Source organism: Zingiber officinale, chromosome 2B (assembly GCF_018446385.1).
Source record: "Zingiber officinale cultivar Zhangliang chromosome 2B, Zo_v1.1, whole genome shotgun sequence".
Classification (NCBI taxonomy): domain Eukaryota; kingdom Viridiplantae; phylum Streptophyta; class Magnoliopsida; order Zingiberales; family Zingiberaceae; genus Zingiber; species Zingiber officinale.
Window position 1 is genome coordinate 21,072,673 of NC_055989.1, and position 144,179 is coordinate 21,216,851.

The window sequence follows — 144,179 nt, forward strand, 5'->3', positions numbered from 1 at the left end:
GATTTTTAGAAATTTTTAGAGTATTTTTATGTAATTTTTGGAGGTCGTTTGGTATTTTTACTAAATGAAGGAAGTTTCGACAAAAAAATGTCCAAGCCGAGAATTGAGCCCACGACCTTTGACTCGGTCAAACACAGTTGACCAGGTGTGCAAACGGATTTATCTGTTTAGAAAAGGTAGCGAATTTATTTAAGATAGTTAACAGAATATTGGATTATAAAAGTGATAAGTTGATGTTGGATAAATCTGTTTAGAAAAGTTAGAAAAATTTATTTAAGATAGTTAACAGAATTATTAAGTTATAAAAAGGGAGAACTTAGGGATTATTTTCCAAAAAAATCAAAACCTCTCCTCTCCTTTTCTCTCCCGACGGCACGACATCTCCTGTTTGGGCGAAGGAAAAAGAAGGGGGGGGGGGGGGTATCTAGAGTTCCTCTCCGACGGCCGGCCAAGGGAGATTTCCGGGAGATCTTCACATGGTTGTGATCCTCTCGTCAAGGGGAAACCGTGAGCACGAAGGAGGGGTTGAAGCTTGCAATTCCCGCAAACCCTAGAAGTTTTCTTTTCGGTTGTAAGCCCAAGAACGCAAAGGTAAGTGCTTCTCACCTACAGTAGGAGTAGTTTCGAACCTTTGTTCTTCTTGAATTCGAAGCATGAGAAGCGCTTATAGTGCAGATTTTTAATTAAGCCTATAGTGCAGATTTTTATGTAGACTTATAGTGCAGATTTTAATTAAGCTTATAATGCAGATTTTTTATGAAAGCTTATAGTGCAGATTTTAATTAAGCTTATAGTGCAGATTTTAATTAAGCTTATAGTGCAGATTTTAATTAAGCATATAGTGCAGATTTTAATTAAGCTTATAGTGCAAATTTTTAATTAAGCTTATAGTGCAGATTTTTATTTAAGCTTATAGTGCAGATTTTTGTTAAGCATTAGTGTGCAGAATTTTATTAAGCTTACAAGTGCAGATTTTATTAAGATTATAATGCATATTTTTAATAAGCTTGAATGCAGATTTTGATTAAGCTTATATGCAGATTTTTGTTTAAACATTTCAGTTTTTAAAGAAGCATTCTTTTATTAGAAGTATTAACAAGTATAAGAAAGATAAAGAAAATAAAGAAAAGACCAAGGCCTTAAGTAGATCCTAAAGTCAAGACTTTAGGGATTTTGGCACACAAGGTGCTAAAGAAAATGCCGAGACCTTATATATTAGAAGTATTAAAAGATAACAAGTATTTTACTTTTATCAATGGCACTGTATTGGACTCTCAGTTATCCTTGGGTTGGGCTCTCATAGTCGTCCCTAGGTTTAGATAACCTAGTACGTAGTAACGGCACGACCGACGGTCGACGGTCGACGGTCGACGGCCAAATGGGTCGGGTCGTTACAATAGTAAACCCTACTAGATTCGGGACCAGCTATCTCGGGTCTAGTTAGGGATGCGCACATAGCAAGTACAGTTGTCGGGCCCAAGAAGAAAGTTGATTATTATTTTGAAGTATTATATGTATAAGTTTTTGAACAAGTAAGTTTTACATCAGTATAAAAGTATTAAAGAAGAAGCTTTTAAACAAGTGAAATAAAAGAATAAGTTTAGAACAAATGAAATAAGTTTCATTTTGTTTTAAAAGTAGCAAGTTGAGTTTTCTTTTATGCTAGCATGTTATTTAGATTAGCTTATTGTTCTTTGTTATTAGAAGAGCATGAGTAGCTTTACATGTTTAGCATTTCAGTATGTTTGTTTCTTTTACTAGTAGATGAGCATGAGTAGTTTCCCTTTTGAGCATTCAGTTTTAGTTTTCAATATATGTACATGCATATCGAGATTTTGTGAGTTAGATAGCGCTTACTAAGCAATTTTGCTTATAGTTACATTTCCTCTTACTGCAGATAAAGGAAAGGAAAAGTTATAGCAAAGGAAGGCGACAAGGAGGTGCGGATGGATGTGTGATGCCTGGACTATAGAAGCCTTGGGATTTAGCATAAGAATTTATTAACAAAGAGTTTAGTAGAATGTATTATATGAGTCATTTAGTCTTCCGCTGCTAGTTAATTGTAAGTTTTGAGTTCTCCGAGAGTTTTAGGACTTACTATCAACATGTGAACAAGGATAGTTAAGTAAAGTTAGTAGTCCAGTAGCGCTCCGCCCTCACAGTCCAGCAGTGAGGAGGGTGGGGTGTTACACTGTCTATATATGTCTAGGAACATATGGCTTCGACCTGATGCATTTGGCTTAGTGGAACCAACTGAAGCTACCCCTTACCAATCCTAGCTGGTTAGGCTAAATTTTTTTTTATTAAGTTCAGTGGATAGGTCTATTTGGAAAACTTCAAAGGCGTGGTTATTCTAATGATGTACAGGTAACTCACCATAGCTTAGAAGTTTATCCAAAGAATGTCTATTTGTTGAACCCAAAGCTAAATTTGAATCTAACATAAGTTAAATCAAACCCTGAAATTCAACTTAACTCATCTCACAAAACCATAGGATCCCTTCGCTTGAAAATTTAGACTGGTGAGATGAATAAGGATAATTTAAAAGGAAACTAAATTAAATCTAAATAATTAAACTAAAATCAAATAATTAATTCATTAAAATTATTTGAAAATGAATTTAAAGATATTGCTTGTGTCTGAAAAATCTTAGATTAAGATAGAGAATATTTATTCAGATAATTTTTAAATTCTAGGAAAATTATTTATGTTTATTAAAAATTTCCTATTTCGTTAATGCTCCAAAATTTGTTTTGGCCTTAGCCTAGATCAAACCCCTAAAAAGTCTGATCCTATAAATCTAGAAATTGAGCATCTCACAAATACAATGGTTACCTTGATTGTGTATTTATAAACATAGAATGGTGTGAGATGCGTAGGCATTTTGCCTGGACTTCAGATGCTTATATCAGTGCATCAACATAAGTCTGAGCGAAAAATGTAGCAGTACATTGATCAAATCAATTAGTCTTTTTTCAACAAATATCTAATTAGACATAAATACTAGATTTCACTAACCAGGTAAGCACTGCTATCTTCTGATAGTTAGTTAATAACCAAGGATTAGACAGTTAAGGACCAATAATAGATGAGTATATTTAACTAAGTTTTTATTACCACTACTCTTCTTAAATTCTTAACTTAATTAGTTTCCAAACCTAAGTTAACTTAATCTTTGACTTAATCAATTAATAACTCAAATTAATTAATTAATGAAATTAACTCAAAATAACTTTTAAACATGAATTAATTAATCCTCAAGTTAATCAATTTAGTTAACCATTAATTAACTATTAATTCATACTTTTACTTAAATCAATCTTCAATTAACTTCTTAAGATAATCTTTAAAATTAATTCTAAACTAAGTTAATTAACTTAAGTTCACAACTTGAAATTAACTGTAGCTTACACTAATTTGTTCTTAAACAACTTATTAACTTAAATTAATTTCTCAATTTAATCAAATTTTTTAAACCCACTTAATTCTTAACTTAAATTAAAGAATTGACCTAACTTAATTATCTCTTAACTTATTTAACAAATCAATCTATTAAAACTATCAATTAAAATCCTTAACCTTAATTAAATTTTTAAAAATTAAATTAACCATTTAACTTAATCACTTTTTTTCCCAACTCGACCAAATACCTAACTTAATTAAACTATTTAACTTGAGTTAATTACTTAACTTAATCATTTCCTTTACTTAAATAAATTTTCTAATTTCACCTAATAAAATTAATTTAACAATTTAACTTGAATAAATATTTAACTTGAATCAATTTGGTAACTTAATCAAATTCTTAACTTAACCTTAAATTAATTTTTTTTAAATTAATAAATTCTTAATCAACTTAAAAAAAAATCGCACATGAGCCCAAAACCAGGGGCAGGTGCCCCTAGTATCAGGATCCGGGTGCGGCCGTCGCCGTCCCCCGGAATGCCTTATAACCATTAACGATGCCTCGGTAATTTTTTTTTCCAAAACTTTATTTTGCTTGTTTTAGTTGTTTTAAGATTTTATTAGGATGCTTTTGTTAATTAGGAAACGATTACATCCTGGTGCTAGTCCTTCGACTGCTAGTATAGACCTTAGGTTCCTTACTAATGAACTTAGGATTAGATTTACTTATACTATCTATATACCTGTATTGTCTAGATATCTAGATAGGCAGTTGTTCATGCGATCATGCATTCCATATGTAGAAGTTATTGATTATTGCAGTTTGCAACGCTTAGTTTATTGCACTAATTCAGTCAACATAGGTTTGTGTGTTGAACTGTATAACAACTTAGTTAGAGTTGATGATCTAACTTATACCACTAGAGTCGTCGGTACAGATATTACGCTATCCCCTACTATCATCCAATCCGTACCTTTTTTGGATTACGACCATCTACATGCCCCTTTCAGTGCTACCCTCCTCGGGATCTACCATTTGGTGATCACTACTCACATATTATGCTCGATATGATTTATTAGTATTTTTGGGGGGTTAGCATGCACCGACTGTGACCTTGTTTCGTTCAATCACCCTCAAGTCTGGGATAGGGTCTTAGTCACATGCACTTTGCCTTTCACCACTTGCGACGTAATGATGATGCATTCCTTTCATTCATTTCTCCTTTATACATTATGTCATAAGTTAGATATAGATATTAGTTTGCACATATTTTATATCATTCTCTATTCAACTGGTATTACCACCAGTCGGCGGGTCCACATGCCCTATTGTCACATTTTGACCACCTATATAGCCTCATTGGGCATTGATGTCACCATAGGTGATGTCAGAGCTCTAACTGAGTTTGACAGGGTCAGTACTAGGAACTTCTCCTTAGGTGGTGTCCAAGATGATAAGGGTGTTCTATCCTGGAGTGAGGACCAGCACTAGCCTGATCCAGCAATCGAGCCCTAGTTTGATCCCGCGGCTCAAGATCAGCCTGATCCAACTCCAGGAGAGGAGGTAGGGATGGAGGCATACATAGCTGATCTCTTTGGGCCACCTACGCCTCCAGTCCCTCATACACTAGACGATCGAGTTACCGGGCTTGAGGTGGTCGTGACGAGTCTTCAACAAGAGGTCTCTGATCTTCGACGGGACATGTCCAATTCTCAAGAGGAAAACCAGACTTACCATACTGAGTTGATGGACTTATTGCACTCCTGGGGTTCCGACCCATCTTCAGCGTCTCGCAGTAGTACAATCCTTGATTTCTATTTTGTTTTTACTTGCTTGTACATATTGACTTGATGCTACTTTAGTCTTAGTTCAGTTACTAGCATTCAGTTTACCTTTATCTATTTTCACTTTAATTACTTTACTTATTAATGCTTGATAGTCCTTATTATGTTATCTTTAGAAATTGTTTAGACAATTTAAAAATAATTTTTTCCCTTAAAAATTCTTGACAAGCTTACTTTTAAAACTTCATTCAAATGTTTTGAAAATCTCTTTGAAAAATATTTTTAGAATATTTTGAAAAGTTATTCTAAGTAAAAATTACTCTTAAAATGTTAGAAAAATTCATTTTAAGAATTTCTTTATTATCTTTTACCTTAAAAATCTTTATTAGAAAATTTTCTTTGCAATTACTTTGAAATTACTTTTAGAAAAGTTTTTTAAAATCACCTTGAAATTGTTACTTAGAAAATTTTGTTTAATATTGTTTTACCAAAGTTATTTTAAAATTTTTTCAAAGTTAAAGAAGTTTTTGCAAAGCTTTAATTCAAAAAATGCTCTTAAAAATAACTCCTTAGAAGTTTGCTTTAAACTTTCCTTAAAAATATTATTGAGAAATTTCTCTTTAAACTTTCTTTTGAAAATCATACTTAGAGAATTTTTTTCTTAAATTGTTTCTTAACTTTTTTGTCCAAGTTCTTTAAAAAGTCCTACTTAGACAAATTTAAATCTTTGAAAACTAATTTGAAAAAGAACTTTAAAATATTCTTGAAAAGTTATTACTTTTAAAAATTTACTTGTAATTCTTGAAAATATTTACTCCTCCCTTAAATAAATCTGGAACATTTACTTGCAATTTTTCTTAAGTAGTTGATTAAAACTTATTTAAACTTGCTTGAAGAGCTACGGTTGTTAGGTTATTTATGCCCTATACATTTATCCTGTTTGATGTATGCCAAAAGGAGAGGATAGTAGGTTAGGTTAGAAAAAATCAAATCAACCCATTTTTTCCATACGTTATTGTTTTATTATTTTTTTTCTAACTTTAACCCGGATTTTCATTATATCAAAAATGGGAAGATTGTTGGTGTAGGTTGCACTAATAATCTAATTTTGATGTATGACAAATAGGTTAAAGTTAGATGTGATGTTTGTCTAACTTTTTCTACCAAGTGTGCAGGAGTTGACTGTTCTGAGAGACCTGACACCAGGAAGAAATCCAGCTAGGTTTATGAGCATGACAACTGGTACGAAGTCCAGATAGGTCCGCGAGGCCCGATTTCTGGCGAGAAGTCTGATTGGGTCTGCGGGACTTGACAACTGGCCGAAGTTCAGTTGGTACTCGAACCTGACAACTAACGGTAAGACCTAATGGGTCAGACGCAAGTGATACAAGTGGTAAGTGAAGGTAAGCAACTAAAGGTGAGATCCAATGAGGATGAGTTCCCTATTGAGGGAAATGTAGGTGTCGATCCAACTTTAGTTCATTTGGAAAACCTAAGTTGAGATCTTGATTAGATTTTGGTCTCGTGAAAACAGGATCTAATTAATACTCACATTTTATCATGTTATGCTAACTTTATTTTGCAGGGTAAAATATATTTTTCGATTACCTGGACTAACCTTTTCTTGCAAGTGGAAGATGCAGAAGAAAAGGGTCTGGGCACCCGGAAGGAGTCTGACTCCGAGTGCCCAAAGTAGGCTCGCCCAACGGGTGTCGAGAGCACCCAGGAGATCCGAGTGGCCAAAATCGAAAAATCATCCATAAGATGATGTGGAGCGTGTTGATTGGCCGAGCCATGTGGTCCAGGTGCCAAGAGGGGTTCCAAGCGTCTAGAATGGACCTATTTAAAGGCTTTCGACCCAAAGCTTCAGAACAACAATTGCAACGTTCTTTCCTGCTTGGTGCTCCGAAAAACGTCCTGCAACACTGTGAAGCTCCTTCGACAATCGGCGACTCAAATTTTCATATTTTCCTTGTTGTCGGTAACCTTATTTTGTGTTCCTATACTTATCTTGTAACACATATTGAGAACTATTAGTGGATTTCCCAACGAAAATACTCAACGAGTGCAGACCTTGGAGTAAGAGTCGTCGAAGGCTCCAAGCCAAGTAAAATCAACTTATGTTAACGTTGTTTGTTTCTTCCGTTTTCCACAACGTAACTTTGTTTTAATTTAAATTTTTCGACGATCGCTATTCATCCCCCCCCCCTCTAGCCTTCTTTCCGATCCTACAATTCCAAGTGGTTACCTTCATTGTTCATCATGACAGGCAGCTCACGCCGAAAGTTGTCACCCACTTCTTGGTGCCAGTGTATCACCACCTACAATCCCACTTACACTCGGAGATGTGGCTGATGGTAAGGATTATGTTGACGCCTCAGATGTGGTATAAATTGTCTCACTTGCTGTCATATTGCTTCGCTCAGTCGAGGAGGAACAAGAGCTTGGACTAATTGAGACCTCTGGAATGGTGGACAACCCATCATTATCCAGTGCTTCATTTTGAGGTACTTGCTATGGGTGGACATCCGCCGCTCTCCTCATATCTCCAACATGACCCAGAAGTCTTTCTACTACAACCGAAATCGGATCATGCATAGCCACAATTTCCAAGTCGTTCAACACCTCCGGATCCGTACCATTCGGCCCTTGATGAGTTGGCCTCCTCCGATACCTTGATCTCCTTCGACCACAGACTGATTAGGACATTGGTCATTGATGATGGTTCACATTTGGACCCCTCGGTGCCTCTTGATCAGCTCGGTGTCCTTGGGATTCTGCCGGAGTTGTTCGCTTATGACAGTTCTCCTTGTTGTGTCCAATTCTTCGACAACCATCACAAAAATCAGGCACCATTTCATAGATTGGCAATTGAATCGGAACCTCATGAACCCGATCTCCAATAACCAAAACTTCTACCAAGAGTCTAGCATACTCCAACATCTCCCTTGTTTGTGTCAAGCTATCAGTGTACAACGGCATCCCAACCTCCAAGCCAATCACGCTTAAGACTTTTTGTGACTAACAATCTGGAGGCAATCCATGAATGTGAATCTACGCTGGAAGGATCCTCCCATCTTCATTGAACAAAAAATACCTCGACATGATCTTCAAGAACCTAGGTATTCCAAAAATAAAGTATGACCCTCCCTACAACATGCTATCCATATCCTCATGCATATCAAAACGGTAGACGATCCACCAACTCTTGTGAATAAAGAACATGTAAGGAAACCTCCATCTCTCAGCTATAGCCAAAACTCTATAGCCACAACTCCATTTCTACCTAGATGTCGTCCCAAAAACAATCAACTAGACAAAAATCCTAGGTGTCCTCCATGGTGTCAATATCATCGAAGTCAAAAGGATATCCTCTCACCCATAGCCTCGTATTGTATTGATTCAAATTCATAGTATTCTTTTTCTTCCTATTGTCCTTGAAAAGGCCAGCCGAAGTCTTTTTTGGTGTTTGAATGTTTCCGACTCTAGCAGCCATGTTCTCCGCCGCTGTTGCATCTCCACATCCGTCGGCTGTTGCATCTCTGACAGAGTATTTTTGGTGCATCCTCCACATCCATCGGCTGGGGTCTTTTTTGTTACATCCTCCACATCCGCCAGCTGTTGCATCTCCGACGGGGTCATTCCTCCCTCCAGTGGTGAAGCTGCCTTTTCACGCAGCTGAGCTTGCTGTGGAGGCGCATTGGCCTCATGCGGAAGAACACAAAGGCGCCTAGTACCTTGATGGTGCGAAGAGCGGAATGTCTTGATAATTCCAAAAACAGAGGCACCCAATGTAAAAAAATGAAGACACCCAGTACTTTGATGGTTCGGAAAACAAAGACACCAAGTGCAAAAAAAAACGGAGGCACCAATACTTTGATGATGCACGAAATAAGGACACCCAATGCAATACCCTGATGGTGCGTAGAGCAAACACCCAGTGCAAAAAAAATGGAGACGCCCAGTCTTTTAGTGGTGCACCTTTCCTTTTTTTCGCATTATGTATAAGTGCCACGTAATTGAATCAATGAGAAGAAGCCAGCCACACAATGTCACTCCCAATTTGAAAGAGGTCATCACCAATTCAAATTTGCCGGACAAGCCTTCCCAAAAATATGACACTCCAATTCAAACCAATATCTTTTTCAATTAATGACCTTTAATGCGGATTAATTCTTCAAGGAGTTTCCGTTCGTGCAATGTGTCAACTGATGATGCAGTTCGCCGAAAAAGCATCAATGACGTGTGTTGCAATGAGCGGTGACTGCCTTCGGGAGCCAGGAAAGAGGAGGAAAGGAAACCGAGGAAAACACGCAGAAACAGGGAAGAGGAGCAAGTTTACCAAAACGATGAGATGAAACTTGTACCCGGTAAAGGATTTGTCCCAAAGAATCTGATAACAGCTAATCATCCCCTTCAACTTCGGCCAAGGAGCTGCCTAAGGGAGGTCGTCCTTCAAAGAAGGACCTCCGCCACCAAGCGTAACTTCCACGTAGTTGAATAGATAAACAATATCACCGTGAGAAGACAACCCGCAAGTCCACCGAAGAGAAGTCTGGCGCCCCTACTAACTTCCGACCACCACATATATATAGTTGTTAGTTTCTAAGAATAATCCCTTGCTATTATATTAAAAATATCATGCATCTACCATTTGCGCTAGGCCTCGATGGTGCATAAACTTTGATCCAAAACAATTTTGCGCTAGGCCTCGATGGTGCATAAACTTTGATCCAAAACAATTTTTTAAGCCTCTATTCTCATTCATATTGGAAATAAACTTTTTTTATTTTCTCTTTAATCGTTGTCTCGAACTCTTAAATTTAGAGAACATGGCACATCAAACTATTCAAAACAAGGTCAGACAGGACACTTGCAACTGAAAGAGGAAAGAAAAAAACATGACTGGCATCTTGAAAGAGAATGATGTTGGGTCACAATCTGATATGCATTCTCATATTGACAAGTTTCATATACATCATAATCTGCACAGGTCATCCGAGTTGATATGTGATGGGATGCTTGCCACATGAAGTCACGGGGTCGAAACTCAGGGTAGTCGGAATGTAAATCTCCGGTCCCTGTGCAACTCACCCCACCTGCCACACGTTAACTCAGGATGCTGTGATTTACCTCCCTCGTAATGACCTTGGGTCGGGTGCGGCAGGGACACTGAGGGCGAGCAATTTCACCTTTTAAAAGGTGATAGACTTATTCTAATGGGATAAAGGATTAATTTCTGACGGACGTGTGTCTTCAGAGAATAAAAAAACTTAAGTGCCATTGTATCATCATTTTGTGCTAACCTTCTTAACCTGAGTATGCCTTTGACACATCTGCTAAAATGGCAATGTCTCGAGGCCAGAAAGAACACAATGACCGGCATCTTAAAGACTAATACAAGACGAGAAGACTTCCACCAGCAGCCATTATTACAGTCAAGCAGGTGTACACTATGTTAATGCTGTCAACAGAACAGAGCTGTCTTAATTTTTTTTTTAAAAAAAAAAAAAACCTTGAGTAATAACAATGGGCAACAGCAACTGAACCACAATGGGAACATACTACATGCATCTGGTACCGCAGGTAGTAGGGAAAATTGAGCGGAATACATTCAGTTGGTCAGGTCAGAAAGGTGAACAAACAACAGGGTGTCCTAAATACAAAATGGTTGTTTCAGCTAGCAGAGCACAGTTGTGCTGCAGGATGGGTCAAGCTGAATATGAAATTGTTTGCTTCCGACTCGATCATCACTGACAACAGCATCTGCTGACGCAGAGATCAAAGATGCAGATTGGATCTTTCCACCATGTTCCAACCGGGTTAGAATAACAGTGTTTTGATAACAAAAGCAAGAGCAAAGCCATATCAAGAAAATAAAAGAACACAGAAAATTTTGAGACCAAAGAAATACACACTAATTATGTCGAAAAGCACAGAAAAAGAAAACCAACATTACCCAAACAAGGTATTAACTATTTAGCACAGTAACTTTCTTGCACTAAGCTATTAAAGTTACACTTAACCACTTGATTAGCTAATTTCTTGCACCAGCAAAGCTATAAACTTGATTACCTACTTTCTTCCTTGGGTCGGGTGCGGCGGGGGCGCTAGGGGCGAGTGATTTCGCCTTTTGTCACTTGATTACCTACTTTCTTGCATCTCTTAGGAATATTATTTATTTCATCAAGTTGACTACTCCTTGAATCTTCAATCAATGAACGCCTTGGGCTTCCAAATTTATGCTTCAACTCAATTGCTTCTTTCTCTATAAGCTGCAATTTGAAAAATAATAATATGAACATTGGACAAATATACAAGGCATAACAAGCTAGACTGGGCTAAAGCTTGTTTTTAGAAAAATACAAGAACTTGGCCTAGCAATCTCTAAATATTTTATTCAAGCTTGTGTATTAAAAAGCTTGCTATGCTCAAGCTTTTACCAAAGCATTTGCATATTTGTTTATGCCACACTAGTTCAAGAATCAAAGCATAATAATGAAATCTGTCACAATTAGTATTGAGCTGAAATTTAGGGGACAGTCAAAAATCATCTAACATGTTTTTGAACATTTTCAATTTTTTTCACAAAGCTGCCGCAAACCCCAGAACAAAGTATCAAATTTTAAGATCTTAAATTGGCCTAACATCTTATATACTGAAGGTCAAACTAGATCAACTTGTATTAAATTCTCAACAGGTGGGTGATGCACACATAAATTAGAACCCCCTCTTCCTCACAAGAGTAAGGCACTCAAAGGATTAGGGTGGGCATCAAGGGTCATGAATCTAGAATTATTGGCACATACCTTCAAAACCCTTAACAGTTATGCTTGCACTGTCACAGGATCATTCAAAGAACTAGATGATAAATCTTATTAAACCAAACTAATATTTAGGGATTTCGAGGTCAAGTTGAAGTTGGTATAAGTTTGTGTAAAGATCATTGAGTAGTCACACTAATTACACAAAGTGGATTTAAATCGAGGTCAATTTGTACTCATTTTAGCTAATTTAGAGTTAAACTATCTTCACACGTGGGACAGTATTGTTTGGTTGTGTTTAGGTGAGTTAGTGGAGTTTTGAGAGGATAGAAGTATTTATACCCTCCTATTACCACAAATTCTCCTCTCCCCTCCCTCTTTCAATTCCCCTTCCTCCCCACGACACCACCACCCTCTTTGCCTTTGTATGCATGGCCCTACCTAAACATCGTTAGTGAGTTTCAAACATCCCCCCCTCTCCTCCAACAACATGCTCCCTTCTACCCTGTTCCTTCTCACTCCCTTTCCCACTTCTCTCTACCCCTCCCGCCTACTATCCATGTGTGGCAATGTCATTCAGGGCCAAGCCTAAACAATCATAGACGACACCCCTTAGCTTCCCCTCTCTCTCAACCTCTTCTGTCACTCTTGGTACCATCTATTTTTGACAGTGGTCTTTCCACATGGGCACCTTTGGTCTCCCTTCCTAATATCATCTCCAGATTTTGGTGACAATCTTTTGGCTTTCTTCAGATCGAAGAGCAACCCGTTATATTTATCTTTAAGATTCTCTTAATTTCCTTTATTTGTTTGTGTTGATAATGATTCCTATAAAGTTTAAACTATAGCTATTGGATATCCAGATTGGAGATCCAAGTTGATCCTCATAATCGTGCATCTTGTTATCACCTCCTTGGTTAGCGGATAAGAGTTTGATTTCATTATTTAGATTTTATTATGGCATTTTACAAAATCACACACCCAACTTTGTTACACAAACACACCATACTTTCATATATATATATATACCAATTCACACATCATGTTCCCATAATACCCCTGATGCATTCCACGCATAAAGCACGTGCTCGTCTAAACCACTATGAACATCCGAGCATTGAACTATCAACAAGGGAAAATTTACACATCTTAAAAAAATTCATTATTACTAATTTATCGCCCTAAATCCTATTTTGATAGCTAAAATATTCATCGAAGGAAATCTTCTATAGCTTCGGCGACATCTAAAATCTTATTCCCATAAACTTTCGGGTCTTAATAATCTTGAGTAGCCTAAGTACATCATACCCACGCTAAGATACCATCAAAGAATTCCTTAGAGCCTCTTGAGTTTCATGATTCTAAACACTATACGACCATCTGTGAATTTGGCCAAAACTTACTAATAACCCTAGCCACCTCAAAATCGACACAAATTATGACTAGTGCATACCTTGCAGCCTCCCTGAGTCTGACTATACCCTTGAACATAATTTCAAAGCCTGGATTTCATCTTGTGAGTTTTTGAAATATGCACAAACTTGAGAACTTTTCGCACAAGTCCAATGAGGGGTCTAGGCTCATCATACTCAGTCTAAGTCACCATTAATAGATTCCTTGGAGCATTCTAAGTCACCATTAATAGATTCCTTGGAGCATACCGAGTCTAATCATGTCCAACAATTCGATTTTGAACACTATACAATCATTATTAAATTTTCACCAGAACTAATTGATAGCCCTAGCCACCTCAAAATTGACTCAAACTAAAACCAATCCTGTCCTTGCATCCTATGAATTTCTGAAATCTACACAGCCTTAAGAACTTTTGATGCACTCTAAGGGGCCCAGACTATCATACTCACTCAAAGATGCCACCAATAGATTCCTCGGAGCCTCATGAGTCTCCCCATAACCAAAATTCCTGATTTTGGATATTATACGACCATCAGACTTTTAGCCGAAGCTACACCTCAAAACTGAGTCAAACTATGACCATTGCATTCCTTGCATCCTCCTGAGTCACACCATGCCCAACATTTTGTATTTTGGACACTCTACGACCATTAGTCAATTTTTGTTGAAACTTGCTAATGAGTATAGACGCCTCAGAACCGATACAAACCAAGACCATAAACCTTGTAGCCTCCTGTGTCTGACTAGCCCTTAAACCTAATTTCCAAAATTTGAATTGCATTTTGTAGGTTTCTAAAATCTACACAACCTTGAGAACTATTGGCAAGTCTCGGCTCATCATATCCACTCTAAGACACCACCTAACATTTCTGATTCTGGACAGTGTATGACCCATTAGTAAGTTTTCACCAAAACTAACTGATGGCCCTAGCCACCGCAGAACCGACTCAAATCAAAACTAATCCAATCCTTGCAGCCTCCTGAGTCCCCCCAAATCTAATTTTCAAAATCTGGATTACATCTTGTGAGTTTTTGAAATCTGCAATCTTGAAAACTTTTGGCACAAATTCACTAAGCGGCCTAGACACGTCATACCCACTCTAGGACACCAACAATGGATTTTTTGAAGCCTCCAGAGTCTATCTATGACCACTATGTTCCTTGCACCCTCCTGAATCTGACCATGATCTTAAACCTAATTTTCAAAGCATGGATTCCATCATGTGAATCTTTTAAATCTACACATCCTTATGAACTTTTGACACAAACTCACTAAGAGCCTAGGCACATTATACCCACTATGAGACACCACTAATGTATTCCTTGGAGCCTCCTAAGTCTCCCCATCGACAATATTACTAACTCGGGGCACTGTACGATTATTAGTGACTTATTGATCTAAACACGCTAATGGCTTAGACACCTCAAAACTGACTTAAACTATGATCACCATGTTCTTTGCAACCTCGTAAGTCTGATCGTGATCTCAAACGTAATTTTCAAAACCTGGATAGCATCCTATGAGTTTCTAAAATCTGCACAACCTTGAGAACTTTTTGCACAAACTCACCAATGGGCCTTGGCACATCATAATGGATTTTTTTAAAGCTTCCTGAGTCTCTCCATGCCTAAAATTCTTGATTCAGGACATTATACGACCATTAGTGACTTTTGATTGAAACTTGATGATGGCCCTAGACACTTCAGAAGCAACTCAAACTATGACCACTGTTATTTGTAGCCTCCTAAATCTGACCATGTCCTCTAACCTAATTTCCAAAGCATGGATTTCATCTTGTAAGCTTTTGAAATTCACATAGCCTTCAAAACTTTTGGCACATCATACCAACTCTAATACACCACCAATAGATTCCTTGGAGTTTCCCCATGCCCAATATTACTAATTCTGGACATTGTACGATCATCAATAACTTTTAGTCGAAACAAGCTATTAGCACTAGACACATTTCAACCGACTCAAACCATAACCACTACGTTCCTTGCACACTCCTTCTAAGTCTCACCATGCCCAACAAGTAGAGGAACGACTTGTCCGCTAATCTTATGTTAATATAAATATGGGTACTACTAATATGATATTTACATCTAGCTCTACTGATGTTCACAGCTCTACTATTGTTGTGAACAGAGAGACTAGTAATTATAGATTCGATTTGAATCAACAAACTCCGATTAGGATGATCTAGGCTATATTACTAAGGATACTTAAACTCAACAAAAAATTAATGAAAATAGATTTGAAGCAAAAATTGAAAAGAACGTTTCCGAGGAAAATTCTTAGCAAATGATATGCACTAATCATTGGACGAATGTATCAACAGAAACGAATACAACTACCTAGAAGAGTAGTTTCCTTTAACTCTAAACTTGTGCTAGTGCAAAGGCAATGAGTTTACTGAATTCTATGTTGGTCAAGTAATGTATTTTATATACTTTTTGTAAATAGGTTGTCAACATTACAAACATGAGTATATATTTATTATTGTTTTAGGTTTTTGTAATGCGAGAAGATTTTAAGGCTGGACTTGTTAAGTGGCCAATTTGAATACAAACCAAGGGACTTGGAAGATTAGACTTAAGGTAATTTAAGTATGAAAATTGTACATGGAGAATAATTACAAGGGGAGATATTGAGTTCACTGTTATAAAATATATAGAGGCTCACCAATGTGGCACTGCTCTAAACCCTAAAAATAATCGATCATGCTGCATGCACTTCTTCCTTTATAACTTTTCAAGTTGAAGGGCAGTTTGTGTTATCATATAATTATAGACAAGGATGATTCAAAGACAGATGCAATCACATTTTGCATTGTATATACCATACCGGAAGATATATAATGCATGTTAGAAAGCTATAAAAAGGTGGTTAGTGATTACGATAAATATTACTTTGACCTTCCTAGACTTTTATGTGAGTTAAGATATAGAGATCCAAATACATATGTTGCATTGAAAAGAAATGGTAATAATCAATTTCAACATTGTTTTTGGTGTTTTGGCACTTGTGGAAGAACTTTCTAGCATATCTTCATAAACTAATTGGAATTTATACAACTCACCTAAGTGACAAGTATCCCGATGTTCTACTAACAAATATCATGGAATAATATATACAATGAGTCAAGTTTACCCTACTGCTCATCAAGCTTTTTGTTGTTATCATTTGTCCTATAACATAGTTACAAATACTCGTGATAGCCTATATTAGAGTTGTTTTAGGCTACAGTACAACAAACACAGTTATAAAATATGATCGAGTTATGCCGACAATATTTGAGACACACGCAAATGCTCATAGATAGTTACAAAATACATATACTATGAAATCAACAAATGCACACTTCTATGATAGAAGGTATTATAAGCCCCCGAGGCAAGGTTGAGTTGCGTACTGCGGGCCAAAACTTGCTACAATGGACAGGGGTCAATTCTCGGCAAAGTCGGACGAACAACCTTCCCCCGCAGCTTCTCGATTTATCTCCTCATAGATAGTCGTGAGGCCGACCGTGTAGGCTTGGGTGGCGGATTCCACCTTTTCGCTACTATGATCGAAGGTATTAATGTTGAATAAGGATACTTAAGGACTCACAATTATATGACTAATACTTAACACTAGGAAGAAAGTTGCACAACGATTTTATTAACACCTTTTACCATGAAGAAGATTGAGATAAGGAAACAGGAAATTAAATTATATGCGATTTTTCATATAGCTTATCAGAAATAAAGGCACAAACTATAGCATCCTCCAAATTTTAGGATTTCCTTGGTCACATGTTATTACAATGTGTTTATTCAAAAACATGGACCCAAGTTATTTTTACTTCTACCTAGGGAAATACGGTCTATGTAATAGCCTTCCAAATTTCTAATAACAAATAATACTTATAATATTTATATGGGCTTGTTAGAATAAGTAAAAGGGTATTTGTGTCTTTTGGTGTATATCTTCTTTTCTATATAAAGGCCTAACTCCTGGGGTTCCAATAACAGGAGATTTTAGGTTTTGCTTTGAACATGGTATCAGAGCCAAAACCCTAATTTCTTTTTCTCTTCCCCACGCCGAATTCCTGTGCCCTAGTTTTCCTGTTTTCTCGTGCTTAGCCGGTACGGCCAATACCTCCCGACGCCTTCTTCTCGCGCCGACCACGCCTTCTTACCGCACGGAGTTCGCGCCGCACCCACCTCCAAGAGAATCTCTTCTTTGACGGAGCCGGTACGGCCTCACTCTCCCTCCGCCTCTGTTGCTGCCCTCGTCGGTGGAGTTAGCCGCGTTGAGGAGGACGAGGAGAACATCGACCCGGCCCTCGGGTGCACCTGCGCTGCTAACCACGCCCTCTTCTCAGGTACGGCTGTTCTGAATACCTCTGGTGGCCGAGTCGCTGAGGATCCCTTAGCCAGCGATGTGGTCTTCCTCCGCGTCACTGCCGCCGCCGCTGCGATCTCGATCTCTTCACCTCGAGTGCGCCATCTGTATCTCCTTCCGCTTCTTTGCGCTGTACCCAGTAACCAGAAGAAGCACCTCCTGCTTCCCAAGTGTCGGCACACCAGCTGCAATCCAACTCCAGCTGCCCTCTTCGCCGACGCCGCGCTGATTTCCTCTGCGTCACCAACAGCCCCTCTCTTCCAGCATAAGCAGGCTCACTTCGTATATTCCAACAGCCGGGTTCACAGTTCTATTCATGGCTACATCTGGTGTCCCAAAACCAGATACCTCAATCTTTACCAACCATATCACTACACCTCTCTCTTCCGAGCAGTTGGATGGTAAATATTATATCTCTTGGGCATCTCACATTAAGCTTTGGCTTGTTGGATAGGGTTATGAGACGCATCTCACTCAAACTGAAGAAGATGTTCAAGACATCGATCGTCCTCTGTGGAAAAAGGTCGACGCTCAGTTATGTTGTATTATCCGAGCCACCATCCATCCATCTCTTAGGAATGTCTTCCGTACTCACAAAACCTGCAAAGCTGTTTGGACACAAGCTCAACAACTCTTTACAAACACCTCTCGGCGACTCTATCAAGTTTGTGAAGATCTCATGATCATCCTCAGCGTCAATCAGATTAAGGATTCAATGTCAACTTATCTGGGTTCAGTTTCTAGCCTTCTTTGTGACTTCAATGAACTGCTCCCACCTACGGCCGATCCTATTGAAGAGCTTGAAAATCGAAAGAAATTTTTTTTGTCTTTGGCTTTATATGGTCTGCCCAGAGATTATTCTCATGTCCGTGACCAGATCCTGGGCAGCCCCACAAAAGCTACAATGGAAAATACCTGGACGACTCTTCTCCGTGTCCCGGCCAAAGTCTTGACGATGCCTTCTTCTGTTCCTGTCGACTCGTCAGCTTTAGTCTCTCGACACAAAGGACCTCCACCTCGCAAGGGTGTCAAAGGACGTCCTTGGTGTGATCATTGCCACCGACTGGGACACACGATTGATAAATGTTGGAGTCTACATGGTCGTCCTCCTCGTGCTGCTCAGATTGTTCAGAGTTCTGTTGCTCCTTCCACTTCACAGTTAACACCTGATTCGACTTCAACACCTTCTTATACTGACTTTCTGAAATGGTTTGAGGATCGACAAGCTTCGGGTTCCACTGCTACCATTGCAGACGCTGGTACTTCCTTTGCTGGCATATCTCGTTCTTCGGGTCCTTGGGTTCTTGATTCTGGGGCCACCAATCATATCACTGGTAATAAATCCCTTTTTTCCTCTCTCACTACTTCTGGTAATTTACCAATGGTCACCATGGCCAATGGTTCCCAAACTCAATCCTAGGGTATTGGTATTGTTCATCCTTCTTCATCTCTTTCAATTCATAATGTTCTTTATGTTCCCGGAGCTCCCTTTAATTTATTATCGATAAGTCAACTTACTTGATCTCTTGATTGTGTCATTTCTTTTACTAACACGTCTGTTTCCTTACAGGACCGGAGTATTTGACTGTCACTTCCTTATCTAAAGAGATTTGTTGGACTCTTTGGCTATAAATTTCTATTTGCTAGTTTATTTAATTTCTTATAAGGACATTAGTATGTAATACTTTATATATGAAACAACCATGGTTTTGAAGCATATTCCAATCGAGAGACCATATAATATTAAAGCACGTGAATAAATAAGTGGACTACTCTTTCACATATTAGTGAGGTGGGAGACTTGTTGGACCAAATATCACTAGAAGAGGTAAATATTAATGTTGTCAACTAACTTTCTGTCAATTTTAGTTTCTAAATAATTGTTCCTATTTTGATAAGTTAGTGTTTATCTAATCTCTTCCCCTGTTCAAATTGCATTGCTTGAGAACCTTCATAACCTCAATAATACTCTACATCCATTAAAGACATCATAATTACATGCTATAGAAGCAAGATACCTTAATAGCGAATATCACAACTACATTGTTCATTAGAACCAAATCAAGGAGCTAACAATAAATAACATACAACTAAATAAAAGGGTTAAAGAATTATTTAAAATTATAGAAACAAAAGGCATAATCAAGCGATCATGTAGTATATCCTCCTCATCTTGAACTCGTTGCTACTAGAAAGATGATTAAGAAAGGACATGATAGAAGGCACTAAAATACAAGGATACTCCTATTGATACTTTTGAAAAAGGGAGGGGAGCAACAGAGAAATCTGTGAGCCCAAAAGATTTTAAGATTATGAGAACATTACATGACAAAAAGAACAATTAGTTGAGGTATTAGAAAGGAAGCTTCAAAAAATATAAAAAAAGTAGAAGTTTTAGGGGCATGGGAAAAACACAAATTAATATGGATGAATTGCAAGAAGAGAGATATTATCTCAATTTCTTAAGGGAATTCTGAATAAGAGGCCAAGAAGAAGATAGCAAGGATTGTTGAACTTAACAAAATGAGATAGAAAACCATTACTATAGTCAGTATGTGCAGAAGAATTAGTTTTAGTAGAAAAAATAAGATAAAGATGTGGCTTAGGCTTACATTGAAAAAATTAAAGTATAGTAGTTACATCCCTGTTAAGAAGTTATTTGTATCACAAGTTTAATAATATAGGAATTACACAGATTTATTTACGTTATTGAAAATTAATATTTTTCCGTGCGGCCTATTACAAGTTTTATTTCAGAGGAAGAGTCTTTTTTTTTTTAACACTAACTCCCTTCTTCTCCGGTGTGTAATTGGCATTGTTTTTATGTTATTGAAAATTAATATTTTGTTTGCAGGCCTATTACAAGTTTTGTTTAGGAGGGTCTTTTTTTTTAACACAGGCTTCCTTCTTCTCCGGTTTGTAATTGCCATTGTCTTTTACAATTGAAGAGTTAATTAATATGTATTGTACGATTCTATTTAGAGAGAGACCTTCTTGTTGGGTAGACTATACTATAAGTCTGTATCTTGCTCATTCGGATTCCTTGTAAGGAATTAAAATTATATGGTAATATAATAATTGAATATTGTTAGAATATTGTAAACATAATAACTAGGGGTATTATTGTAATTATGTTGTATATCCTTCTCTATATAAGTCAATAACTTCGTGTTGTCTAATACACGGTTTTCTCTTAACATGTTATTTGAGTCGAACCTTAATTTTTCCGCCGCCGCCTCCAATTCCTACCACCATTAGTCACGCTTGACGGGAGAAAATCTCTCCTGATCCCTCTTCTCCCTCTCGTGTCGCCTGCTTTAGTTTCTCCGTGGTCGCCATTGACGTCGACGCCGACCTCCACAACCAGGATCTGCTCCTCGGCCTCGAGAAAGCCACTCCCTCTCACGTCGCCTGCGAGCACAAGCCGCTGCTTCTCACTCCCGCGTCGCCTACTTCTCCCTCTCGCGTCGCCCGCAAGCACAAGTCGTCGCCTCCATTCCTTGCGCGCCAGCAGAAGCATCTCTTTCCCGATCGTGAGCACAAGCCACCACTGCTCCTTCTGCATGGAATATCCTTGCGTCGCAACATCTTTGCGCCGCAGTAAACCCTAAATTTTCCAACGTCGTCGCAGCAAACCCTTAATTCTCCTGCAGTCCAGCGACGGAGAGAAACTCCGTGCCTGTCTCCGAGGTGTTGCGACGTTGCCGAAGAGTCGGGTTGCTGCCCTCTTTCACCAAGCTGATCAATGGCTACCTCCAGCACTCCAAAGCCGGATATTTCGATCTTTACCAACCACATCACTGCATCACTCTCCTCCGAGCAGTTGGATGGTCAGGACTACTCCTCTTGGTCCTCTCACATTGAGCTTTGGTTTGTTGGACAGGGTTATGAGACACATCTCTCTCAAACCGAAGAGGATGTCCAAGTCGCCGATCGTCCTCTGTGGAGAAAGGTTGACGCCCAGTTGTGTTGCATTATCCGAGCCACCATCCATCCATCTCTTAGGGATGCCTTCCGCACTCACAAAACCTGTAAAGATGTTTGGACACAGGCTCAACAACTCTTTACAAACACCCTCTCTATCAAGTTTGTAAAGATCTCATGACCATCCTCAGTGCCCATCAAATTAAGGATTCAATGTCAACTTATCTGGGTTCGGCCTTTAGCCTTCTTTGTGACTTCAATGAACTACTTCCACCTGTGGTCACTCCTATTGCAGAGCTTGAAAATCGGAAGAAGTTTTTTATGCCTCTGACTTTATATGGTCTGCCCTCAGATTATTCTCATGTTCGTGATCAATCCTGAGCAGCCCCACAGAAGCTACCATAGACAGTACCTAGGCGACTCTCCTCCGTGTCTCTGCCAAAGTCTTGACGTTGCCTCTTTCCATTCCTAGTGACTCGTCGGCTTTGGTCTCTCGAAACAACAATAGACCTCCACCTCGTAAGGGTGGCAAAGGACGTCCTTGGTGTGATCACTTCCACCAACCAGGACACACGATTGATAAGTATTGAAATCTACATGGTCGACCTCCTCGCACTGCTCAGGTCGTTCAAAGTTCTGTCGCTTCTTCGGCTTCCGCTGCGCAGCCGCCACCGGATCCGATCCCACAACCTTCCTATAATGACTTTCTGAAATGGTTTGAGGATCGTCAGGCTTCTGATTCCACTGTTGTTGCACACACTGGTAATTCCTTTGCTGGCATATCTCGCTCTTCAGGTCCTTGGGTTCTTGATTCTGGGGCCACTGATCATATCACTGGTAATAAATCTCTATTTTCTTCTCTCACTACTTCTGGTTATTTACCAATTGTCACCATGGCCAATGGTTCTCAAACTGAGTCCAAGGGTATTGGTATTGTTCATCCTTCTCCGTCTCTTTCTATTCATAATGTTCTTTATGTTCCCGGAGCTCCCTTTAATCTATTGTCAATAAGTCAACTTACTCGGTCTCTTGAATGTGTTATTTCTTTTACTAAAACATATGTTTCCTTACAGGACCGGAGTATGGGGAGGATGATTGGCTTCGGATGTGTCTCGTGCACTTTATCGGCTTCAACAACCCTCTCTTGTTGGTTCGGCAACGACGGCATCTCCACTTCTTATTCATGCTTAGTTGGGACATCCAGGTCTTAATAAGTTGAAATAATTACATCCCAGTCTTTCTCACTTAGAGTCTTTGTCTTGTGAGTCGTGTTAGTTAGGTAAGCATGTTCGTAGTTCTTTTTCTCCTCGCACTATGAGTCGAGCTACGTCCCCCTTTGCTTTCGTTCATTCTGATGTTTGGGGTCCGAGTCGCGTTTCTTCTACATTGGGATCACGATATTTTGTTACTTTTATAGACGATTTTTCCTGTTGTATATGGTTGTATTTGATGAAGGAACGTTCAGAATTATTTTCTATTTTTCAATTTTTTTTCATGAAATTAAAACTCAGTTTGGTATTTCTCTTCGAACTTTGCAAAATGATAATGCACGCAAGTATCTTTCTACTCAGTTTCGTTCCTTCTTGGCATCTCATGGTTGTATTTGATGAAGGAACGTTCAGAATTATTTTCTATTTTTCAATTTTTTTTCATGAAATTAAAACTCAGTTTGGTATTTCTCTTCGAACTTTGCAAAATGATAATGCACACAAGTATCTTTCTACTCAGTTTCGTTCCTTATTGGCATCTCATGGTTTACTGCATCGCACGTCTTGCCCTCATACCACTTAATAGAATGGGGTTGCAGAACGTAAGAATCATCATCTCCTTGAGACCACTCGGACTCTTCTTCTCCATTCTCATGTTCCTCATCGGTTTTGGGGTGATGTCATACTTACTGTGTTATCTCATCAATCGTATGTCTTCCTTCACTCTCCAATGTAAAATACCTCATCATAACCTCTATCCTCATCATGCTCTTCATCCTTTACCACCTTGGGTCTTTGGTTCTATATGTTTTGCTCATGATCGTGATCCTAACATTGATAAACTCTATCCCCGGTCTCATAAGTGTGTTTTCCTTGGGTACCCACGATCTCAAAAAAGGTACAAATGTTATTCCCCTACTCTTCGTCGGTACTTCATCTCTGCAGATGTCAAATTCTTTGATTCGGTTTCATTTTTTGGGCCTACCTCTTCCCAGTCCGAGGTTTCTCCCTCTCCACCTGCACCAGTGACTATCTTTTGTCCTCCGAAGGCGCCTCTATCATCCCCAGTCTCGTCTCCTCCTTTGTAGGTTTATCAGCGTCGTCCTCATCCTGCTTTGCCGTCGACCGACCCTGACACTACCGTGGACACATCTTTGGAGCCAAGTCCTTCGCCGTTTCCTCCGGTCCCATCTCCTGACTCTGATATTCCTATTGCACTTTAAAAGGGTATGCGTTCAACTCATAATCCTTCTCCTCACTATGTTTCTTGGAGTTATCATCATCTTTCTCCTTCCTATTATTCTTGTCTTTCTTCCTTGTCGTCTGTTTCTCTTCCTAAGATTGCAGGTGATGTCTTTACCCATCCAAGATGGAAACAAGCTATGCTCGATGAAATTTGTGCTTTACAAAGTAATGGGACTTGGGACCTCGTTCCTCTACCACCTGGGTGTATACGGTGAAGGTTGGTCCAGACGGTATGGTTGATAAACTTAAGGCGCGTCTCGTCGCTGAAGGCTATACTCAGATCTTCTGATTGGATTATGAGGATACTTTTTTTCCTGTTATCAAGATATCTTCTGTACGCCTATTCCTGTCAATTGCTACGATTCGCCATTGGCCTCTTTATCAGTTGGACCTCAAAAATACATTCTTACATGGTGATCTACTCGAAGAAGTCTACATAAAGCAACCTCCGTGTTTTGTTGCTAAGGGGGAGTCTTCTGGTCTTGCATGTCGCCTGCGGAAATCTTTATATAGCCTCAAGCAATCACCCAGAGCATGGTTCGGTAGATTTAGGACTGTAATTCAACAGTTTGACATGACTCGAGTGAGGCTGACCATTCTATCTTTTATCGTCACTCATCTACTGGTTGCATCTACGTAGTGGTTTATGTTGTTGATATTGTCATCACAGTAGTGATCATCTTGGGATTTCACAGGTGAAACAATATCTTTTTAAACATTTCCAGACAAAGGACCTCAGTAAACTCAAATATTTCTTGGAGATAGAAGTAGCACAATCTAAACAGGGGATTGTCATATCCCAAAAGAAGTATGCAATGGATATTTTGGAAGAAACAGGAATGTTAAAATCAAAGGCAGTCGACAACCCTATGGATCCTAATGTCAAGCTCCTGCAAAATCAAGGGGAGCCTCTTCCAGATCCTGAACGGAACAGACGATTAATAGGAAAACTAAACTACCTTACTGTTACTCGTCCGGATATCTCATTTGCGATAAGTGTAGTAATCATTTCTCAACTCTCCATGCAAAGAACATTGGGATGCTGTAACTTGCATTATTCGATATATCAGAGACGCACCAAAAAAGGGTCTTTTGTATACAAACAAAGGGCATACTCGAGTCATAGGGTACTCTGATGCAGATTGGATAGGATCTTCCACTTATAGAAGATCCACTTCTGTGTTTTGTATATTTGTCAGAGGTAACCTTGTTTCTTGGAAAAGCAAAAAGCAAAATGTTGTGGCAAGATCCAGTGCCGAGGCAGAGTATCGAGTTATGGTCATAACTAGTCAAGAGCTTATATAACTAAACGGTTGCTTCAAGAACTCAGATTTGGGAAGGTTACACAAATGTCACTTATATGTGACAATCAGGCCGCCATGCATATTGCCTCGAATCCAGTTTTTCATAAGAGAACAAAGCATATTAAAGTATGTCACTTTGTTAGAGAGAAAGTCATATCAAGAGAAATATCTACTAGTTTTGTCAACTCACATGATCAACTAGTAGATATATTCACTAAGTTACTAAGAGGTTCCCGAATTGACTACATATGTAACAAGTTGGGTACATATGATCTATATTCTCCAGCTTGAGGAGCAGTGTTAGAATATTGTAAACATAATAACTAGGGGTATTATTGTAATTATGCTGTATATCCTTCTCTATATACGTCAATAACTCTGTCGTGTCTAATACATGGTTTTCTCTTAATAAATATGTCATATTAATTGGTCAATTATGTATTTATTTGTACAATTACAGTTGGTATCAAAAATGTTGGTGGAAGACTGGTACGACACACACGGACCTGGACGTCTAGGTATATTGTTATACCTATTACATTTTCACTTGTCAATTGACACAAAAACACTAACTTTCAAGCATTACAACTCACTTGGATATAATGCTAAACAGAATCTGATTTTAAAGAGTGGTGAATATACAATATTTTGAAATATCAATCTTGCATTATTTGTGAGTATAAATTAATGTTTATGTTAGTTTTACCGTTATTCTTATGGTATTCTTCTTATACGTATCTGAATTCAAAGAATGTTTTTGTGAGAAAGTAATATTCATCTTTGTTTAGAATTATCACCCCATAAATACCTTTCTCCAACAAGAAGTGAGGTAGGTAAAAGAAAAACACTATGAATGTGAAAGTTTATCAGATTTGAAATATTAAATTGCGCATGGTATTTACAATATAACTATGTCTTCTTCGTGATGCAATATATGAGATGTCTGCTATATGATTTGAAGATGGACTTCAAACAAACTGGCATGATCAAATTTAAAATAGATGTCTCAGTCTCAATCTTCAAATTTTCAGTTGAATGGTCCATCTGTAAATGTCAAGAATACTTGGGTAGGGATTGTAAACCTAAATTTGTGACTTATATAACTGTATCTATGAAATGTTTAATTATTCCTACATATTTTAAACAATACAGAACAGAGCTTTATTACAACAGTCTTGTGTGACTTGTATACTGAATTGGTTACAGTTTTAATAAATATATTGATTGTTTTTTTATTATTATTATGGTTGATTGTATTCTTGGTAATGGAGTATTGCATAGTGAATTTATATAAATTTATTAATAAGATGCAACTATAGTTCTATGCTGTATCATTTAAAATATAAAAAAGAGGAATCCGGTGCACGAAGCTCCCGTCATGCGGGATCTCGGGGAAGGATCCATTGTACGCAGCCTTACCCTGCTTTTTACAAGAGACTGTTTCCAGGATTCAACCCGTGATCTTTTAGTCACATGGCAACAACTTTACCGTTACACCAAGGCTCCCCTTCTATATCATTTCAATATTCCTACATATGTTTTAAATGATACATCATTTAAAACATATGTAGGAATATTGAAATATTTAACAAATATAGTTATACAAGTCATACAAATTTACGTTTACAATCCCTACCCAAGTATTCTTGACTTTTATAGCAAGATGGATCATTCAACCAAAAATTTGAAGAACTTGTCCCTTAAAATTGAGACTAAGATATCTATTCTAAATTTGGTTATTGCAGAAATCTCATATATTACATCACAAAAAAGAAGTTATTGTTGTAAATATCTTGATCAATTTAATATTTCAATTCTTAAAAAAAATCATATTCACATTATATTTTTTACTTACCTCCTTGTTTGGGACAATTAACTATAATAGAGGCTCAGTTATCCATGTGGTGGTAATCTTCTAAACAAGGATGAATATTAGTTGCTCAGAAGAATATTATTTGAATTCAAATACTTTAAGCATAAAATGGTAAAACAAACATAAACATTAATTTATATTTACCAATGATGCAATACTCATATTTCAAAATATTGTATATTCACCACTGCTTCAAAATTGAATGTTGATTTAGCATTATATCCAAGTGAGTTGTAATGATTAAAAGTCATTGTTTTTGTGTCAATTAACAAGCGAAAATGTATTTTATTAATGTTAATAGGTATAAAAATATACTTAATTGCTCCCTCTTGTAGATCTGTTTAGATAGTGTTTGCCCCGGGACTACGGTGCAGCGGAAGGGCGCCAAGTTATCACCCAGGCATCTACGGTTCCATCTCAGCTACGGCGCATTTGCAGAGATTTTTTCTCTAAACGGAGGACACAACCACGGGATGCTGGGGGCCGCCACGAGTACTTCCCGATTTACCCTGGTAGCTGCTGGGGGCCCGCCACGAGCACTTCCCGATTTACCCTGGTAGCTAGTGAAAAACTTCCATGGGACCGGACAAGTCGCCCCATCTTACATGGTTCAACATTTTTTTTAGATAGTTTGTGTCTTGGCAATCATCCACAAACATTTTGATATGGACTGCAATTGTACAAATAGAGATATAATTAAACAACTAATATACCATATTCAATTATTATATTACTAAATAATTTAAATTCCTTACAAGAAACCTAAATGAGCAATATACAGACTTGTTATATGGCATACCGACGAGGAGACCCCCTAAAAAAAATCGAACAATATGTATCAATTAACTCCTCGATTGTAAAAATAAGGTCAATTACACTAGAGAAGTCAAAGTCAAAGAAAAAATGTTTCTCCCAAACAAAACTTGCAATAGGCTTGAAAAGAAAATATATAGAAAAATATTGACTTTTAATAAGGCAAATAATATTTACAATTTCTATATTATTAAACTTGCAACGTAATTTAATAATTTGTTAAGGGAGATGTAACTACCATATTATAATTTTTCCAATGTATTTAATAAGTAGGTCATATCCTCATTTTGATTTTTTTTTTTAAGTTTTAAATTGTTTTATGGCATACTACAATAAAGAAAACACACATAATTAACAAGGTTCTAAAATTCGCTAGGCGTTAGTCGGGCATCAGACCAGCACCTAGGCCGCTTAGGCGGGACTAGGCGCCGCTAGGCGGATTCCACGGTACACATAAATTATATAATAAATCACATTCTATAACTCCAACACAATAACATCAAATTTAAAATGAGTTCAAAATTATACAACTAATAAAATATCACAAATTTATACTACTCCATAATTTTCAACAAATTGTTTTTCATCGGACACAAATTTAATATCATCATTGTGATCCTCTTCTTCTTTGGATGTAAAATCATCTTCGTGAAGTTTTCTCACTCTAAAGCTTATTCGGGGTTGTCTGATGAAATGACATTTCCAAAGGATGAGGTTTTGGGTCGACCTTCAATTCAATCGCTTCCAAATTGAGGAAAGATCAGACAATAAATTTTTCTTTAAATCGATTTCTCCTGCCTTTCAACTCTCTGATTTCTCAAAAATATGGACTTCTTCATTCGCTCTGATTTCTCCAGCTCTGGTGAAGATGGAGTTTGATACTAGCAGCCCGGGCAAGCCAACAAATCGATTTTCTTGTTGGACCAAAAATTAGGATTTATAAAACTTAAGTCCAACACAAAAAAAGGATACATTTCAATTTTTTTAAATTGGGATTTAAATTTAAAAGCCCAAATGAAAAAAAAATCATGAAAATCCTGCACTATTTCAGCGATGCCTAAGCGATTCGACCGATTAGTCGGCGCATAGGGCCACCTAATCCCACCCAGGTGCTAAGGCAGCCTTGGTTGGTCGACTAGCATATTTTCGGTACGATTGGCTGGTGTCTAATGCCTAAACGGCCGCCTAGGCCGATTTTTAGAACACTAATAAATAATAATTGGAAACAATGACTTCCAATCTCATTTTACTAAGTTAAGCAATCCTTACTACCAACTTCTCGACCTCTTCTTCAGAATCCCTTCAAAAAATAGTATCTCTCTCTTCTTGCAATTCATCCATATTAATTGAGATAGTGTAGGAAAGAAGATGAGAGTTAGTGTTACAGCTATTGGCGAGGGTAGTATTGGAATTAGATGTGCCCTTTGGTAAAAAATATAGTATGGGAATTTAAAAACCTTAGGTGCGGTGCACCCTTTGGGAAACTATTTTATCTTTTCACACCACTAGTTGATCATCTTCCAATATATGGTTAAATTCACACTGACTTGGGTTCATCCTTGAAATTAGCAATATTAAAAAAAAATATAGTTAAACAAGTTGTAAACTCAAAATGAAAGAATTGTCAAGTGGTAAAAATAAATAAAAAAAAAAGTGAAAACTTTGAGTGAAGTATTTTATCATATCACTTGACCACCAATAGACTATGTGGTACAATATGAAGTTTCACCATCTTTCATCATAGCACCTAACCGACCATAGAGGTGTGGTACCAGTAAGGGCTTTAATCCCCGTGCTAGATTGCACTATTTATACTCTAAGGCTCCGTTTGGTATGCATGATAGGATAAGATTATATTTTCAAAAAGTTTTTAATTAAGCGTTTGGTAGAGTTGATTAGAGGTAGGATTGTGAATGATTAGGAGTAGGATTCATAATACCTTGGCCTCAAGAGGGATTATTTATCTTACCTTTAATCCTATCCTAATCAACCCAATCCTATCCTATCATGCATACCAAACGGAGCATAAGGAGTTAGTTCTAGGGATTCACATTTTAGCCTATTTATTAGTGATAAAAAAAAAGATAATAATTAAAAGTGGATTCTTTTAGATAATAAGTGACTTCACATGCGAAAAATAATTAATGATAATCAACTGAAATGACTTATGAAAAATAAATATGGTAACAATTAAGAAGCATACAGATAAGAGTTGACTTTATATTACAATAAAATAACCAACTTGGAACTTTAGTGTTGTAATGTGAATAAATATTAATTAAGATTAAATCTAATATACATATTTTTTGTTCTACTTACCGATTTGTATTCCTTCCCCATTTGCTTTGTCTATAGTTTTGTAGGCAATTGAATTCAAAGTTATGGATATTTTCAACAACGGTATAGAATTGCTCAAAAATCTTGATTGAAAATAGGATTTTGCTTTACCTACTTTTTTTTTTTTGTTCTACTCATTTAGATATTTTGTTATGACACATTCTTGTTGCGCTTAGTTTTACAAAATGAATGAATTACTTTTACAAGTACTTTTTGTTCTTTAATTTAGTTATAACATTTGTTATAGTTCTTGGTTAATTAAGTAGGGTACCTTTTAGTAAGTGGAATCACTGACAATGATAGTTAAAGATTGGTTATCCATATGTTATATTTGTATCATGAATTAATAATAGATACTAATTGTATGATTTATAGAAATATTTTGTCATGTCAAGCAATGCAAATTCAACTTTGTTGTTTTAAAACATAGAGGTAATAAATTTATAAATGATTTTTACTTTTTTTTTAATTCAAATATTATTGTGTTTTAGATACTTAAAGCTCCATAGTACACTCCAACAAAACTTTTGATCAATATTTTTATCGTTTAAATATCACAATTAACAAAGGAAATCTAAACAATATTATTAGCAACAATTACCACTATTCTTCCTTTAGAAAGGTATAGGAGTTTTAATCCCAAAGCACTTAATGGTACAGAATTAGAGTCCTTAACAAAATTTCTACACATCAGTCATTGTATGCACCAGAAGTAGTCAAAAAAGAATAATCACCTTGAAGATAAGATTCTTACTAGACAAGAGTTCGTTTAGATAAGAAATTTGTTTTGATAATGATTTTTCTTCGTCCATAAACTTCTTTCTCTGCAAAATATAGCAAAAGAATCAGCAAGAAATAAGAATGATTGAAAAATATAATCAATTATCAATAGCAAATATAATATAAACCTCAAGAAGAGTAAGTTTCCTCAAAGCAATGTCCATCAAAGCTTCAGCTTGCTTTTCAGATAAATTGTACCCTAGAACAAGTATAACACTCAGTCTCAATCTATATATACTGAACTGAATGTAAAAACATAGAGAACACACAAGCCACATTCTCAATTTCTTCTAGGAAACTGTTTAAACTCAGTAAATGGTAAATAAAATAAAAAATATTACAATGTTAATATAAAATTGTGGAAAGACATGAAGCTGTTGTGATTCAGAACATAAATGTGTAGAGGTGAACATTAACTCACATATCGTCAAACAAGGCTCTGCTAATTTTACTTTGATCATGAAAAAAATAATAACGAACTAAACTATGTTATCTCAATGCAAAGGTTTAAAATAAATGGAACAAATTTACAAATCTATGAAGCAAACTTTACATAGACAAACATCAACATATATATATATATATAAAAGAGAATGTTACCTTACTTATCTTATGGTGCACACCCTTGTGCACTAAGTAGATTTTTTTTTTAAAGCTTAGGGTATAGTATTTAGGCTAAAGGAAGTGAGGAAATAAAAAATACACATGGTGCGCACGGGTGTGCAGGGTGTCTTTCCCCTCTCTCTCTCTATATAAAGAAATATTAGTACAAAAATATACATCACAACTGATAAGACAGTATATGATAAATATATATATATATATATATATAATGAAATATTAGTATGAAAATACTTTCTGAAATTCTGTTTTTGTTCATGCATGAGAGATCAACTATAGCTCATTTTTATTGATTAGACAACAGTTATGATAGAGTATCTAGAAAGTTATTAAATAGTGTTTATAAAAGAAAAGAAGTAAAAAATTTATGATAATGCAGGTTAGCTAAACACCAAGTAGATATGCCCCCTAGGGGAAGGTAACATTAAACTTTTAAATTTAGAAAAAGAAAAGGAGTCCAAAATCATAATCCAGAAAAAGAAATGGGACGTGGAGGACCGACCTAACCCACAAACAAAATTGAATGCCCCTTCTCCTAATAGTAAATATAGCATAGACTCTTCATCTATTGCAAAAGGTAATTGCATGACAACTATGCTAGTGTTTATTCATTAATCACCCATTATAGTCAAGATAAATAAAGGCGTACCTTTCACTAAAGCAGCTATAGCCAGAGTGTTACTAGATGTTTCCCTGACTATATTTATAATGTCATCCAAGTTATCAAGACCAATAATGATGCCCTGAAAATAAAATAAAGGAAATACAATACTTAAAAACTATGCCATATTAAGCATTTAGATCGGAGAAGATATACCTCTATAATATGTTTTCGTTCTAAAGCTTGACTAAGCTTAAATCTTGCACGTCTTTCAATGACAGAACTCCTAAATTCAAGAAACACCTGAAACAAAATAAACATTTTACTTTTGCTATTACTATTTCACGGCACATAGTAAAATAATCACTTCTCGAAGAATTTATTATTAGGCAATATCAGTTTATGTTGGGATATCATGTGCTGAAAAAAAGGTTTCCCCCATTCAATTGTATTACAACACCTATCACAATCTATGAGTAACTTTGGTTGAATAGATTTTGTGCATATGAATAACAAAATCAAGAACTTGGTTTTTAAATTCACTAAACATATTAGAAAAATAAACAAGGAATGAGCATAATAGATATTGTAATCTTTTTACCAACTGCATAGAAAGCTAACAAATTTTTGACAATATAACATTCCTCTTCCAACAGAAAATTTCAGAATGAATAACAAAATCAAGAACTTGGTTTTTAAATTCACTAAACATATTAGAAAAATAAACAAGGAATGAGCATAATAGATATTGTAATCTTTTTACCAACTGCATAGAAAGCTAACAAATTTTTGACAATATAACATTCCTCTTCCAACAGAAAATTTCAGAAGGAATAATGCTGATAGGAGTTTATTTTTAATTGCATTTCACAATTTACATTTTGCTATATTATTGTTGCATATTATGATTACCTTTAGGATTTTATTACTTGGATGGAAGATACAAGAGAGAGTGATAAAAAGATGTATGTATAATTTTGTGAATATTTTCGTTGTAACTTGGGTGGAAAGCCAAGAGGGAGGAGAGAAAAAATTACAAAATAATTTTACCTTGACTAAATAGATTAGCTAAATTAATTATATCTTTTATTTAATAATTAAATACCTATTAAATTAAATTTTTCAGCCAACTTTTATTTTTTAAAAACAATGAACTATTTTCTAAAACAAATGGGAAGGGTTTTCATTTTATGAAATTGATGGAATAAAATAATTTTAAATGAATAAATGTCTATTTAATTTTATAGGTAAACATTATCAAACCAATAATGGTTAAATGTTATCAATTTTATTTTTATGAAGTTGATTGGTGAAACAACTTGATTTTGAAAAAAAATCTATATATATACATATATATATTTATTTATTATTTATTTTTTTGTGAAAATATCAATTAGATTAAATAGTAATGAATTTTTAAATTTTTGGAAATAATTTGGTTCACTGCACCAGTAAAGCTGTCACCAAACAACTTGACTGAAAGAAGTTAATTTGTTTTTTTTAAATAAAATTTAAAAAGGTTTATTGACATTTACTCTCTATTTTCTAAAAGAGGAATTTTTTAAATACACATGTTGTTTTGCCCAAATTTGACATTAACTAATTTTATATTTTAGAAAATTCCAAATGATAATAATAAATTTACTTAAAAAATTAAACGGGCATGTCTCTCCCCTTTTTTATTTTTTCAAAATAATTTTATTCACAAACTATTTCACTGAACAATTTGATTCAAAGACTTCAAGTTGTTTTTTCATTCCCCTTTATGGAAGGCGTTATCTATTAAATAACTTACATTTATGTTTCATCTACCAAATATAAAACCAATACTTATTGTCCCTCAATAACCCTCCCTTACCAATGGGCATGTCTCTCCCATTTTTTATTTTTTCAAAATAATTTTATTCACAAACTATTTCACTGAACAATTTGATTCAAAGACTTCAAGTTGTTTTTTCATTTCCCTTTATGAAAGGGGTTATCTATTAAATAACTTACATTTATGTTTCATCTACCAAACATAAGACCATACTTATTGTCCCTCAATAACCCTCCCTTACCAATACTTCATGGATTGGCTTATTCACTTCGTAACACCTATCATCCTCTCAATAGCCCTCCTTTCCCAATACATCATGAGATGTGCTTATCCTACTCTTGGTGTCCTCTCAATAACACTCCTTTCCTAATGCATCGTGGTATGGATCATCCACTTCATTCCTCCATAAATAGAACAAACATGGTAGATCACCTATTCACATCTATTCCAATAAACTGGTACTAACAATCTCACAGTTTAAGGTATGTCACTCCATGCTAACCTGAAGAGGAATGTCTTGAAAGAGAATGTTGTCTTAGTTCTAAGAAATCCAATTTAGAGCATAGCACTCCATACAACTAACCTAAAGAGGAATGTCTTAAAAGAGAATGTTGTCTTAGTTCTAAGAAATCCAATTTAGAGCATAGCACTCCATACAACTAACCTAAACATATCAATTTATAGAAACTACAAACTAGTAATGGTAATGTTATAGAATTATTGAAAGACAGTTGAAAAAACGTCCTTTGGGAATATTTACTACCTGAAGGAAATAGAACTATTAATACTGACTTCAAAACGAAGATAACTATCAATGCTACTAATAATGTTCTTTTTCTTAGACTTAGACCGCCTATTCAAATAACTAGAAACAATAATTTCTAGTTCACTCATAAAGGAACTATCACTGTCAACCTCAAAAATATGATTTTCAATATCAAAAAATATAGAGTAACGATCACCATTACTATCCTTAACAAAAAAAGTGTCATCAGAGATCAAACTCCAAATATTCCTGATATCAAATAAATAATCAACATTATTGAAACTATAATTACTAATACGATTCTTAGTTCTAAGAAATCCAATTTAGAGCAAAGCACTCCATACAACTAACCTAAACATATCAATTTATAGAAACTACAAACTAGTAATGGTAATGTTATAGAATTATTGAAAGCCACAGTTGAAAAAACGTCCTTTGGGAATATTTACTACCTGAAGCAATTCCTTCAAGCCCATCAGCTTTGGCTGCGAATCAAGAATACTGCAAATGCAAAAGCAAAAGCATAAAAAAAGAAAGCAACTCTGACACTGGCAAAAAAAAAAAAAAAAGCAACTTTGCCATTGGCAAAAAAAATGAAAGGTGCAATCTTCCATAATCAAGTAAAGAAAAGTTTACAAAAGCATGGAAAAGGATACAGCTCAAACTTGAGAAATTGCATCCAAAAGTCAACATGGCCCAGAGATAGCAATTTAACTAGTGAATCACCCTGATCTGTGACTTCGACTATACACAACTATTACAATCAATAACTGTGTACTTCTAGGCAGGAATAGAATCAAGCATTTGATTGAATTTAAATTTGTTCATAATGTTTATACTCAGCAAATCCAATCCTACCATTGTTCCAGTAAACAAACGAAATAGAATGAAAACAACAACAGGTTCAACTATATGTTGTGACTGTACGTTGGTGGAAGGGGAATTCATGATAATTTTGCAAATGTTGTTCAACAAGAAGCAATGAAGGCAGAAAGAAGCTTCATATACGGAGATAGATAAGAGTGATATAGATATAATACAAAATTCAGAGAAAGAACAATATAATCATAACATTAAGTATAACATGCATACGTAGTAAAAGTCATAAAGAACTGAAAATAGGAGCAATTATAAAGAGATTCTTTAATTAACTCAAACTTAATCACATATATACTGCATTGTATTGAGTTGGGAAAAAGTTAACAAAGAAATTCTAACATTTCCAGATTACAAATAATAATTACTTAGCAGCTTTAAACCTAACATCGTAATGAGAAAGTTCTAAGATATTTGTTTTGATTATGAGTTTGGAGACTATTTTATTCCACTACTAGGATGCAACAGAAAGATCATGTGAGTAAAAACTATCAGCAAAAAATCAAGCAAACAAAACCGCAACAACCATAGGACAAGAATCACAGTTATCATTAAAAAGGAGCATGAGGGTGATGGACATGAATTGACATATTATAAACTCTAAAGGAAGAATACTACTGTCGAAAAAATATATGTATATAACTTGTGGTGTTGCAACTGAAATAATTTAATACAAAATATTGGTTGTCTAGTATCAAACTGCTAATATTAAAATATACAGCTTAACCCAGTAAAAAAGGTTGCATAATTTGTTGGAGCAATCCGGGGGAGCTCCACACCTTTGCATAAAATCCTATCTCAAGAGGGAGCTTAGGTGAAGGGGGAGCGATTGCTCATTTATTGGTAAAAAGAGAGAAGTTTACCTTTGCGGAAAATCATAGCTTAAGGGGGAGCCTAAATAAAGGAGGAGCCTAGGGATTTAGGCTCCATTATTTATGCATGAGTTGATTTGCACATTTATTTGCATATGTATTGCTATATTGTTTCCCTAACTTAAACGGGTTGCTAAACATCAAAAAGGGAAGATTGTTAGAGCAATCTGGATACCTTAGGTTCTGATTTTGGGGCAAAGGTTTAAGTTAGGTTTATTGTTGTATTTGATATGTGCTTGTGAGTGTGCAGGATGCAGGTACAATAAAAAAAAAGTCCAAGTGTGAACTTAGCAAAGGGAAAAGTCTAAGGGTGAGTCTTGGCAGTGTAAGTCCAAGCATGTAGTCTTAGCAACGTAAGTCGAAGTGTGACTTGGTAAAGGTTGAAGTCCCGGAGGCGCGGCCTCTTGGCAAAGGTTGAAGTCTCGGAGGCGCGGCCTCTTGGCAGAGGAAGACCTGGCAATAATGATAAGGCCGAAGGAAGCTCCTGAAGGCAAGGTGTGAAAAATAGGGAAGCATTTGAGGGACGCAAAGCTGATGGAGGAGGCTAGAAGACAAGGTCGATGAGGTTGTGTGGATAAGGACGAATGCATGAGAGATCGTACTCAGAAAAAAAATCCTAAGTTTAGGATTTTACTTTAACAATTACCAGTGTTGTCAAAATCAAGAGTTGAGATAAAATCGTTAAAGCAATCATAAAATCATATCGTAAAATCGTAAGATTTTACATCATACTTTAAATCAATTGTAAAAGAAACCTGATATATTCTTTTTAATTGATCATTAAATATTTTAATCCAAATTATAACATAAATCTACATATAGAACATTTTAATTCATATAATCATAAACTACTCATAATTTTAAACTTTTAAACAATCAATATACTTGCCATGAAAACACAACATAAACATAAATTCAAGTCTAAAGCTTAAGTCCAAAGATAAATAAAACACAAGATAACAAATTAATATAAATCATTCATAGACAAGTGTAAATCTAAAATCGTCCCAAAACGATATCGTTTTGTCTAAAATGGTTCCCTTTTATTAACGACACAAAATCAATAAAATTATCTCAAAAATCATGTTTTTACAAGTTTAAATGGATTTTACAATTTTGATCCGATTTTACTTTAATACACGATGATTTCACTCGATTTTCATAAGTAAACTCGCAATTTTGATAACATTGGCAGTTACTGTAACAGTCAACTGGTGTTTTCATCAGTCTGTTAGCGAACATAATACCTCTGTTCACTCAACCCATGTGGAGCAATCAACTGGTGTTTTCATCAGTCGACTGGTATCGAGTCGTTGGCTTGTAATCGTTGAATTCCACTTAGAACCATTCGACTGGTGTTTTTACCAGTCGACTAGTGGCGGGAAACAATGTTTCCTCCCAAGCTCTATTTAAGATAGCTCGGGGTGCTTGGCCAAGGTTGACGAAATAAGCTTGGTTAAAGTCTATTAGAAGTCTCCGAAGTGCTCCAAGCTCTTCTTGTGATCTAAGGGTTTTGGATCAACGTTGTGGTGAGGTTTCCCCACCGAGAAAGAGGTTTGAGCTAGCCAGGGGTTTCCGGGGAATCATTCACCGACGGATCGGGATCGTCCACCTTACGGACCGCTGTGGAATAGGAGTTTTATCTCCAAACCACGTAAACGAGCATGTCTTTGTGGTTTGCTTGTCTTCATTCTTCTTGTTTTAGTTTAGCTTTCTACTTGTTAGTTTGTTTTGTATTCCGCTGTGCACTAACATTATAGGAAGCGAACGATTTGGGTGAGACGCTAATCAACCACCCCCACCCCCCCTCCCCCCGGCCGCCGCCGCTAGAGGACGTCAAGGTCCCAACATAATTATATTGGTCTTCAAGGATCATTTGTCCGGTCTTTGGAATATCAATACTGAATAGGAAGCGAACGATTTGGGTGAGACGCTAATCAACCACCCCCCCCCCCCCGCCGCTAGAGGACGTCAAGGTCCCAACATAATTATATTGGTCTTCAAGGATCATTTGCCCGGTCTTTGGAATATCAATACTGAAAGGTTATCGCAAATAACTTTAAGATGCAACAAATTGAATCATAAATAAAGGCATAATACTCACCCTACCATGTTGCAGCTAAAACTAGACTGAAGAGTAGTATGCTGATAAAGTTTGTTGAGAACAATTGATGGATCTGACCCCTTTTTCAGCTAAAGAAAAAATTATATCAGCAAGGGATAGTTTAGACAGAAATTCTACTGCAAAAGAAGTTCAAATCAGGAAGGCATGCTATAAACTAAACTGACCTCAATAACAATACGCATTCCAGAGCGGTCACTTTCATCGCGAATATCACATATACCATCTAAAATCTGTTTTCAAAATCAAAAAATTAATTGAAAGAGACAAACTGTACCTCAGCTTCTCAATAAAAGGTGGTAAGAGACCAAATATTTGCAAAGATATTTGTTGATAATAATTATGTAAAATGGCACAAGGATGGGAAAGACACTTGGATATCAATTGTTTGAACAATTTCTTGACTGAACTTAAACAAAAAAATAAATCATTACACGAGCATATTGATCCATTTTTTAATAAATAGTAGGGGAACAATTCATGTACACCCCTTGTAGTTGAATGATCTTGTGTGTTAGCTCCTTTTTATACAATAAGTTAACCAAATATGTACACCCCTTGAAGTTGAATGATCTTGTGTGTAATTGCCTCCCTTTTTATACACCAAGTTAACCAAACATGGTCATAAAGAATGAATGACAAAAAAAATAAAACCATCAGATTTTTCGTTAAGTTGAAATCAGGCTGAATTGAATTAATTTGAACTAATAGGTGCTTGTACTTGAATGATCTTGTGTGTAATTGCCTCCCTTTTATACACCAAGTTAACCAAATATGGTCATAAAGAATGAATGACAAAAAAAATAAAAACCATCACATTTTTGGTTAAGTTGAAATCAGGCTGAATTGAATTAATTTGAAATAATAGGTGAGCCATGTTAAATGACATCTGTATCAGTGGCAACCAAATTTTGTTATCAAAAAATATTATACTGTCAGATTCAGATATTCTACAAAATTCATCATCAAGGAATAATATTTAAGCACTAACAATTAAAAAGTCCCCTCTATTTCATTATTTTCCATATTATGGAACAAAAGATGTACTGCATTTATTATCACCACAACATTAGAAACGTTTTTGTTTAATCACAACCAGGACCCAATTGCTTTCACGTGCCATTGTCACCCACCCCCTCTCTATTTCTTTATTTTCCATATTATGGAACAAAAAGAAGATGTACTGCATTTATTATCACCACACCATTAGAAACGTTTTTGTTTAATCACAACCAGGACCCAATGCCTTCACGTGCCATTGTCACCCACCCCCTCCCACCCCCAACATACACAATTTTTTGTATTTTGCACATTGCCATATAGTTCCCCTTCGTATACATTAAAAAAAATTGTATTCCCCAACAATTAGATATTGGTATTACTTACATTAATGGAGATGGGAGGTCCTGATTCCTGAAGCCTCTTTCTTTCTTAATTAATGATAAACACAAGAGTATGGAACAGATTCATGGAAGGCACTATACAATAAGTTTTTTAATTTCCATCTAAATCATTGTAATCTCGCACAATTCCATTATACCATCAGTAGCATCTTATTGTTTATCCTTGCAGCCAAGATGACTCATCACAAAATAAGGGAATATACCCAACACATAGAGTTCAAAGTTCAAACATTTTTCTGGAGATATTCTAATTTGACCTAATTCAAAATGAAGTTGAAAAAAACACATTCTTGCTGGTTGATAACCAAATATCACATGTCTTGTGCTTAGTCAGATTGAAAACAATCAGTAAAACAGAAAATAAGGCACCATTTGTTTTTTCATTTACTATTTTTCATTTTCAATTTTTTATCTTCATCACATTCAAAGAAATGAAAGAGAGTCTTGGCGCAACGTTAAAGTAGTTGCTTTGTGACCAAAAGGTCACGAGTTCGAATCTTGAAAACAACCTCTTGCAAAACACAAGGTAAGACTACGTACAATGGATCCTTTCCCGGGACCCCACATAACGGGAGCTTCGTGCACCGAGCTGCCCTTTTTTTATCACATTTAAAGAAATCAATTTGCCATACAAATTTTCCAAAATTAATTTTTGTTTTTATAAAACAAAATGAAATGAAAAAAGTCAAACCAAGCAGTGTCCAATTTTCCTATAAATTTTAAGCCTTGTTTACTCCAAAGCAGTGTTCTAAATAGTGGTTGAGGCGGCCGCCTAGGCAAGAAGCGCGCATCAACCGCACCGCCTTCACCTTAGAAGGTGCATTAGGCGGTCAAAGATGAGTCAAGGCTAGTGAAGAGGCGGGCGAGTCAGGCGAGGCAGTGGATGATGCGATAAAGCCGGTAGGAGGGCGTGAGGTGATCAAAGTCAACAAAATTTGAAAAATCCTAGATATATTAATACACTTTCTCTCCCTTCCAAAACAAAAATATCTCGTGCAAATTATGTGAGAGACTTATTAAGGGAGGAGTTTATTGAATGAAGCATCATATTGCGGATATTGTAGGACAAGTTGAAACATAGCCTAAAGCATCCGATGAAACAAAAAAATAAGTAAGAGCTTATCTTGAAAATAGCAAGAATTATTAGTGAGAAAGGGTGGAAGGACTAAAAGAAGAGGGGCGGAAGTAAAAAATAGATGATGTAGAAAGATAATGATTGTTGAGTGGAGAGGGAGTCTTCTAAAAAAAAGTTAAAGTACCTTGGGTCTATTAATAAGTGGACATCGACAATCGATCCACAAAGGCAAAACAACAAAACATAAATGATGTATTGAAGTTAAAGTTTACAAATGATGTGCATGAGTACTTTACAAGATGGATTTATGAACCGGGGATTTCTTTTCATGCAATTGGCAATCAAATCTTTAGACAATTTGTAAAGACGATAGGCCAATTCGGCCCTAGCTACAAACCTCCAAGTCAATATCTTCAAAGAGCCACTTTTGAAGCAAGAAGTTGAGAGGATCAAATTATCTCTAAAAAAGCATGAAGAAGAGTGAATGAAAAATTGATGTTCAATTATGACCGATACATGGATGGATCACAAGAGAAGAAGCATCATGAATTTATGTGTTAATTGCAAACTAGGCACTTCATTCCTTGATTCTATTGAAGAATCCATGGAGGCACACACATAGGATTTACATCTTCAAGTTTGTGGAAAAACACAGCAATGGAATTGGCCAATGCAACAAACAATATGACAGCGGAGTTGTTGAAGGTTACACAACCTCATATTTCTTTAACCCTCTTGTGCAACTCATACAATCAACCCCATGCTTGAAGCAATTGAAAAGCTAACCAAGTTTAGCGGAATGCTTGAAAAAACAAAGACCCTAACAATATTCATCAATGCACATTATATAAGGATATTGTGAAGCCCGGGATGACTAGATTTGCTACTTCATTTTTGAAAGATCAATTGAAACTTATGTTTACATCCGAGGAGTGGGGCAAAAAAAAAATTAAGGAGCGGTGTGAAGGGGAAAGCGACGGAGGTGACGATAACAATATCTCTTTTTGGAATGGTGTTTCTTTGGCTTTGAATGTTTTCACCCCCTTTAGTGAAAGTTTTACGCCTTATTGACAGTGAAAAAACACCTTCGATGACCTTTTAATTGAGTGCACTTAAACAAGCCAAGGAAGATATTAAAATGAAGAAAATGTCACTCCAATCTTGATAGTCCTTGCATTATACCGCTAACATGTTGAATCTAATTTTTTACTTCAAAGATCCAAGCATACAAAATGACACAAATGATTTGAATCTCGAATTGTGCTGAGAGAATTTTTTCCACCAACGAGGACATGCAATTCACCATTTCTAATAATGAATTGTTGAAGTATAGAAGAAAATGACGGTCACCGCATATGAGAAGGTGGATGTGTACCATGAATTTGATCCAGGTACATCTCTTTCCTTTATTTCTATTCAGATATACATGTCTCTTTTACCTATTTTTTGATTTATTGTTTTTTTTCTTTGCTTTTTTAAGTTGGATGGTAGTGAAATGGTGACACTCCAAACTTACAAAAAAAAATGGCAAAGAGATTTCTCTCTTTAACAAATGGTTCATGTGAATAGAGTCAATTTGAAGGGGTATATAGTAATTCATAAATTATTCTATCTATCCTTTCTTTTTATTAGTTTTTAATAATTTTCTAATTGTTTAAATACACACTAAGAAGAGAAATAGTGGCGGAGGAAGAAGAAGAAGAGTAAAAGACAAATTGGCAGAAATTTGCTTCTATCCTCTCAAGCTAGTGAAACTCAAGTTGGCTTATTGATGGTGGCGATGAAGATGAGGTCAAGCCAAGTTCGGGGCTTACTTGGAGAATGGTGGCAGAAGCCTCAAAGTGGATGAAGTGCTACAAGGAGGAGTACAAAAACATCCCCATTGGAGAACTTGATGAGGATTTAGAAACATTAGACGATAATGCATGTGTAGATAATTTAGAAGATTAGTTATGTTTAGTCAATCCTTGTTGGCTTGAAATGTTGGATTGAAACTGTTAGAATAAGTAAAAGGGTATTTGTGTCTTTTGGTGTATATCTTCTTTCCTATATAAAGGCCTAACTCGTGGGGGTTCTAATGACACGAGATTCTAGGTTTTACTTTTAACATGGTATCAGAGCAAAGTTAAAACCCTAATTTCTTTTCTCTATCCGCGCAGTCTCTTTCTGCCGAGCCTTTCTCTTCCGCACAGCGCGAGTTCTCCAGTAGCCGCACCGCATGAGTTCTCCAGCGCCGCACCGCGCGACGCGCGAGTTCTTCTCCGGCGACGCGCAAGTTCTTCTCCGGCGACGCGCAAGTTCTTCTCCAGCGCCGCACCGCGTGAGTTCTCCGGCATCGAGCTTCGCCTGCTGGTTTGTGGACGCTCAGCCCGCATTGGGACGCCCTTTTGTCGTGTTTCACGCGACGGACAGAGCCCCGCCCTTCATTCGCGTTTTCCTCTTCTCGCGCGGCTAGGGCACGGTGGCGCTCCCTCTCAGCGTTTTCTCCTTTCTTCTTCTTCTTTCGGCGCACCTCTTCTTCTCTCCGTGGCGGCGGGCGGCGGCAGTGCTCTGGCTGAAAGTGGCGGCGGCGTTCCTGTTGACTCGACTCTTCGGCGGGGGAAGAATCGGTGTGCAATGACTTGAAGAGTTCTGCTGTAGGGCGTCTCGAAAAGCCTGCGTCTCGTCCGACCTGCTGCGAGTTTTCGATGGTGTTACGTTACCTACTGCGAGTTTCCGGTGTTGTTCGTTACCTGCTGCGAGTTTTCCGATGTTGTTCTCGTTCCGGATTCATCGATTGGGCGAGAAAAAGCGCGATCCGGTCCGATTAGTAGCTCGTCGGCGCAAGCGAAATACCTCGATCTTTACCAATCGTATTCTGCACCCCTTTCTTAGGCGGTTGAATGGTAAAATTATATCTCTGGCGTCTCACATTGAACTTTGGCTTGTTGGGCGAGGATAAGACACGTCTCACTCAGCGAAGAAAGATATTGAAAGGCAGGAATCCCTTTGTGGAAGAAGGTTGGCTTCGATTGTGTTGTATTATCAAGCCACCGTCCATTCGTCTCTTAGGAATATCTTCGTACTCATGAAAACCTGAAAGGCTGTTTGGGCGTGGCTCAACAACTCTTCGAACACCTCGGCGACTCTGTCAGTTTGTGAAGATCTCGCTATCCTCGGCCTTGATCAGTTAAGTTGATGTCAGTACTCGGGTTGATTTCTGCTACTTGACGATGCTCCCACTGCGGCCGATCTGTTGAAGAGCTTGAAATCGGAAGAAATTTTTCGTCTTTGGCTTTATATGTGCCTTGCATTATTCTGTATGTGACGGATCACAGGCGGCCGAGTTACCATGGAAAATACAGGCGACTCTTCTCGTGTCGGCCGAAGTCTGTGATGCCTTCCTACATTCTATTGACTAATCGACTTTGGTCTCTCGACCAAGGACCTCCACCTGGGGTGCGAAGGGCGCCCTTGGTGTGATCGTGCATAGGCCAGAGACCTGCGATTGATAAATCTTTGTACAAATGGTGCGTCCTCCTCGTCTTGTTCGGAGATTCTCTGCTCCTTGACTTCCGCCGCGATTAACACGGTTTGACTTGACACCTTCTATCGACTTTACGAAATGGTTTGAGGATCGGCGGGCTTGAGCTCAGCTACTTTACCATTGCGGTGGTACTTCTTCTTTGGCGCATCTCGTTCTTGAGTCCTTGGGTTCTTGATTAAGGGCCCTGATCGTATCTTGGTAATAAATCCTTTTATCCTCTCTGCCGGTAATTTACGATAGTCACCGTGTGTGATGGTTCCCAAACTCGATCGAGTGTTGGTATTGTTACGTCCTTCTTCATCTCTTTGATTCGTAATGTTCTTTATGTTCGCTCCTTTTAATTTGTGTCCGTAAGTCGACTTACTCGATCTCTTGATTGTGTTGTTTCTTTTCTATTTCCCTAGAGCACCGGTCTGGGGAGGATGATTGGCTTCGGATGTGAATCTCGTAGTGCATGTCGACTTCACGACCCTCTTTTGTTGGTTCCGGTGGCGTCTCCACTACTTATTCATGCTCAGTTGGGTCATCCAGGTCTTAATAAGTTAAAACAGCTACATCCTAGTCTTTCTCACTTAGAATCTTTATCTTGTGAGTCCTGTCAATTAGGTAAACATGTTCGTAGTTCTTTTTCTCCTCGTATTGAGTTCGGGTGATGCCTCCTTTTGCTTTGGTTCATTCTGATGTTTGGGGTCCGAGTCGTGTTTCTTCTACAATAGGGTCAAGGTATTTTGTTACTTTTATAGACGATTTTTCCCGTTGTTTTCTATTTTTGAATCCTTTTTCATGAAATAAAAACTTCGATTGGTACTTCCCTTGAACTTTGAAAGTGATAATGCGCAGTATTTTTCTACTCGGTTTCGTACCTTGCTTGACATCTCGTGGTGTCTCAGTGGCGTCTTGCCCTCATACCCCTCGACAGATGGGTTGAGAAGCAAGAATCGTCGTCTCCTGAAAACCACTCGGACTCTTCTTCTCCGTTCTCATGTCCCTCGTCGGTTTTGGGGTGATCTGGTACTTGTGCGTGTTATCTAAGTGATCGTGCCTTACGTCCACTCTCGGGGTAAAATACCTCTTAGGTGCTTTATCCGCATCAGTCCTTAAATCCTCTGCCACCTCGGGTCTTTGGTTATTTGTTTTACTCTTGATCCGGCGTTGTGAACTATCTCCCCGGTCTCGTAAGTGTGTCTTCCCAGTCTCAGAAAGGGTATAAGTGTTATTCCTCTACTCTCCGTCAGTATTTTATCTCTCCTGATATCACGTTCCCTTTTTTAGGCCTCACACATCTCCATCTGAGTGTTCTCCTTCTCCACCTACACCAGTAACTATATTTTATCCTCAGGGGGAGTCTCTATCGCTTCCAGCACCATCTCCTCCTTTGCAAGTTTATCAGCGTCGTCCTTGTCTTGCTTTGCCACCTCCTACCACTAACACTGCCATGGACACATCTTTAGAGCCACATCCTTCGCCTCTCCCTCCGGTCCCATCTCCTAATTCTGATATTCCCATTGCACTTCAGAAAGGTATGTGTTACACTCGTAATCCTTCTCCTCATTACATTTCTTTGAGTTATCATCATATTTCTCCTTCCTACTATTCTTGTCTTTCTTCCTTGTCGTCTATTTCACTTTCGAAGACTGTAGGTGATGCCTTTGCCCATCCGGGATGGAAACAAGCTATGATCGATGAAATGTGTGCCTTGCAGCGCAGTGGGACTTGGCACCTCGTTCCTCTACCACCTGGGAAGTTAGTTGTTGGTTGTCGATGGGTGTATATGGTGAAAGTTAGTCTAGATGGCACGGTTGATCGACTTAAGGCTCGCCTCATCGCTAAAGGCTATACTCAGATCTTCGGATTAGATTATGGGAACACTTTTTCTCTTGCTGGCAAGATATCTTCTGTGCACCTATTCCTTTCCATTGTTGTGATTAGACATTGGCCTCTTTATCAGTTGGGCATCAAAAATACATTCTTACATGGTGACTTGCTCGAGGAAGTCTACATGGAGCAACCTCCATATTTTATTGCTCAGGAGGAGTCTTCTGGTCTTGTATGTCGCCTGCGAAAATCTTTATATGGCCTCAAGCAGTCACCCAGAGCATGATTCAGTAGATTTGGTGTTGTAATTCTATAGTTTGGCATAAATCAGAGTGAGGCTAACCATTTTGTCTTTTATCACCACTCATCTACTGGTTGCATTTACTTATTGGTTTATGTGAATGATATTGTCATCACAAGTAGTGATCATCTCGAGATTTCATAGGTGAAACAACATCTTTTCAAATATTTCCAAACAAAGGATCTTAGCAAACTCAAATATTTCTTAGGAATAAAAGTAGCACAGTCTAAAGATGGAATCATCATATCCCAAAGGAAGTATACAATGGATATTCTAGAAGAAACAAGAATGTTAAACTCAAAGACAGTCAACAACCCCATGAATCCTAATGTCAAGCTCCTACCAAATCAGGGGGAGCCTCTTCTAGATCCTAAATGATACAGATGATTGGTAGGGAAACTAAACTACCTTACTGTTATTCGTCCGGATATTTCGTTTGCAGTATGTGTAGTAAGTTAGTTTCTCAACTCTCCGTGCAATGAACATTGGGATGCGGTGACTCGCGATTATTAGGTCTTTTATGAAATGAAGGCATCACTGGTAGGATATTACGATGCAGTTGGCGGGATCTCCCTCGATGAAGGTCAACTGGATTTTGTATATTGTCGGAGTAACCTTATTTCTTGGAAAAGCAACAAAATGTTGTGGCAAGATGGGGTGCGGGCGATATCAGTATATACAGCTGTTCTAGTCAAGAACTTATATGGTGGCAGGTTGCTTGAACTAAGGTTTGGAAGGTTATGAAGTATAACTTATATGTGACAACCAATTGTCATTACCTCAAATCCGGTCTTCCATGAGAGAGCAAAGCGTATTGAAGTTGGCTGTCACTTTGTCGAAGAGAAAGTCGTATCAGGAGAAATATCTACTAGTTTTGTCAACTCGAATGATCAGCTAGCGGATATATTTACTAAATCACTTAGAGGTCCCCGGATTCACTACATATGTAACAAGCTTGGTATATATGATCTATATTCTCAAGCTTGAGGGGGAGTGTTAGAATAAGTAAAAGGGTATTTGTGTCTTTTGGTGTATATCTTCTTTCCTATATAAAGGCCTAACTCGTGGGGGTTCTAATGACACGAGATTCTAGGTTTTACTTTAAACAAAAACTTTGAATTTTAAACTTAGACTTTTGGTAAAAGTAATGATATTACTTGTTTAGTAGTAATATAGTGATGAATCTTTATTAATTATCATGTTAGTTGCATTTATATATTTATTTATAGCTTATATAAATTGTATCGTATTGGCTTATTTATGCATAAACATCGTTCAGTTGCATATATTACATAAAAAATTATGTATTATGTATAAAAAATAGTTTAAAAGGAAAAATCATTTGCCAAGGCAACGTGCGGTCGTTGACAGTCCCACCGCCGTCTACCGTCATTTACAACACAGCTCCAAAGCACGAAAAGAAGAAAGGATAGATTACACAAAAATCAAGATCTCTTCCTCTGTTTACCTATCTTAAAAAAGATGGATGGATTTGAAATCCATTTGCACTGTTTTTTGCCTTTTTTGTCCGTCCTAAATTGGACGGAATAAGTTTTCCGTCCACTCTAATAGGATGGCCGACTATTTTTTCATGCAAAATAAGTTTTTTGTCCTCTCTAATTAGCTGGCCGACTGTTTTTTCCATGCAGAATAAGTTTTTCGTCCTCTCCAATTTATTGAATCCAATCCCCTCACCGCGGACACACAACCTCGCCGTAGATTAGCAGGCGTCCCGATGTATCCGGCGTCCGGTGACTTCTCCGGCGCCACCTACGACGCGTCGAGACACAGACACCTCTGGTGCCGATTCCGCTCGCCCGGCGGACGGTAAAAACCGTTTGTGCCGTGCGGCACGGAACGACATTTTAATCTATGAATAATACTAAATTTAGCACGGGTGGCTTTGAATAAATAATATCTCCTCTGAAATAATTCACAAGAGGACTAGGACTCCATTTGATACAAATGAATCTTCCAATACAAATGACCTAGCAATTTGCTAGCATACTGATATATGGTGATACAAACATACTAATCATGCCACCCAAAACTCACCTCTTGATGAACGAGGAAAATTTATGTTCCTAAAGATAATTAATACACAAGATAGGAACCCTTTTATAAATCATAATACAACCAAATCATGTGAAAAAATGTAACTTATCACTAAGGCCTAAAAAACCTTTTACAATATCTTGTTTTATCACCAAGAAATATAAGCTTTGAAAACTATTCTCTAATTTAAAATTTGACTAATGTTTAAATAAGTTGGTAAGTTAAATATAAATAAGTTGGTAAGTTAAATATCGATATATAGATGGATTAGAGTCAATCTTTTTCACAATAATAATAAATATGTTTGCATAGAACTTTCTTAGAGAATTCTAGAGCTAATGAATGCATGTGTGCTACAGATCATTCTCTTTGACTCTACAAGGCACATAATTATATGGTTTATAATAATCATTACTTGACTCAATCTTTCTTCTAGTATCAATGTCCATATTCGCACAGTAAAATCCTCAATTAGGTTGATAGAAAGTAGGCAAAGAAATCAAATCAATATGGTGACAAGTTTTACACTTACAAATTACTAAAACACACTAATAGACATTTTACTAGGATTGTTATAACTAATTTTAGCAAGTTTTGTTCTACCTTTTTTTTTGTTCTTTTTCTTTCGAGTCCTTAAGGTAGTGTGACAATCATAGATTTAGTGGACAATAATGATTTAGATAGTGGACAATAATATGTAAATTAACTCTAGGCTTTGCAAATATTTAAGTGAATGATAGTCGAGGAAGTCTTCAAAAGATTCAAGTAAAGAATTGATAGGGGACTCTTTAGAAGACTAAGTAAAGGATTATTTAACAGGTTCAAATGCAGAACCATTAGAAGAATATTTAGAAGGTTAATCTAAAATCATCAAGAGCACTTTAGAAGAAGTAGAGGATTACTATAGAAGATCATCAAGGAATCATTTAAGAGCTTTAATCTGAGAATTGTCAGAGAGCTTTTAAGGAGTCTCAAGGATTGTCAAGGTCTCAATGCAAAGTTTAAGTAGAGGATTATTTGTAGGCTCTTGAGAATACTCAAGTAAGAGATTGTTAGGGATTTCTTTAAGCAGCATGGATAAAGGGTCGCTATAGGTCTCCTAGGAAGATTCGAGGAAAATATTTTTAGGGGACTCTTAAGTAGAGGATTATTAGTAGGCTCTTGAGAAAACTCAAGTAAGAGATTGTTAGGGATTTCTTTAAGCAGCATGGATAAAGGGTCGCTATAGGTCTCCTATGAAGATTCAAGGAAAATATTTTTAGGTGACTCTTAAAAGGCCATGTCATCAAAAGGTCAAGTCATCGAACAATTTTTCTACAGCAAAGACATAGGTGAGTCCTTTAAAGTCAAATTGTTAGGAAGATCTAGAGAGCACCTCTGTGAGGAGAGTTCAACTCTTTCATTTTAATTAAAAGTTCTTTGATTGTGGGTGAATTAAAGACTTTGAATAACGTCTTTAATTTCAATTCACTAATGATAAAGTATTTGGGGTTTTCAAATTTATTAGTAATCATCTTTTAAAATTCGATGGAACATATTTTTTTCCATCAAGTTTATTTTCATTTCATGCCAATATATGATGGGCCCAACATCTATTACATAATGGTGATTCTATAGCAGATCTGATGGATTTTTTATTGCCAATTGCTACGCATTCAATGAAGGTCATGTCATAAAGTCAAAATAGCATTCAATGTAGGGAAAATAGCATAGAGATCTATTATAGTCCAATTGTCCATCAAAGCAAGGGTGTCATGTTTAAGTCTTGAGTGCATCATGAATTTCAGGCAAGTAATTTATCCTCTAAGCTCAAAATAATGTGATGGTGGACAATGTGAATATTATTCATGGGTTTATATTGTGTGAAGAACTACTTGAATGGCTTGTTATGGCTATCGTGATTCTTAAGCTTGTCATACATTTTGATTTTAGGCCCTTAACAACTTGCATTTATATCTCTAAAAATAGTTTAGGGTTTGCCTCAAGCCCTCAACATATTGATCTAAGATGGTAAGTAATAATACTTCTAAAACAAAGTATGGTGCACTCGAATGAAGCGTGATATTAAGGATGTCACTAGATTAATTTTAATGTTCTCTTTTCTTTTTTTTAACAATAGATGATGGTTCAACTAGGGTAAATATAATGTTAATAATGAAATGCAAATTGTATAAGAAAAAATAATTTAATAAATAATTAAAATTGATAATTAAATAGATAAAAGTAAATTTATAAATATGAAGACAAAATAATTATATTGAGATGATGCAAGTCATCCATTATGAAGTTACTATAAGGTTTGAGTCTTAATCAATATACAGAGATTATCCCCTATGTGTTGTAAGTTTTGATTTACAGCCAGACTTGACAAGATTTAGTTTACAGATCAACCCCTTCTATGGAATCCTAAGGGTCTAGGCAACCTCTTGTTTGCAAAGAGTTAGAGAGGATCAAATACAAGGTAGAGTCTGCCATTATAAACACTTTCTTCCCTGAAATCATTGTAGAAAATAGAAATTGATCCTTTCTAGATAGGGGTCCGGACAAGTCTCTGTCAAGAAGAGACAGAACTCCAGACCAACACAATATTTTTTGTAGATTTGGTGTGATTGTGTAGAAAAGCTTGATTTTAGTTAGGTTTGAGGTAATGTGGTGGATCAAAAAGCGATGGAGCTGAAGGGGATTAATGGGAAAAAGAAAACAATAAAAGAGAGCTATAAGATGATGAACGAATTGGCATTTGGAGATGGTGGACAGACAGTGAATGGACAAGGGACAATTGGGGATGATAGATTACAACACTGAACACCTAATCAGGAATTTTTTGCTGATATTGATACTAATTGATGTAGCACAAACCAATTGTGTTGCCCAAACCTCAACTCTCAACAAACAATGAGGAAAAATAATATTATTGATTTGTAAACAATTCATACAAGAAAATGCAACTTACCTCCTCTAAGTTATAATAAACTTTTAAAGTTCTAGTTTTATGTTAAAGAAATATCACAAACTTTTAAAAACTTAGAAATTATAGAATTTGTAAATCCTAAACCTTTAGAAGAAATTTCAAACATTGATCCCCAATTCTTGATTCTTGGACTATCGCATGATTTCTTAGAACTTAAGCAACACAGCTAAAATGGAGAGCAGCAAAACAGTCTGAATTTGGTTCAAGGTTACGTGCAAAGAGGTGTGCTAATGTTTATGCCACATCAAAATATAAATGATGGGAGCAATATATCCTAATGTTTATGCCACATCCTAGCAACTCCACAAAGAATATATACTGGTATCCTAGAATAAAAGTATACATGGTTTTACATGGACTTGACTATTCGGGAAATAACACAAACAAACAGAGAGAGAAGATTTACCTTATGCTCCACAAGTTCAGCAATTTTCTCAACTAGAGCAGGTTTATTTGTCTGGTAAGGAATCTAGAAAAAAAAAAAGAGCAGATATAAGCTAAAATGCCTAGTATGTCCAAGTACAGAGATTAGAAAAATAAATATATAATCACCTCCTTAATTATTATGGCACTGCGTTTGGCTTTCTCATCAAGTATTTCCACATCAGTCTTCCCTCTCACCATTATGCTGCCTCGTCCTGTCCTATATGTTTCCAAGATCCTTCAGCAGAAGAAACAGTCAGATACTAGAAATGAATCTTTGTGCCAAAAGATAAAATAGGACAAAACATTCAAAAGAATCAAATAGTAAATAATGCAACATGTGCCAAAAGGTAAAAATGGAGGAAACACTCTAACGCGACTTTACCCAAAATTTTCTAAAATTATTCCTCCAGTAGGAAAGTCAGGCCCAGGCATATATTCCAGCAATTCTTGGAGCTATTGCACAAAACAAGGAAGTTAGATCGTTGTAGAAGACAAGAAATTGAAGGCAAAGTAAAACATCATTGCATGAAGAACAAAAACAACACATGTAACCTAAATGGGTTGGCAAGAAATGTAATATTTCTAAATTTTTCATTCAGCTAATAGTTAATTATTCATTTTAGTTAAATAATTAATTGATATTTATTAAGTTATGTTAAGAGATTTTAAACTGCATATGAATTTAAATGTGTGAGTCACATGAAATTTTGAGCTCGTGCTGGTTCAAAAATTTGGCTTTTGAGTCATCTTTTAGATGCCTCGAGTTTGGTTTGATTTGGAGACTGTATGGTCAAGTCATTATTGAATCGACATCTATTTTGGTTAGACACAGTGATTGTAGCTTTAAATTCGGTTTGGCGTATTTCAAAGAGTTGGGCCAACTCTTCCTTCCCCCTCATGCACACACAAGTGAGATAGAAGTGTTTGGCTCCTCCGTTTCACCCAAATCCCAGCATCAATACCATCATCTCCCCTCTTCTTCTTCTTCCTTTCCTTCTAAGGTAAAGATCTCTAACCCTAGTTCTTCCCCTTGATTTCTCCTTCCCACTCTCTTCATTAGTAGGCGGCTGCAACACAAAAATGGGTTTTCAGAGGGATTTTTGTGCAGATTGACGGCAGAAAAAGAGACTATTTGTGAGGCGTGATTGGCTAAGAATTTGAGTAAGTATAAACCTGAACTACTTGTTGTTCTATAGAATTTTTCCTTTAGGGACATCTTGGAGGATGCAAATTTGTTTTGAAAGTGGAGTTTGTGTTGAGATTGATTGGTATTAATGGTTTGTTTTATTTTAGGGAAAAACCTTTAATCAAGATGAGGTGTTGTTAGGTGAAAAAAATTACTCTCTTTTGGAACGTGGTAAGCCCTCTTGACTGTGTAGCTAAATGTATTTAATTATATGTGTTTCCTAACGCTAATTTGGTTATCCATTTGGCTTCAACAGTGTGAGAAGGAAGGGCGTGGATGACTCAGAGATCCTTCAAGTTTAGGGTTGTAAATGAGCAAACTTGGTGTTCGGCTTGATAATTACTTATTTATATTCTTTTAATATACACAAGGTCAATTAAATAAATAAACTTTGAATAGTTCGTTAAACTAAATAAATAAGTTTGAACACATATATGTTCAACTCATTAATGTTCATGAACAAAGATTGTGATCTTCGTGAATAATATCCGTGAACAATATTCAAGAAAAAAATTGTGAATTATATTCATCAATAAATCTCTTATCAATATGGTAAATAAACAAAGAAACTCTCAAAATGAACAAACAAACTTGATACGATTAGCTGGTGTCTAATGCCTAAACGGCCGCCTAGGCCGATTTTTAGAACACTAATAAATAATAATTGGAAACAATGACTTCCAATCTCATTTTACTAAGTTAAGCAATCCTTACTACCAACTTCTCGACCTCTTCTTCAGAATCCCTTCAAAAAATAGTATCTCTCTCTTCTTGCAATTCATCCATATTAATTGAGATAGTGTATGAAAGAAGATGAGAGTTAGTGTTACAGCTATTGGCGAGGGTAGTATTGGAATTAGATGTGCCCTTTGGTAAAAAATATAGTATGGGAATTTAAAAACCTTAGGTGCGGTGCACCCTTTGGGAAACTATTTTATCTTTTCACACCACTAGTTAATCATCTTCCAATATATGGTTAAATTCACACTGACTTAGGTTCATCCTTGAAATTAGCAATATTCAAAAAAAATATAGTTAAACAATTTGTAAACTCAAAATGAAAGAATTGTCAAGTGGTAAAAATAAATAAAAAAAAAAGTGAAAACTTTGAGTGAAGTATTTTATCATATCACTTGACCACCAATAGACTATGTTGTACAATATGAAGTTTCACCATCTTTCATCATAGCACCTAACCGACCATAGAGGTGTGGTACCAGTAAGGGCTTTAATCCCCGTGCTAGATTGCACTATTTATACTCTAAGGCTCCGTTTGGTATGCATGATAGGATAAGATTATATTTTCAAAAAGTTTTTAATCAAGCGTTTGGTAGAGTTGATTAGAGGTAGGATTGTGAATGATTAGGGGTAGGATTCATAATACCTTGGCATCAAGAGGGATTATTTATCTTACCTTTAATCCTATCCTAATCAACCCAATCCTATCCTATCATGCATACCAAATGGAGCATAAGGAGTTAGTTCTAGGGATTCACATTTTAGCCTATTTATTAGTGATAAAAAAAAGATAATAATTAAAAGTGGATTCTTTTAGATAATAAGTGACTTCACATGCGAAAAATAATTAATGATAATCAAGTGAAATGACTTATGAAAAATAAATATGGTAACAATTAAGAAGCATACAGATAAGAGTTGACTTTATATTACAATAAAATAACCAACTTGGAACTTTAGTGTTGTAATGTGAATAAATATTAATTAAGATTAAATCTAATATACATATTTTTTGTTCTACTTACCGATTTGTATTCCTTCCCCATTTGCTTTGTCTATAGTTTTGTAGGCAATTGAATTCGAAGTTATGGATATTTTCAACAACAGTATAGAATTGCTCAAAAATCTTGATTGAAAATAGGATTTTGCTTTACCTACTTTTTTTTTTTTGTTCTACTCATTTAGATATTTTGTTATGACACATTCTTGTTGTGCTTAGTTTTACAAAATGAATGAATTACTTTTACAAGTACTTTTTGTTCTTTAATTTAGTTATAACATTTGTTATAGTTCTTGGTTAATTAAGTAGGGTACCTTTTAGTAAGTGGAATCACTGACAATGATAGTTAAAGATTGGTTATCCATATGTTATATTTGTATCATGAATTAATAATAGATACTAATTGTATGATTTATAGAAATATTTTGTCATGTCAAGCAATGCAAATTCAACTTTGTTGTTTTAAAACATAGAGGTAATAAATTTATAAATGATTTTTACTTTTTTTTTTAATTCAAATATTATTGTGTTTTAGATACTTAAAGCTCCATAGTACACTCCAACAAAACTTTTGATCAATATTTTTATCGTTTAAATATCACAATTAACAAAGGAAATCTAAACAATATTATTAGCAACAATTACCACTATTCTTTCTTTAGAAAGGTATAGGAGTTTTAATCCCAAAGCACTTAATGGTACAGAATTAGAGTCCTTAACAAAATTTCTACACATCAGTCATTGTATGCACCAGAAGTAGTCAAAAAAGAATAATCACCTTGAAGATAAGCTTCTTACTAGACAAGAGTTCGTTTAGATAAGAAATTTGTTTTGATAATGATTTTTCTTCGTCCATAAACTTCTTTCTCTGCAAAATATAGCAAAAGAATCAGCAAGAAATAAGAATGATTGAAAAATATAATCAATTATCAATAGCAAATATAATATAAACCTCAAGAAGAGTAAGTTTCCTCAAAGCAATGTCCATCAAAGCTTCAGCTTGCTTTTCAGATAAATTGTACCCTAGAACAAGTATAACACTCAGTCTCAATCTATATACACTGAACTGAATGTAAAAACATAGAGAACACACAAGCCACATTCTCAATTTCTTCTAGGAAACTGTTTAAACTCGGTAAATGCTAAATAAAATAAAAAATATTACAATGTTAATATAAAATTGTGGAAAGACATGAAGCTGTTGTGATTCAGAACATAAATGTGTAGAGGTGAACATTAACTCACATATTGTCAAACAAGGCTCTGCTAATTTTACTTTGATCATGAAAAAAATAATAACGAACTAAACTATGTTATCTCAATGCAAAGGTTTAAAATAAATGGAACAAATTTACAAATCTATGAAGCAAACTTTACATAGACAAACATCAGCATATATATATATAAAAGAGAATGTTACCTTACTTATCTTATGGTGCACACCCTTGTGCACTAAGTATATTTTTTTTTTAAAGCTTAGGGTATAGTATTTAGGCTAAAGGAAGTGAGGAAATAAAAAATACACATGGTGCGCACGGGTGTGCAGGGTGTCTTTCCCCTCTCTCTCTCTATATAAAGAAATATTAGTACAAAAATATACATCACAACTGATAAGACAGTATATGATAAATATATATATATATATATATATAATGAAATATTAGTATGAAAATACTTTCTGAAATTCTGTTTTTGTTCATGCATGAGAGATCAACTATAGCTCATTTTTATTGATTAGACAACAGTTATGATAGAGTATCTAGAAAGTTATTAAATAGTGTTTATAAAAGAAAAGAAGTAAAAAATTTATGATAATGCAGGTTAGCTAAACACCAAGTAGATATGCCCCCTAGGGGAAGGTAACATTAAACTTTTAAATTTAGAAAAAGAAAAGGAGTCCAAAATCATAATCCAGAAAAAGAAATGGGACGTGGAGGACCGACCTAACCCACAAACAAAATTGAATGCCCCTTCTCCTAATAGTAAATATAGCATAGACTCTTCATCTATTGCAAAAGGTAATTGCATGACAACTATGCTAGTGTTTATTCATTAATCACCCATTATAGTCAAGATAAATAAAGGCGTACCTTTCACTAAAGCAGCTATAGCCAGAGTGTTACTAGATGTTTCCCTGACTATATTTATAATGTCATCCAAGTTATCAAGACCAATAATGATGCCCTGAAAATAAAATAAAGGAAATACAATACTTAAAAACTATGCCATATTAAGCATTTAGATCGGAGAAGATATACCTCTATAATATGTTTTCGTACTAAAGCTTGACTAAGCTTAAATCTTGCACGTCTTTCAATGACAGAACTCCTAAATTCAAGAAACACCTGAAACAAAATAAACATTTTACTTTTGCTATTACTATTTCACGGCACATAGTAAAATAATCACTTCTCGAAGAATTTATTATTAGGCAATATCAGTTTATGTTGGGATATCATGTGCTGAAAAAAAGGTTTCCCCCATTCAATTGTATTACAACACCTATCACAATCTATGAGTAACTTTGGTTGAATAGATTTTGTGCATATGAATAACAAAATCAAGAACTTGGTTTTTAAATTCACTAAACATATTAGAAAAACAAACAAGGAATGAGCATAATAGATATTGTAATCTTTTTACCAACTGCATAGAAAGCTAACAAATTTTTGACAATATAACATTCCTCTTCCAACAGAAAATTTCAGAAGGAATAATGCTGATAGGAGTTTATTTTTAATTGCATTTCACAATTTACATTTTGCTATATTATTGTTGCATATTATGATTACCTTTAGGATTTTATTACTTGGATGGAAGATACAAGAGAGAGTGATAAAAAGATGTATGTATAATTTTGTGAATATTTTCGTTGTAACTTGGGTGGAAAGCCAAGAGGGAGGAGAGAAAAAATTACAAAATAATTTTACCTTGACTAAATAGATTAGCTAAATTAATTATATCTTGTGTTTAATAATCAAATACCTATTAAATTAAATTTTTCAGCCAACTTTTATTTTTTAAAAACAATGAACTATTTTCTAAAACAAATGAGAAGGGTTTTCATTTTATGAAATTGATGGAATGAAATAATTTTAAATGAATAAATGTCTATTTAATTTTATAGGTAAACATTATCAAACCAATAATGGTTAAATGTTATCAATTTTATTTTTATGAAGTTGATTGGTGAAACAACTTGATTTTTTAAAAAAAAAATCTATATATATACATATATATCTTTATTTATTATTTATTTTTTTGTGAAAATATCAATTAGATTAAATAGTAATGAATTTTAAAATTTTTGGAAATAATTTGGTTCACTGCACCAGTAAAGCTGTCACCAAACAACTTGACTGAAAGAAGTTAATTTGTTTTTTTTTAATAAAATTTAAAAAGGTTTATTGACATTTACTCTCTATTTTCTAAAAGAGGAATTTTTTAAATACACATGTTGTTTTGCCCAAATTTGACATTAACTAATTTTATATTTTAGAAAATTCCAAATGATAATAATAAATTTACTTAAAAAATTAAACGGGCATGTCTCTCCCCTTTTTTATTTTTTCAAAATAATTTTATTCACAAACTATTTCACTGAACAATTTGATTCAAAGACTTCAAGTTGTTTTTTCATTCCCCTTTATGGAAGGCGTTATCTATTAAATAACTTACATTTATGTTTCATCTACCAAATATAAAACCAATACTTATTGTCCCTCAATAACCCTCCCTTACCAATGGGCATGTCTCTCCCATTTTTTATTTTTTCAAAATAATTTTATTCACAAACTATTTCACTGAACAATTTGATTCAAAGACTTCAAGTTGTTTTTTCATTTCCCTTTATGAAAGGGGTTATCTATTAAATAACTTACATTTATGTTTCATCTACCAAACATAAGACCATACTTATTCTCCCTCAATAACCCTCCCTTACCAATACTTCATGGATTGGCTCATTCACTTCGTAACACCTATCATCCTCTCAATAGCCCTCCTTTCCCAATACATCATGAGATGTGCTTATCCTACTCTTGGTGTCCTCTCAATAACACTCCTTTCCTAATGCATCGTGGTATGGATCATCCACTTCATTCCTCCATAAATAGAACAAACATGGTAGATCACCTATTCACATCTATTCCAATAAACTGGTACTAACAATCTCACAGTTTAAGGTATGTCACTCCATGCTAACCTGAAGAGGAATGTCTTGAAAGAGAATGTTGTCTTAGTTCTAAGAAATCCAATTTAGAGCATAGCACTCCATACAACTAACCTAAAGAGGAATGTCTTAAAAGAGAATGTTGTCTTAGTTCTAAGAAATCCAATTTAGAGCATAGCACTCCATACAACTAACCTAAACATATCAATTTATAGAAACTACAAACTAGTAATGGTAATGTTATAGAATTATTGAAAGACAGTTGAAAAAACGTCCTTTGGGAATATTTACTACCTGAAGGAAATAGAACTATTAATACTGACTTCAAAACGAAGATAACTATCAATGCTACTAATAATGTTCTTTTTCCAACTGGATTCAGTATCATTACATGTATGATTCTTTTTCTTAGACTTAGACCCCTATTCAAATAACTAGAAACAATAATTTCTAGTTCACTCATAAAGGAACTATCATTGTCAACCTCAAAAATATGATTTTCAATATCAAAAAATATAGAGTAACGATCACCATTACTATCCTTAACAAAAAAAGTGTCATCAGAGATCAAACTCCAAATATTCCTGATATCAAATAAATAATCAACATTATTGAAACTATAATTACTAATACGATTCTTAGTTCTAAGAAATCCAATTTAGAGCATAGCACTCCATACAACTAACCTAAACATATCAATTTATAGAAACTACAAACTAGTAATGGTAATGTTATAGAATTATTGAAAGCCACAGTTGAAAAAACGTCCTTTGGGAATATTTACTACCTGAAGCAATTCCTTCAAGCCCATCAGCTTTGGCTGCGCATCAAGAATACTGCAAATGCAAAAGCAAAAGCATAAAAAAAGAAAGCAACTCTGACACTGGCAAAAAAAAAAAAAAAAAAAAGCAACTTTGCCATTGGCAAAAAAAATGAAAGGTGCAACTTCCATAATCAAGTAAAGAAAAGTTTACAAAAGCATGGAAAAGGATACAGCTCAAACTTGAGAAATTGCATCCAAAAGTCAACATGGCCCAGAGATAGCAATTTAACCAGTGAATCACCCTGATCTGTGACTTCGACTATGCACAACTATTACAATCAATAACTGTGTACTTCTAGGCAGGAATAGAACCAAGCATTTGATTGAATTTAAATTTGTTCATAATGTTTATACTCAGCAAATCCAATCCTACCATTGTTCTAGTAAACAAACGAAATAGAATGAAAACAACAACAGGTTCAACTATATGTTGTGACTGTACGTTGGTGGAAGGGGAATTCATGATAATTTTGCAAATGTTGTTCAACAAGAAGCAATGAAGGCAGAAAGAAGCTTCATATACGGAGATAGATAAGAGTGATATAGATATAATACAAAATTCAGAGAAAGAACAATATAATCATAACATTAAGTATAACATGCATACGTAGTAAAAGTCATAAAGAACTGAAAATAGGAGCAATTATAAAGAGATTCTTTAATTAACTCAAACTTAGTCACATATATACTGCATTGTATTGAGTTGGGAAAAAGTTAACAAAGAAATTCTAACATTTCCAGATTACAAATAATAATTACTTAGCAGCTTTAAACCTAACATCGTAATGAGAAAGTTCTAAGATATTTGTTTTGATTATGAGTTTGGAGACTATTTTATTCCACTACTAGGATGCAACAGAAAGATCATGTGAGTAAAAACTATCAGCAAAAAATCAAGCAAACAAAACCGCAACAACCATAGGACAAGAATCACAGTTATCATTAAAAAGGAGCATGAGGGTGATGGACATGAATTGACATATTATAAACTCTAAAGGAAGAATACTATTGTCGAAAAAATATATGTATATAACTTGTGGTGTTGCAACTGAAATAATTTAATACAAAATATTGGTTGTCTAGTATCAAACTGCTAATATTAAAATATACAGCTTAACCCAGTAAAAAAGGTTGCATAATTTGTTGGAGCAATCCGGGGGAGCTCCACACCTTTGCATAAAATCCTATCTCAAGAGGGAGCTTAGGTGAAGGGGGAGCGATTGCTCATTTATTGGTAAAAAGAGAGAAGTTTACCTTTGCGGAAAATCATAGCTTAAGGGGGAGCCTAAATAAAGGAGGAGCCTAGGGATTTAGGCTCCATTATTTATGCATGAGTTGATTTGCACATTTATTTGCATATGTATTGCTATATTGTTTCCCTAACTTAAACGGGTTGCTAAACATCAAAAAGGGAAGATTGTTAGAGCAATCTGGATACCTTAGGTTCTGATTTTGGGGCAAAGGTTTAAGTTAGGTTTATTGTTGTATTTGATATGTGCTTGTGAGTGTGCAGGATGCAGGTACAATAAAAAAAAGTCCAAATGTGAACTTAGCAAAGGGAAAAGTCTAAGGGTGAGTCTTGGCAGTGTAAGTCCAAGCATGTAGTCTTAGCAACGTAAGTCGAAGTGTGACTTAGTAAAGGTTGAAGTCCCAGAGGCGCGGCCTCTTGGCAAAGGTTGAAGTCTCGGAGGCGCGGCCTCTTGGTAAAGGAAGACCTGGCAATAATGATAAGGCCGAAGGAAGCTCCTGAAGACAAGGTGTGAAAAATAGGGAAGCATTTGAGGGACGCAAAGCTGATGGAGGAGGCTAGAAGACAAGGTCGATGAGGTTGTGTGGATAAGGACAAATGCATGAGAGATCGTACTCAAAGAAAAATCCTAAGTTTAGGATTTTACTGTAGCAATTACCAGTGTTGTCAAAATCAAGAGTTGAGATAAAATCGTTAAAGCAATCATAAAATCATATCGTAAAATCGTAAGATTTTACATCATACTTTAAATCAATTGTAAAAGAAACCTGATATATTCTTTTTAATTGATCATTAAATATTTTAATCCAAATTATAACATAAATCTACATATAGAACATTTTAATTCATATAATCATAAACTACTCATAATTTTAAACTTTTAAACAACCAATATACTTGCCATGAAAACACAACATAAACATAAATTCAAGTCTAAAGCTTAAGTCCAAAGATAAATAAAACACAAAATAACAAATTAATATAAATCATTCATAGACAAGTGTAAATCTAAAATCGTCCCAAAATGATATCGTTTTGTCTAAAATGGTTCCCTTTTATTAACGACACAAAATCAATAAAATTATCTCAAAAATCATGTTTTTACAAGTTTAAATGGATTTTACAATTTTGATCCGATTTTACTTTAATACACGACGATTTCACTCGATTTTCATAAGTAAACTCGCAATTTTGATAACATTGGCAGTTACTGTAACAGTCAACTGGTGTTTTCATCAGTCTGTTAGCGAACAGAATACCTCTGTTCACTCAACCCATGTGGAGCAATCAACTGGTGTTTTCATCAGTCAACTGGTATCGAGTCGTTGGTTTGTAATCGTTGAATTCCACTAGCTCGAGGTGCTTGGCCAAGGTTGACGAAATAAGCTTGGTTAAAGTCTATTAGAAGTCTCCGAAGTGCTCCAAGCTCTTCTTGTGATCTAAGGGTTTTGGATCAACGTTGTGGTGAGGTTTCCCCACCGAAAAAGAGGTTTGAGCTAGCTGGGGGTTTCCGGGGAATCATTCACCGACGGATCGGGATCGTCCACCTTACGGACCGCTGTGGAATAGGAGTTTTATCTCCAAACCACGTAAACGAGCGTGTCTTTGTGGTTTGCTTGTCTTCATTCTTCTTGTTTTAGTTTAGCTTTCTACTTGTTAGTTTGTTTTGTATTCCGCTGTGCACTAACATTATAGGAAGCGAACGATTTGGGTGAGACGCTAATCAACCACCCCCACCCCCCCTCGCCCCGGCCGCCACCGCTAGAGGACGTCAAGGTCCCAACATAATTATATTGGTCTTCAAGGATCATTTGCCCGGTCTTTGGAATATCAATACTGAAAGGTTATCGCAAATAACTTTAAGATGCAACAAATTGAATCATAAATAAAGGCATAATACTCACCCTACCATGTTGCAGCTAAAACTAGACTGAAGAGTAGTATGCTGATAAAGTTTGTTGAGAACAATTGATGGATCTGACCCCTTTTTCAGCTAAAGAAAAAATGATATCAGCAAGGGATAGTTTAGACAGAAATTCTACTGCAAAAGAAGTTCAAATCAGGAAGGCATGCTATAAACTAAACTGACCTCAATAACAATACGCATTCCAGAGCGGTCACTTTCATCGCGAATATCACATATACCATCTAAAATCTGTTTTCAAAATCAAAAAATTAATTGAAAGAGACAAACTGTACCTCAGCTTCTCAATAAAAGGTGGTAAGAGACCAAATATTTGCAAAGATATTTGTTGATAATAATTATGTAAAATGGCACAAGGATGGGAAAGACACTTGGACATCAATTGTTTGAACAATTTCTTGACTGAACTTAAACAAAAAAATAAATCATTACACAAGAGCATATTGATCCATTTTTAAATAAATAGTAGGGGAACAATTCATGTACACCCCTTGTAGTTGAATGATCTTGTGTGTTAGCTCCTTTTTATACAATAAGTTAACCAAATATGTACACCCCTTGAAGTTGAATGATCTTGTGTGTAATTGCCTCCCTTTTATACACCAAGTTAACCAAACATGGTCATAAAGAATGAATGACAAAAAAAATAAAACCATCAGATTTTTCGTTAAGTTGAAATCAGGCTGAATTGAATTAATTTGAACTACACCAAGTTAACCAAAAATGGTCATGAAGAATGAATGACAAAAAAAATAAAAACCATCACATTTTTGGTTAAGTTGAAATCAGGCTGAATTGAAGTAATTTGAAATAATAGGTGAGCCATGTTAAATGACATCTGTACCAGTGGCAACCAAATTTTGTTATCAAAAAATATTATACTGTCAGATTCAGATATTCTACAAAATTCATCATCAAGGAATAATATTTAAGCACTAACAATTAAAAAGTCCCCTCTATTTCATTATTTTCCATATTATGGAACAAAAAGATGTACTGCATTTATTATCACCACAACATTAGAAACGTTTTTGTTTAATCACAACCAGGACCCAATTGCTTTCACGTGCCCCCTCTCTATTTCTTTATTTTCCATATTATGGAACAAAAAGAAGATGTACTGCATTTATTATCACCACACCATTAGAAACGTTTTTGTTTAATCACAACCAGGACCCAATTGCCTTCACGTGCCATTGTCACCCACCCCCTCCCACCCCCAAACATACACAATTTTTTGTATTTTGCACATTGCCATATAGTTCCCCTTCGTATACATTAAAAAAAAATTGTATTCCCCAACAATTAGATATTGGTATTACTTACATTAATGGAGATGGGAGGTCCTGATTCCTGAAGCCTCTTTCTTAATTAATGATAAACACAAGAGTATGGAACAGATTCATGGAAGGCACTATACAATAAGTTTTTTAATTTCCATCTAAATCATTGTAATCTCGCACAATTCCATTATACCATCAGTAGCATCTTATTGTTTATCCTTGCAGCCAAGATGACTCATCACAAAATAAGGGATTATACCCAACACATAGAGTTCAAAGTTCAAACATTTTTCTGGAGATATTCTAATTTGACCTAATTCAAAATGAAGTTGAAAAAAACACATTCTTGCTGGTTGATAACCAAATATCACACGTCTTGTGCTTAGTCAGATTGAAAACAATCAGTAAAACAGAAAATAAAGCACCATTTGTTTTTTCATTTACTATTTTTCATTTTCAATTTTTTATCTTCATCACATTCAAAGAAATGAAAGAGAGCCTTGGCGCAACGTTAAAGTAGTTGCTTTGTGACCAAAAGGTCACGAGTTCGAATCCTGAAAACAACCTCTTGCAAAAAGCAAGGTAAGACTGCGTGCAATGGATCCTTTCCCGGGACCCCACATAGCGGGAGCTTCGTGCACCGAGCTGCCCTTTTTTTATCACATTTAAAGAAATCAATTTGCCATACAAATTTTCCAAAATTAATTTTTGTTTTTATAAAACAAAATGAAATGAAAAAAGTCAAACCAAGCAGTGTCCAATTTTCCTATAAATTTTAAGCCTTGTTTACTCCAAAGCAGTGTTCTAAATAGTGGTTGAGGCGGCCGCCTAGGCAAGAAGCGTGCATCAACCGCACCGCCTTCGCCTTAGAAGGTGCATTAGGCGGTCAAAGATGAGTCAAGGCTAGTGAAGAGGCAGGCAAGTCAGGCGAGGCAGTGGATGATGCGATAAAGCCAGTAGGAGGGCGTGAGGTGGTCAAAGTCAACAAAATTTGAAAAATCCTAGATATATTAATACACTTTCTCTCCCTTCCAAAACAAAAATATCTCGTGCAAATTATGTGAGAGACTTATTAAGGGAGGAGTTTATTGAATGAAGCATCATATTACGGATATTGTAGGACAAGTTGAAACATAGCCTAAAGCATCCGATGAAACAAAAAAATAAGTAAGAGCTTATCTTGAAAATAGCAAGAATTATTAGTGAGAAAGGGTGGAAGGACTAAAAGAAGAGGGGCGGAAGTAAAAAATAGATGATGTAGAAGATAATGATTGTCGAGTGGAGAGGGAGTCTTCTAAAAAAAAGTTAAAGTACCTTGGGTCTATTAATAAGTGGACATCGACAATCGATCCACAAAGGCAAAACAACAAAACATAAATGATGTATTGAAGTTAAAGTTTACAAATGATGTGCATGAGTACTTTACAAGATGGATTTATAAACCGGGGATTTCTTTTCATGCAATTGACAATCAAATCTTTAGACAATTTGTAAAGACGATGGGCCAATTCGGCCCTAGCTACAAACCTCCAAGTCAATATCTTCAAAGAGCCACTTTTAAAGCAAGAAGATGAGAGGATCAAATTATCTCTAAAAAAGCATGAAGAAGAGTGGATGAAAAATTGATGTTCAATTATGACCGATACATGGATGGATCACAAGAGAAGAAGCATCATGAATTTATGTGTTAATTGCAAACTAGGCACTTCATTCCTTGATTCTATTGAAGAATCCATGGAGGCACACACATAGGATTTACATCTTCAAGTTTGTGGAAAAACACAGCAATGGAATTGGCCAATGCAACAAACAATATGGCAGCGGAGTTGTTGAAGGTTACACAACCTCATATTTCTTTAACCCTCTTGTGCAACTCATACAATCAACCCCATGCTTGAAGCAATTGGAAAGCTAACCAAGTTTAGCGGAATGCTTGAAAAAACAAAGACCCTAACAATATTCATCAATGCACATTATATAAGGATATTGTGAGGCCCGGGATGACTAGATTTACTACTTCATTTTTGAAAGATCAATTGAAACTTATGTTTACATCCGAGGAGTGGGGCAAAAAAAAAATTAAGGAGCGGTGTGAAGGGGAAAGCGACGGAGGTGACGATAACAATATCTCTTTTTGGAATGGTGTTTCTTTGGCTTTGAATGTTTTCACCCCCTTTAGTGAAAGTTTTACGCCTAATTGACAGTGAAAAAACACCTTCGATGACCTTTTTATTGAGTGCACTTAAACAAGCCAAGGAAGATATTAAAATGAAGAAAATGTCACTCCAATCTTGATAGTCCTTGCATTATACCGCTAACATGTTGAATCTAATTTTTTACTTCAAAGATCCAAGCATACAAAATGACACAAATGATTTGAATCTCGAATTGTGCTAAGAGAATTTTTTCCACCAACGAGGACATGCAATTCACCATTTCTAATAATGAATTGTTGAAGTATAGAAGAAAATGACGGTCACCGCATATGAGAAGGTGGATGTGTACCATGAATTTGATCCAGGTACATCTCTTTCCTTTATTTCTATTCAGATATACATGTCTCTTTTACCTATTTTTTGATTTATTGTTTTTTTTCTTTGCTTTTTTAAGTTGGATGGTAGTGAAATGGTGACACTCCAAACTTACAAAAAAAAATGGCAAAGAGATTTCTCTCTTTAACAAATAGTTCATGTGAATAGAGTCAATTTGAAGGGGTATATAGTAATTCATAAATTATGCTATCTATCCTTTCTTTTTATTAGTTTTTAATAATTTTCTAATTGTTTAAATACACACTAAGAAGAGAAATAGTGGCGGAGGAAGAAGAAGAAGAGTAAAAGACAAATTGGCAGAAATTTGCTTCTATCCTCTCAAGCTAGTGAAACTCAAGTTGGCTTATTGATGGTGGCGATGAAGATGAGGTCAAGCCAAGTTCGGGGCTTACTTGGAGAATGGTGGCAAAAGCCTCAAAGTGGATGAAGTGCTACAAGGAGGAGTACAAAAACATCCCCATTGGAGAACTTGATGAGGATTTAGATACATTAGACGATAATGCATGTGTAGATAATTTAGAAGATTAGTTATGTTTAGTCAATCCTTGTTGGCTTGAAATGTTGGATTGAAACTTTGAATTTTAAACTTAGACTTTTGGTAAAAGTAATGATATTACTTGTTTAGTAGTAATATAGTGATGAATCTTTATTAATTATCATGTTAGTTGCATTTATATATTTATTTGTAGCTTATATAAATTGTATCGTATTGGCTTATTTATGCATAAACATCATTCAATTGCATATATTACATAAAAAATTATGTATTATGTATAAAAAATAGTTTAAAAAAAAAAATCAATTGCCAAGGCAACATGCGGTCATTGACAGTCCCACCGCCGTCTACCGTCATTTACAACACAGCTCCAAAGCACGAAAAGAAGAAAGGATAGATTACATAAAAATCAAGATCTCTTCCTCTGTTTACCTATCTTAAAAAAGATGGATGGATTTGAAATCCATCTGCACTGTTTTTTGCCTTTTTTGTCCGTCCTAAATTGGACGGAATAAGTTTTCCGTCCTCTCTAATAGGCTGGCCAATTATTTTTTCATGCAAAATAAGTTTTTTGTCCTCTCTAATCAGCTGGCCAACTGTTTTTTCCATGCAGAATAAGTTTTTCGTCCTCTCCAATTTATTGAATCCAATCCCCTCACCGCGGACACACAACCTTGCCGTAGATTCACAACAAATCCACGAAGGAACATGCAACATCTGTGACGAGGTTGCGAACTCACAACCCCGCCGCCTTACGAAACCGCTGTGAAGCATCACAGTGACAAGGCTGTAACCGGAGGCATCGCCGGAGGCGTCTCAAGACGCCTTCGACGCCGCAAGAGGCATCCCGTGACGCCTTCGGCACCGTTGGAGGCGTCCCGATGTTTCCGGCATCCCGTGACTTCTCCAACGCCACCTACGACGCGTCGAGACACAGACACCTCCAGTGCCAATTCCGCTCGCCCGGCGGACGGTAAAAACCGTTTGTGCCGAGCGGCATGGAACGGCATTTTAATCTATGAATAATACTAAATTTAGCACGGGTGGCTTTGAATAAATAATGTCTCCTCTGAAATAATTCACAAGAGGACTAGGACTCCATTTGATACAAATGAATCTTCCAATACAAATGACCTAGCAATTTGCTAGCATACTGATATATGGTGATACAAACATACTAATCATGCCACCCAAAACTCACCTCTTGATGAACGAGGAAAATTTATGTTCCTAAAGATAATTAATACACAAGATAGGAACCCTTTTATAAATCATAATACAACCAAATCATGTGAAAAAATGTAACTTATCACTAAGGCCTAAAAAACCTTTTACAATATCTTGTTTTATCACCAAGAAATATAAGCTTTGAAAACTATTCTCTAATTTAAAATTTGACTAATGTTTAAATAAGTTGGTAAGTTAAATATAAATAAGTTGGTAAGTTAAATATCGATATATAGATGGATTAGAGTCAATCTTTTTCACAATAATAATAAATATGTTTGCATAGAACTTTCTTAGAGAATTCTAGAGCTAATGAATGCATGTGTGCTACAGATCATTCTCTTTGACTCTACAAGGCACATAATTATATGGTTTATAATAATCATTACTTGACTCAATCTTTCTTCTAGTATCAATGTCCATATTCGCACAGTAAAATCCTCAATTAGGTTGATAGAAAGTAGGCAAAGAAATCAAATCAATATGGTGACAAGTTTTACACTTACAAATTACTAAAACACACTAATAGACATTTTACTAGGATTGTTATAACTAATTTTAGCAAGTTTTGTTCTACCTTTTTTTTTTGTTCTTTTTCTTTCAAGTCCTTAAGGTAGTGTGACAATCATAGATTTAGTGGGCAATAATGATTTAGATAGTGGACAATAATATGTAAATTAACTCTAGGCTTTGCAAATATTTAATTGAATGATAGTCGAGGAAGTCTTCAAAAGATTCAAGTAAAGAATTGATAGGGGACTCTTTAGAAGACTAAGTAAAGGATTATTTAACAGGTTCAAATGCAGAACCATTAGAAGAATATTTAGAAGGTTAATCTAAAATCATCAAGAGCACTTTAGAAGAAGTAGAGGATTACTATAGAAGATCATCAAGGAATCATTTAAGAGCTTTAATCTGAGAATTGTCAGAGAGCTTTTAAGGAGTCTCAAGGATTGTCAAGGTCTCAATGCAAAGTTTAAGTAGAGGATTATTTGTAGGCTCTTGAGAAAACTCAAGTAAGAGATTGTTAGGGATTTCTTTAAGCAGCATGGAGGTCTCCTAGGAAGATTCGAGGAAAATATTTTTAGGGGACTCTTAAGTAGAGGATTATTAGTAGGCTCTTGAGAAAACTCAAGTAAGAGATTGTTAGGGATTTCTTTAAGCAGCATGGATAAAGGGTCGCTATAGGTCTCCTATGAAGATTCAAGGAAAATATTTTTAGGTGACTCTTAAAAGGCCATGTCATCAAAAGGTCAAGTCATCGAACAATTTTTCTACAGCAAAGACATAGGTGAGTCCTTTAAAGTCAAATTATTAGGAAGATCTAGAGAGCACCTCTGTGAGGAGAGTTCAACTCTTTCATTTTAATTAAAAGTTCTTTGATTGTGGGTGAATTAAAGACTTTGAATAACGTCTTTAATTTCAATTCACTAATGATAAAGTATTTGGGGTTTTCAAATTTATTAGTAATCATCTTTTAAAATTCGATGGAACATATTTTTTTCCATCAAGTTTATTTTCATTTCATGCCAACATATGATGGGCCCAACATCTATTACATAATGGTGATTCTATAGCAGATCTGATGGATTTTTTATTGGCAATTGCTACGCATTCAATGAAGGTCATGTCATAAAGTCAAAATAGCATTCAATGTAGGGAAAATAGCATAGAGATCTATTATAGTCCAATTGTCCATCAAAGCAAGGGTGTCATGTTTAAGTCTTAAGTGCATCATGAATTTCAGGCAAGTGGTTTATCCTCTAAGCTCAAAATAATGTGATGGTGGACAATGTGAATATTATTCATGGGTTTATATTGTGTGAAGAACTACTTGAATGGCTTGTTATGGCTATCGTGATTCTTAAGCTTGTCATACATTTTGATTTTAGGCCCTTAACAACTTGCATTTATATCTCTAAAAATAGTTTAGGGTTTGCCTCAAGCCCTCAACATATTGATCTAAGATGGTAAGTAATAATACTTCTAAAACAAAGTATGGTGCACTCGAATGAAATGTGATATTAAGGATGTCACTAGATTAATTTTAATGTTCTCTTTTCTTTTTTTTAACAATAGATGATGGTTCAACTAGGGTAAATATAATGTTAATAATGAAATGCAAATTGTATAAGAAAAAATAATTTAATAAATAATTAAAATTGATAATTAAATAGATAAAAGTAAATTTATAAATATGAAGACAAAATAATTAAATTGAGATGATGCAAGTCATCCATTATGAAGTTACTATAAGGTTTGAGTCTTAATCAATATACAGAGATTATCCCCTATGTGTTGTAAGTTTTGATTTACAGCCAGACTTGACAAGATTTAGTTTACAGATCAACCCCTTCTATGGAATCCTAAGGGTCTAGGCAACCTCTTGTTTGCAAAGAGTTAGAGAGGATCAAATACAAGGTAGAGTCTGCCATTATAAACCCTTTCTTCCCTGAAATCATTGTAGAAAATAGAAATTGATCCTTTTTAGATAGGGGTCCGGACAAGTCTCTGTCGAGCAGAGACAGAACTCCAGACCGACACAATATTTTTTGTAGATTTGGTGTGATTGTGTAGAAAAGCTTGATTTTAGTTAGGTTTGAGGTAATGTGGTGGATCAAAAAGTGATGGAGCTGAAGGGGATTAATGGGAAAAAGAAAACAATAAAAGAGAGCTATAAGATGATGAACGAATTGGCATTTGGAGATGGTGGACAGTGAATGGACAAGGGACAATTGGGGATGATAGATTACAAAACTGAACACCTAATCAGGAATTTTTTGCTGATATTGATACTAATTGATGTAGCACAAACCAATTGTGTTGCCCAAACCTCAACTCTCAACAAACAATGAGGAAAAAAATATTATTGATTTGTAAACAATTCATACAAGAAAATGCAACTTACCTCCTCTAAGTTATAATAAACTTTTAAAGTTCTAGTTTTATGTTAAAGAAATATCACAAACTTTTAAAAACTTAGAAATTATAGAATTTGTAAATCCTAAACCTTTAGAAGAAATTTCAAACATTGATCCCCAATTCTTGATTCTTGGACTATTACATGATTTCTTAGAACTTAAGCAACACAGCTAAAATGGAGAGCAGCAAAACAGTCTGAATTTGGTTCAAGGTTACGTGCAAAGAGGTGTGCTAATGTTTATGCCACATCAAGATATAAATGATGGGAGCAATATATCCTAATGTTTATGCCACATCCTAGCAACTCCACAAAGAATATATACTGGTATCCTAGAATAAAAGTATACATGGTTTTACATGGACTTGACTATTCGGGAAATAACACAAACAAACAGAGAGAGAAAAGATTTACCTTATGCTCCACAAGTTCAGCAATTTTCTCAACTAGAGCAGGTTTATTTGTCTGGTAAGGAATCTAGAAGAAAAAAAAGAGCAGATATAAGCTAAAATGCCTAGTATGTCCAAGTACAGAGATTAGAAAAATAAATATATAATCACCTCCTTAATTATTATGGCACTGCGTTTGGCTTTCTCATCAAGTATTTCCACATCAGTCTTCCCTCTCACCATTATGCTGCCTCGTCCTGTCCTATATGTTTCCAAGATCCTTCAGCAGAAGAAACAGTCAGATACTAGAAATGAATCTTTGTGCCAAAAGATAAAATAGGACAAAACATTCAAAAGAATCAAATAGTAAATAATGCAGCATGTGCCAAAAGGTAAAAATGGAGGAAACACTCTAACGCGACTTTACCCAAAATTTTCTAAAATTATTCCTCCAGTAGGAAAGTCAGGCCCAGGCATATATTCCAGCAATTCTTGGAGCTATTGCACAAAACAAGGAAGTTAGATCGTTGTAGAAGACAAGATCATTGCATGAAGAACAAAAACAACACATGTAACCTAAATGGGTTGGCAAGAAATGTAATATTTCTAAATTTTTCATTCAGCTAATAGTTAATTATTCATTTTAGTTAAATAATTAATTGATATTTATTAAGTTATGTTAAGAGATTTTAAACTGCATATGAATTTAAATGTGTGAGTCGCATGAAATTTTGAGCTCGTGCTGGTTCAAAAATTTGGCTTTTGAGTCATCTTTTATATGCCTCGAGTTTGGTTTGATTTGGAGACTTTATGGTCAAGTCATTATTGAATCGACGTCTATTTTGGTTAGACACAGTGATTGTAGCTTTAAATTCGGTTTGGGGTATTTCAAAGAGTTGGGCCAACTCTTCCTTCCCCCTCATGCACACACAAGTGAGATAGAAGTGTTTGGCTTCTCCGTTTCACCCAAATCCCAGCATCAATACCATCATCTCCCCTCTTCTTCTTCTTCCTTTCCTTCTAAGGTAAAGATCTCTAACCCTAGTTCTTCCCCTTGATTTCTCCTTCCCACTCTCTTCATTAGTAGGCGGCTGCAACACAAAAATGGGTTTTCAGAGGGATTTTTGTGCAGATTGACGGCAGAAAAAGAGACTATTTGTGAGGCGTGATTGGCTAAGAATTTGAGGAAGTATAAACCTGAACTACTTGTTGTTCTATAGAATTTTTGCTTTAGGGACATCTTGGAGGATGCAAATTTGTTTTGAAAGTGGAGTTTGTGTTGAGATTGATTGGTATTAATGGTTTGTTTTATTTTAGGGAAAAACCTTTAATCAAGATGAGGTGTTGTTAGGTGAAAAAAATTACTCTCTTTTGGAACGTGGTAAGCCCTCTTGACCGTGTAGCTAAATGTATTTAATTATATGTGTTTCCTAACGCTAATTTGGTTGTCCATTTGGCTTCAACAGTGTGAGAAGGAAGGGCGTGGATGACTCAGAGATCCTTCAAGTTTAGGGTTGTAAATGAGCAAACTTGGTGTTCGGCTTGATAATTACTTATTTATATTCTTTTAATATACACAAGGTCAATTAAATAAATAAACTTTGAATAGTTCGTTAAACTAAATAAATAAGTTTGAACACATATATGTTCAACTCATTAATGTTCATGAACAAAGATTGTGATCTTCGTGAATAATATCCGTGAACAATATTCAAGAAAAAAAATTGTGAATTATATTCATCAATAAATCTCTTATCAATATGGTAAATAAACAAAGAAACTCTCAAAATGAACAAACAAACTTATAAAGCTCACTAACCAACTAACAAGCTTAAAAATATAAATTTCCAAACAATCTAGCCAACTTGAATTGAGAGCTCGATAACATATAACAAACCAAGCTCGAGCTCATAAATAGAAACCAAGTCAAGCTTGAACAACTATTTCAATGGCTTGGTTCATTTATATATATAATGGTGTTGGTGGCCTGACTTGATATGCAAAGCCCAATGCATGTAACAATGTTACACTGAACTTGTACTTTACTTTATTCATAGATCAAAATTGATAGCTCGTTAGAGAGCTATCTTTATATATATATATATATATATATATATCTTATTCTTACGTATGATTCCTACTAAGTGACACCTTACTCGATATTGTCCCTATATTCTCAAGCAGGAAGAGGTGCACGTCCATTATCAACTCAGAGGGGACACCCCTATGATACCAAGTTATTATACATACATTTTAGGACCTTAATTTTAAGCAATCACATCCATTTTCTTGTATTGTGTTGTGACTACTATTAGATATACTTGCATGCTCTCATAAGATGTTTTACGTTCGAATATGTTGGTTTTGAGTAAGACCATATGTATATGACAGTCATAGATTGTGTCTGATGTTACCTATTTTAAGTTAAGATGATACTGTAATACTTCTACATCTATTCTGTGTGGATGTTCCAGATGCATGGTAAGCAACTCATATTTTTTTATATATTAAAATTTCAAAGGAGAAGTTGCAGAAATTTCCCTAATATGTGTTACTTAATGTTATTCTTTGGACAGAGTCTACCCCTTGCCTTAGGCAAGGGCAACAAGTCCACAAAAAAACTATTATGCCAATATAAATTTATAAATTAAACACAACTAAGTTATCATCATGGCGCGTTACTCCAACAAGGTCAAAATTTGCACAACTCATATTAACTACAAAAAAGGACAAACCATTCACTCATTCAAGGCATCCTCAACACTTAGATATGCTAATACTGAACAAGCAAGTTCTTCAACAAAATAACTAAGACTCGTAATTATTTTGTTTATGCAACAAAATAAAAGGTGATAGGATAACTAATTATATGTAATATACATTGCAACGCCATAGCAAATACAATAATAAATATTATTATTTATTTTTAAATAATTGCATAACAACAAAATATTAGGATGCTCAATCCTCTCATTTTAATTCATCTTTCTCTATGTTATCTTCGCTCTCTTTGTCCATGGATTGATTTGAGGATCAAAACATTCTTGATTGTGTGATAATTGGAGTTCATAAGTGATCATTGGAAGCATGCTCTATAACTTAACTAATGCTTTAGTTAACATCTCAACATGCCATATCTTGTCTAAATTTCTAGATATCTAAATGGTGTGACAAAATTGAACATAGATAATACATATATTCCAGCTTAAGGGATGGTTTAATCATGAGTTAATTTTTGTCCATGGAATGGTTAAGTCACTAATGAATACAACACAATATTTTCCTATACAAGGTTTGGCATCTTGTGTTGGTGTGGTTAGCACTAACGGGTGCGGTTAGCACTAACGGTCTAACTCAAGTTTTGATGAATGACAAAATAGGTTAAGTTCATTTCATTGTTATCTAACACTCTGACAAAGTGTGCAGGAGAAGCCCAGACAAGTCAACGGGCTAACCTGATGTCTGGCACGAAACCCAGCTAGGTCGACGGGCCGACCGGATAGCTAGCACGAAGTCCAAACGGGTCGATGGGCTGACCGGGCGTTTGGCACGAAGTCCAGCTAGGTCGACGGGCTGATCGAATAGTTGGCACGAAACCCAGACGGATCGAAGGGCTGACCGGGCGTCTGGTAGTTAAGTGAAGATAAGTCACTGAAGGGGAGTAACTGTGAGGACACGTTCCCGAGAAGGGAACATTAGGTGTCGATCCGACTTAGATCCATTTCGGATATCTAAGTCGAGATCGTGACTAGATTCCGGTCTCGAGGAGATAGAATCTAATTAATATTTTATTTGATGATAAACTGTGTTAACACTCTATTTTGCAGGATATATATTTGCCTCGGACTAACGTTTTCTTGTAGAAAGGAAATCGCTGGAAAACAAGGGTCCGAGCGCCCGGAAGGGATCCGGGCGCCCGGAGGTGAATTTTATCCCCAACGTTACTTCGCCACGTGGAGATCCCTGGTTGGCTCGACTACGTTATATTCAGAGCGCCGGAATGGATCCAGGCACCCCGAACCTCCTATATAAGGAGGGTAAAGGCTGAAGTCACAGAACAACAACTCACGATCTGCTCTCCTATGCTCCTGCGACGCTGCGAAGGCTCTCCGACAAAGTGCTAAGTTGTTTTTCCTGTACTTCTTTTGTAATCAATATTTCGAATTATTAGTGATTGCCAAACGAAAGCACTTAACGAGTGCGGGCCTTGGAGTAGGAGTCGACACAGGCTCCGAACCAAGTAAAAACTACTTGTGTCATTCTTTTTGCTTTTGATTTTTCCACTGCGTACTTTCGTTAAAATTTTAATCGATATTCATCCCCCTCTATTGAATTCACGTTCCAACAAGTGGTATTCGAGCATGTACCAATCTGATTTGGTGCAACCACCAATCAGATAAGGGGGTGAAACCTTTTTCATTTTTTTTCGATTTTCAGTCTTTTCGTTATATTCCAAACTGGTATTGTTACCTTTTTGAAAATATTTTTCGTTGCAAGTTATCTGAATTGGTGCAACACCAATTCAGCTTTTATATTATTTTTTTTCTTCCCGCACTACTAATCGGATTTTCCTTGTCTATTTCTTTACTTGTGTGCAAGTTAAAAAATGTCTCAAATTGAAAGTTTTAGCACAGTACGTCCTCCCCTATTCAATGGGGATGATTTTCCATACTGGAAGAAGCGGATGGAAGTCTACCTGAAGACAGACTTCGACTAATGGTTCAGCGTCACCAGAGGCTACAAGGTGCTGGTCGACAACTCCAGAATTCCACTGGACCCGAAACAATGGACTCCGGACATGAAGAAAAAGTCGTCAACGGACTTCAAAGCCCTCAACACCCTACAATGCGGACTGACAAAGGAAGAGTTGAACCGGGTAGGACCGCATCAAAACGCGAAAGAGCTATGGGACAAATTGATCGAGCTACACGAAGGAACTAGCGACGCTAAGGTAACAAAACGCGACCTCCACTTAAATAAGTTATTTAATATTAAAATGCAGGAAGGAGAAACGACGAGTCAGCTTCACGCGAGGAACAAGGACATCCTCAACAGACTCCACGTAACACCTTGTGGGCATCCATTGTGGATGCCTACAAGATTTCAAAAAATTTATCTAAATTAAAATTAGAATTGCACGAGCAAACTAACGCCGGGACCGAAAAATGTGTAGCCTTGTTTGCAGGTTCATCCAAGGAAAGGACGAAAAACAAGCCTGAGGTTGAGGATGAGTCTAACCAGGACTCTGAAGACGAAAAATACCTAGTGAACCTGGTAAGAAAAATGTTCACCAGGAGGAAGAAGCTAGAAGGACCTGTAAAAGATCAACCCCCCAACCGAACCGAGGAATGTGACCTGTTTAGGATGCAACAAGAAGGGTCACTACAAGAACGAGTGTCCGAGGTTGAAGAGCGACAAGACAAAGACATTCAAGAAAAAAGCTCTCAAAGCAACCTGGGACGACTCTTCTTCAGAAGAATCGGAGGCCGAAGATCAGAAGCACTAGGGCCACCTCGCGCTGATGGCCCTCAAAGCAGAGTCGGAGGACGAATCGGAAGACGGGTCTGAACCTGAATCGAGCCACGAGTCTGTACTCGTTTCCGAAGGTCCCGACGAGGTAAACTTTAATTTAAAATTATTGCATGTCTAAATAGGAAATTAATTACAATAGAAAATGAAAACAAATTACTCCTTGAAGAGAATCAAAATCTCAAGAAACAAATCAAAAATCCAAATCCAACTCAAGACCTAACACTTGAGGAGAAAAATTTATCACTAAAAATAGAAATTAATAAATTAAAAGATCTCTAAGAAAAATTTACAACAAGATCTAAGAATTTAGATCTAATTTTAAATAATCTTACAACAAAACCAGACTTAGCTACAAGTCAAGTTCAAATAAAACATTTAAATCATTAATAACCCAACACAAATAATCAAGTAAAGTTTGGGTTCCAAAAGCGTGCCTAACCGCGCAAGTAGGACTCAACCAATACTACATACCCAAAGAAAAAATATATTATATAAAATCAAATAAGTCAAATCAAAAACAAAAATATAAACCTAGACCAACAAATTCAAAAACTAAATATTTTAAAAACCACCAAAATTTAGAATATCATCAAGTCAGTTATAATTAAAAAAAGAACAGACATAAACCAAGAACTAAAACTCAAAAATAAAGGCCAATAATAGGGGGGGCTCCAGAATAGCTGACACCTCCAAAAATAATCTACCCGACAGGGTAACCGAAACTAACCTACCCGGCGGCAGGGTAATTAGGACTAGTTAGAAAGGAACCTAGTTTAACTTGATCTATGGTAACCGAAGCTTAGTCTATGCATGTCTAGGAAGATATGGCTTCGACCTGGTGCATTTGGCTAAATGAAACTAACCGAAGCTACACTTTATGGATCCAAACTAGTTAGACCAAGGTTTTATATTAAGTTCAGTGAATAGGACTATTTGGAAAACCTCGAGGGCATGGTTACTCTAATGATGTCCAAGTGACTCACCATAGACCAGAAGTTTATTCAGAGAATGTCTATTTGTTGAGCCCAAAACTAAAACTGAATCTAACACATAGTTAAACCAAACCCTAAAACTGAACTTAACTCATCTCACAAAATTATAAGATTCTCTAATTAAAAATTTAGATCGGGTGAGATGACTAAGGAGGACTAACATAAAATAAAATTAAATTAAATTAAATTAAATTAAATTAAAATAATATTGAATTGAATTTGAATTTGAAATAATATTAAAATTAAAATTAAAATAAATTAAATTATATTATATTAAATAAATTTAAATTAAATTAAACAAAATTAAATTAAATTAAAAACACTTTTAAAAGTTCTTTTAAAAAATATTTTAAATTATTTTAAAAATTTTAAAATTTATTTTAAATTCTTTTAAAAACTTTAAAAATTATTTTTAAAATAATTTTAAAAATTCTTTTAAAAAACTTTAAAAATCATTTTAAAAATTCCTTTTAAAAAACTTTAAAAATCATTTTAAAAATTCTTTTAAAAACTTTAAAAATTCTTTTAAAAAATTCTTTTAAAAACTTTAAAAATTATTTTAAAATTCTTTTAAAAACTATTTAAAAAATTCTCTTAATCATTTTAAAAATTCTTTTAAAAACTTTAAAAATTCTTTTAAAAACTTTAAAAATTCTTTTAAAAATTTTTAAAAACTTTATATTCCTTTTAAAAACTCTTTTAAAAAAATTAAAAATCATTTTAAAAATTCTTTTAAAAATTTTAAAAATTCTTATAAAAACTCTTTTAAAAATTCTTTTAAAAACTTTAAAAATCATTTTAAAAATTCTTTTAAAAAAACTTTAAAAATCATTTTAAAAATTTCTTTTAAAAACTTTAAAAATTATTTTAAAAAAATTCTTTTAAAAACTTTAAAAATCATTTTAAATATTCTTTTAAAAAATTCTTTTAAAAATTTTAAAAATTATTTAAAAAATTCTTTTAAAAAAACTTTAAAAAATTATTTTAAAATTCTTTTTAAAAAAAACTTTAAAAATTCTTTAAAAAAAAAAAATGAGCGCTCGGAGTAACCCAAAATAGCATCGATGTCGAGATATACCTAAGTCGGAGTAACCCAGAATAGCATCATCGATGCTATTCTGGGTTACTCCGACTTAGGTATATCTCGACTTTGATAATGATTTATTTTGATTTGTTTAATAGACTAGGATTACAAAAACTGTTTTGATTTTATCCTAGAATTTGAAAACACTATTTTTGAAAATAAATTTTGTAATCCTAGTCTATTAAACAAATCAGAATAAATCAATGTCAAAGTCGAGATATACCTAAGTCAATGTCAAGGTCAAAATACAATGATTATAATAGAATGTACATAGTGATGATGAAGTCTATCGAGATGAGGAGGAGGGTGGTCCAGATCCCAAGGAACGTAGCATCTCGATCAGCTAAGTGTGACGGGTTCGGGCATCCTCTCGGGAACTGGATAGATCACGTCGAAGGTCGGAGATATCCTGTCTCACGTCTCATCTCAAGTCGGAGACCTCCTGACGGAGACGCGTCATGGATAGCTCGAGTCCGACAACTCGATCGCCTAGAGTACGAGGAGCGGGACAAGGTGCTCGGCCTGGAGGTGGAGGTGGTAAGGGGTCGGAGCGTCCTCGCCGAATAGTGCGACCATAAGCTCATCCTACTCTGCCTCCTCCTGGGCATCTAGGTCTGGCTGGTGCTGTGCCCCCCTCCGCCAAGACAAGACACCCTCATCATTTATATGGACACCTCATAGAGAGAAGTTCCTAGGTCCTAAGACATCGAACTCAGTCATGACTCGGATATCGCCTCGGGTGACGTTAATATGTAGGGAGGCGAAATATGCCGTCAAAATATGACAATACGGTATATGAACTCGAGCGTTGGTGGAGACTCAGCTGAGTAGATAATGGTCTGAAAGATATGTAAACTAATGTCTATGTCTAATCTATGACAAAGGGCATACAATAAAAAGGAATGAAATGGACGCATCATCGCTATGTCGCGAGTGGACAACGGTAAGATGCAGAAGACTAAAACCCTATAGAGTACATAATCGTGAACTCGAAGGATACTAACCTAAACATAGTCACAGTGGGTACTCGCTCTCCTCCAAAAAAAAAAATACGAGTAAATCGTATCCAAAATAACGTGTGAGTAAGGATCACCAAATGGTAGATCCCTAGGAGGATAACACTGAAAAGGACACGTAAATGGTCGTAACTCTAAAAAGTCCTGGATAATTGTAGGAGATAATGTGATATCCGTACCAGCTACCCTAGTAGTATAAGTAAGATCATCTACCCTAACTAAATTATTATAAAATTTGGCACATAAACTTATGTTTACTGAACTGGTATAGTAAACAAGGTTCTGTAAATTATAGTGGTTAATGACCTCTACAGCTGGAATACAGGAACGCAAGAAAAACTGTCTATCTAAGCACTTAGTCTTAATAGGCATATAGATGATAGACTCAAACCTAATCCTAAGTTCGTCGATAGGGAACCTAGGGTCAACGCTAACAGTAGAGGGCCCAGCACTAAATCTAGAACGTTTTCTACATTGTAAAAAAAACTATACTAAGCATAAAAAATAAATGAAATATTTAAAGAAAACTTAGGGACGAAAAGGAATTTACTGAGGCATCGTGAATAATATTTTTTAGAAATGACGACCTCGATTGACTCGCAGCCGCGTAATGACCGGAGAAACGAGGAAAATTTTAATTAGTAACCTCGGCGGGTGTAGAGATAATTTTTTGGGTTAAATTCATTATTTTTTAAATATGTATTTTTTATTATAATAATAATTAATATAAAATTATAAAAATTATAAAATTTTACAAAATATTATAAATTTTAAATATAAATGTAAATTAATATTTGATTATTAAATATGCTTACTATTGATTTTATATTTTATAGTATTGAGTTTATATTTTAATATTTTTTATAAGATAATGCCTATTAAATTTTTCTAAAAAATATTTTAAAAAATAAATAAATTCCAAAATTCAAAATTATAAAATCATTTTAAAAGGTTTTAAATTATTTTTTGAATTTATTTTAAATTTTTATTTTTAAAGAATTTATTTAAAATGTTTAAGAATTAATATTTTCAAATGTTTTTAGATTAAGATACAAAAGAGTATACCCTTTATTGAATAGTACCCATATTTATATACAAACTATAATCTATCTTAGGAACTATAATTAGGCTAATTGACACATTTACCTAATTGACCTATATATATTACCTAATATATAGATATAATATGGTAACAAATAATATATACAAATATGTTAACTATTATATATAATATATTCTATGTAAGACATCTCTCTCAATTCATCCATCATTTTGCAAAAAATATCATAAATATCTAAAGCTCTCGGTTCCGGGCAACTCAACATCTCCTATCTTAACAATTATCTCACTATGTCTAATATTTCTAAACTTAAATTTCATATATTCTGTCTTTATTCTACTAAGTCACCTTTCCCTTCTCGTATTTCCCACCAAGGTTCTAAATTAACATGGTATCAGAGCAATAAATTCGAAATTAGGGTTTTTTTTCCTTTCCTATCAGCGTACGACAAACAGCACCCCCCCCCCTCCTTCCTCGTTTCTTTGGAGAGACGATCACCCTCGACACTAAAACCACGTGAAGGTCGTTCTTGCCCCCTTCTCTTTCAATTTTCTTCAAGATCTAGGTCCTCTTGCTTGGATTTGTTACGACGGTAAGTGTTGCCTGCCGCTTCCAGCCCTAAGAGAAGTCTTCCTGTGCTGCTTCCTTTCCGAGCAACAACACCTGTTGTGATTTCCTTCGGCGGAAACAAAGAGCGACAAATTGGGGCTTCATTCTTCCTCTGCTTGCCGTCGCCAACTTCCAACCATTAACAGTAGGTTTCTTCTAGGAAACTTGTCCCTGCCGTCAGCTTCCAAAATTGTTCATGATGGTTGCTGCTACCACCAGTTGAAACCCTTGCTCCTCTATTTTCTTTTGCTACCGAATCGAGAAGATCCGAAATTGCCAAAGTGTCAAGCAGAACTCGTTTTAGGTCTCTCACACCTTCAGCAGAAATGAGAGTAATATACACTCTTGGTTCATCTTGCTCTACCCATTCTATTTCCTTTTTTTATCACCGCGCCAGGTGTCGACTCTCCTTCCACGACACAGAGCTGCGACTGTATCAGCCTTATCCCTAGTGACTATCTCAGATAGAGTTGTAAACAAGCCGAGCCGAGCTTTGGGTTGTTCAAGCTTGTTTGATAAGGTTAAACAAGTCGAGCTGAGCCGAGCTTAAAATGAACCAAGCTTTTGAAATGAATGTTCAAGCTTGGCTTGGTTTATTTTTTATGAGCTTGAGCTTGTTTAAAGCTTGGCTTGAGCTTGGTTCGTTTAGATGTTATCAAGCTCTCAATTCAAACTTGTTTGATTGTTTGAAACTTTTAGTTGTTTGATTGATTATTGAACTTGATAATTTAAATTTATTTTATTTTATTTTATTGTTTATTTAGTATATTGAAAAGAATTTTATTAATGAATATGGTTCGTGAACATTGTTCACGAACGTTCTTCACGAACATTGTTCACGAACGTTCTTCACGAACATTGTTCACGAACGTTAATGAGCTGAACGCATATATGTTCAAGTTTATTTGTTTAGCTTAACGAGTTGTTCAAGCTTGTTTGTTTAATTAATCTTATGTATATTGAACAAACATAAACAACCTCTTACCAAGCCGAACACCAAACTTGTTCACAAACGTTTGGTTCATTTACAGCCCTAATCTCAGATTCTTCTTTTATTTGACTTGTTTGGGATAAAGTCTTATAACAAAAAATAAGTCTTCTATTGTGACGGATGTGGTGTGATGTCTAAGATCACAGAATATAAGCTAAATGGTTCAAACTATTTGGGAGTAAAACTATTCATCTTTATCTACAAAGTATTGACAAAAATATTCATTTGACTGATGACCGATTCAAAAATAGAAAGGATGCTCGTTTGTTCCTTCAAATTCGGAATTGTATTGATAGTGAGGTAATTAATTTACTAAATGATTACTTGGAATTTCTATACTCTGGAAAGGGAATTTCTCTCGCATGTATGAAGTTTGCAATATTTTACCGTCTGGAAAAACAAGATTAGCCTCTGATCAATTATTTCATGGCATTTAAGAAGACATACGAGGAGCTTAATATGTTACTGCCCTTTACCCCTGATGTGAAGGTTCAACAACGCCAACGAGAGCAGATGACTATCATGAGATTCCTTCCTTGTCTATCTCCTGAATAATAGTTTTTATCTCTACGGATGAATTTGCCAAGTTCTCAAAATCTCATAAATCACTCAAGTCTTCATCTCCCACTGTCACTGCTATTGTTGATTCAGCTAAACAAAACGCATGTCTTCTTTCTTCATCCTCCAAATAGGTCATTGATTCTAGTGACATAGATCATATAATAGGTAATTCTAGTCTATTTTCTACTTTACAGTCCAAAACTAACACTTAACTGATGATCTCTGTCTTGTGTTCATGTGTCTGGTACTATCAATCTTACCCCCTACTTTCTCTATCCTCTATCCTACATTTACCTAGTTTATCCTTTAATTTAGCATCTCTGTTAGTCAACTAACTCGTAATCTTAATTATTGCATCTCATTTTTTCCTAATCATTGCTTATTTCAGGATCTTTTAACGAAGAAGATTATTGGTAAAGGACACGAGTCTGGAGGTCTCTACATTCTTGACACACTGCTCCCAAATTCTTTTGCTTGCTCAAGTGTCACTTTTCCTTTCAAAAATCATTGTAGGTTGGGACATTCATCTCTCCCTTTGCTCAAAAAGCTTTGTCTATCATATGAAACATCACCGTCTTAGTTCAAATCCTACAGTAAATAAACGTGCTACTATTCCTTTTAAATTAGTTCATTCAATATTTAGGACCTTGTTCTATTTTGTCTAAACTCATTTTAGATATTTCGTTACTTTTGTAGATGACTATTCTCATGTAACTTGGTTATATTTAATGAAAAATCGCACTGAGTTATTTTCTCTGTTTTGTATCTTTTGCACTAGATTAAAACTCAATTCAATACGTCCATCCATACTTGCGAAGTGATAATACCAAGGAATATACGTCCGGTTTATTCCAATCTTATATGAGTCAAAATGGCATGCAACCTCTTGTACTAATACTCCATCCAAAAATGGTGTTGCTTAATGTAAAAACAGACATCTCATTGAGGTTACAGGCCCTTTTATACCAAATGAATGTTCCTAGACTTTTTTTGGACCGATGCAGTTTCTATCGTATGTTTTCTCATTAACCGCAAGTTTTCTCATTAACCGCATGTCAACCATACTTGCGAAGTGATAATGCCAAGGAATATACGTCCGGTTTATTCCAATCTTATATGAGTCAAAATGGCATGCAACCTCTTGTATTAATACTCTATCCCAAAATAATGTTGCTGAACGTAAAAACAGACATCTCATTGAGGCTGCACGGGCGCTTTTATACCAAATTAATGTTCCCAAACTTTTTTTGGACCAATGCAGTTTCTACCGCATGTTTTCTCATTAACCGCAAGTTTTCTCATTAACCGCATGTCATCCACAGTTCTTCATGGTGAGATCCCTTACAAAGTCCTTTTTCCCAATAAGTCGTTTCCGGTTAACCCTAGGATATTTGGTAGCACTTGTTTTGTTCAGGATGTTTATCTACATGTCACTAAATTAGATCGCAAGTCTTTAAAGTGTATCTTCCTTGGTTATTCTCATCTTCAAAAAGGTTATAAGTGTTATTGCCCCAGTATTAACAAATATCTTGTCTCAATTGATGTTACCTTCATGGAAGACACATCTTATTTCCCATCGTCACCTACTCCAACTCGTCAAAGGGAGGAATGATTTGTTGATGTATTCTGTCACATCCTCTACACTCGTCCCGGAACTGATTCCTGTCAAGCCACCTATTATTCAAGTTTATTCCAAGCGTCAACCTCATGATTCACGTCTTGCACCTACTACTTCATTATCAGATTCAGATCCAGTCCAAAGTGATGATCTTCCTATTGCATTACGCAAAGGTAAACGTCAATGTACTTATTACTTCTTTTGTTTCTTATAACGGCTAATCATCTTCCTCTTGCTCTTTTATTGCTTCACTCGATTATGTCTCTATTCCTAAAACTGTATGTAAGGTCATATCTTATCCTGGTTAGAAAGATACAATGATAGAGGAGATGAATGCTTTAGATAACAATGACACTTAGGACTTGGTCGATTCTACCTTCAAGGAAACAGGTTATTGGAACAAATGGGTATTTGCAGTTAAAGTCAATCTAGAAGGGTCAATTGCTAGATTAAAAGCATGCCTTGTCGCTAAAGGCTATGCTTGGACCTATAGTGTGGATTATTCTGATACTTTTTCTCATGTCACAAAATTAACATCTGTTCGATTGTTTATTTCAATGGTTGCTACTCATAATTCTGATATCAACAATGCTTTTCTTCATGGTAATCTTCAAGAGTAAGTGTATATGGAGCAACGTCCTGGGTTTGTTGCTCAAGGGAAGGGGAAGTCAGGGCAAGTTTATCGTCTTCGGAAAGCTTTGTATGGTTTGAAACAAAGTTCTCATGCTTGGTTTAGAAAATTTAGTCAAGTTGTTGCAAAATTAGCCATGATAAAGAGCAAGCATGACCATTCTGTGCTCTATAAGCAATTTGTAGCTGGTATTATTCTATTAGTTGTGTATGTGGATAATATTGTTATCACTGGAAGTGATACTACAGGAATCTCATATCTTAAATCTTTCATGCATACTCAGTTTCATACGAAAGACTTGGGAGTGCTGAAGTATTTCTTAGGTGTTGAGATTACGAGGGGTAAAAAAGGTATATTCAGTAATTGGTATTATTCTATTAGTTGTGTATGTGGATGATATTGTTATCACTGGAAGTGATACTACAGGAATCTCATATCTTAAATCTTTCATGCATACTCAGTTTCATACAAAAGATTTGGGAGTGATGAAGTATTTCTTAGGTGTTGAGGTTATGAGGGGTAAAAAAAAGTTCTCAACTTATTACAAGAAAATTGGGGGAAAGTCTTATAATACTTCAATGACTCAGAACATGCATCTCACAAGAGAAGTTATTTGAACATCCTGAGAGGTATCGAAGGTTGGTTAGGAAGTTGAATTTTCTTACTGTAACTCGTTCGAATATTGCATATTTGGTCAGTGTTGTTAGTCGGTTTATATCATCCCCAACCATTCATAATTGGGCATCGTTAAAACAAATTTTGTATTATTTGAAGGAAGCACCCAGACGAGGTATCATAATGTTTTTCGGATGCAGATTAGGCAAGTTCCAAAATGGATAAAAAATCTAATTCAGGTTATTATATCTTTGTTCGAGTAAATTTAGTCTCATGAAAGAGTAAAAGGCAAAATATTATATCATGATTCAATGCAGAGTCAGAATACATGGCTATGGCATAGTCTGTGTATGAGATAACGTGGACTAAAGGACTTAAAATTTTAGTACCAGCAAAATTATAGTGTGATAACCAAGCTGCTCTTCATATTGCATTGAATCTTGTATTTCATGAGCGAACTAAGCATATTGAAATTGATTGTCACTTCGTTCGTGTGAACAACTTGGAACATCTTTACAAAAGCTTTAAATGGGGTTTGGGTTAAATATCTTTGTAACAAGTTGGGTATGATTAATATCTATACTTCAACTTGAGGGGAAGCTTGGTTATCAATTAGTCTAATTATAGTTTCCTAAGATAGGTTCTAGTTTGTATATAAATATGTCTACTCTTCAATAAAGGGTGTACTCTTTTGTATCTCAAATTAACATAATATAAGCAAAATGATTAAAATGGAGGAGAGCGTCGGATGTTTTATGTGACCGTAAAATATCTCTAAAACTTAAAGAAAAATTCTACAAGACCGCAGTTAGACCTGATATGTTATATGGAGCTAAATGTTGAGCTATGACTCGAGCACATGAGCAGAAGATGAGAGTTGCAGAGATGTGGATGTTAAAGTGGATGTGTGAATATACGAGAATAGGCAGAATAAGAAATGAGAGCTTTAGAGAGAGTCGAAGTTGCATATATTGAGGGAAAACTCCGAGAGACACGTTTAAGATGGTATGATCATGTACTTAAACGACCAATAAATGTTCCAGTTAAGCATGTGAAACTATGACAAACATACATATCAAACGAGGAAGATTAAAAAAGGCTTTAGCAACAATAAAATAAGATAAAATTTATTTAAGTATAGATGATGATATAATAGGAGATAAAGCTCAATGGCGTAAAATGATCCTTATAGCCGACCTCGCCTAGTGGATGAGGTTTGGTTGTTATCATAATAGGAGATAGAGCTCAATGGGTTCCATTGCATCCAACTGCAAAAAGATCAGCTTATTTTAACAGGCCTACATCTAATTGTATTTGACAACCAACAAATCACTAGGAGACAGCATATGGATGGATCTATTTGGAACCTATTTGAGCAATTGTCCTGTTTGAACACATGGAACTATCAGGAAGGCTAAATAGAACATTAGAGGGAAAAAAAACAATACATGCAGAATGAGCTCGTTTAACTACCAACTCCTACGATATTTTATGGACAAAATTCAAGAGGAAAGAAATCATGCTTACAGTAGCCTCAGGATTTCGGATCAGAGCAGAAAGTGCATCTACAAGTTCCCCAAGGTTGTGGGGAGGTATATTTGTAGCCATTCCAACCTAGTTGTTCCAAAATGTAAATTTATTTGTTGTCATTGCTCACAGCTAATATGCTTTTATAAGATAAACGATTCATACAACAAATTTGTGAAATCATAAAATGAGCAAGAGAGTTTGTACAGCGATTCCAGAAGATCCATTTAACAGCAAATTTGGAATACGAGCAGGCAAGAGAGAAGGTTCTTTTTGTGAGCTGTCAAAATTGGGAACAAAGTCAACCTGCAACACAAACAGGGAATAAATAAAAGAACATAACAGAAGAAATCACATATTCTAAAATATATAGAGGGAATTATTAAAACCTACAGTATTCAGGTCCAAATCTGTTAAGAGCATAGCCTCAGCTAGTGCCTGTAAAATGAGTAAAAAATTAAGCAGAAACTTGACACTTCAGTATGGACACTTAGGTGAGGATAGAACAAAGTCAGCTGTGCATGCCCATATAAATTTGACAGCATTTCCACATGTTCAAATCAATATAGAAAATAATAGTACAGCTACAGTAATCAACTGGATTGTACAGGTAATCAGACAAGCCAGCTGATTTCCATTGCCATTAGTACGTCCTCATCAAGGACTTATAATAGGCATGTAAACATGCTGAACAATATCAAACTCACGTGTCCAGATAATATCTTAGCAGATTCTTAATTAATTTGCATGCTGAACTATAGCAAACTCACATGTCCAGATAATGTCTCAGCAGATTCTTAATCGACATACTGTTTGTTACTAACACATTTCATTTCAAATTTCTAGTTTCACTTAACTTGATGGACTCTTCGTTCCAAGTTCTGGAGGCCACAGTTGTGGGAATTTGAGATTATATGAACTATCAGGAATGACAATGAATCAAAGATGATATGTACAACATTCGTATGGAAACATAGTTTTAGAATAACAAACCAATTTGGTGGTCGTGCAAGTACTAGAATTAGTCCCCCCAAATGCATGGAACTCACTACTTGTTGACTTATTGGTGTCAATTGAAGGTGAAGTTACTATAATTAATGCTGTAGAAAACCAAAACAATGAGATAGTAGATGAATACAATGTTATAACTCACTTTTATATTTCACCTTACCTACCATTCATGGAAATGGATAAGGTGCAAAGTTTTTTAACCCAAAAGGAGGTATAAGATGTTGATTATTATGTCATAATTGCCATCAATATTGTCATATCACAGAAACAATATGTGATTGACAATATATTCCTTTATAAAATTCAAAAAGAGCATCAACATCAACTACCCTATCTAAAGATTTTACCTTAAATTTTGGATAGAGTGGCTAAAAAACTTTTGCATCAACTACCCTATCCATTCCTTAAATTTAGATTTAATGAATAGTGATTCTCTAAATTTAGGGAATGAAACATCTACCCTAAAAATAAAATAATATTTCTTTTTAATCTCTCTCCTTCCACTCAATCTTTTCAATCTCTCTCCTTCCACTCATTCCATAAATATAATAATAAAAAAATAAAAGAAAGAGAATAAAATAATAAAAAATTAAGGATGATGGAAATTTTAGGATAGTTGATGTAGTGTGTAGTAAAAAGTGATTGTCTAAATTTAATAAAACGAGTCATTTATCCTAAATTTTAGATATAGTAATAAGAAAACTGATGTGGATGCTCTAAGCACGAAACATTCATCACATAATGATATTTGCAGCATGTTGTGTGTGGCAAAATAAGTCTCTTCTGTTCTCAAGGCAAGTTTCTGCTTCCAACCTAGTCTATGTTAGGAACCTCTAAAATGTATGTTACTAGCAACATAGAACACACAGCTCAACTGTCATTATCGAACTTGCTTAGAGGGGTCAAGTCATGTGCTGACAGTTGACACCTCTAATGATATATCTAATAGTTGCATAAGAACATCATGCTAACAATATAAGTAATATTTAACATAAACAGATATGAATTTACTGTGCTAGCCAAATAACTGAAACTCATAAAACATGCTTCTAGGGGAAAAAACGAAAAATAAATGGTTAGTTGCTAAAACTAGCATATAGTTTCAAAGTTTTAACGAATCCAACACAAACTTCCATTTTTAGAAAACCTATGCACTTGCTTTCAATTTTGTAATAAAAAGTTTACAAAATTTTGAATTAATACATTGCACTAACATTTTAAATCATGCATTGATTTAATAATTTCAAGCCTTGTTATGAATTTTTTAAAAATGAATAAAAAAAATATTATTTAAACAATAATAGATTTGTAATAAAAAATTGAAAAAAAAAAAAAGAATTGTCATGTGATGTTTTGAATTGAAGATGTGATTGAAAGCACATGTATATAGTTGTTAAGAATGTAAATTTGTTGGAATGGTTAAAAACTCCAAAAAAAAATATATTAAAAAATATCCAAAAATAACATCAGAATACTTAATCCATCCACTTGAAAGAACATTGTATCAAAGTAGATTAGGTCCTCAGCCAAACTATTCAGATAGTGAAGAATATTGAACCAAAACAAGGAAGTACAACAATAAGACAGGACTAGTGTGTCAAACAAAAAAGATGTAAAGAAGACCAGATTACAATGTAAAAAAAAAATAGCCATCAGTGTTCCAGCAATTTCTTTCTGAAAATTATTAGCATCTTTGAGGAAAACATAAATAAGCCAAATAACAATGTCCATAGTAAACAACAATATGACGGTAAATTGATTCTGTTATTAGTGAATGAACAGGAGAGTTAAATCTGCATGTAATAGCATCTCGGAGAAAAAAATAAAGCTGTTTGAAGTTCGAAATAATTAAAAAAAAAAAGTAATTGTTAGTCATATTTCCCCAATAATAGAAAGAAAAAAATTGCAAGCATTGGGAAATTTTCTTCAGCTGTGTCAAACAAAAAAGATGTAAAGAAGACCAGATTACAATGTAAAAAAAATAACCATCAGTGTTCCAGCAAATTCTTTCTGCAATTATTAGCACCTTTGAGGAAAAAATAAATAAGCCAAATAACAATATGACGGCAAATTGATTCTGCTGTTAGTGAATGAACAGGAGAGTTAAATCTGCATGTAATAGCATCTCAGAGAAAAGAATAAAGCTGTTTGAAGTTCGAAATAATAAAAAAACAAAGTAATTGTTAGTCATATTTCCCCAAAAATAGAAAGAAAAAAATTACAAGCATTGGGAAATTTTCTTCGGCATAAGAATTAACCCTGCATGCTGTAAGCAAGTTCTCCATTAACAAGTATGCGAATGAAAGTCAAAGTATATGTTTCACTTCTGCAGAAGCTTGCAACAGTGAATACAGCTAGTAAATAGTTTGCACCATTGAATACAGCTAGAGAGCATAGTTTGCACCATTGAATACAGCCAAAACATAGACTCAGTAATCAATCAAATATAGTACTGAAAGCTCTATGCATATCAAAGTTGGTATGGAATTGTTAGTAGGTTCACTTGATGTATGTGATAACACAAAAAAAATAAAAATCAAACCTACTTCCAATCTGCACTCTGTATATCTCATTGCAGCAGGAGGATCAGCATCTATTGACCCAAAGTTACCATGTCCACGAATGAGAGGGCATCTGAGAGAGAAATCCTAAGAAAGATGTAAAAGAATAGTAGGTTGTGATTTAGTATAAGAGAAATCAATGTAGATAAGTGCAAAACAATGTAGATAAGCTTTCAAATTTTTAAAATAGCATGTTGTAGACCAACATAATGTTAAAGACTTGATATTGAATAAATATCTATCTATATATATGTGTGTATACAAAGACTTGATATTGAATAAATATCTATCTATATATGTATATACATATAAATCATAAATAAAAAATTATTGAAACAATCCATGTGCATCTCATAATCTGCATCAATATTTCACTGTGGAAAAACAACAAGAGAAATTAATGAAGATAAGCTTTCAAATTATGACAACAAAAAATGGCATGTTATGTACCAACATAATGTTAAAGATTACATATTGAAGATATAATTCAAAAATCAAAATTTATTCATGTGAAGCATGTAATGGCAATCAATATTTCATTGTGGAAAAAAAATACGAAAATTAGTAATCCAAATCAAAAGTCCTTTTTTAGTAAAAAAAAATAACAAATTTTTGTTACTTGAACAGTAAAAATTTCTGGAAATTAAGGAGAACAATAGAAAGTTTTAGAAGCCCCATGACAATGGTAGTGGTAAATTCTTAGCATTAGTGTTTTTGTGTGGTATTAATTATCATAGTCAATAGATCCCTAGCATATACATATTACATTAGAATGAAGAAACAGATAAATTGAATGTAGAAAAAAAACTGCAATTAATGTCCATATGAAATTGTTAATCTTAAGTTTTTGGATAGTAATACTGCAGGCAAGAAATGGAAAAGATTGGGAGAATACCTGCGCCATTCGAACAAGAGAATTATAAACCGCTGTATCTCCATGGGGATGAAACTTACCTAAAACCTGTAAGAAATAAGTGCCTATGAATGATAAGAACAATTTATTTCTTACAGTTTTTAACCTGTAAAAAATGAGTAGACACATGGGTTGCAGTAGAAAAGAGGAAAAATACTCAATGTAGTAGCAATGTCAAAAATAACAAGTTAGAACTTATCATTAATTGCAAAAAAATAAAGATAAAAAGATAAACAGAAAAAAATGATGTTGTCACCTCTCCAACAACCCTAGCACATTTCTTAAAAGGCTTATGAGACGAAAGACCCAGTTCATGCATTGCATACCTGCAACAATATCAAAATCATATCAGAATAACAAATAGAAGAGAACAGGCTAGATAAACAATCAACCAAAGCTTAGACGTTGTAAGATAATTAAACGAGAAACATTAGAATGGCAGCAAGTTAAACACAAAACTGGTAGCAATGATTACCAACATAAAATGGCGATCAAACCAAATGATTATGCAAAATAAATAAATCAGTTATTCCATCACAGATGATAAACCCATATGAAGATTTGTAGACATATTTTCAAATTGATGTGAGTGTTGATTTGCAAATTGAAACACCAAAATGCAAGACATTTGTTTTTTTTTTATTTGGCTCAAGACAACCAAATATTGCATACAAAAAGAGTCATTGGAAAAGCAGTTCAAACAGATAAATTGACAAACAATTTTCACGTATTTTCGTAACTTATTGTTGGATGAGTATCAAGGCACGAGGGAGGGTACCAACGTCATTCTTAAAGAACTAAAAAGCAAAACAGATTCACACAAGAATAAAAGGTACGCAATAAACACATGCAAGAAAGCTCAATAAGTCTACGCACAGTATCCTCCTGTGCACCGGCTTCAAACCATCCCGTACATCCGGCAAAGCACGACCGACCAGCACCGACAGGGCATACGCCATGTACGCCTCTTTGGCCTCCTTGGGGAGCTCTGCAGGGATAACCATTCCCTCCTGGGCGCCACTGTGCTCCTCCACCATCAGCCCACCATTACGGCCACCCCTGTCGCCCACCTCCCCCAACCTCGCCGTAATGGAAGATTCCTCCTCCCGGTCGCTCCCCTTCGAACTCACCGTCCGGACGGCCAGGGTCGACGCGGCGGAGAGAGGATGAAGTTCGACGAAGACGCGGCGGGAAGATGGGAGCGACGCCGAGATGGCGGGGAAGAGGAGCAAGGGGCGACAGCGAGAAAGAAAGATGGAGGAAGAGCCGAGGCGGCGCATGGTGGAGAGAGCCATAGCGAGAAATGGGAGCAATGAAAGCCCTAATCGGCTATATGGAGGGCGGAGGTTTCATTCGGGTTAGAGCGGGAGGAGACGAAGAGGACGGGAATGGAAGGGGTTTTGCTTGTTAGGGTTTTAGTGGATTGGGAGGAGTGATCCCCAAAACCCGTAAAAGGAACGGTGAGGATCGTATGACCGTTGGAAACAACCTTTCGACCGTTTGAAATAAAATAGTATTATTTCATGTGGTATTTTTAAATTAATTTGAAAAAAAATATCATTATATAATAATAATAATGCCGATGTAGCATAGAGGCGTAAGAGAGATTATAGAGATACATAAGGGGATTTTTGTCATTTGACTATTTAATACTTTAACATGCACTATTCATGTGTTGCTACAGAGGGAGGGGGTGTGTCTTTCCCGTCGTCAGGGGAGAAAAGAGGGGCATGGGTTTTGATCCGCCGCCTCCGGGAGTCCGACGCCAATACTAGCCGACAACTCCGGCGTTGATCCTCTCCCCTTCTCTTGTATACAAGCTAGCACCTCATGCGCAAGGACACACGGGACAGCCGTCGCCTCCCCCTTTCTCTATGCTCACGACATCGAGGAGCACTGCTGTCGCCTCCGGTGCCGCCTCTAGCGACCTCTGTCGGCCGCCCAAGGCCCTCTCCAGTGCTGCCAGTGCCACCGAGTGCCTCCTCAGCCGGTCGTCGCAATCTCGACGGTCGCTGAGGTCCTAACCACCACCAGAGGCCACCGTCTCTAGATGCCACCGCCTCCAGCGGGCGCCGCCTCTGGCGACCACCAACGCCACCTCCAAAGGCACCACCTCCAGCAGCCGTCACCACTGTCGTAGCTGCCCCCATTGGCTATTGTCATTGTCGCGCCTCCGACGGTTGTCGTCGCTACCTCATCCACAGTCTTCGCCCTCCGGATAATCGTCACTTGAGCCCTTAAATTTTGTACTATTTATTTGCCTCGGCCTTCGACCTGATACGATGTTCGACCTGCAAGCTGCTGTGGTATTCCGGCCTAGGTGTCATTGACGTATTTCAGCCTACATGTTGCCTTTTAGATCCGTGCTGCATTGGATTCCATGTCGTCGCCCCCCAGATTCGGCTCTTCAGCTGCCTCACATTCATCTGCTCTTCAAGGTCGCGATGACTTGATTAGCATCGTGACCAGTTCATCGATCCACCCGAGGGCGCCCCCCAAACCAGGGTACGTTACTGTACTCATCCTATATTTATTTCGTTGTTCTACTATTATGTGGCTACTTATATGTTCGTGGGACTCACCTCGAGCATCTCAGGATACCAGGGACCGGGGCAATCCGGTCACTGGCTACAAGTACGGTTGACCAGAGAACTTCTGACGACTTGATCAACACAGAAGATAGCTTACCATCCGGGTCATAGAGAGGTAGTCAATATTTCAAACGCGTCATTTCGACAGTTTCGTCTTCTCATATTCCTGACAAGATGAAATAATAATAATAAGTTAAATGAAATAATTTATATAATTGTGTACATACAACAACAAAACAACAAAACAACTTCACGCTTAGGTGTAGGGAGGTGGCTTGGGGAGCGAGACAATGGCACCGCAGAGCAGTGTTGTGTCCGGCAAGCTGTACTCATCCCTGAGTGACCACACCGGCGTTTGCACGCTGATATAGAGTTGCTGCCCCAGGTAGCGTCGCTCCCACAGTTCCGACCTCAGGTTCCAAATGCCGACGTTGTCGAACGTCATCAAGATCACTGACCACGACTTGGGAAACACATGGACGGCGTGCCCACTCACCACGTCGAGCATGTTGTATGTTTTTCTCTTCTCCGGCGACCATTTCCCCGGACCCATCCTGTGTACTCAAGAAGAAGGAGGTCGGCAAATGGTCGACAAGTAGTGATAGTTGTTGAGATAGCGACTTACCCGACTAAGAAGAAGGAGTAGTCATCCAGGTGGTATGCCAGCACGGCTTTCTCGGAGTTCTCGAAGATTATCTCCACGAATGTCTGGTATTCGATGGTCTTGACGCATGGGAGCAGCTTGATGGAGCCGAAGTCATCAACGGTTCATCGCCGCCAATGTCGTACATGAAGTAGTTGCTACCGAAGCCGAAGTACTCAGCGAGCTTGAGCGACGTCTATGTGTCGACGTGGGAGACGTCGTTGAGCGCGTACTGGAGCCTACCATCTATGAAATTCGGCGTGCTGGAGAGATGGTGTGGATGATGTTGATGATGCCGCAGTGGTAGGAGCCCTGGGGGTTGGGGCGAGCGGCGCTGGCCGTCAGGTTCCACCGGAATGACCGCCACTGGTTAAAGGACCAAGCCCAGTTAGTGGACGCCTTGGGTAGCACCTACGACGGCACAGCTGAGGAGTCGGCGTAGTGGACACACTACAAAAAAAACAGCTTTACCAACGGGGCTACCGACGGATAAAAATTTCCGTCGGTAAAGGCTGAATATTACCGACGGAATATTATATTCCATCGGTAATATCTACATTACCGACAGAATTAAAAAATTCCGTCGGTGATGTGTATTTTTTTTTAAATAATAGCTTTACCGATGAAATCTATATTCCGTTGGTAAAGCCGAAATAAACCCTAACCCTGCCCCTTTCCTTTCTTTCCACACGCGCGCGGCAGGCATCTCCTTCCTCTTCCTCCTCCCCGATCTTGCCGGTAAGCTCCTTCCTCTTCCTCTTCCTCTTCCTCTTCCTCTTTTGTAGCTTCATTTCTTTGTGGCCGCCAGCGCCCTGCTGGCCTTTGTGCCGGCCGGCGCTGGGAGTTGCGTGCCGCCAGCGGCCTCCTGGCCGCTGTGCCGGACGCCGGCGGCCTCCTGGCCGCTGTGCCGGACGCTACTGTGTCGGACGCTGGTATGTCGAAACTGCTATGCTGACGGCTGTGTCGAATATATGCTGTTGTGCTGGCCTGTGCCAGTCGTGTTTCTACTTGTTAATTTTTTGATAAATTTTATGCTAAATTATTTTTATTTTGTAAACAGATAGCATTTGTTGCTCTTCTCCGGTACACATTTACATCTTCAGGTATAATTTAGTTTATTGTATTTTATATTATTTGTCATTGTTTAATTTACATATATATTATGTTCGTATCTTAATCTGTAACATAATATCATTCTTTTGTTTTGTGTTTGTACGTTAATTTAAGATAATTTCTAATTATCAATTTATTAGTTTTAGGTGAAAATGTCTATGAACAAAGCTTGGATGTACAATCGATTAGAAAATGGATTTATTAGAGATGATTTTATTGCTGAAGTTGAAGAATTTGTCAACTATGCTAAAAGTCATCCAGAATGTATGAATGATGCAGAATTAAAGTGTCCGTACAATCATAAAAAATGTCAAAATAGAGCTTTCCGTGATGAAGATACTGTAAAAATGCATTTATGTAGGAATGGTTTTATGCCAAATTATTACAATTGGTACTGTCATGAAGAACCTTATTTGTATGAACCAATTGGGTCTTCCGGTGGTTCATCATCTAGCACAACTTTTACTGCACATGACTCATCAACTTATGATATTGGAATGCAATCAATGGTTCACGATGCAATGAATGCCGCAGTTGATTATTCCAATATAAACAAAACACCTACACCTGAACATCAGCAACTATATGAAATGTTAAAGGCTAGTGAAAGAGAAGTGTGGGACGGCATTCCCTCAGGTCACTCGCAATTATCAGCTACTGCAAGGTTGTTGAATATGAAAGCAGAACATCATTTTTATGAAAGATGTTATGATGACATATGTCAATTAATGTCAGAGTTACTTCCTGCTGACAACATAATGACAGATAGTTTTTACAGTACTAAGAATTGGTTAGAGGTTTAGGTTTGCCAGTAGAGAACATTGATTGTTGTGTAAACAACTACATGATATTTTGGCATGAAGATAACGAACTGAGTGAATGCAAAATATGTACTCACCCTCGTTATAAGAATGTTACCCGCATACCAGGGAAGAAGAAGAAAAATATTGCTTGGAAAGTGATGTATTATTTTCCTTTAACTGCTAGATTACAACGTTTGTATGCATCTGGTGCTACAGCTTGTCACATGACGTGGCATCATGAACATGAGCATGAAGGAGGTATTATGTGTCATCCTTGTGATTCTTCTGCATGGAAACATCTTGATACTGTATTTCCCTCGTTTACAATGGAACCACTTAATGTTAGATTGAGACTTTCCGCTGATGGATTTCAACCATTTGGTCAATCGGGACAGCAATATTCATCCTGGCCAGTTATATTAACACCATACAATTTACCACCCTGGATGTGCATGAAAGATTAATTTATATTTCTTACTGTGTTTATTCCTGGTCCAACCAATCCCAAAGAGAAGATAGATGTTTTCTTGCAACCTTTAATTGCAAAATTAAATGATTTATGGAATGTAGGGTCAGTGACTTATGATGTTGCAAGTAAAAGTAATTTTAGATTGCATGCTGCATTATTATGGACGATCAGTGATTTCCCAGCATATTCAATGTTCTCAGGATGGAGCACGGCGGGTAAATTAGCTTGTCCACACTGCATGACAGATTCTGATGCCTTTTCATTACCTTGTAGTCGGAAAGTATCCTGGTTTGATAATCACCGGAAGTTTTTACCTATTGATCACTCTTTCAGGCAGAATAAGAAATATTTCCTAAAAAATGTTGTAGTCAGAAAACCTCCTCTAGCATTCCATATATCAGGTGAAGAAATCATTGAACAAATAGACAGTTATGGATTTCTACAAGTATCTCAATCTGGTTCTGATGAGATAAATAGATACATTGTTAGGATGTGCCAGTGTGGTTGGAAAAAAAGGAGTATTTTTTGGGAGCTCCCCTATTGGAAGTATCTACTCATTCGACATAATTTAGATGTCATGCATGTTGAGAAAAATTTCTTCGATAATATCTTTAACACTGTGATGAATGTGCCTAGAAAAACTAAGGACACTGCAAAATCTCATGAAGAATTAAAACAATTAGTAAACAGACCAGAGTTGCATCAAAATGAAATAACTAATAGATTTCCAAAGGCTTATTATACATTAGACAAAGATGGGAAGCATGCTTTATGTAGTTGGTTGAAGGAAGTAAAATTCCCAGATGGGTATGCCTCAAATATGGCACGTTGTGTGGATATGTATAGGTTTAAGATGTTTGGGATGAAGAGTCATGATTGTCATGTATTCATGCAAAGACTTATTCCAGTAGCTTTCCATGATTTACTTCCGTATAATGTTTGGCAAGCTCTCACAGAATTAAGTCTATTTTTTAGAGATTTGACAGCGAGGTGTATTATGATGAATGATATGCTTCGGTTAGACATAGACATTTCTCTCATATTATGTAAGTTAGAGCGCATATTTCCACCCAATTTTTTTTATTCAATGGAACATCTGCTGGTATATTTGCCATATGAGGCACAAATAGCTGGTCCTGTGCAATATAGATGGATGTATCCATTCGAACGGTTTTTGAGAAAATTAAAAAATAATGTTCGTAACAAAACAAGAGTTGAGGGCTCAATATGTAATGCTTATCTAGTTGAAGAAGCATCTTCTTTATGCTCCTATTATTTTGCTGATAATGTCAAAATCATACATCGCAAGGTTCCTAGAAATTATGATGATGCTCAAGAAATAGACAATTCGATGCTTTCTATTTTTAAGTTTCCTGGCAAACCAATGGGTGCATCTATTTCTAGATTCTTAACTCCAGAATAATATCATGCTGCAAGAACATACATACTCTTAAATTGTGAAGACGTCAAACCATACATAGAGTAAGCTGACTTCTCTAATTAAAAAATTATTCCCCGTTCAATTTGTTGCTTGATATCTCATTTACCTTAAAATTACCTTCTTTTCCAGCCTATATGAACAACAACTATATCTACAAAATCCATCAATGGATGCAGATGGTGTAGCTGAAAAGTTAGAGGTTGATTATGGTTTGAAATATATGTAAGTTGGAGATTTTATTAAGTATTTAAGTTCGTATGTGTTAAGTAGTGTTCTAATGTCTACTAATTGTGTAGGTTAAAGACCGTAGAATATCAAATGTGACAGATGATAGGATCATGAATCTTGCATCAGGACCTCTTCATAAAATAAAGGTCTACTCTGGTTTCTATGTTAATGGCCTCAAATTACACGTGGCACTACGAGATTCACGGAGATTAACCTATAATTCTGGTGTTTGTGTCAAAGGATCTATGGATAACAATAACACTCAGTATGATTACTATGGTAGACTTGAGGAAATCATAGAAGTTGAATATCCTGCATTACATATTAAGAGGTGTGTGCTATTTAAATATTCATGGTATGATCCTACCCCAAGAATAGGTACCAGAATACATCCAAAGTATAATTTAGTTGAGGTTAATGCAAACAAAAGGTTCAACAAGTTTGAACCTTTTATTTTCAGGGTACAAGCAGCACAGGTTTTCTATCTTGAATACCCTACAAAGAGAAGAATGCCAGTGAATGGTTGTCTGTTTGTCGAATGAAGCCTCGCTCGATTATAGAAATGTCGAATACCACTCAGGCTACTGATGCATTTCAGAATGACGAAGTGGAGAGACATTCAATTGATACACAACTTGAATCTACATCTCAATTACTTGTTGATATTGTTAATGTCACTTATGAGGAGATAGATGATGGAGAGATGTCCAACAGTGAAGATGAATTGGTACTAACAGAGTCTAGCGATGAAGACTTGGAAACTATTAATGTTGATTAAATAGTTGCTAATGTAATGTCTGAACTGTACTTTTCTATAAAATTTTGTATTGTGTTGCTAATGTTAATGTTATGCATGTGTGTATATATATTTTTGTATTGTGATGTTAATGTTAATGTTAATGTTAATGTTAATGTTATTACTAGTACATGCATGCTATGTTATTGTGCAGATATATTATTATGGCTGAGCAGCAGACAGTAGCACCCCGTGGCTACAAAGTTATTAGAGTTGTCGGAGATACGTATGTATTTTTGTTATAATTAATACAAGTTATTAGAGTTGTTGAAGACTTGTTATTATTCATATCTATTTTTTTTCCTTGTAGATTTGTTCCTGATGGCCACCGGGTAGCCTCTTATATTACTAGTAAGTTTAAAGAGTGAGTATGTGCTTCTGGTACTACATGGAGGCATGTAGATCAGGAGATGAAGACATTTTATTACAATGAATTCGTAGTAAGTAAAATTAATATATTTGGTATTCAATAATATATTTATCCTTTCTTATACTAAAATCTATACTTATAATTGCAGAAAAGGTATACATGGGAAGATGGTCAAGAAGAACAGTTTAAAGCTACATGAAATAGTTATTGTGCTAAACTGTACAGAGACCTCATGTATTATATCAGGAAAAAGGGCACTAGGCCAGCGTATGTTTCGAAGACGATATGGAGTGCATGGACGGCCACCTGGGCTGTAGAAAGATGGCGAGAAAATGCTGAAATGGCTCAATCTAATAGAAATACTAAGCCAGGTGGCCCGAGCATCGGAATCGCTCGGCATACGTAAGGATCGAAATCTATTGTTGAGCATGCTATGGATTTGGTAATTTAATTTAAAGCTATGATTTCTAACAATTTTTTATTTTATTATCACATTAGTATGTATAATTATGTCTCAAAATATTTGTGTATGTAGGAGCATGATCTTGCTCGGCAGCCCACATGCATGGAGGTATTTCTGAAGACTCATAAGAAGAAAGATGGGTCATTTGTCGATTCTCGATCTCAGGCCCTACACGTAAGATTATTAACTTTATTTCATTTGTTCATGCATTTCTATTTTGATTAACTTTAATAATTGTTATCAAATTAAATATTGATCAATATTGTAATTTTGAACACAGGATCGAATGACAGAAAGAGTGGCTCAGGCCTCTCAGCCACCATCAGAGGGGGGGGGGGGGAGTCACAGTCTCTATCCACCGATGCGCTAAATGAGATATATTATGATGTTGTCGGTGGAAGGACAAAAAACTCCACCCTCTACGGCCTTGGCTCCCAGGCCAAAGTGGCATTTGATCGTTTGAGGACTCCTAGGGGTCTTGCTAGTTCCTCTTCTTCTAGTGAGGTGCAGTCATTAAGACGCGAAAATCAAGAACTGCGCACTCAACTGAAGACAATGGATGAGAGGATGGCTTCTATGGATGAGTGGAGGGCTGCTGAGGAGAAGAGGAGGACCGACCAGGATACTCTCTTTGCCAGTATGCGAGAGATCATGGCAAATTTCGCTCGCACCCAGACGTCAAATGGTCTTGAGTCCCAGGAGACTCAAGACCCATCAGACCGTGATGATTAGTATGTTTCGAGGTTTGTTCAACTACTATTTAAATCTTTATTTATCATACAAGTTACATGCAAAATATATTTGATTGTTTTATTCTACTCTGCTCATTTCTAATATTTACATTAATATATGTTTCAGGCGTCAGGGTGTATATATTCAGCACGATCATCATCATCATCATCATTTTCTTTCTATCTAGATATTTATTTTTTTAAATGTAAAATTCATTATACATCTATGTAACATTTCAAATTATAGATTGATATCAATTTCTTCATAATTTATTGTATTTTACTTTTTGCAGGATTTTACACTATTAGTTGTTTTTGGAGTATTTGTTATCATGGTATGAATTTATACATTTGAGTACGGAAATACTTTATTTATATTATGTATGTTTATATATGTTTTGTTAGAATATGTAAATTGTGATTGAGTTAGTTTATTTGTAAACTGTGATTGTATATGTGATTGAGTTAGTTTATTTGTAAATTGTGATTGCATCTGTGTCAGTATTTGTGATTATATCTGTATTATGTTAGTTTATATCTGTATTTGAGATTATAGCTGTGATTGTATTTGTGATTATAATTTGTATACATGGGATGAATGAGAATACAAAAGGAAACTGTCAGTTTTTTTTTCTTTTACTGACGGAATACCGATGGAATCTGTGTTCCATCGGTATTCCATATCGTAATATACGGACAGAATTGGTATTTCCGTCGAAAATTTCCGACGGAAATACCAATTCCGTCTGAAATTGCCGACGGAATTAGAATTTTCGTCGGTAATTTCCGACAGAAATACCAATTCCATCGGCAATTTCCGACGGAAATGGTATTTCCGTCGGAAATTACGATACGAAGTTTTTTTTTATCAGAACCCCTTCTCCGACGGAAATTATATTTCCGTCGGAAAACTGGGGCGCCAGGTGTTCGCGTGTTTACCGACAGAAATAGATTTCTGTTGGTAGATACCGACGGAAATATTCCCTCCGTCGGGAAAATAGGTTCCGATGCATATTCTCGCGATAGATTAATATCCGTCGATAATCTGTCGGTAAGGCCCATTACCGATGGAATACCGACGGATAATTCCGTCAGTATTGCTGGATATTTTTGTAGTGGCGGTCAGCACCTTGCGCCTCAAGAACCAGCTGGAGGTCACGATGTAGTAGTCCCCTGGGGTTCTGGTCGGCCGTCACCAGCACGGAGAAGCATTGGCCGACGTGGATGTCGAGGGAGTCGTACAAGTTCTGAATCGTGTGGGATCCGTCCATCTCCACCAGCTCCATGGCATGACCCTGGAACCGGAAGTTGAGCGAGGTCTTGATGCCCACATTGCAGATCCAGTACCGGTACACCTTTCCGGCCTCTATCTCAAACATCGGCGCACGATCCTTACCGGGCTTGTCGTTGATGAGGACGCCGGCGGGGAGGCCGATGTTGCTGCCGGAATCGACGGTCTTCTCGAGGGCAGTGTGGTCCTTGGTGTACCAGTCGCCAAGGAGGACGGTGTAGTCGTCGGCAGGGGGGTCTAAGGGAACCGGGATGAGGAGGCGGTTGTTAACCCACAGCCCACCAAAGCCGTCGGCCGCCTTGTGCATCCCCAACGACGGGAAGTAGAAGAAGCCGCCAATCTGGTCCTTCACCTGGAAATGGTATGTAAAGTTGGTCCCTGGCAAGATCGGGCAGTTGGTTCCCACCACTCCATCAAACCATGAATTCTTCCTATGCTGAATTCCATTCCTGCCAAAAGGAGAAAAAAAAATACACAAAAATGTCTCCGACAATTGAAATCAAAATCAGATCGAGAAGCAAGGAGTGATCAGTATCCGATCGCATATATACCAAGTGAAGAGGAGGGGTTTGTTGAGGTTATTGAAGACATTGATGACGATGTTATTGTTGGTGGTGGAGTTGATGTTCGGGACGGGGAACTGGCTGTTGATGAGGATGCCCCGCTGAGGGACACCGAGGGGGGAGATGGTGCCATAGGTGACGTTCCATGTGAAGAAGAGGTAAGGGTCTTTGGCGCGGATGACACCGGAGACACCCAACAACAAAGCAAGAACCGCTAGAACAGTGTTGGCGGCGGCCATCTCTGAGTATGCAATGGATAAAGATTCAAAAAGGAAAACACACTCTCTCTTCCGAAATGAAAATTGAAAGGGACGAAGTAGTAATTAGCGAAACGCCATGGAAGTTCCCGGCTAGCATTTATTGAGGAGACGTGGATCTAGCAATCTAGAAAGGGTCGACTCAGGAGCTTCGAATTGGAAGGGATGGCCTCGAGGCGTTATATAGCGTGGCAGGTGGAGCTGATCTTGGAGGATAGAATTTGGAGGCTCGGGGAGACAACTCTAGGTTTGCCGATTAACGCAAATCGTTTGAACAGGAGATTAATTGTAGTGACTTGAGTGAGTTAGTCAAGGCTAAATTTAGACTAACTTTTTGTTTCAGCGTATGCAATTCTAAATCTATTTATTTTACTTCTAAGGGTGCGTATGGTTCAAATTATCATATATAATTTTAGTTATATGATTATCAAGTAATCACATAATTAAAATTATGAGGAATAAAATATAGCCAAATATTATTTGATTCAATCGTAGGTAATACAACAAAAATTTATTTATTTAAAGATTTTAATAAATAACCTAGTTAATATTTTATTATATTACTCTTGGTTACAATACCTACCATATATATTATTATTATTATTATTTAAATTTTACATTTTTTTTATTTTTTTCATGTTTCTCTTTATTTTTATGTGTTTTTTTTTCATTTTTTTAAAAAAATTTAAATTTTTTATTTTTTATTTTTTATGGTTTTTTTATTTTTTATTTTTTTTATGTTTTTATTTTTTATATTTTTTATATTTATATTTTAAATTTTTTAAATATTTTTTATGCTTTTTTATTTTTTTTTATTTTTTACGTTTTTTCTATTTTTTATGTTTTTGATTTTTTTCCCTTTTTTATTATTTTTTAGATTTTTTATGTTTTTTCTATTTTTAAAATTGTTTTTATGTTTTGTTTACATTTTTTTTATTTTTTAAAAAGTTTTTTTTTCTTTATATTTTCCTTTTTTTATTACATTTTTCTTTTATTTGAGGGTATTTTGGGTAAAAAAATTTCGTTAATCCCGGAATCAAGAAAAACCTCAATTTTCTAAGGTTTTTCGATTCCAGGTTGCATGCCCTTTTGTTGACATGTCGGACATGAAACATTACTCAGGAATCATCGATTACTTAAACCAAACAAGGTTTTCGTTGATAACCTTGGATGGATAACCAAGATTATCAAGGATAACCCTGAACTAAACGCACCCTAAAGGTATCCACATTACCATTAACTTGTGGACACGTTATTGTTTTTTTTTTATATTTGTTTGTTTTTTTTAATCTATAGGTATTAACGCGTTGAAAGAATTGAACGTGTTAATACTATAGTACAATTAAAAAGTATCCACGCTCCAAATATTAACGACAATGTAAATGCCCTAAGAAAAAATATTATATTTAATGTCTTATCTACAGTGAGTTCATTGATGATAGAAGGTTGTTTATGTGAACAAAAGTAAATCACGTTCAATTTATAGTTGATCGTGGCCGGAAAGTAGGAATTAACCCTTTTATCCTATAGTAGGAAAGTTTAACTAGTTGAACTGAGAAATTTTATTTTGATGAATGACTTGTCATATTTCATAGGTTCCTAGTTTAAGAGAATGAAAATTTTGTTTCGCTTAATACTGGTTAACATTTTTTTCATTTTCAATATTTTCAATATGAAGATTTCAAATAAATAAAAATGAGTAAGTTAAATAGGATGAGGCTAGTTAGGTTAGGAAATTGACTAAGCAAGTTAAGTGAGTCACTACATCGATGGACCAAGCTACTAATCTGGTCGATAAATATTAGCATAAGTGAATTGGATGAATTGTATGTAACAAGCCTATGGTCAAAATGATTATTCCTATCTAAGATTATCGACAAATAAGCTATCAGACAATTATGTTCTATAATGACAGAGTTGCCAATTAGTAAGGAAAGATCGGACCGATAGGAATCCCTACGAAGCTTGAGAGAGAGCTAAAATGAAGGTCAGGAAATGCCTTGGCTCAACCATTATGACGCTCAAGTCAAGTTTCCAACAAGGGAAGTGGAGAAGAAAAATAGTAAAATGAGAAGATGTTGGTGGTTTGTGGGTATATGTGCACGTACCTTTGCCCGCAAGAACATACTCCTTTTATATTATTGTTGGAAGAATGAAATGACACCTCTCTTCTCTAGGTTTTGGTTGATGGGATGCCATAATCTGAAAGAGAAAGTGTTAAATCATCGTATCAGAGGGGCATGTTAACCCATATTCTATACTATAGAAGATCATGTGGGTCACACTATGTCAACCATATTGTTCCACTTGCTTTGATAACTCACGTGTTATCCCACGTGTTATGTCGGCACACATGCTATCCCACATGTTGTGCCAGCCCACGTGCTATTGACTAGTTGGGGTAGTTGGGTCAGAGGGTTTGACCAATCAAGTGGAGAGGCATTGGATCGGTGGAACTAAGAGGTTGAAAAGGAAATGTCGGGATCGGAGGAGACGAGACGAGTGGGCTGAAGTCATCAAGTCAGCGAGGTCGAGAGGGACGAGCAAGAGCATCAGATCAACAAGGCTTTTTGTCTCGGGTAGGCTGAACTAAATGGTGAAACTTTTCATCTCAAATAGGCTGAGTAGAATGGCAAAGCTTCTTGTCTTGGGTGGACTGAGATAAATGGTGAAACTTCTAGTCTCAAGTACGCCGAGTAAAGGCTCAAACTTCCATCTCAACATGGCTATTGACTTTAGTACACGTATAGGCTTCTAATGCTCCCTACATCATAAGTCACCCCCGAGTCTAATAGAAGGAGACATGAACCACTGGACTGTTGTATTGTGACTGGATGAGATTGTCATGTCATCGTACCTTTGCTCTCCCCAAGTCCTTCATCAGCAATCAAAAAGGGGGGCGCGTGGCAAGATTATGTAATCCAAGCACCATCAATATTTAATGCCACCATATTCGATCAGCCTTGGTCATCACGGCGCACAACGTTGTGAAAAATAAAACAGTTATAATGATACCTTTCCGATGTCACGCCTATCAATGTGATTTAATTGATTACAATAATCGAGGAGCCATCTGGATCGTCATAATTAATAAGATTGTATTGATCTGTGCTCGATTAGATGGTGTGGAAGATATCTCGCCCTTTTATATCCAGGATTCGATGGTCACAGCCAAGCGGGCGAAAGTATATTAAGTTCGGAGAGGCATCGCCTTTATTCGCATTTCCTCATCTGCGAGTTCCCTGCTTCCGGCGCCAAGGTAAGTTCTTTTTCCAATCCCCTTTCATTTTTTTTTACTGTCGAAATCATAGCTGTAGGAGAACCGTCAAACCCTTAGTATGAGTCAATGCAGTTGACTTTCACTATATATGCCCGGGATGAGATGAGGATGGCCTTTGGTATCCCTATGGATCATAGAGTCCGAGTGCCAAAATTGGATCAACACCCTCATCTCTCGCCCTCAAGTTTCATCACCTTCTTTTATAATCAGTTGTTATGAGGCCTTCATTTTCCCATTTCCGAGTTCTTTCAAGACGTATCCAAGTACTTCCACATTCTCCTCCATCAGTTATCCCCTAATTATTTTCGCCTTATTTGCGGGGTCACCATCGTCTTTTGTTTGTATTAAATTTCTTTGTGCCTCGTTACCTTCCACTACTTTTTTACACAAATTGAATGGAGCTCGAGGTCTTCTATTTCATGGCAAGGTTAAGTTGTCACTTTTTAGACAAGTACCCGACTTTCCATAAGGATTGGAAGACTCGTTTCTTCTTTGTAAAGCCGCTAAGGGCTTTCTCCTATTTGACTGCATGACAAGTAAAATTGTTGACTCAACTGCCCTTAGGGTGATATAAAATTGAGTCGACGTATCTTGAGGTGGTGGATATCTTAATCGACTTATGCTTTGACGTGACAAAGCTGATTGAGGGCGAGGGCCTACTCTTCCTAAGCGGATTGAATCCAAATGTCATTGAGTTGTCTCAACCTCTCGATAAGCTAATTATCTTATTTTTCTTCTGTGATAACTGAATGTGTTGGGATATATACTATAAGCCTAGCTTTTGTATGAACATCTGTTTTGAAATATTTTGAAAAAAAATCACTTTAGTCAAATGTCTACATTTTATATTTGCATATATGTCAATGTAGTTGTCCATTTAATTTATATTGTAGATAATATAGTGTGTGGTGTCACACAGAAGATCATGTTATCGGTTCCTTATAAATTATAAATAGTAGCTCACAACCAAGATGGATTGAGATAAACCATTGGAACAGTTGTAGTGTAATTTGATATTAGTCTGTCTTGACTATAAAATTACACTAGTACACTGTGTGTGTATTGAGCGGGACCATTTGAGGTTGTTCGATTTATATCGACTATATAAAAGAACAGAACTTTTGTTATTATGGATTTGCACTCTCTTAATCCCTATATAATAACAAGCACGTACACTTAGTATTTATTTCTTTAACTTATCAATGGGTGAGATTTATTCGTTAAATCAATAGGCCCGACGAGTTGGGAAATAATACCATTTATATAGTGTGTTGATTGTAGAAGGAATCTGTATCCTAATTATTTAGGTTGATGATGTCCCCTTGAGGAGCTCATAAGGATTATCATGTAAACACTACAGGTGGACTTAGTCCAACGTAATAATAAAGTTGAGTGGTACTACTCTTGGAATCATATGTTAATTAATTGAGTTGTCATTAACTCATTTAATTAACGGACATACGATATCTTAAACACAGGGAGATTAACGCACTCATGATAAGAAGGAGCCCAAATTGTAATATGAGATTGGTGTGGTAGTTCAATAATAACCCTTTAGTGATATGAGCTATTATTGATGGACTTGAGTTGAGTGTTCGGGCCAAACACAGGAAGCTCAAGCCCATCGGGAGGCCTAAACCAATTCCTCCTCTAGATCCTTATTGTAGCCTCTATATAAAGTCTTGCATCCACCCATCCATAACCTGGTTTGGTTTAACTTGGTTTAGTTTAACTTAACCTGGTTTGGTTTAACTTAACTTGGTTTAACTTGGTTTGATTTAACTTAACTTGGTTTAACTTGTTTTTGGTTTAGTTTTTCTCTACCTTCCTAGAACCGACGGCAAAGTTATAGAAAGGGAGAATTTTTTTAAATAAAATTCTTTTATTCTTCTTTCTTTGTAACCGACAACAAAGGTTATAAAAAGGAGTAGGTGGTGCCCCCTAAACCCTAATTTTCTAATTCTTCACAAGCCTCTTCTCTCCTTGTGGCTGGCACCCCCTTCTTCCCTTGCTAGGGTTGGCGCCCCCTCCCCTTCTCCTTAGCTAGGGCCGGCGCCCCCTCCCCTTCTCCTTAGCTAGGGCCATCGCCCCTCCCCTTCTCCTTTGCTAGGGTCGGCGCCCCTCCTCCTTGGTGGCTGGCGAATTGGAGAAGAGGAAGAAGATTAGAAGGTGCCCCATCCTATAGCCTCTTTTTGTAGCCGACGGTTTAGAAACAAAGAAGAGAAGAAGGGTTGTGTTGTCTTAGTAGATTATCTCCTACACGACGTCCAAGAAGAGGAGAGTTATACAATAGAAGATCATGAGGCTTTTAGCTACAAAGAAAAGGTACAACTAGTTCTTAATTCCGATGCGTAATTAGTTTAGTTTTCTTTGTATCGATTTTGAATACCAACACAAGAGGCCAGCGATCTTGTACTTCAATCAAGGTGTGCTTTGATCCATCAAGAACTTGCTTGATTAATCAAACACATGTTTGATCGAACAAAAGGGTTGCTAGGAAGAGTTCTGTTCTTGTATAATTTTTTTTTACAGGGAAATTGAAATAGAACGGAATTCTAGTGCCTTCAAGTGGTATCAGAGCGAGTTTTCTGGCTCTGTGTGATTAGTTTTCAATTAAACTATGCACTGCTCATACATGAGTTAAGGCAGGATAATAGTAGGATGTGCTAGAAAGATTAACTCTGTGGTCGCAGACATCTAACTATTATGGCTTTTTATGTTTGTGTGTGATTTGAACCCTCGGACATGTTGAGGTTGTTTTGTGTGCGTGATTATAATAATTAAACACGACCGGTTGCTGTATTATTATTATTTTTTTACATTCCGTTCAATCTAGATTACATATAAATTCCTTTATGGAATATATATAGGATCGATAAATATAAATTTTTTTTTGTTGCGACTTGTATTCTTGATATGTGTGGTGCTATTTTGAGAACCGGAGGTGCGACGAAGAAGGAAGCAAGATAGACGCGATAGCTTGATCCATTGGCGGCATATTGGAGAACAACGTTAGATGATGCCATAATAGTTGAAAATTTTATTTTCATATTTATTGTCTTTATATGCTGTTTTATGTGTTGTGATGTGTGTACTGTAATGTGTGTGAATGTTAAAATTTCTCGATTTAAATAACTAAGTAGGAGAGAGATTATTTAAATAGATTCCACGGTCTCCATTACTAGTTTGTAAGCGATGCATTCAAACTTGCGCGTTGACTTTAAGTGTCTTCCTCCATATCGGATGAGTTTGTTTGCGGATCACTAGATCAAACTTCTTCTATGGATGATTATAGGAAATTATTTAGGTATGTGTGATCTTCTCCATCTGAAGTGGCACAATCCTAATTAATGGACTACGTATCAAGTAATGATATATACTTAAGCGCATTTAATAGTATCCTCCCAATTGGAGTCGCTACTATTATTTGTGTGACCGAAGATGAACTAACTATTAATTTTATTTATCATAAAGTTATGTTGACAAGATAATAAAATTAATGGGTAAAACCTCCTCTTACAAATGTTTGAATTAGTATACGCCCACACTATCGTGGCATACGAAATTCACGATGTTTTGAGGTGTTGGTGAATTTAAATTTTATTGTTTAAGGAATCAATATTATTTTAAATTCTAAATATTTGGCCAAATATTTTATTATGTGATTTTCAGGATTTCAAAATGGTTTTCAATCCTCTTACTGTTATTTTAAAAGAAAACAAACTCACTGATCCAAATTATATTGATTGGAAATGAAACTTGGATATTGTCTTAACTGCTGAAGAATACAAGTTCATACTTCTTGAGGTCTGTCCTAGCGTGGCTGATCAGGATTCTAGTGAAGAGGAGAAAGAGAGACATAGGAAATGGGTCAAGATAGATGAGATTATGCGATGTTACATTTTGGCTTCTATGTCAAATGTGCTGTAACATCAGCTTCAGGCTATACCCACTGCCTATGACATGATACTCAATCTCAAGGAACTCTTTGGATATCATAAGTGGGCTGCTAGGCAGGAGGCCATGAGAAAGGAGAACAATGAAGGTGTATCTTATTCATTAGTTGTCGAAACATGTTTAGCGGTGTTATCTACCGGTACTTGGTGTGTAGATACGGGAGCCACTGATCATGTCTGCAATTCATTACAGGGGTTCCAGGAAACCAGACGACTACATGAAGAGGAGATCACCGTCTACATGGGCAATGCTACGAGAGTGGCGGTTGTTGCAGTGGGAGATGTTTATTTATCTTTTGATAAGAATAAAACTTTGATTTTGAAAAATTATCTTTACGTACCATGTTTTAGAAAGAACTTGATTTTTGTTTCTAAATTATTTATGGATGGATATTCTATTTCTTTCGATGATAAAGTGGTTGTCAAGAAAAATTGGGTGGTTAATTGTTCCGGTGCGTTGGTTGGCAATTTATATACTCTTAATCCAATAACTCTTACGATGCAACAAATAGAAATTAATAACACATCTTCTAATTCTAATAAGAGAAAGCAACATTCGGAAATGAACCAAACATATCTTTGGCATCTAAGGTTGGGTCATATTAACTTGAGTAGGATTCAAAGGTTAATAGCCGATGGACCCTTGGGTTCATTGGTAGTGGCAAACTTTCCGATCTGCGAGTTTTGCTTGGAAGGAAAAATAATCAAAAGACCTTTTAAGGCAAAGGGGTATCGAGTCAAAGAGGTGTTGGAATTAGTTCATTCTGATTTGTGCGGGCCTATAACTATCTAGGCAAGAGGTGGTTTCGAATATTTTGTCTCTTTCATAGACGACTATTCGAGATATGAGTTCATTTACTTGATGCGTCGCAAGTCTGAGTGCTTTGATAAGTTCAAAGAGTACAAGGCTGGTGTGGAGAAACGTCATGGTAAAAGTATCAAGACATTACGGTCTGATCGTGGTGGAGAGTACCTCTTAGGAGAGTTTAGGAGTTACTTATCAAAGGCCGGGATTCAATCCCAATTGTCTGCACCTGGTACACCCCAACAGAATGGTGTGGTGGAACGAAGAAATATGACTCTTATGAAAATGATTAGATCAATGATGAGTTATTCAGAATTACCAAATTTATTTTGGGGATATGCTCTGGAAACGACAGCGTACATTCTGAACTTGGTACCTTCTAAGTCAGTACCCTCTACTATCACAGAATTATGGAATGAGTGTAAGCCTAGTTTGAAGCACATTCAGATTTGGGATAGTCCAGCACATGTGCTGAAGGGAGACGCTGATAAGTTGGAATCACGTACAGAAGTTCGTTTGTTCGTGGGATATCCTAGAGGAACGAAAGGTGGTTTGTTTTATAGTCTTAAAGATCAGAAGGTCATTATTAGCACCAATGCCCGATTTTTAGAAGAGGACTATGTAATGAACCACAAGTTCATGAGTAAAATTATTTTTGAGGAAATAAGAGAGGACACATCTACTTTAGTACCAACGATACAAGATGAGATACCACAAGTAACTGCAACACGTGTTACAAATGATGCACAATTACATGTAGTGCTTCGTCGTAGTGGGAGAGTTGTTAGACAACCTGATAGATTCATGTTTTTGGGTGAATCTTCGGACTTGATCCCTGATGAACGTGAAGCTGATCCCTGGACATATGATGAAGCACTCCAAGATAAAGATGCAGCATCTTGACAAAGTGCAATGAACTCTAAAATAGAATCTATGCATTCTAATCAGGTCTGGGAGCTTGTAGAACCACCAAATGATGTAAAAATCATTGGATGCAAATGGATCTACAAAAGGAAAAGAGGAACAACCGGGAAGGTGGAAACCTTTAAAGTGAGGCTTGTTACGAAGGGGTATACTCAGAAAGAGGGAATCGATTATGAGGAAACTTTTTCGGCGGTTTGGAAACAAAGAAGAGAAGAAGGGTGGTGTTGTCTTGGTAGATCATCGCCACACGACGTCCAAGAAGAGGAGAGGAATACGGCAGAAGATCAAGAGATTTTTAGCTACAAAGGAAAGGTACAACTAGTTCTTAATTCCGCTGCGTAATTACTTTAATTTTCTTTGTATCGATTTTGAATACCAACACAAGAGGCCAACGATCTTGTACTTCGATCAAGGTGTGCTTTGATTAGTCAAAAACTTGCTTAATTAATCAAACACATGTTTGATCGAACATGCGGGTTGCTAGGAAGAGTTATGTTTTTGTACAATTTTTTTTGTATAGGAAAATTGAAACAGAACGGAATTCTAGCGCCTTCAGAATGATGACTTTTTTGATACAACCGACATCATATTGTGAATTGTCCCCTAAGCTAACTTAATTGAGTCATGTTTTTTTTTCAAACATCTCGAACATAGAAGCACTTGAATGCATGTATAAATCTCGAATTTATCGGAAGTACCCAAATAATTCTCAAAATAGTTAATCACTAGTAAGCATTAAGTACTAGTCACCATGGTCCAAAATTTATACTTCATAAAGAAAACATCAAAATAATGCGGAGCATAAACTGTTGGAACCGAAAAGTAGCTAGAGGGGGGGTGAATAGCTTCGCGTGTGCTCGTCGTGCTTCGTTGCTTGTTTCTTCAAAGTGATGCGCAGCGGAATACAAAGAAACAAACTACAACAATGCTAACAATAGGATTTTACTTGGTATCCACCTCACAAGAGGTGACTAGTCCAAGGATCCACGCACACACACACACACCTCCACTAATAAACACTCATTTTCGGTAATTACCGAAGACGGAGAAGCCCTACAAGACTCTCAATACAAGTAGAAGAAAGGGTAGTAAAGAATAAGCAAAAGCTTACAAGAGATGCAGTAAAAACCCTAGCTTCTTCTTCTTCTCGTTGCAACTCGCCTCTTGACTTGGATGAACCTCCAAGAACCTTCAAGAACTGGCGGTGAGGAGCTTAGAGAGTGCTGGGGAGGAGCTGTGATGAATCTGGAATGAATCGGTGAAGTAGTATTGAAGGAATCGCGCCAACGCCTATAACGCGCCAACGGTCGAATCCCAATCGATTGGATTGCTCCCAATCGATTGGGGAGGCTTTGGATCGATCCACGGATCGATCCAGAGCGCCTCTGTGCTCTGAAAAAATGTCTGGATCGATCCACGGATCGATCCAGCGCTTATCGCGCGAAGCAGCACCGTCCCATTTCTGATCGATCCAGTGATCGATCCACTGATCAATCCACTGATTGATTCAGCTCTTGGTTTTTACCCAAAACCAAGTCCCAAGCCTCCCAAACCAACATCCGGTCAACCATGACTTATTGGTACATAAAACCTAGCATCCGGTCACCCTTGACCAGCTAGGACTCTCTCACCAAGTGTCCGGTCAATCTCTTTAACCCACTTGGACTTTTTTCTTCTTGCCAAGTATCCGGTCAATCCCTTTGACCTACTTGGTCTTTTCTTCCTTGTACCAAGTATCCGATCAATCCCTTTGACCTACTTGGACTTTTCACCAAATGTCTGGTCAACCTTGACCCATCTGGATTTCCCTTGCCTGGCTTCACTCACCAGGACTTTCATACTGCCTATCTTCACTCACTAGGACTTTCTCTTCTGCCTGGCTTCACTCACCAGGACTTTCATACTGCCTAGCTTCACTCACCAGGACTTTCACCTAGCTTCACTCACTAGGACTTTCCTCGTCAAGTATCCAGTCAACTTTGACCTACTTGACTCTTCTTCATCCACACTGATCAGTCCCTGATCAGACTCTTCCCACAAAGACAACTGCACCTACATTGTCCATGTGTCTACCTGTATTGTCAAACATCGAAACCATGACCAAGACTCAAGCTTGGTCAACTAGGTCAGCCTTAACCTGACGGATATTGCACCAACAATCTCCCCCTTTTTGATGTTTGACAATACCACATGTTGAGTTAGGAAATTAGACTAATCCCATAGCCTCAACTCCCTTCATACCAATATATGAATGATGGTTTCCTTCATTCTCCTCCTTTTCTAGAGGGCAAACTCCCCCTTTAGGTAATGAAGACCTAACTTAACCATACATTCTCCCCCTATTGGCACACATCACAAACATGCCCCCATCTATGGGCACACATCAACAACTTAACTTGTTGAATAACTCTCCCCTTTGAGACTCTCCCCCTGAATAGTTGCTTATCGTTGTTCACAACTTCACTTGTTGTGATCAACATGATAAAGAAGGTTCAATACCCTTCATTTATCCTAAAATCTACATTCTCCCCAATGTAGTCAAATGTCATCCTTGAGCATTTCGAACGTGTCACAACTTGTAACCACTTGAACAATGATGATATGCACTCCCCTTTAAAGTTCCAACGCTCAACCTTGAGCATATTTTTAAAAGAAGGTTAACCACCTTCCAAGGTTCATGAAAAATAGGTTTCATGCCCTTAGTGAGTAACTCCCCCTAAAGACATGGTGGTAACTTCTGTCATTACACTAACAATGACTTGGAATCCCTAAACCTTTAGGAAACCCAAAATTAGAAGTTTCGAGATTCAAATATTCAAAATTTGAAATAACCTCAGCCTAAACTTCTTCTTAATCTCACTTAGCCAATCCATCCTTGTTTTCAACATGAAAACACCCTTTTTATGTATACAAATGTATTTAGAGGGTTTGAAAAGGTTCCCTAGACTAAACATGGTTCAAAAGTGCTGAAATTAGGCTTTCCCAGCCAAAATCAGCAACTTGGATCGATTGGAGTTGGGTTCTAATCGATTAGACTATGCTGAATCGATTCACTGATCGATTCAGGCTTCCTGGATCGATCGACTGATCGATCCAGTGAGCTTCTGCTCGTGGAAACTGCCTTCTCAATCGATCCACTGATCGATTGAGGCACTCCAATCGATCGGGTGATCGATTGAAGCCCTGATATTTCTGAAATTCACTTTTAGTGAATTTCAGAAACCCCTAGAAAAATCTACAAAATTCCAAAAATAGTAAAAATTTGTGTAGACATTATTTAGGGTATACTTTATCATGGAAAAATAGTTTTCTAAGAAAATACTTCATATTTTCAAAGATTGACACAAACTTGAAAACTTGCAAAAACTTTAGTGTTTTCTTCAAGTTTGTGTCTAACTATTCAATGATGATTACTATCAAAAGATAGTCTTCACCAAGGTTTTCCAAAAGCATTTTAAATATATTTTCAAAACCAATATCCCACCATGTTCCTTGGGCTTAATGCACATGACTTGTACATTAGCTTTCCCAATGATGGGAAAACACATAACTATGTGTTTTGATGAACTTAAAACTCAAGGAAATGCACTAACTCAGCATGTTGAGTTTTGTTCGTCTTCCTAACATCTCACTTGTATCTATTGTGCATAAAACATATACAAGTCATCTTATAGGTCTTTGTGAGATGTTAATTTTGGTTTTGCCCTAACCTAGGGTTCATGCATATTTATCTAGGCATCTTGTGGATATTGACCATCCACCTAGGATGTCATTTGGTATACCACTTGATGATAACTGCCATTTGTCCTTAATTTTAAGGAAATAACATAATGCATGATAATGTTATGGCATACATCAAAAAGAAATAATTTTCAGAAGAAAATTTCCTATAACTACATGATGTATGTATGTCATGACATGGTATTTTTGAGTTTTTCATAATAAGTCATGAATGCACAAATAAAACATGATGTCATGGCATATAATGGGCAACCAAACATGGCAAGATTTAGCATAATTAAAATATACCTAGATTATCTATCTAAGTATCCTTAACCCTTAGCTAATCCTAAAGCATAAATCCTAGATTGCCCAATTTCCTTAAGAAAATGCCAAAACCCAACTTGACATTTCTTTAATCTCTTGAATTAATTATGCCAATTAAAAATTTAAAACATTCCTCAAATGTTGGCATATTTCATTTTCCCATAAGAGTAATCACTTTAAATTAAGGCTTAGATTTGCCTTAAATTCCTAAGACAATACCAAAGCCCCAATTTGATATTTCTTAACACTTGATTTCTTGTGCCATTTAAAGTCATCTCAAATTTCTTCCTTTATAGCACATTTTACTCTTTCCAAGAGTAACAATAAATCTATTTCATTTTCAAAGGTTAACAAAAACCTTGAAAATGCTCCTTGAGTGTCAATTTCTTCAAAGTTGGGTTAACTACCCTTCTTCTCAGAGTTGACACTCTCTAACCCATCTATGGGATAGAGAAAATGCTCCTAGGAACCCAAAACCTATTGGTGCTCCTTGGATGCTCTAGGTATTCACTAGGGATAACTTCCCTAGATACCTTCCTAGTGACCTTGTTTGGCTTCTTAGAAGTCTTGGTCACTTTTTCTAGGTCAACTCTAGGGATTGCTTCCCTTGTAAACTTCTTTGTGACTTTCTTAGACTTCTTAGAAGTATTAGTCACATTTGTTGCAAAAATACTCTTAGGGATAACTTCCCTTGTATTTTTGGCTTGACCACTAGACCTAGGGTTGGTTCCATAACTATATGGAACCCTATGGTAAGAGATTACATCCTTCTTAGCCTTTGGTTTGTATCCCAAACCCCTATGGCCATTAGATGACCTTTGTGCTCCTAGACCTAGGCTATGCTCATTTTGCCCTTTTAGGATATTTTCCATCCTTTTTAGGGTCTTTTCCATTTTATCAAGCCTTGTCCTCAAGACTTGATTTTCTATCACTAAGTCCTTAGTTTTTGGTTTTCCATTAAATTTATGAGCATTTTTATTTCTAGGCTTGTAGCTAAGGTCCTTAGTGTGATTGCCTAGATTTTTATCTACCTTCCTAATCCTAGGTGTGGTAGTTTTAGCATGGTAAGCTACATTATTTTCCTTAATTTTACCATGCTCTCTATTCTTATGGTAAATAGCATTAAAATGGTATAAGTTAGAACTAGCATGCTGTTTATCATAATGTAAAGGGGTAGGCTCAATAAAAGTTACCTTCCTTTTTACCTTAGAGGCTCCCCCTTGACTTGAGCTTCCTCCTTGAGCCTTAACCATCTTCTTCCCCCTAGGGCATTGACTCCGGTAATGCCCCTTTTGATTGCAAGAGAAGCACACAATGTGCTCCTTGCTCTTCTTTGTTTCGGGGATGGTCTCCTTTGGCTTCTCCTTGCCCTTAGGTGCCACTTGGCCCTTCTTCTTGGCCAATTTAGGGCACTTGCTTTTGTAGTGCCGATGTTCCCTACATTCAAAACATATAATATGATTCTTATTATTAATTGAACTATTTATACCTTCTTGTGTAGGGGTGGCACTTGCTCCTCCATTTGATATGAATGTAGAGGCTTTCTCTTGATCCGAAATCGATTTCCCTCCAATTGATTTATCTTGACTTGTGGAGGTGGAAGCTTCTTCATCCTCTTCTTCTCTTGACCCGGATGTGGAGGATTCTCCTTCTTCTTGATCCGGTGTCACCAAGAGTTGCTCCCCCTCAATCCTAGAGGTGGAGGTTTCACCTTCTTCTTCATCCTCTTGTACATGAAACAAGGAATATGCTCCATCATTGCTCTTTTGATTACACTCCCTTGAGAATGAAGCTTCTTGGATTTCCTCTTCTTCGGAAGTTGAGCATCTCTCAACTTCGGAGTCCTCCTCTTGATCTTGCTCCAATGAGTCACCCTCTTTGGATTCTTCTTGGTTAGGTACAGTGGAGGGGATCTCATGAGCCTTTTCCAATTTGCTCCATAGCTCTTTGGCATCTTCAACTTCTCCAATTTTCTCCAAGATGTTGCTCAGCAATAGATTGACCAAAAGCTTGGTCACTTTGTCATTGGCCTCACATCTTTGAATTTGTTCTTGGCTCCATTTGCTCCTTTTGAGAACTTTGCCCTTTGAATTCCTTGAAGCCTTAAAACCTTCCATTAGAGCAAACCATTGCTCTATCTCCATCATCAAGAAATTTTCAATTCTTGATCTCCAAGAATCGAAGCTTGTGGATGTGTATGGTGGAGCCACCCTTGTATCGAATCCAAGTCCATCTTGGAATTGCATCTTGAAGTTGAGCTTCTTGAATTCTTTGACTTTGATGAATTTGCTCCAACTTCTTCACCCTCTAGCTTTGCTTGTTATGTTTGCCCCTTCCGGCGGTGATTCCGGTGAAGAGCAACCTTGCTCTGATACCACTTGTTGGAACCGAAAAGTAGCTAGAGGGGGGGTGAATGGCTTCGCGTGTGCTCGTCGTGCTTCGTTGCTTGCTTCTTCAAAGTGATGCGTAGCGGAATACAAAGAAACAAACTACAACAATGCTAACAATAGGATTTTACTTGGTATCCACCTCACAAGAGGTGACTAGTCCAAGGATCCACGCACACACACACCTCCACTAATAAACACTCCTTTTCGGTAACTACCGAAGGTGGAGAAGCCCTACAAGACTCTCAATACAAGTAGAAGAAAGGGTAGTAAAGAATAAGCAAAAGCTTACAAGAGATGCAGTAAAAACCCTAGCTTCTTCTTCTTATCGTTGCAACTCGCCTCTTGACTTGGATGAACCTCCAAAAACCTTCAAGAACTGGCGGTGAGGAGCTTAGAGAGTGCTGGGGAGGAGCTGTGATGAATCTGGAATGAATCGGTGAAGTTCTGCTGAAGGAATCGCACGCCAACAGCTATAAACGACGCCAACGGTCGAATCCCAATCGATTGGATTGCTCCCAATCGATTGGGGAGGCTTTGGATCGATCCACGGATCGATCCAGAGCGCCTCTGTGCTCTGAAAAAAATGTCTGGATCGATCCACGGATCAATCCAGCGCTTATCGCGCGAAGCAGCAGCGTCCCAATCGATCCACTGATCGATTGAGACCTCTGGATCGATCCATTGATCGATCCACTGATCGATCCACTGATCAATCCACTGATCGATCCAGTGATCGATCCACTGATCGATTCACTGATCAATCCACTGATCAATCCACTGATTGATTCAGCTCTTGGTTTTTACCCAAAACCAAGTCCCAAGCCTCCCAAACCAACATCTGGTCAACAATGACTTGTTGGTACATAAAACCTAGCATCCGGTCACCCTTGACCAGCTAGGACTCTCTCACCAAATGTCCGGTCAATCTCTTTAACCCACTTGGACTTTTTTCTTCTTGCCAAGTATCCGGTCAATCCCTTTGACCTACTTGGTCTTTTCTTCCTTGTACCAAGTATCCGATCAATCCCTTTGACCTACTTGGACTTTTCACCAAATGTCTGGTCAACCTTGACCCATCTGGATTTCCCTTGCCTGGCTTCACTCACCAGGACTTTTATACTGCCTAGCTTCACTCACTAGGACTTTCTCTTCTGCCTGGCTTCACTCACCAAGACTTTCATACTGCCTAGCTTCACTCACTAGGACTTTCATACTGCCTAGCTTCACTCACCAGGACTTTCACCTAGCTTCACTCACTAGGACTTTCCTCGTCAAGTATCCAGTCAACTTTGACCTACTTGACTCTTCTTCATCCACACTGATCAGTCCCTGATCAGACTCTTCCCACAAAGACAACTGCACCTACATTGTCCATGTGTCTACCTGTATTGTCAAACATCGAAACCATGACCAAGACTCAAGCTTGGTCAACTAGGTCAACCTTGACCTGACGGATATTGCACCAACATAAACTAAGAGGTCTTCTGGTTGCACTGCCTCTATCCCGAGCTTGCTCACTAGTTGAAGCCTCTTGTCACATGCATCTCCTCTCCTGCAACAATCAGAGCATTCTAAACACTCAACATGTCCTAAACCATAATATGTATTAATTAATTCATATAACCATGTGGTCTAAAAGTAGATATACATTGAACAGTTGTAAACTTAACATCTTGCATAACATAGATATAATCATGGTTTTATCACTGTGTCTAGTTCGTAACCACTTGCATATCATAAACATAAACCCTTTGTTAAGCATACACATAAATATGAATTTTTGTACTAGAACACATGTTAAACAGTTTTAACCTTGACTACTTACATAAATATAAACATGATTTGCATACTAGAACATATATTGGACAATTTTAGCTTTAACTACGTGCATAAACATAAATATTATTTTTATATTAAAACATATGTTAGACAGTTTTAGCTTTAACTACTTGCATAAATATAAACATAAACATAATTTTATTGGCTTAGTTGCATTCGATGACACCATAACTTAGGTGTTAATCAAACACCTCCCAACACTAGATTGGTAGGGATTCAAACCTCGGAACAAAAACCACTACCCATACATAATTTTAGGCAAGCTTCTCAAACGTAGATCCGTGGTTCATAACTAACCCATAGGGCCCGGAACTTCGGAACGAAAACCCTTACCCATGCATAATTTTGGGCAAGCTCTCCAGACGTAGGTCCCCGATTCATAACTAACCCATAGGGGGTCCCAACCTCAGAACGAAAACTCCTTACTCATACATGATTATTGGTAAACTCCCCGGGCTTAGGTCCCTAGTTCGTACTCCACCTATAGATGAATATAACCTTGCCACCGACGACTTGAATACATGTTAATTATTTACTTAACCGCATACATGGACACATGATATTTTATCAGAAGATCCATATCATGCACAAATATAAATTCCGAACCCTATAGTAATTGTTTATAAGTTCATACACATGGCATATTATTAGAAATTCCATCATATACATATTCATAACTAACAAACTAATCTAGCATATTAAGTTACCAAGAACATGATTGAGTTCATCGTGAACTAACCCATGTAAATGAAAATTTAAGTAACATGCTAAGTTGTCAAAACATGATCGAGTGCAAAGCATCCTAACCTTAGAATTGAACCTAACATGTATTATAAAGTTACCAAAACATGATCAAGAGCTTAGCATATCAAACCTTAGAATCTGAAATTTACCTATGTTACATGGTTATTAAACATCGTCACTGGTATAACATGTTGAACCTAAAGAACCGAACTTTACATGTACTTGCAAGGTTATCAAACATAAGTACCTTCATAGCATGCTAAGTCCTAAGAATCAAACACTAACTTGTACTTACAAGGTTATCAAATATGATTACTTTTATAGCATGTTAGACCCTAAAGATATGAAACTAACATGTACTTACAAGGTTATCAAACTTGATTACTTTGATAGCATATTAAGCCCTAGGGATCCGAAAACTAACTTATACTTACAATGTTACCAACACGTGATTACTTTCATAGCATGTTAAGCCCTAAGGATATGAAACTAACATGCACTTATAAGGGTATTGATGTAGAGAAAGTAATAACAACAAGCAATTAATATTACTAAACATGCAACGTGCCATTTAAAACAAATAATAAGTATGTATATTTTCACGAAATTTATCAATGTAAAGAAAGCAATAACAACTAGCAATTAATATTACTAAACATGCGACGTGCCCTTTAAACCAAATAATAAGAAATTAATATTACTGGTTTGATCATATTAGAATAGTCTGAATAGCATTTTAAGTTACGCATGTTTCTTGAAATTTATCAATATAAAGAAAGCAATAATAAGTAGCAAATTAATATTACTCAACATCACTACATCACTACAAGAAAAATTCTCATAGACATCAGTGGAACAACAACAGTTTTAAGCAAAAACCGATGTCTTTGAGTATTTTACACCGGTTTTTTTAAAAATCGATGTCTATGAGCGCATATTTTCGCTCATAGACATCGATTTTTTAGCCGATGTCTATGAGCGCCTTTTTTTTGTTAATAGACACCGATTTTAACAGCGGTTTTTAAAACCCGGTGTTAATGAACCAAAAAAAAAATTTAATTTTTCCACCAGCCAAAATTTAGAACACTTCGTTCCCTCAAAACCTAAACTAATATCGCGCCGCTTCTCTCAGCCTAAACCTAAACCTAAACCTCCTGACCATCTCTCTCAGCCTCATCTCCCTCTTCCCCTTCCTGGATCTCTTCCCCTTCTTGGATCGATGCCCCCCTCAATCGGATCAAAACCACCTGCTTCTTCTCCACGCTCGCTGGCACGATCTGGCCGGGCCAGTCCGGCGGCTCCGACCTCACCGGCACCCACGGGGGCTTTGTTGAAGGCTCTTGCTTGCTCAACGACGGCGGCGAGCTCGTGTTGAGGCAAAAGGAAGCAGAGAACAGGGATGCGTCTCCTCCATTTCCTTGTTGCCGCTGAAGCTCGAGAATAGATTCCTCCAACTCTGAGCAAACTCCTCCACATTATCCTCCTCCGCCCGACCATCATTGACGCCGCCAGAAGGGAAGCACTCGGTCCTGGCGCCGAAGGCGCGACGGAGTTGTGTCCAAGCGGCTGCCTTCCTCTGCCTCCCCCAACCTCCATCGACCGAGTCCGCAGTAGCCTGACCGATTTGCCAGCACCAAGGAACGTGCAACCCACGATGCCCTTTCGCTTGCCGGACACAACGGTGGAGACAACGGCAGTGAAGACGGCGGCCTGCGACGGCGTCGTGGAGGCGGACCACGTCCCAGCGACCTGAACACCCATCTCCTCTCGACGTCTCCTCCGCCTCTGTGCTTTCAATGAAGTCAAACCTTACCTTTTCGTGACTGAAAACGTAGGCCTCCTCTCACCCTACCCGCCTATGGAAAGTGTTCATCAAGAACAATACTAAAACCGGACACTATCGCACGGTCCGGCACCAAGGAGTTCATGGAGGCACTCCAAGCCAGCGTGGATGTGAGCATGATTGGTCAATTTGGTGTCGGTTTCTACTCCGATCTCGTGAGGTATCTCGCTTCGGGTTGCAAGCCCAAGGAGAAATGGAGGTATATACTCTTCATCTGGCTTTTCTGCTATGCTTGCTAGTCCTTCCTGGGATCGTTGGTGGATAAATATGGATTGCCTTTGATCATGCATTTAGTGTACATAAGTTTATACAGGATCTTTATTGATGTGATTTTGTTTCTCCTTTCCAATTATTATGTTTTTTTTTAAAGTTTTCTTTGAATGATTAGTATATGGAATTCTGTAGGAACTAAATACATATCCTGTTAATTATCTAAGTCGAGGAAGACTTGGCTGGTTGTATTAGTTACTGTCCTAGTATCCTTGTGAAGTACAGGAACAAAGAAGATTTTTTTCCTTCGTATTAATATTGCAAATTAATCTTGTCCATTTATTGTACCCTGAATAAACTGCTTTATTTCCTTATTTAAGGCTCCTTGTTTATGAATTTGTTTTTTTTCCATTCATTTCCTTACATAGAGGTCAATGCTGAGAAAAGATCCATGGAGTTGGCCTCTAGGAATCAATAGTTTATCGATGTTGTTTCTTATGAAAATTAATTTCCTTGTACTTATTGAATTGTTTCATTTTTTCTATTCCATATGGAAGGGATGCCTCTTTGTTTATCTTTGAAGTTTAAAGAGATGTTTCACTGTCGTTGGTCATATTGTTATGATGACTTGTATGTTTTTTTTGCTGAAACAGAATTGGTACTGAACATGAAAAGTTTGGTTTTGAAGTTGATACTTTGCGCCGAATGAATTATGAGCAGATCGCAGACTTGCTAAATGGTTTGGCAGAGAGGTTTGATTGGGATAAAGTCATGGAAGAGAATTACATTATTGGTCTCAAACAAGTGATAAAATGTTTCTCTTTTAAGTGTTTAAGATTGCATAGTATGGCTTTGGGTTACTTCTATGATCAGGTTCGGCTCTATATATTTATCATGTATGGCTTTGGGTTCCTTCCTCCTCGTGTTATAACATTTGAGCAACAACATCAACGTTTTAGTGAGTCATGATCCTGTGTATCTTGGGCATGTTCAATTATGCAGCAATTTTATTATTACATGTATTTCTGCACATAACTGTTTTTTTGCTTTACGTTTCATCTCACTTATTTTAACAACTAAATTGTGTACAACTTTGTTGGACCAGCATGTACCTTATGCGTCAGAAGTTTCATGATTTAAATCTATTCCTCATATGCTAGTCTTCCTAATCATTTGTGTTTTGGTGAACTTCTTGATGCTAATTATGAAGCCATTTCTGTTGGACTAACTACAATTTAACAACTTTCATTATGCACTTAGTATGTGTATGATATGAGTTACTTATGAAGTATACAATAGTCTTTTGTAGAGTATTTTGTTCTTCTTGAAAAACGTTAAGATATTGTAAAGTGCAATTGAATGTCTTTTCTGCATAATGCAGCAAGTTTTCTATAGTAAATCCAACATATATGAAAAGCTGATTAACTTATTTTAACCTTCTCGATCAACTTGTTTCAATTAGACATAATAGGGTTTAGTCTATAATGTTTCTAAACTATTGAAAAGTTATAACTGTTTTCAAAAATTTTATGCCTTGTGACTTTCTAGGATACTCTCTAGCTACCATTCCTTTGATGTTGAATTCTGAATGCTATATTCTCAACACACTTCATTTTGGCGAAGTTGAATTTGTAGACAAGCCTAGTACCTGGACTGATTTTGTTTCTTCTGCTTAATACAATGTTAAATCCGATTGGATGATTATCTGCCCCATGAGCTTAAGCTGTCAATAAATCACTTGATTTATGCTATTTTATGCAATATAATAAGTCATTTCCCCCCCTAATTTATATCGTTTAACTTGTGTGCCTGCAAACAATTGTGAATTTTCCTCCTTTATAGAGAATTATATATCTGCTTGCAAGAAAAGAATGATGTTAAGCTTGAGAAAGTTCTAAAGGAAGCAGCTATGGAAAACAAAACAGTAATATTAACAACTTTGAATGCTGCTTGGGCTTCTCCTGGTTCTATTATAGATTTGTTTTTTCAAAGTTTTCGGACAGGAGATGGAACACGTAGACTCTTGGACCATTTGGTAATCATTGCCTTGGACAAGAAAGCGTACATAAGGTGCATATCCTTGCATACTCACTGTTTTGCTCTTTATACTGAGGGAGTGGATTTCTCAGATGAGAAGATTTACATGACTGCTGGATATTTGTCAATGATGTGGAGAAGGATAGAATTTCTGCGTGTTATTCTCGAAATGGGATACAACTTTATTTTCTCGGTAAAATTCTCCTTCCTATGATTGGCCTTTGTAATATTCTGTTTGTTAAAGTATTGATGTGTGAAAGTGACCATACCTTCTGGATCTTCTTGTTCTCTAAGTATCTATTTCTATGTAGACTATCTTGCCTTTTTTTGTTCATAGCCAAGTTTGCAGGCAATGCTCTATTGTTAAACTTTGTTCCTTGTTTCTTGTTTGTGCAACATATTTTGTTACCCCTTCTTTCATCTGCTGCAAACGCATATAAGATAGAATCATATATATCTACAAATTTATGCATGGAATGCATGCCTAGGATAATAGTTTGCTCGAGTGTATGAAAGTTTATCCGATGGGATAGGCATTAAGTTGTCCATATAAGCATCAGTATGTGACAGACTCATTGTTATCCATGCTCTTACTGCCTAATATTCTTTATATAGCTTTGCATATAATTCTGTTAGCAGGAACTGCTAACATCTTGTACTACTGATACTCTACATGCTGTATCCTTTTTAGTCTTGGTTTATTAATATATTATTTATGTGTTTTTACAGTTTACAAATCTCAAGTACTCCAGAGTTGAAATTGATAAAGTGCGGTTTGAGTGGGCTGAATGCATGCTAGATTACATTTGAAGTGCGGTTCTACCTTGATGTGTTGTTAAAAGAATGTTCTACCTTGATTATGATATCTATTAGTTTTTGATGTAAAAAGAATGTTTGTGTATTTTATGGATACTGTTGTAAGAAGAATATTTATATAATTTATGAATATTTGTGTATTTTATGGATAATGTTGAATGAAGAATATTTGTGTAATTTGTGAATATTTGTGTATTTTTTTTGTTACTATTTCGGAAATCAAATTTGTACTGTTAAAAAATACTGATATTACATCCGTTTTCCACCGCTACAAAACCGGTGTTATTAACTAATATTACATCGATTTTACACCGTTGATGAAACAGTGTCGTTAAGTGATACTACACCGGTTAATAACCGATTCGAACACCGGTGTCGTTAAGTGATACTACACCGGTTTTAAACCAATGTCTAAAATGACAGATTTTTTACATCGCCTTCATAGACATCGGTTGAAAATGTAATAGACATCGGTGGAAAACCGATGTCTATAAGGATTTTTGTTGTAGTGCATGCAACGTGCTATTTAAAGCAAATTATAAGCAATTAATATTACTGTGTTAATCATATTAGAATAGTCTAAATAGCATATTAGGTTATGCATGTTTCGTGAAATTTATCAGTATAAAGAATCTAAGCAATATCAAGCAGCAATTAATATTACTAAACATGCAACGTTAACGTGCTATTTAAAGCAAACAATAAGCGATAGTAGATATGCATGCCATAATGTATATGTATACAGACTAAAAATAGTTGATAGGGAAAAACAAGATGAAATAATATAAAAAAAATAAAAAAGCAAAAAGGTAGGATGTTCTTGCTCTATCACCTATAATTTCCAACTAAGGTCCACTAATGTACCCTACATATACGTGACTCTTGTTTCGTATTGGTCTTGAGACGAATTGATGGAGATATTAGGAACGAATATATTCATCTTTTTGTCACAATGTACGTACCTCTTGGTGTCCAAACCTTGTATACGTTACCATCAAACTCTCAACGTCTCTCTCTTACTCCTTTAAGCTAGGGACAACGGCTCCTCTCATTTTTCCCTAAGTTTCTCTCCAGCCTCTTTTTCAAAGTCCTATTTATTAGTTGTTCCAATCATATATTTATTTCTAATTCTACCTTGTTCAAGAATCAAATAATTTATTATCATATATTTTAAATTTCATCCTTTACTTAATTAATTATGCCATATATTAGGACTGGACTCATATCCATATAAGCTAATATTAATTAAATCCTATTTACAGAAGGTAGAAATGCTACAATTATTTATTTACCATTTTCTATTATTTTATCTTATTTAAATTAAATGATTTATTTACTGTACATGGTTGATTTCGAGACACTACGGCTACGTTTGGTTAAGCGTAATGTAATTGAGCTTGTAATGTAATCAAATTTGTAATGTAATGTAATGTAATCTTGATTACATTACTACGTTTGGTAATGAAATGTATGTAATCTTTGATTACAAAGGTGATTACATTCTTTTATTTGGTGTCCATTATTTTTATAAGGAATGTAATTCATATCATTATAAAATGACAAAAATATCCTACGACTTCTACCGGCGGACGCTACATCTTTGTCGGAGCTTGCGGTGGCCGCTGCCACCGGTCGCTGGCCGCCGGTCGGCGGTCGTCACCGGTCGCTGGCGGTCGCCGACCGCCGACCGCCGGCCGTCAGCCGCCGGGGGCGGTGGCAGTGGCGGCGAGTGAAGATGGGTGGTGACAGACTAGGAGTATATTTGACATTCAAATTTTTGTTAAAAGTTGACCTTGTAATGTAATCGGATTACAATGTGTTTGTTTTGTAATCCAGATTACAAAACTTCATTACATTTTGTAATCCAGATTACATTACATTACAAGTTAAAAATGAAACCAAACAAAATAATCAGCTTTGTAATGTAATCTGGATTATATTATAAGGTAGATTACACCCTACCAAACGCAGCCTACATGTTGAATGCATCTCTTAACAAGCATATGAAGTGGAGTCGAGCGGTGCTAGAGGTGTCGGTGAACCCAAGGTCTCAAAGGACATCTTGAATGGAGCCAAGGGCTTAGATGCTATGCCTCAGTCCTGACCATCCATGGGTTTTGGCCCTGAGGCAAAGACCTCAAGCCAAGTGGACTAGGTGAAGGGATCCACCGAGGTGACAAACCCTAAGGCTTAGCCCTAAGCCAAGAAACAATGTCATAGGCAATACCCGATCCAAGAGAGTGTGGCGCGAGAGATTCAACCAATAGAGGGCGGCTGGTACTGTTCCTTCTCCGAGATCAAATCCACCCACCAAGAACTAAGAGGAAGTCATGACTAGAGATTCGACAATTTAGAGTGCGACGCTTGAGGGGAGGGCAACAGTCCCTCAGCCGACGAGACATGTTGATCGTGTTGGGTTCAGATCCTATTATTACGTCTACAAGACCAAGGCAAGCTACTTAGCCATTGTCCCGGTCCAACTGACTTGGCTAAATAAGGGAAAGTATTTTGATAGAGGCCTTGTAAAGTCTCGATCGAGGTCATCAAACGTGCAAATAGGTTGATTATGAAGGTATACACTCAAACATTGCCAGGGCCGGCCCTGACTTTTGAGGGCCCTTGGGCGAAAAGAGTAAAATGACCTCTATAGGAAAAAAATTTACTAACCTACGATTTGAATACAATTTAATAGAAAAACTTGAAAATCAATATATTTCATTTAAAATATGACAAACTCTATACAAAAGTTATTTCTTAAGATTATTCAAAAAGTGCAACACTATACAAAATATGTTTCCAAAGTTTCTCCAAAAAGTATAATACCTACAAATAAAAAAAAAATAAGTATGAAATAATCATTGAAAAAATCTATATCTTCTAACATTTTGAGAAACAAAATAATCAATAAGGTCTTCAAAATCAAGTTTTTCTAACACCTCATTTTCGATACATAAAATTGTCAAGCCATTTACATTCAAATCATTATCATCATTTTTTCTCAATTCTTCCTCGTCATTTGTTGCATGATTATGATTATTATTTTCTCTCAATTCTTCCCGCTCATTGATTGCATGATTATTTAATTCTTCTTGATTACTCGATTGCTGCTCATTTATTGCATGATCATTTAGTTCTTCTTGACTTTCTTCTTGCAATTCATCAACTGAATCTTCAATTGAAGAACTAGCTTTAAAAAACTTACGAAAAACACCTTTGTGAGTTTTAATAATCCGTTCCACTCTTTTTCTTTTATTTTTTTCTAACTTTAAGATTGATATTTTTTAGAAACATATTTGTATTATAAATTTTAAGTTTAGAAATAAAACACACAAAATCATCAACAAAGCTAACAATGAAATAAACATAAGCAGCGAAAATAATAGTCAAAGAACAATAAAACCTGGTTTGTGTTTGAAGCAATTGATATAATTTATTCTATGATGATTAAAATTGGGATGATTTATTTAAACTCTTTCAAATCGGTAAGAAAAATCATAAAATATTGACTCCAATACAATATTAAAAATCAATATTGAATATTGACAATAAGAAAAAAATATAGATAAGTAGTAACTTATGTTGTAAGTTTATATATTGATGAATGATATGTTGATGAAATTAAAATTAATAAAATTTTATAAGAAATCTTGGAAAGAGAAAAAATGATCGTTTACCTTCCTTCTTTTTTTTTCCTTTCTTTTCTATTTTAGATTTTTTTTGTTAAATTTTAATAGAATTTTTTTTAGACCTTTATTAATATATATATATATATATATATATACACGATTTGATATACTGCGCGACACGCACAGTGCGCGACTGTGCGCGTCGCGCAGTATATCATGATTTTTTTGTTTTTTTTTAAATTTTGATTAAATAAATAAATAAAATATATTAATTTTGATTTAAAAAATTAATAAAATATATTTTTTAAGATTTTATTAGTAGGATTGGCATCCTAATTGGGATATAATTTTTCAGTTAATTTTTTTTAAAAGATTTTACCTCTAGGGTTTAGATTTTCCAATTGAATTATAATATTTAGTTAAAAAAAAATTAAAAATGAAATAAATTTAAATATTTATGGAGTATTGTAATATGTTAAGGGGATATCTTAACATAGCTACTTATATAAAGAAATATTATTTTTTTTAATTCAAAATGTCGGTGTTTTGTTATTTTTTATAATTAATTTTTGAATTAAAAAAAATTTAAAATATTTTTTAAAAAATTTATTTCTAGGGTTCAGGTTTTGGGTTTTGGGTTATAGAATCAAAGCTATTTTTTTAAAAGATTTTACCTCTAGGGTTCAGACTTTGGGTTATAGTATCAAAGCTATTTTTTTTTGATTTTATTATCTCTAGGGTTCAGGCTTTGGGTTATAGTATTTAAGTTATTTTTTTAAAATATTTTTACCTCTAGGGTTCAGGCTTTGGGTTATAGTATCAAAGCTATTTTTTTTTTTAGATTTTACCTCTGGGGTTTAGGTTTCCCAATTAGATTATAGTGTTTAGTTTAAAAAAAAATTAAAATAAAATAAATTTAAGTATTTATTGAGTATTGTAATATGTTGAGGGGATATATTAATGTATTAGAGATTTATATAAGAAAATGTTTATTTTTTAATTTAAAATATTAAAAAAAAAATCAAAAAATAAAAAAAATCCGATTGATATCGTGCGCGCGCGCACAGTCGCGTACTGTGCAAGCACACACGATATCAATCCTCTCTCTCTCTCTCTCTCTCTCTATATATATATATATATATATATATATATATATATATATATATATATATTTAAACAGAAGTAGATTAACAGAAATAGAGTAACAAAAGTAGATTAACAGTAAATAACTTGACAGTAAATAGTAAAATAGTAATAGTAAAATAGTAATAGTTAACAGTAAATAGTAAAAGAAAAATACAGTAATAGTGAAGTGCAGAAATAAAGTAGATAGTCACAATACCGTGATGGTATGGTTAAATATATTGACTTTTTAAATTTTTACTCTTTTTTTTTTTTACTAAACTGCTTTCTTTTCTTATTTGTTTTCCAGGGAGCCTCACCTGTTCAGGACCTCACCTTTCAATCAGTGCCCCGGCTTAGGCGTAAGATTTTGGGTTGCTACCCTTCTTACTTAGCCCGCACAGGTCTTATATGATTTTGATTATTCCTGATACAGTTACTGTTCACCTTTCGGTTACTAAGACAAGGACTGAGGAAAAGAACTAAGACGAGAGAGACAGAATGTTTTTGAGTCTAAACTTAGATTATCATTATAAAACAAGCAACAAGCATAGATCTTATTTAGTAGAGAATTTTTACAGAGAGTTACATGAAATTTTTACATAAAGATAGCTTACATAGAAGACAACATATATTACATAAAAGTACCGAATTTTTACATAACTTAACAGAGAGAACTTACAAACACACTTGCGCAAACTTGAAGAACAGCGGAAGAGTATGGACAGTAGTGAGTGCAGTGGGGGAAAGTGGATGCTTCAGCAAGAGAGTTTTGGGGTCCTTTTATAGGAGAAGGAGAGAGCTTTTCTTGGAGGAGAAGGAAAGCAGAGAAAGAGAGGGGTCTGGAAAGAGAAGGCTTGGCGAAAGACAAGTGGAAAGCTCTAGAAAATGGAAAGGGGGCCTGGCAAAAGAAGGGTTTAGTTGAGGGGACAGATGGCTTCTTTTTAGGTGGGTGGACATAGTGGCTAGGTGGCAGAAAAACGTCATGAATGACGTTTTTGGTAGATGTTACTGTAGTGTTGTGTTTATGGGAGAGGACGTTATGGATGACGTTATTAAGTCTCCATTAAGTTGTCAAGGTTATTGTCACTGGTAAGATCCAGAGAGGGAGTTTGTGAACTTCCGGCTAAATCTGGCTGCATACTTCTGTTGAGTGCTGCTCTATATGCTTTAGCAGAGAGAACAGAGCTGGCTAGTCTCTTCTGACAGTATCTTTCAGTTTTTCTTTTATAATGTTGAAGCAATGTCGTATGCTGTGTTTTGAATGAGAAAGGGAGGAATCTAGTCCCCATATCTTTTGGCCAATAGATCTTCTCAGTATAAGTTTCTCCTATTAGGAAGTAATTATCCGGATCTGTCAAGCGATCCCAAGCCCAATTAGTTCCTTGTACTGATGCTCTCCAATGCTTTAATTGATCTTCAATAGTAGGGAGAGCTTCCCAATGGAGATCGGGGTCAGATGGGTAATCTTCAAGTTCTGTTTGGATACCCCCGACTTCATTGATATCCAGCTTAACCAGATGTTTGGCTGGTTCAATATTAAGGTTAAGCCATTCCGGTGGAGAGCTGTCAAAAGTACATACAACAAACGTTTCCTCTTCTTCGAGGGCCAGAGAAATAATAGTACCAAGCTTTTTAGGAAAATCTTTAACCGAATCTGGATCATGTATCCAGACTTTGTATAGCAGTCCATAGTCCATCAGAAGAAAAGGAGTAATAAGCCTTCCTTTGTATGAAATTGCTTTATACCTTTCATAGTCTAAGTTGGCTTTTCGGAAGGAATATAGCAACTGGCATGGACATCCGTATTTAGCAGAGTCTTCACAGGTTGGCCCAATTTTCTGACATTTAAGTTTTGGGCCAAATTCTGCTTCATAGGTAATAGTTAGCCCAGGAGGGGGATTTTTGTGGAAGGCCTTTAATGCTTCACATAATTCAAAAAATGTCTGTAGTGTAGATTGTTCTGCTAGGTTCCGAACGTAGGAGTTGATATCCTCGGGTATAGTGTTGGGCAGGCTCAATATATGGGCTGCAGATGTTCTTTGAGCAAAAGTTGTAGCAGCTTGTTCTTTTAACTGGGCCAGTGTTAGATAGTTAGCCCGTTGTGGTTTCTTTTCTTCTAATGTTGTGGAAGAGGAAGGAGGCCCATGAGTTCCTTCAGTAATTTGTGCATATGTAGGAGTGTCTTCTGATTGTGAGCTAGTTGGCACCATAGTTGTTGTTTTTAATAAAGTGCTAATAAAGAAATTAGCACCAAGTTGAGTTCTGGCAGCATTAAAAGCTTCTTCAAGTGAATAATACCCTTTGAAGAAAGGATGTTCTAAGCCTTGTATGGCCATATTTGTTTCCTCCCAAGTAGCATATACCCCAGCTTGTGGCCCAGAAAAGACTACATAGCAAGAGAATTTCTTGCCTGCTGGCTTTTGTATAGTTGTTAGAAAGTAGTTTGTTAAGGCATTTATGACTGCTATCTTGTGTCCGGAGCTACCAGGGATGGTAGGAATGTGCCAAATGTTATCTATCAAACAGTGTTGAATGTGATCTAGTTTGTCTCTGAATAAAGAGCGAAACTGATCTTCTTGCTGTGTAAACTGTTGTAGTTCTTGTGTTCCAAATCTTAATGTTTTAGTAGCAAACGAGGTGCGAACTTTCCTTGGCCGATCCATTACCTAAACAAAAATTGTTAGTGGAGTAAACGAGATAAAGTATCAGCTAAAGAATTGTTAATTCCTTTTATATGTTCCCAGTGAATACGTAAACCTTTATTAATAATAGTATCTGTAAATTTTAGCCATCTCTTAGTACTTAATCCTTTAGTTTGTTGACTATACTTGACTATAGCTTCGCAGTCGGTTCGAATGGTAATTTCTTGCTTATTACAAATGAATAATCGGAAGGCTTCTAGACAATAAATAACTGCTAATATTTCAAAATCTAATGAAGTAAGATGTCCTTTTTCTTGAAATTTTCCAGAGGCATATCTGCATAAGGTTTCTGTATTTTTAGGGTCATACTTGGATGTTTTTCTATATAAAATTCCTCCCCATCCTGTTTCACATCCATCTGTTTCGATGACTAAGTAGTCAGCATCAAGTGGTAGTGTTAACATGGGAATTGTTTTTACTAATTCTTTAATCTGTTTTACAAGTGCTATATATATATATATATATATATAGACCTTTATTAAAATAATCCAATAAAATATAATTTTTAGATTTTTATTAAAACAATCTAAGTATATATATAATATATATTATATATGTATGTTAAATTTGGGGCCCCTAAAAATTGGGGGCCCTTGACCATCGTCCCCGGTGACATGCCTCAGGGCCGAACATTGCTTGATGCCAATATTGTTTACTAGTTTTTTTGATGTTGCAACTTTGGTTGGAACATCTGGAGCTCCATCGTCGACTGCCCCACATACATAAGCATCTCCAGGTGATGCAGGGGCATGCAAATAAGCTGGAAGTTAGACTAGCTTAGCCCACTCGGGAGGTAGAGGCAACCATAGTTGAGGCTTCCCATTATTAGGAGGCGGCCTAAATCCAGACGGAGTTGGCTGCTCGCTTGAGGGAGAAGCTCGAGTCGGCTTGGGCAAGGGTAACTACTCTGGAGTAGGAGTTGGAGGTGGGTGTGACGAAGGAACTTGAGGTGATCCAGACCTGAATGGATCCTTTGGAATGAGAGCGACTATAATATGAGTGGCCATCTAGGAGATAAGGATCGTCGGTCTGGAAAAGAGCACTGCTAAGTTGCATGCCCAACTGTCCAAGTCGAACAATGCGATAGAGGCACTAAAGCATTAAGCCATTGAAGAAATAGCGAGCCAAGGACAGTTGGCCACAGAATTAGAGATTGTAAAGACTGTGTCGAAGGGCTACCGAGTTGGCGAGGAAGAGTGTTGGGCTAATCGAAAGGAGGAGTTCTTTGACTTGTTAGGAGACAGAACGACGAAGATGCTCTAGTATAGCTTTGAGGGCACCATTTGACAGGTTCACAAGGTCGAACTTCTACTGCCAAGTACCTCCCTATTCTTTCTTTATGTAAACAAGGTTTAGGAGGAGCTGTCGGACTTGGAGAAGGCTGACCAGTGATCAAGTGCCTCTTGTTTTGGTTTTGACTCCGGTTGTAATACACCGAGTGTCACTTTTTTGTTGGTAGTTTTGAGAGCATGAAAATTAAAATGAAGCAATTAAAAGAATGCGGTAACCACTCACATTGATCTCCCGAAGAACCGCAACCAAAGACGCTGATCGATGAAGAGATTGCCGTTGTCGGAAGCGCAATCACAGAGCAACTGGAAAGCGCTTCAAGGTTCACGAGTCAAATCCCAGCCTCTGGATGCTCTCCCGTTGCTCTCTCAGATCACCTTTGCTGCTCCTCTGCTCGCCTCTCGATCGCCCTACTGATTGCCTTGGACGCCACCATATATATCAAGCAAGACATCGGTTACCAACCGATGCCTTGATGACAGCTTTCAATGGAGGAAGATGAAGGTGAATGGGCACCCCTTCATCTTCCCGACGTTGCAACTGATGCAACGTTTAACATCTCCCACTCGTCCAAGTCAATCCATATGGTCATATAGACCATGTCAATCACATAGACTACAAGGTGATCATGTCACGAAGACCAGAGCAAAATTAGTCACAAAGACTAAATAAGTCACGTAGATTTTATGAGGATCAAGTCATGAAGACCAGAGCAAAATTTAGTCACAAAGACTAAATAAGTCACAAAGACTTTATGTGGATCAAGTCACGAAGACCAGAGCAAAATTTAGTCACCAAGACCAAATAAGTCACATAGACTTTATGAGGATCAAGTCACGAAGACCAGATCAGAACATCCATTCCATACATTAGGGAAAATGGTTCGTGCGACAGCAAGCACAATGAGCATTCAATTGCTAAGAAGATTGTCACACCTTACTTAGCTGCTCCATAGAACAAATCAGAGACATAAATGTCCATAGAATGAATCAAAGACATAAAAGACTTGCCTTTACCCCAGATTAAATTATTTACATCATCATGAACATCTCTAATCCCTCATATTGACCATATGTCAAGAGCATGTTCAATATCTCAAATCAAACAAATTATTTACAATTACATTTTATGTACTGAACTAAAAATGTAACCGGTACTAGTGAATAAATGTCACAGATGTAAATCAATCTTAATCTTCCTTTTCAGCTAGAATCCATTCATTCTAATCAGTCGCTTTCGTAGTTATGCTCCATAGACTAAATCATCCATAGCCAATAGGAAACATGCTAAAGTAGCAGACACTGATCAAAACTTCAAGTAGACAGCTAAATAGTCACTTAGGGTAAAATCGAGATTAACTTATAATCTCTAGGGTCTCACATAGTAGAGAAGCAGGGATCCATTCTCCTACTACCCTTCTTGTCGCCATAGCACATGTGGTATGAATCACATGCTACGATGTTATTCTCTTTTCCAAAAAGAGCGCATGTTTTTTCCAAAATTTAACATCGTACATATTTCGATCTAGACATTCCCAATGTCTAATCCTGAATTCAACATATGAATTCTAATCTGGCCTCAAGCAGATTCAGTAAATGGTGGGTGCATTTACTTCAATCATTACGCAAATGATCTCATCTTGACACAAATATCAAGGCGACCTTAACTTATGGGTATGTCTCTATTCACAGCTACATAAGTTGTCCCATAAGCAACGGTCTTACCTCTATTCATACTTAACAAATAGAGATGATTGTCCATATGAGTGGACCAATCTCAATCTGCCAACATACTTATCGAGACTTTTATTCGAATGTAACCAAGACATATACACTGAATAGATCATGACATTTTTCATTTATCAAAATATCTTTACAATTGTTACATTCTTCGAAGTCCCAAAGACTTCACATGCCCATGAAATGACTCTTTAGTCAATGGCTTAATAAAAGGATCAGCAAACATATTCCGTGTAGGGATGTACTCAAGAATAATCTTTTTCTTGTCAACAATATCCCTTACAAAATTATACTTAATTTCTATATGCTTGCCTTTGTTGTGGTATTTGAGATCCTTGGAAAAAGCTATCGCAGCTTGACTGTCACAGTACACAGTAACAGGACTCCCACTATCCTCAGCAATCTTCAGATGCTTCAGGAACCTTCTTAGCCAGACAGCCTCTTGCACAACCGCTGCACAAGCCACATACTCGGCTTCCATTGTCGACAAGGCTATACAAGCCTGCTTCTTGCTGTTCCATGAGATGACGCCATCATTCAGCAAGAAGATATAGCCAGATGTAGATTTTCTGTCATCAAGGTCCCCTGCCCAATCTGCATCTGAGTAGCCACTTAGGCTCATATCTGATCTTTGGAAACAGAGACAATAATCAGCTATTCCTTTAAGATATCTGAATATCCTCTTCACCGCTTTCCAGTGTCTCGATCTTGGGTTTGACTGGAAACGACTAACTAAGCCAACAACATAGCTTATATCGGAACAGGTACACAACATAGTGTACATCAAACTACCAATGACACTGGCATATGGTTTCTTCTTCATTTCGGCTATTTCCTCAGGAGTCTTGGGATACATACTTTTGCTTAAGACAGTACCTTTCGCTATAGACGTCTGTTCAATGTTGCAATCTGACATATTGAAGTGTTGCAGCATCTTAGTGATATAAGCTTCTTGAGACAAACCCAAAAGCCTCTTTGATCGGTCTCTAACGATCTTCACTCCTAAGATGTACTCTGCTTCTCCCATATCTATTATGTCAAATTGTGATGAAAGCCAACTTTTGACTTCTATCACACACTTTATGTCACTTCCAGCTATTAGCATATCATCAATATATAATGATAAAATGACAAGCTTTCCTTTTTCCTTTCTTAGGTAAACACAATGATCCTCATTGATCATTTCGAAACCATAAGATAATATTACTTCATTAAATCTTATGTTCCATTGTCTTAACACTTGCTTTAGCCCATATATAGACTTCCGAAGTCTACAAACTCTTTTCTCTTGGCCTTCAGCAACATAACCTTCTGGTTGTACCATATAGATTTCTTCGTCAAAATTACCATTAAGGAAAGCCGTTTTTACATCCATCTGATGTAATTACATGTCATATTATGCTACTATAACTAGGATGACACGTATTGACATAAATTTTACAACTGGGGAGAATGCCTCTTCAAAGTCAATACACTCCATTTGGGTATATTCTTTTGCAACTAATCGAGCTTTGTATCGATTAATCGATCCATCTGCTTTCCTCTTTACTTTGAGAATCCACTTATTCCCAATAGCCCTTCGGCCCAGAGGAAGATCGACTAAATCCCAAACTTGATTCTTTCTCATTGACTCCATTTCTTCATCCATTGCAACTTTCCATTCTTTTCTAACTGAGCTGCTCAAAGCTTCCTCAACTGTTCGAGGTTCCTCATCGTCAACTGGGAGAACCATTAATGCCTTATTCTCAATATCAAACCTTCTTCGAGGAATAATCTGATGACTACTTCTTCGAAGGTTAGACTGTTGAGAAACTGACTCATTCAGTGGCAAATTACTCCCACTCGGTTGACTAGATTCAGACATCTCCTGATTCGTTGATAAAGGAACATTATCCTCCTCCTCTATCTCATATAGAGGAATTATCTTATCAACTTCACCTCGTGTTGGGAACTCAGTTTCTAGAAAAGTAGCATCTCTTGACTCTATTTCAAAGATGGTTCCATCTTGTCGCTCACCAATAAAAACATAACCCTTAGAAGTCTCAGAGTACCTTATAAAGATACACTTCTTACCTCTGGGTCCTAATTTTTCATATTCGTGAGTTTTATCATGAACGTAGGCAGCTGACCCCCAAGGTCTCAGATTACTCAAATCTGGCTTTCTGCCTGTCCAACGTTCATGTGGGGTAGATGGAACTGACTTTGAAGGTACTTTGTTAAGTATATAGGTCACAACTAATAATACATCTCCCCAAAAGGAGATTGGCAAATTAGCCTGCACCATCATAGACCTAACCATTTCAAGAAGAGTCATATTTCTTCTTTCAACAACCCCATTTTGCTGTGGAGTTCCAGGGATAGTTAGTTGTCTAATAATCCCTTTCTCATTACATATTGTCTTGAACTGATCAGACAAATATTCTCCTCCACGGTCAGTGCGCAAGGTTTTAACCTTACGTTCCAATTGATTCTCAACTTCGTTCAAGTAACAAATAAAGCAATCCAATGTTTCAGATTTGTGAGAAATCAAATACACATGACCAAAACGTGTGAAGTCATCGATAAATGTAATGAAATAAGAACTCCCATTTCTAGCTTCACATTCATTGGACCACAAATATCCGAATAAATTAATTGTAATAGTGATTCAACCCTAATAGCCTTTCCAAATGGTTTTCTAGTCGTCTTTCCCGCAAGACAATGCTCACATATAGACAAGTTAATCTTAGCATGAGTGCCTAATAGGCCCTCCTTAGCTAATCTATTCATTCGTTCTTGTCCTATATGTCCCAATCTAGCATGTCAAATTTCATCATTAACATCAACATTACTAGTAAGAGCAATATTTGAAAAACAACTATTCTTATTTGGTTCTACATCAAGAATCATAAAACCATTTGTTACATAACCATATCCAATTAACACAGAGTTAATTCGAAGTTCCACACAACGGATATAAAAATTTACATTGTAACCTAAATCAAGAAGACAAATAACGAAAACCAGATTCCGTCGAATCTCAGGAGCGTACAGGACATCATATAGAAACAAGGTGCCTCCACCACGTAGGTTGAGCTTGCAAGTGCCAATTCCTTTGACTTCAATTCTTGCATTATTTCCTACATATATCCATTTGTTGCCAGCTGGTACCCGACGGTACTCCACATATGTAGCTCGATCACGAGCTACGTGGTTCGTTGCTCCTGAATCTACAATCCACAAAGGATACGAATCAGCTAACAACACTGTACTTGCAACATATTGCTCGTGGAAAGAAGACAAAAATGGATTTACCTTTTTAGGCTCAGTACAATCCCGAGCAAAATGACCCTTCTTGCCACAGTTGAAGCAAGTCAACCTGCTCTTAGGTTTTTGTCCATATTTCTTTTCTTTCTTCTTGATTTGGTTTTTCGCAGTAACAACATTAGCCTCCTTTCCTTTCCCCTTTCCTTTCTTGAACCACTTGTTCTTATTCTTGGAACCAGAACCTTCAGCTACAAAAGCTTGACCCGAAATCCTTGCGGATTCAATCCTCTCCGCCTCAAGTTCCACATGGCGTGAGACATCAGTGAAAGTCTTGATACTTTCACTATGGGTCAGATTCTGTTTCATCGTTTCCCAAGAATCAGGAAGGGAACGGATAACTGTCTGAACCTGTTGTTCATCGGTCAACATAGAACCAGCAGTCTTAAGCTCCCGAATCATGTTACTCATCTCCCTGAGATGTTGGGCCATGGTAACATTCGAGCACTTTTTACAGCTATCAAACTTAATAGTTAGCTGACGGAGCTTACTCAGACTGACTCCACTGTACTTCTCTCTAAGGGCTACCCAGACAACATGAGCCGATGGTAATGGCTCATATTCAAATACCAGGTCATCCACCATTGAACTAATCAATATACCCTTAGCAATGGAGTCCTTCCTTTTCCATGCCTTATAGGCATCAAGGTCACGTCTGTGCTGTGCTGTAGAACCATCAGCTAGTTCTTCCATGATTTGATTTATAGCCTCTAGAACTTCTTATTCCTCAAGAACATATTGTATCTTGAGGTGCCAGATTTTGTAGTTATCCCCATATAATTTCTCACCCTTATTGAGTTCAACTATGATGTTTTTAGTTGCCATGATCTATATAAATAAACAAATTATTTATTATTTCAGTGTAATTCATATATGTGCAACTATTTATTGACTTAGTGTAAATTAGAGTTAGTTTACAAAAATCAAGTGATAACATTGTTTCCACTCATCATTTGTATGTTCTAATCTAATGAACACTGATCAATTATATTACACATATCCCAACTAATGAACGAAACATTTAATATGAATGAATCATATTTATATGAACTAATCATATCATGAAATGAACTAATCATTTCCAAGTTAGTTAACATATAACATAACTTTTCATTATTTAATTCTGTTCGTTCAAAATGACAGAAATTATTACATGACTCAAAACTAGATGAGCTAACACTGTTCGTACACAACGACAGTAAACAGAACACTAATAGACTAGATAAGCTAGCACTACTCCCACTAGGATAAATGCTAGAGCAATGGGTAATTGCATCCCGTTCATCTCGGATTCTATGATGGGTGGATCAGCCTCAGATGTATCCATCAGATCCATTTCTGGATCTTCTACACACTCTTGAGGATCCTCCTTTGATTCTTTTGGATCCATCTCTAGATCCTCCTCGGGATCCATCTCTGGATCCTCCTCGGGATCCATCTCTGGATCCTCCTCTGAATCTTTAGGATCCATTTTTGGATCCTCTTCAAATTCTTCGAGGTTCATTTCCGGATCATCTTCAGATTCTTCAGGATTTGGATCCTCTTCAGAATCCATTTCTGGATCCTCCTTAGATTCTTCGAGGTCCATATTTTCGGGATTTGGATTCTCTTCAGATTCATCAGGACCCCATTCCAAATGAAGTAATTTTCTACACATCTCTGAGTATGAGATGTGCCCTTCAGACTCATCCCAAAGTTGGAATGCTATCTGCCTTAGATGTTCCGATAATGAATAAACCAGATACCATCTTCTTTCTATTTCCTGAACTGGATACCCTTCTTGCTTGAGATTCCAGAACAATCAATCGAGCCGACCAATAAGCCTACCGACTCTGTGATCCGGGTCATATTCCAGCTTCTTGATCTCCTCCCACAGCTCATGTTGTCGTTCATAGCGACCGGTCATCATGTATATCGTTCTTTGTATCTGGAATTGAAAAACATGATGTCAGTACAAAATCGACTGACCAGTACAAAATCGGTCAAATTCAATTCCCACATATAGAACAAAATATACAGTATACACAAGCAATTAAGAAAAAACAAATTTCCTTATTTTGGGGAGTCTCATGTGACTGACACATTGGATTGGTCGATCATGAATCCGAATCTTAAGCTTAATCTATTGTCCTCGTTAGAACTAATCTAATTGGACCTATGTTCTGTTATTGTTTAAGCCCATTTGAGTCAACCTCAGACTTATTGATCAAACTTAGGTCCGTTTGATTCATCCAATGCCCATTGGATTAAGTCTGACCCATTAGAACAAATCCTGATCAAATCTGATACACCAGAACTAATTCGGTCAAATTTGATCAACCCAACTTCTGTAATCAAGATCACCCTAATTAATTCAATAATAAATCGAGCTGGTTAAACCGACAAATAATTTAAACCAGCTTTAGGTATCATTGAATCAAATTGGTCTGCTTAAATCAACTAATAATTTAAACCAGACCTGGGTTTGATCGGCTAAGTTGGTCTAGTTCCATTTTAAGTAAATTGAACCATAAATTAATTAAATATTTTTATTTATTAATTAATAATACATTTCTATATGCATTTAATTAAT

General features: G+C 36.3%; 1 protein-coding gene and 1 pseudogene across 1 annotated transcript; both read right to left on the reverse strand.

Moving 5' to 3' along the window:
* Positions 1-11,058: 11,058 nt before the first annotated feature.
* On the reverse strand, positions 11,059-94,575 carry LOC122045474 (DNA gyrase subunit A, chloroplastic/mitochondrial-like). Its single transcript, XM_042605705.1, has 18 exons — positions 94,049-94,575; positions 93,429-93,498; positions 93,155-93,220; positions 92,245-92,346; positions 89,081-89,125; positions 88,895-88,993; positions 88,688-88,774; positions 72,879-72,949; positions 72,623-72,731; positions 72,477-72,539; positions 63,750-63,815; positions 63,565-63,653; positions 60,376-60,424; positions 57,676-57,762; positions 57,508-57,601; positions 56,370-56,440; positions 56,196-56,285; positions 11,059-11,465 (listed from the first exon to the last, which is right to left on the reverse strand). The coding sequence occupies exons 1-18, from the start codon at positions 94,465-94,467 to the stop codon at positions 11,301-11,303; spliced, it is 1,842 nt and encodes a 613-aa protein (XP_042461639.1). The 5' UTR covers positions 94,468-94,575; the 3' UTR covers positions 11,059-11,300.
* Positions 94,576-96,019: 1,444 nt separating this feature from the next.
* Positions 96,020-104,913, reverse strand: LOC122049029 (annotated as a pseudogene).
* Positions 104,914-144,179: the final 39,266 nt, after the last annotated feature.

Bases quoted from the DNA above. Each gene is read 5' to 3' on its own strand.
- LOC122045474 (XM_042605705.1), bottom strand. From the start codon at position 94,467: ATGGCTCTCTCCACCATGCGCCGCCTCGGCTCTTCCTCCATCTTTCTT. The intron at 63,654-63,749 runs GTCAGTTTAGTT...TTTTTTCTTTAG, and splicing joins GAATGCGTATTGTTATTGAG to CTGAAAAAGGGGTCAGATCC. The intron at 57,602-57,675 runs GTATATCTTCTC...TTTTATTTTCAG, and splicing joins TACGAAAACATATTATAGAG to GGCATCATTATTGGTCTTGA.